This window comes from Elgaria multicarinata, chromosome 10 (genome assembly GCF_023053635.1).
Source record: "Elgaria multicarinata webbii isolate HBS135686 ecotype San Diego chromosome 10, rElgMul1.1.pri, whole genome shotgun sequence".
Classification (NCBI taxonomy): Eukaryota; Metazoa; Chordata; class Lepidosauria; order Squamata; family Anguidae; genus Elgaria; species Elgaria multicarinata.
This window is the reverse complement of record NC_086180.1, coordinates 32,878,165-33,022,343: the sequence shown is the minus strand read 5'-3', so window position 1 is coordinate 33,022,343 and position 144,179 is coordinate 32,878,165. Positions and strand designations below refer to the sequence as shown.

General features: G+C 42.0%; 1 protein-coding gene across 9 annotated transcripts; it reads right to left on the bottom strand.

Moving 5' to 3' along the window:
- Nucleotides 1–36,961: 36,961 nt before the first annotated feature.
- On the bottom strand, nt 36,962–96,474 carry UGT8 (UDP glycosyltransferase 8). 9 transcript variants are annotated; one of them, XM_063135317.1, is made up of 7 exons: nt 95,630–96,474; nt 93,827–93,860; nt 60,798–61,621; nt 44,597–44,739; nt 41,666–41,742; nt 39,371–39,590; nt 36,962–39,181 (listed from the first exon to the last, which is right to left on the bottom strand). In XM_063135317.1, the coding sequence occupies exons 3-7, from the start codon at nt 61,617–61,619 to the stop codon at nt 38,818–38,820; spliced, it is 1,626 nt and encodes a 541-aa protein (XP_062991387.1). In that variant the 5' UTR covers nt 61,620–61,621; nt 93,827–93,860; nt 95,630–96,474; the 3' UTR covers nt 36,962–38,817. The 9 variants fall into 9 exon arrangements, with proteins under 9 accessions (XP_062991387.1, XP_062991386.1, XP_062991383.1 ...); XM_063135316.1 differs by lacking the exon at nt 93,827–93,860 and having other exon boundaries at nt 95,630–95,717; nt 95,887–96,474; XM_063135313.1 differs by lacking the exon at nt 93,827–93,860 and having other exon boundaries at nt 95,630–95,717; nt 96,265–96,474.
- Between the last annotated feature and the right edge of the window lie 47,705 nt (nt 96,475–144,179).

Sequence of the window (144,179 nt, the reverse complement as noted above, 5' to 3'; positions counted from 1 at the left end):
ACAGAATAACGGGCTCAAGTTAAAGGAAGCCAGATTCCAGCTGGACATCAGGAAAAACTTCCTGACTGTTAGAGCAGTACAACAACAGAATCAGTTGCATGGTGAGGTTGTGGCCTCTCCCACACTAGAGGCCTTCAAGAGGCAGCTGGATAAGCATCTGTCAGGGATGCTTTAGGGTGGAATCCTGCATTGAGCAGGGGGTTGGACTTCATGGCCTTGTAGGCCCCTTCCAACTCTGCTATTCTATGATTCTATGATTCTATAAAAGAGGTGGAGTGGCAGATTCAGAAAAGGGCGTGTTGATGTGCCATTGGCCTTGTTTAAATTAAAACCATTTTAGTTCAGTGATGAAAAATACTTTTACTCCCTCATATTCGACTTCCTACTTGCACAGAAAAACCAGTAAGATTTTCAAAAAATAAACAAAAAATCCTGGTCTGTTTCTCTGTGTAAATTGGCTTGATCGTATTTCATTCTCTATGGTGACATCTAGTGGCTAAACTGACTCATTACCTGCACTTTGGGCTTTTCTTGTTTTAAAAGTGGGTGTATTGTCATTTAATGGCAAATCGGGCAGAGCTGGCTGAGGCCAACCTCACACAATACACAGTGCAGAAGCCCTGAGTTTGGCTGCAGGCCTCAAGGATATCATCTTTGTGTGGTCTTTGTTTGAATTCAGGAAGCAGGCATGCTGGCAATCGAGCTCTCACTGTGGTTATTCTCACGATCAGGAAACAGAAAAGAGCACAAAGGGGACTTTCAGAACACCGTATTGTTTTTAACAAGGGCTATATCCATAACATAGCTGACTGGGATGGAAAGCAGAGGAAGGTGGCTCTCAAAATCCCTCTTAAAGGTACAGGCACTCCTTCCAGCATGTACCCAATGCCTGTTTTAAGGTATGTTTTGAAGCAGTCTGCATTAATTAGGGGAAACTCTTCCATCACAGGATTTTCTTCAAGACCAGTACACACAGGGCCAGCATCAAGGCTAGGCATGGTCAGGCACCTACCTACCGAGAGACCACGGACCAGGCTCCCTGGAGTTGCTCCTCCTCTTCACCACTGCAACCTGCACACAGACAGAGAGAGCTTTATGGGAAGAGCCATAGCTCAATGTGATAGAGCACCTGCTTTGCAGGCAGAAGGTCCCAGGTTTGATCCCTAGCTTCTCCATGTAGGGCAGGTTCAGAATCCCACCTGAAACCCTGAAGAGTCACTGCCAGTCAGTGTCGACTCTACTGGGCTAGGTGGACCAATGGTCTGACTCAGTATAAGGCAGCTTCCCATGTTCCTATGTGCATGAATTAAATCACAGTGTGTAGATTGTGAATTCGCCATGAGCAACTATTTCAGCTTCTGTTTATTATAAGCCTGGACTTCAGCTGAAATAAATTAGCTTCGGGTTAAGTTTGACATTTTCCCCAAACCTCCATTAACAGCACAGAAGTGATGAAATCCACAGGGTAAATATTCCACAATGGAAATCACAACTCCATGGCCTCAGGGTTGGCCTCAGGGTTGGGCACCTGCCAAGAGCCTACACGCCAGCAAGGGCCTGCTGACAAGAGCTTCCTGGAGATGCTCCACCTCTTCACCATCACAACCTGTTGCTTCACCTGCCGCTTGCAACGGCACTGCCTACCTGCTTCCTGGATCTCTGCCTGTCAAGCAAGCAAGCAGTAGCGATGATGAGAAAGAAGATGTGGAGAAATAGCAGCCAGTGATGATGGCAGTGAAAAGGGAGACTCACTGAGGGAGTGGGCCCATTGAGAGTGTCTTGCGCAGGGGCCCTCAAAAACCTGGAACTGGAACTGTCTTAACCAAGGGTGGTTATGTGCGCTGTCTTACAGAGAGCAGTCTTCTATTTGAAGATCTACCAGAGGATAGTCCTCTATTTTTAAAACATCCTCTGTTTGATGGCCTGTCCATTCTAAGTCCAGATAAAGAAAGAGTCATCAGAAGGGAGAGCAGAAGGGTCCCATCTTCAGTAAGCACCTGAACAGTAGACGTATAAGTGACCCTGTCACACTTTTTCCACACTATGTACTATATATCTATTTAAATTAGACTAAATTCTGAATTTGCATCTATACATATAAATCAATGTGTGCAAATTTTATGTAAATCGGTGCCTTCTTTTGTCATCTAGATACATTCCCCCTTGTTTGGGGGTGGGTAAGTAGCCACCCTACCTCAACCCATGATGCCTTTCATGTGCATTTACATTGTCGAGGCCTCCTGGGGAAAGGGAGAGGTAAAAGGGAAAGAGATTATAATTTAGTCTCATCCTGGAATTCAAATAACAGCTGGCTGTCAGGAAAAAGCCTGCTGGAAAAGAACTGGAGCTGCAGCTGTCTACCTCGACGGTGACAAAATCCACATCCTGATTCTTTGCTCTTGGACAATGACCAAGCAGAAATTCAAGAGGGATCCTCAGAACAAAGTCTGGCTTTGTGGCACATGTCAAAAGGGCGTTATTAGTGTTTTGATCCTGAGAGCTCACTAGATAAAAGGAAAGGCCTCTGCAAGCCATACAATGGCTGCAACCGGAGATATCATGGCCTGCAATAATACCGTGGCGCTATTATCCACCCCCCTCCGCCCCATTTTCTTGTCTCTTTGAATTAGTACTTTCATGACTTTCTGTACTTATGCTGTCTATGGCAACAGCCCCTACAGAGCTGATAAAAAAGAGGATTGTGCAGGAAATCACATCTCCCTCCTGCCCTACTGGGACCTACAAAAGAAATAATAATAATAATGCTGGCTACATTATTTTCATATTTTTAAACATCTGTACACTTTATAGTAGAACATTAGCATGGCCACATCTTCTTCTCTGATACTATGTTAAAAGAAACTCACATGAAAATGACTCAAGGGGAGGGTGGCCCACGTGGGGTGCCGTTTGAAAAGTTAGGCTGAGGGAGATAATTGGCAATATTGCAAAGAGGGTTTCCCACCCACTCTCTTAGGATACACTACCTGCAGATGTTTTCCTTGTTTTGCTAGAACCAAAAGTGTGAGAATGTCTAGGGATTCTAGGGATAGGAATAATGTGGAACAGGAAAACCACACATGGCCTTACTCTGAAGCAGTTGCTTCATTTGGGCCTTTCCTGCCTTCAACCTTTAGCTCATGTCCTTAAAAAACAGCAGAGAATGGTGTCACACCACCTGTTCACCTTGAGACTCCTTTTTACCTTTCTCTTTAAAGAATCCCAACCGTTCATATAGTCAGAATACAGCTGCCCACTCTGTGGATTATTTTTCCTTTTTGTTTCCACCTCTGAGCACCACCATTTTACTCTCCCACTGGCTCTGTGATTCTCTTTCATTTGTTTCAGTTCTTAGTTGTTACAATAAAGAAGTCCTGTAGTCTTGCCTACTCTACCCTCTAAAGTCAGATCTAACTCCGTCTCTCTCTCTTAGTCCCAAAACAATAAAACACAGACCCTACACTGATCTAACCTCTTCAGCAGACTAACCTTGGCTCTCTCTCACACTCCCGACTGCCAACTACTACCTAACTGATTTCAACTGTCATTCCCCTTCACACACTTGAATTCAACAGCCAATCAGCATTCACTCCAACATTCTGTTCAATCCCTCCCTCTCCCAACAGAGTTAACCACTTACCAACCTTGACATACTAAGTCCAAACAGCATTTACATCACAGATAAATAGCATAAAACAGTGAAACATCACAAATGGGCACAAATGTCTTGAATCAACACCATAGGCACCATCCTTAAGGCTGCAAATCTATATCCACTATCATGGTGTGCTCTACGAGGTATAAATGCACAGGAGGGCTGTAGCATTATGATGGGATCGTAGTGATTTGACACAAGTTGTAAATCTGGTCTGAGAGGTGATCAGTTTTAGGCCAAAGAACAATCTGAAGGGGGGAAAGTCATTATAACATCGAAGAGGATTTACAAGAAAAGAAAGCTGCAACTGAGGGAATCATTGGCAATAATCATGCTTTATTCGGGAATCATCACACTTTCAGTCATTTTGGCATACTGAAAAGAACAACAGTTCTCAAGGCAAAATGGAAGGTGGGCCACTTTAGGAAAGTGTGAATGCTTGATGGAAACTTATCACTGATGCCTCACAGAGTGTACCAGGACTGGACCAGGAAACGCCAGCCCACCTCTACCCAATTCAAATCAATGAGATAGAAGGTATATAGTCCCATGTGTGTTTACTGTTGATCCCTTCCATTATCTATGTTATAGTTTACAAGAACACTTGGCAGGATATTTAGGATTGCCTAGAATATGGCCCTTGTGTTCATAAAAGTTGTGAGCCCCTGCTATATGTGTTTGTTGTTGTTTATTTGTTCAGTCGTTTCCGACTCTTCGTGACTTCATGGACCAGCACACGCCAGAGCATTCTGTCGGCCGTTGCCACCCCTAGCTCCCCCAAGGTCAAGTCTGTCACCTCCAGAATATCATCCATCCATCTTGCCCTTGGTCGGCCCCTCTTCCTTTTGCCTTCCACTTTCCCAAGCATCAGCCTCTTCTCCAGGGTATCCTGTCTTCTCATTATGTGGCCAAAGTACTTCAGTTTTGCCTTTAATACCATTCCCTCAAGTGAGCAGTCTGGCTTTATTTCCTGGAGTATGGACTGGTTTGATCTTCTTGCAGTCCAAGGCACTCTCAGAATTTTCCTCCAACACCACAGTTCAAAAGCATCTATCTTCCTTCGCTCAGCCTTCCTTATGGTCCAGCTCTCGCAGCCATAGGTTACTACGGGGAATACCATTGCTTTAACTATGCGGACCTTTGTTGTCAGTGTGGTGTCTCTGCTCTTAACTATTTTATCAAGATTTGTCATTGCTCTCCTCCCAAGGAGTAAACGTCTTCTGATTTCCTGGCTGCAGTCAGCGTCTGCAGTAATCTTTGCGCCCAGAAATACAAAGTCTGTCACTGATGTAATTCCCACTAGATGTGATGTAATTCTCACTGTGTTAACTGTTGACACCTGTGTAAGTGTGCATAGGATTGCAACCTAAATTATATCAACCCCTATCTCAAGCCTGTTACATGATCCACTGGACTGTGTATTGTCTACCTTTGTAACATTTGGTATGAAGTATGCATTTGCCTTTGGTATGAGGCGTGCATTTGCCTTTAGTCTGACTCTATAAAGGGTGCTGCATTGTCATTGAATAATAGCTAACATTACAGCCTTGGATATCTTGTTTTTCCCAACAAGGCATCTTCTGTGTGAGATGAAATCTATCTGATGACTTTTTGTTTTAGAAGATGCCATTAATCCGAGGTAAATGGGACTTGCTTGGCAGCCTCCTTGGTTTATCTCCAGGATGTGAAAGTACACCTTGTAAATGGTGACATTATTTAAAACATCTGATTGTTTGGAACATTTTTGTATCCCCTTCTTCTGTTTTTCTTTCTTGTGACTGCTGATAGAGCTGCTTCTTAAATGTTATGATACAAAGCCTCTCTCAAAATTCTTATCACTGGTGCTTTTCCTGATGGCTTCTCTAAATGGAATCCTGATGGAAATTATTAATAAGATTTCAATAAAGATTTCAATAAAAAGTAAAAGAGATCCTCACAGGAATATTATTCTAAAACAGAAGCACAACAAGCTTTTGGCTACTGAAAATAAACAGCTAAAGCAACAGATGTTCACTAAACATTATAGTCAAGTGCTAAACTGGGCCATGTTTGAATACCAGAATCCAATAATTTAGCACTCCATAATATAAGTATGGTGGGAATAGTCTTGACAGAAATGCATAAAGAAACCCTTATATCTCACACACCTGCTGTGATGTGTGTGTGTGTGTTATAAGTAGGGATGATGTCAGGATCAGGCCTGTTCTCCCTAGTGGGAGGGAAGGGGTTTCAGGAGGCCAATCAGACTCAAAATCTGAAGGAGGAGGAGGAAGAGGAGGACTACAAATTTACTAGCCAAGACAAGAAGCAGGGGAGGACATCCATCAAGACTCTTCAGGAGTCAAGGAGGATTCTTCCCAGGAGCTTATAGGACAGAATGCCAATGACTCAGATCCCATCCTCCCCCAGTCCCTGGGAACTTAGCCTCTGTCGGAGTGGGAGGAAACTACAGAGTTGACAGATCCAAGAGGCCACTGCAGGGACAAGTGGATGGAGTTGAGAGCAGGTGAGAGGTGGTCTGCCAGGCTAGCCACTCACCAAAGACTAATAAAAATAATAATAACAATAACAATAATAATAATAAAAATAATAATAATTTTATTATCCACGGGGAACAACCCCAAATAAAATATAATACATAAAAAGTCCCTCCTTGAGCTAAAGTGGCTCTTGGACTGCACAGGAAACTCTCTTTTAGTTGAAAGGGCAACTGCCTAGCTTAGTTAGCCTAATTAAGCTTAGAGGAAAGCTCCTAGCATTCTCACTCCCTTCAGGGGTGAAGAGATGTATATTTGCCGAATAAAGCTTTGTGGACTACATGTCAGGCCTCTTCATTGACTTGCATCTCAGGCCTTGGAATCACGACAGATGTACAGATTTTACAAAATCCATTCCTTCTGCATTTTGTGGATCATCCCATGCCTTTCATTCTGTCATCTGCTCATTGACAGAATCAGATTTTTCCCAATTTCCCAAATTTGCCCTTGCACAATTCACATTTGCACAAATTTACACTTCTGAAAATGCACAAATCTTCCCCCCCCCCATGCTTAAATCCCCTCCAAATGTGCAAATCCTGCCTAATGTAGATTTTCTGCTGGTGCTTTTTTATTTTATGTATTTTTTCACAACTTAATTTGCATAAGTTTCTGAAAAGTTTCTTTTAAAACAGTCCACAAGTCTGCAGAATTCGTGCGACTCTGAAAAAGCTGGTCCGCCACAGAATCCATGCACAGGATTTAAAGAAATCCAAACTCATTTGATTCTGCTGCAGATTTCTCCAACATCCCTAATCATGTTAACTGCATTATTGTTCAGTGCAGAGAATCAAAAGTAAACCCAGTATGAAGACTCAATTGATCTATAGGCCAAAACAGGCATTACTTTAAATATGCCTACCAGCTATATCTTCCTCTCCCACTGCCTCCCATCACCATTTTTACTCTAGATGGGTGCAGGGCCCCTAATCCACATCGGGACCTTAGCAGATATAACTGTGCATCACACATTTAAAGCAATGTCTCTTTTGGCCCTTCCTCTTAGCCATTGGCGGATATAAAGCAATTCATCATCACTACATCCTTGTTGCTTTTTCTGATGCTGTAGGAAGCTTTTTTGTTGGAAGCTTTCCCCAACCTGGTACCCTCCAGGTAAGTTGGATTAAAACTCCCACCATTCCCATCCATGGGAATGGTGGCATGATGGGAATTGTAGTCCAATATATCTGAAAAGTGACAGGTTGGAGAATCCTAAGCTAAATCATATGGATAGAGGCTTTCCGATGGTCCAGGAGCACATTACTTTGGACAACCCTATGCAGGACTGGTAAAATAATAATAATAATAATAATAATAATAATAATAATAATAATAATAATAATAATAGAGCACTAAGCAATACTGGAATAGCTACTTCTACTATTTCAAAGTAGTAGAAGCAAAACTTTTCCCTTATGTATTTCATTCATGCGCGTTACTGAAATTCTCATTTATTCTATGTTTCATTTGACAAACTCTTCATTTCACATGATATTCATCAGCAATTATTTTGTTAAGGTATGCATCTTTGGGTGTCTTTTCTTTTTTAAAACTACATTTTGCCACTAGCAACAGCAAGAGGAGTTCTGCAATAATGTTATCCCAGAATGTCCCCAGATGTCCATAGATTCATAGAATAGTAGTGTCGGAAGGGGCCTAAAAGGCCATTGTGTCTAATGTCCTGCTCAATGCAGGAATCCACCTTAAAGCATGACTGACAGATGGCTGTCCAGCTGCAGTACCTCCCCAGGTAATTGGTTCCATTGTCCTACTGCTCTAAAAGTCAGGAAGTTTTTCCTGATGCTACAAACAAAACCCTTCTTAGCAACAGTGGGGGGAAATAGTAAGAAAAGGCTGAAGACAACTCCTGCCAACCCTGGAATCAGTAAGCCTTTGTAGCCCTGAATGGATTTGTTCCCCTTTGCATTTTTCTTCTCAGTTCAGTTTTGCATTCATCCCAAAAGAAATGCACATCCTTATTCCAGAAGACACAGACACTATGGGTCATAAGGCTGTGACCCAACCATATTGTTTCCAGTGCTCCTGGTTTTTGAATAAGCAGGAGCATTCAGGAACCAAAAAATAAAACATAATCCAATAAAATCAGATTTGATTTTTGGGGTGAGGGAGTAACAAGCTCAGCCTCATATAGGTTTCATTTCTTTCAATGATATAAGAGCTGTAAGCTAAAATATGCTAATATTTTTGGTTCTGCCCCAGACTGAAACATGTTCTGCACTCCTGACTTAAGAAAAATAATTACACAATGGCAATGGTATTAACAAGCGGTGTTCATTTAATACCTTAGTAAGGAAATAGTTAAAGCATCATTCACCTTAATATAATCTTGCCCTTGTTCTAAAACCATTAGGGCTGAAATGTAATAGCAATTAATCAATAGCAATTAATTAATAGCATTAATTACGCAACTGCAGGGAATGCAACCAAGTTTTATATGTACCTCCTTCTTTCTTCTCTCTTTGAACAGTAAGAAGCTTGGGATGAGCAGGCGAACCATTCACCAGGTGGTAACCTACTGCGGTAGACATAACAACCACATGGGGAGTCGGGTGTCCGCAGGATTCACCCACATGGCGAGGATTGTATCTCTTCCCAACCAGTACCCTTTGCAGTAAACAGTCCTTTCTAGGTGGCAAATACCAGTGAGGACAGGACAATTTTCAGCAAGAAACAGACGCAGGACTCTAAACTAGATCTGGAGCACATTCCAGATCACGACCTCATGGTTACTCTTTGCACGACGTTAGGCCCGACCCATTGTTTGTACAACCAGGTTAACCACACATTTTAAAAAGTGTAAGTAATGTGTAGTTTGGCCTTGTGTGAATTCATTGTAAGATGCTGCCCTTCACAGTTGGATAGAATCCAAGTCTAATTGTTTTGACCACTAGATGTCACCAAACACTTAGAAATAGTTTAATATATAAACTTAGTATTTATAAGTTTGAGCAAGCACTGTGCAGGAGAAGTGATGACTTCATTGAATTATGGCACTCTTCATTGATTTCATGTGCTTAGTCCACATATTTAAACATTACGAAGGCACAACCCACCCAAAATCCAGCCATTTTAAATCCTATCAGTTTCTTGTGCTGAACCTGGTTGCTGCAAACAATGGGTTAGGTTTAACAACATGCAAAAAGACTTCTGCTGGTGCCAAAGGGCATCCCCATCTTTCCTTTCCTCAAGAGGAGATTTGGGGGGGCAGGTAGAGGGAAAATCAATTTCATTAGTGGTTGCCATTCCAATAGAACAGGGTCCCAAAACCTTTTAAGTTGGTGGACTCATTTAAAATATTGACAAAGCACTATGAGGACTCTCACAAAATGGCTGCTGGGGGGAGGGGTTGCCCATTCATTAAATGGTTGCCATAGTTAGCATGGCTAGTCAAAAATTACTCATTTTCCAGAAGGCAAACTTGGTGAGATTAGAAGAAAAGTCTCACTTTTGACCAAGAAGCTAAGTGTTGGGGTCTGAACTCCAAAACATATTATCATTCTTTTCAGCCCAGTTTCCTGCTTCAACACCAATTTCACAAAAGTGAAATGGATGAGGCTCAGGTGGGTTCTGAGCCCCAAATGCCCAATCACATATATTCCCCCACAAGGGACAACAAAATGCCCATTTCACAGAAAGTAAACAAGATGCACACCACACACCCATATAAAACCCAGGTAACATAGCAACAATACACACACACACACACACACAAGTAATACAGACTACACCACAACAAACAAGCTGACACATATCACACACATCAGGCAAAACACATACACAAAACTGCAGGATGCTCTCTGTCACCTCCATTCCTCCCACCCCCATTTCCTTTTTCCGTTTTTCTGGATAGCTGGGCACCCTAAGTGCTGGGCTGCAGCCACTCACCATTTTTGCTCCTGGGACCCGGATGCATTCTTGGAAACAAAAATAGCGCTGGAAGGCAAAGAGATGTAGAGCTCCATCAGACGAGTGTTTTATTGCATGCTTGTTACTGGGCACTCATGGGTTTTTGTGGGTCCCTCTCACGCCTCCTGCCCCTTCTAGCCTTCTTCGCACAACAAAAAAGCACCCCAGTAAGTCCAACTTATTTTTAAAGATGGAAGTTGCCACTATCTCCTGCTGTGTGCAAGAGAAGCAACAGGATCAAAATGTCTCACTGAATAGGCCACATGCAAGTTGTTTACTTCCTCTTTCAAATGAGGAAGTAATGGGGGACAAATGTGCAGGCAGAGAAGCGACGGTAAGCAAACAGAATTTTCACTTGTGTGATGACGCTCGCAGATTCATGTCTAGCCATCTTTACATTTAAAAAAGGAAAATTGTGCCTGCATTTTATGGCTGCTACACTGAGTAGAGGAACATAAATGGCTGTTCACATGACATGTTAGCCTAGTGCGGATTGTTTAACCCATGATGAGGCAGCAGCACATGGGAGGAGGGTTTGCATATGCCCACCATTTTGAATATGCAACCCCTCCTAAGGGGTTGTTTTGTCATCCAAACCCAGAGTGTATGGCTTATGTGAGGGTTAAACAACCCTCACATAACCCATGGTCTGTTTTAGAGTTTAACTCTTGCATAACCCATGATATCCTCCTGTAAGTGCAGTGGTGCATATGCAAACTGGCACCCATGGGCACCACAGCTCATTGTGGGCAGCTGCGCCATGTCATTTGAAGCAAATCGAACAAAAGCACTGCAATGTTTCTGAAGACCAAGTCCTATGCGGAAAAGTTGAGTGTGTTGGATATGTTTGGCCTAGAGAAGAGGTGATATGCTAGTCTTCTTCAAATAGTTGAATGGCTGTTACATAGATGATATAGCAAATTTGTTGTTGCTGCTGCGCTTAACCTAATTTAAATCAGTATGTTAAAATGACAATAGGATTTCAACTAAACATTAGGAAAAACTCCCTGACAGTACAAGCTATTCAACAATTGCACAGACTTCCACAGAAGGTGGAAGACTCTCCTTGGTTTGAGATTTTAAGCAAAGGTTTGATGGGCACTTTATCAGGGATGCTGTATTAATGGATTTCCTGCATTGGCAGGGGGTTGGTCTAAATTACCTTTGAGATCCCTTCCAACTCTGATTCCTTCATACCTCACATAAAGGATTGCTGACAGGAAACGACTTGGTCAAAACCAATCAGAAAATTCCCACTAACACCCTAACTTATTACAGTCATATACATTGATACACACGAAGCACTGTTATAACACAATTGCCGTGATTCTTCCTTCACCATTGTGAAAATGAGGAGGGGAAGGGGGCAAATATTGTCAATGTGGTGTAGTGATTTGAGCTTTGTAGTTCAAATCCCCACTTAGTCATAAAGTTCACTAGGTGACGTTGGGTCTTGACAACATCTCTCAGCTGAACCTACCTCAAAGAGTTGCTGTAAGGATAAATGGTATGTGGGGCGGTGGGGGGGGGGGAGAGAGAACAATGTGCATCCCCTTGGGCTTCTTAGAGGAAAGGTGGGATATAAAGAAAATAAAGAAAAATATTTTGATACCCACAAGGCTTCATATTGCACACCTCCCAAGCACTAGAATGCAGCTTGTTTTCTTTTTTAATGTTTTGTATCAAAAGCAAACCAGGATCAGTTCATAACCATAAAGAAAAGATACTACCTTAGTAAAGGAAGAAATGTAACGAATTGCTTTTGTGGTAGAGAATTCTCTTTATCTCCATTGTTTTATTGCAATGGTTTGCTAAAGTAAGATTGACTTCATGGGCAGGGCCATTTGGGGAAGGCAATCTGCAAATTTTTGTAATACATAAAGGGCAGTATCCAACTGTGTCGTTCCGTTAGTGCAAATGACATTGCACTAGCGGAAACTGTGTTCTGAATTGTAGCCACAGTTGTCAAAGCAGTTTTGCATAACTCTACACAATGCGTTGTGCAACCAGTTGCACATCTGCTTTGCACTGTTGTCAAACCAGTTGTGCATTCCACTTGTGTAACTGGTTATGCAACTGCTTGCAGCCATTGTGAAACTTGCATGAGTTATACACTGGGCAACTGCTTACGGAAAAGAAAGATTCAGCGACGCTCCACTAGTGCTATTTGGGTTTGCAGAATATCACCATTGGATACTGCCTAAAATTTTCAGGTTAGTTAATATGTTCCATGTTGGCAGCACATGCTACATAGCAAGGAAAAACAAGGAAGCGTATCAGTAACCAAGATTCCAGTTGTACTAGACCTGTACTCCATGAAGGCTCCTCCTCCCTCAACTGTCACCACCCGCAGCCATTCCAGCAGGGTGTATTGAGGGAGATGAGAGTCGAGCACCAGCCCTGATAAAAGAATGTCTTTTTCTCTTCTCTCCTACTTCCTTTTTCCTTGTGTGCCATGTCTTTTTGAAATTATAAGGCTGCAGGTACAAACTGTCTTGTAAGTAGGGATGTGCTCCGCTTCTAATCGGATCGGCGAATTAGAAGCAGAGCGGGGTGCTTCGCCTCCCCTTAAGGCGGAGGCGAAGAGAATTGGGGGGCTGGCGGAGCGTGGCAAAGAGGATCGAAGTGAAGGTGGATCCTTCGCCTCGATCCAGAGCTCCGCCGGAAAGGTAAGTGGGGTTTACTGGGCTCTGCCGCTGTCGCTGTCGCCCATGCGGCGACAGCGGCAGGGCCTGGTAAACCCCCCTCCTCTCCCTTACCTGCCTCCGTCCGCAGTCCCTCGGCTTCTTCAATTGAGCCCGCGGTTCAACCAGGAAGTCTGGGCCGCACTTGCTCAATTGAAGAAGCCGACGGACCGCGGACGGAGGCAGGTAAGGCCCCCCTCCCCCTTGGTCCCTTACCAGGCTCTGCAGCTGTCGCCGCACGGGCGGCGATGGCGGCAGGGCCCGGTAAAAAAAAACCCGCCCTCCTCTCCCAGCCTTACCTGGCACCACTCCCCTCCACTGCGGAGCTCCGATTCGGAGCCGGAGCTCTGCAGCGAAGAGGAGCGGAGTATGGGCGGAGCAGCGCGGGCCGATCTGAAATTTTCGGATCGGCCCGCGGGGCAGAGCGGGGGGTCCGTGCACACCCCTACTTGTAAGCCATTCCAGGAGACTTTTTGACCCTGTTCAGTTGACATGCTAAACCATGGGTTATGCATTTTGAGCTAAACATTATGGCTTAGTGTGTTGTATGAACCATGACATAGCATTCCTAACCATGGTGGCTATATAAGCACAGTTTAAACATGCTCACTAGCCATTTGCTGCAAAAGAGTTAGCGGCCTAACCATGGCTTAATGCATCGTCTGAACAGACCTTTTGGCTGAGAAGCGAGATTTAAAAACAAAAAAACTGCTGTGTCTGTACTGCCTTTGATCACGCATTGCTGACCACATAAGGAAGAATCCTCTATATTAGTCCCCCCCCCCAAACATCATATATCTGATATTCAAGGGACAGAAAACCTATGTCATGTATAGAAAAATAATTCTATACAGTCTTCATTAGGTATTCAAGATTCACTAATTGTCTCCTCTTTTGGTTTAAGGTAGTCTACTTAAAGTGTTTTGGAGTTCCTTGGTAGATTATATATGTTGTATCCTAATTCTGGAAAAGAGGATGCTCTAGAACAGCCTTCACCAGTTTGGTGCTCACCAGATATGTCAGACTGCAATTCCCATCATTCCCAGTTAATGGCTGACTGGCAATGACGGGAGTTGTAGTCAAACACAACTGGAAGACAGCAGATTGAGGAATGCTGTTCTTAAAAAAAAGTGGGGGGAAGTAGCCAACTTGCTGTTGACCAAGATCCCACAAGAAGGACACAGGTGCAACTATATACACCAATTATTCCCCAGTAACTGATGTACATAGGCTTACCTCTGATACTGGAGGTAGCACATGGCCATCAGGACTAGCAGCCAACATATAAATATCTGTGAGGTAATGCAGTGACTGTGAACTAATGGATATAAAGTGGGCCTAGGAACACTCCCAGATGGGGTTCTCAACACATCAGGAAGGCACATATGTGATGAGACCCCATCATCTGCACAACGAAGTCTCACTGAGTGGGGTTTGCTTCCTATTGTAGTGACTGGTATGATTACATAAGGACCAAATTTCATTTATATCTGTTATCTGTGATTTGAAGCTATTGGAGTACTTAATAAAGCAATATAAGTTTAGAAGGGGCTGGAGCATCTCTCCTATGAGGGAAGGTTACATCAACTGGGATTGTTTAGCATGGAAAAAAGGAGGCTAAGGGGACACATGATAGAGGTGTACAAAATTATGCATGGTATGGAGAATGTGGATGGGGAGACGTTTTCTCCCTCTGTCAAAATACTAGAAGCCGATTGGTAGGAGATCCAAGGAGATTCAAAGGAAGTACTTCTTCACACTGCGCATAGTTAAATTATGGAACTCACTACCACAAGATGTAGTGATAGCCACCAATTTGGATGGCTTTAAAAGGGGATTGGATAAATTCCTGGAGGCAAAGGCTATCAATGGCTAATAGTCCTGATGGCTGTGTGCTATTTCCAGTATTCAAGGCAGTGCACCAGTTGCACCAGTGTGTGCACCAGTTGCTGGGGAACATGGGAGGGTGCTGTTGCACCATGTCCTGCTTTGCTGGCCCCTGGTCAACAGCTGGCTGGCCACTGTGTGCACAGAGTGCTGGACTAGATGGACCCTTGGTCTGATCCAGCATCAGGGTAATTCTTATGTTCTTAAGAGCTCTTGTGTGCAGCCTTACTTCTCAAACTCTTTCTAAATCCCAGATCTGATTGGGACTGGTCATCCTATATCAGACAGATTGGTTACAACATTGGGCTGCAGACCAGGTTAAGCTCACTCTTTTTAGCTAACCTAACAAGAAGTGTACACATATCTCTGTTTTGCAGAGTTCTTTTTGGCCCCAGTTTCACCCAACCTTCTGTGTCTTGCCTCATCATTTCTGGGAATCCCGGGGTCACAATCCATCAAAGTTCTAAAATAAAACAGAAATGAATATATACAGGCTGAAACGTCATTTTCAGATTCTGGAATAATCTTTCTGAACCCTGTGGCAATCTCAGTTGAAAAGTTTTTTTAAATGTGCTGAACCGACTCAATGAAGTCTTCATGGAAGAACAATGTTCACGATGAACGGTTGTTTGTTCAAAAACAATATACATTAACACTGAAAATGAGAGAATTTGAGGAGGCAATGGAAAGTTGATACTTCTGCTCCTCTTGAAAGGGGCAGGAGGTTATACCAGTGTAATTGGCTTGCATGCCATTTTGGGGGGAAGAAACATCTTCTAACGGATCTTAAGATTTGGACACTGGAAAAAAATATCCATAAGGATGAGAAGCAGCTACTGAGAAAGGAAGTGGAGTGGATTTAAAAATTGAACACCCTGTCTCCACAGGGCTTAAGTGAGGAGTTAGAATTTCTACCACTCTTGTAACCACCTGTATATGGGAAGACCTTGAGCGAATTGCCCTGCCATGGGAACACCTGTAAGAAACTCAAAAGAAAAAAAAACTTGTACAGAAGTATAATGTATACTAGGCATGTGCTCCGCTCCGATTAGAAGCGCAGAAGCAGGAGCGAATTGGCCTGCTCCGCCTTGCCCAGAGGCGGAGTAGAAGCGGACCGCGGACCCCTAGAAGCAAGGCGAAGAGAATCGCCCATTTTTCGGAACTCCTCTTTCAGGCGGACCGCTCCGATCGCCATCTTGAAACATTTTGCCATAGGATTGCATTGCAGAAAAGAAAGGGGGATAACTGTGTTGTTTTTGAAGCTATCGTTCTGAAAATTCTTGTGCTCAGAGAGTCGTGGATGGGGGTCATTTTGAGACTACTCTCAGCTCTCTGCGTGGTGCGGGTCGCGCGCTAGAATTTTTTTAAAAACCGGCGGGAAATACCTTTTTTGAAGGGCTGAGGGGCAGAGTTAACTCCCGGTCATGATCACATGATCCCAAAGTTGGAGGAGGGGATAGGCAAAACGGGTAACTTGGGATTCTGGGAAACTTCTCTTTCTAAGTCTGAACGGACTTTTCCCAGTGTTTTTTAAAACAGTAGCCCCACCAAATGCACAAACACAACCTAAAATCATATACTAAGCCAATAATAAGAGAGCACTGCTACCCACCCTAACTTTGGGGAACAACTGAAAAGATGTGGTGCAAGGGGATGAGCTCCCCTAGGGCATGCCATGTGGAAGTGCCCCCACTCTCTCCTGTACTTGGGGGGCTATCACAGCCCTCCAAAGAGAGTAACCCGGTGGAGCAATGCCTATCATGAGTTGAAGTGAGCGTTTACTTCTTAGTGGTGGAGCAATGTCTTTCATGAGTTGAACTGACAGCGTTGCTTCTTAAAAGACTGGTCACTAGGACCAGTCAAATTGGCAGCTGCTTCCCCCTCCCCCGGGCACATCCCCCTATTACTGGTAAAAGACAGATATAGCCTTTTTTTTAAAGTTCTTCTTGTTGTTTATTCAGCAACACTGCTGCTTTTAATTTCACCCCTCCTTTGTTTATTTATTTATTTATTCCATTTTATATGCATTACTGGCTTATCCTTGGCTCACTTCCTTATGCCCCCAGAAACGTCTGCTGCCTGCCTGCCTTCCCTCCCTCCTCCCCTGCCCACCTCGCAGGGATGTTGTATGTGTTTGGCCTTGACTCAGGGGAGAAGTCCTTCCTGCGCTCAAGTTAGACTTTTGGAAGTTCCAAATCCATTTTTCAAGTGTGGAAGAAGATTTCATAGGTTTATCTGTACTCCCCAATTCATGGCATGTTGGGATTTCCTTTGAAATGGCCCCATTGAGATGTCTGCAGGTTTAAGCCCCGCCAAAAATCAGGGGATGATGGGACTGCCTTGAGTCTTGGTGTGCGTATGTATCCCTGGACAAGCTATCATGGTGGCGAGTTTGAGATTTTTAATGTGCAAATTGACAGAGCTATGGAAAGGGGTGTGAATGGGGTGCCCGATTTTCATAAATTCCCCAAAAATCAGGGGATGATGGGATTGCCTTGAGTCTTCGCGTGCGTGTGTATACCCCCATGAGGTGTCATGGTGCCAAATTTGAGGTTTCTAACTTTCACAGAAAAAAAGTTGTATACTTTTTTAGCTTAATGCAAGCCTATGGGGGGGGGGAAACGGAGCTCTGATCCGGATCCGGAGCTCCGAGCGGAGCGGAGCGGACATAGGCGGAGCGGGGGCGGGGCGGAGCGGGCCAATCCGTAAATTGCGGATCTGGAAGAGAAGAGGAGCGGGGGGTCCGTGCACACCCCTAATGTATACACATAGCCTTCAGGTCCTCTCTTCCAGTTGCCACTGTACAGACAAGAAAAATTCTGTTATAAATCATTTATGCAGACATTATTACAAGTATTTGATATTTTAACTGTTTTATAGTAAATACATGCACAGGCCGGCCGTACTTGCAATGTGCCCTATAAACTTTTTAAAAGTCTGTTTTATTGTTTATAAATATGCTCAGGGCTTGCTTGCAATGTGCTTTCTTAATTGTAAATTATTTTAGTTCTTTTTTGTCCCATTCATTTGCCCATACATGTATGTCACAGCACCCTAAAGAAGGCCTAACAGAAAGCCAGAGGTCGAAATGGGTTGAGCTTGTTCATAATGAAGTTGTCTATAGCATCCTGAGATGTTTCTCCCTTTTTCTTGTTCATCTTGGATGCTTACCTGCCTTGCAACCTGGATTGCTCATTACACACTGTATATGGAAATGTTCCTTTCCCTTCCAGCCTTTCTCTCCATCAAAAGGTGCCTTCTTTCTCGTATTATGCAACTTAGAAAATGGAGACTCAGCTCAGTTTTCACAGTGCCCTTTATAAACACCTCAGTGAGGTCACTCTGCATCTCTTTTCCAGGCTTAATAATCACAGTCTTTGTAATACCTTGGACATAAGCCACAGTTATGGCTTCTATTGCCCATTGTTTTGGCATCTTAAGGTCCATACAAAAGGCAAAACACAAAGGGAGATAAGTGAATAGCATCCGTGTTCCATTTTGTGTTTCTGTTTGAGAGCTAATATTTTGTCATTTTCATATTTGTTGCTCCATTGGCATAACACTGGTGTTAACTCCACTTGGGAAGCCTTGCTGAATGTCACTTTTAACTGTAAGCAGATTACAATACATACTGGCTGAACTAAAATGCACTTCGGCCATGTTGCAAAAAGTACACCCAAGAGGCTAAGCATGCTGAGGGAAAGTTTATATTATTATTATTATTATTATTATTATTATTATTATTATTATTATTATTATTATTATTATTATTATTAGTCTGGCATCTTATATAACAAGCTACCTTTGAAATTCCCCTTCATTTCAAAAGAGGCAGAGAGAGTCTGAAGTTCAAGTAAGATAGAAGTAACCTTAAGCATACTAAAAATATGCAGATATTTGTCAATAGGCCTACAGTACCGGTGCTCATGTGTCATTCCATAAAAACACACATCACTACCACTATGTATCATATTGCCCCGAGACTGGAGAACAGAAAGAAAGCATGCCCTGTGTTGCACTAGAGAGGTTGCTTGCATTAGCTGTATGTCAATTTCATAAGTGCAGCTGCCCCATTTGTTACTGCTTGTTTATCATTGTTTTATTGTATTTGTTTTTATTAGATATGTCACTCTGAGAACTTCAACTATAGGGTAACTCATAAATTAAACAAAATACATAACTCTACAGTGTTTATATCAATTTATGAACTAATTCCATTCCCATCTACACAAGGAAAGCAGAAGAAGCAACATGCACAGGATTTCTATATAAATGAGAAATCTATTCTGAGATGGAGATAGGGTAGCCCTAGCACAAGTAATTCCCCCAGTAGTTGTCTGGAACTCTAAGGAACATTCTATTCAAAAAGGATTCACAGGTAAAAACTCGCATATTGATGGGACTTTTCAGATATACTTGCTGAGTTTACATATGACATCGGTGAGAACTGCAGATTTTGGAAAATCAGGCTTAATGACATCTTAAGAACGTAAGAAGAGCCATGCTGGATCAAACCAAGGGTCCATCTAATCCAGCACTCTGTTCACACAGTGGTCAACCAGGAACCCGCAAGCATGACACAGGTGCAACAGCACCCACCCACCCATATTCCCCAGCAACTAGTGCATATGGGCTTACTGCCTCTGATGCTGGAGGTAGCAGATATCAGGACTACTCAGCAATCTTTTCTAAATATGAACCAACATGTTGGTCAATTGTGAACTTGTGAAAGTGGGTCACATGTTGCAGATTGGGAGCCTGAGGTGGGTCTCAGGTCTGGACCAGCTGATGACCACTGATACCGACAACCCATTTGGAGTACAGAGTCTTCTTTAATTGTTCCATGATAAATGCAATCTGTTCCACAATGCCATGGGTGTATTTTTTAGTCATCTATAGTTTTCCAGACTTGAAAAAAGTAGTTTCATGTTGTCTCTTAGTTCATACAGGCAATCTCTTAACAAATGCCTTTGTTATTGCTGCTTCTGAATCAGTAATGCATTTGTGCTTATAACGAAAAGGATGAGTAGTAGTTCAGTTTAGTGCAAGGAACCCCTTATGTACAATATCTGAACTGTAATAAGAGGGAAGGTTTTTCAAGAAAAATAAAAGCCACCTCTGGAGCTGCTTGGCAGTATTATCTTTGGTAAGTCACTTCCCCTTTTTGAATTGCTGACAAGGTAATTATTCCTTTTGTCCTAGAGGTCAAAAGCAAGAGTGATAACTCTTCTTGCTGACCAGGATTCTACAGCCTGGCTTCTTTCCAGGCACTCTGTATAAATTAGGTCATTTTAAATGTCTTATGCTTGCAAACTGAAATAAAAAAGTACTTTGGAAGTAACTAAGGTGCTAAAGTGGGCTCATAGACAAAGATGAGAAAGCGAAATAAGTTTTCATTGAGGTAGCAGTGGGCGGGGAGGTATGGAGAGAGAGAGCAAGGGAATCATTGTAGATTCTTCCTCTTTCATTCACTCTGCCCCCAGTGGTGTCTCTCTTGTATCTTTGAGAATGTAGATTGAACCATTCTGTTCCTAGTTTAATGGCCATCATGGAGTGAGCCACGAGCATCCTGTCAATCATGTGACATTAGTGGCCTGCTCATTCACTTAAACGTTCCTGACTTTTCATCGGTATAGACTCTGTTCAGACGACACGCTAAGCCAAAGTGGGTAAGCATTTTTAGCTGAACATTATGGCTCAGTGTGTCGTGTGAATCATTCCTAATCATGGTAGCTACATAACCACGGTTTAAACATGCTCACTAACCATTTACTGCAAAGGAATCAGCAGCCTAACCATGACTTAGTGTGTTGTCTGTACAGGCCCAGTGTGAACCTATTATTTCTCAGTGATGAAGTACAAGTGGCATTTATTTAAAGTATATGGTTACTGCTCACCCCATACAATGAACGTTGGCTGAGTCCTGCTGAGTTTAAGACATTGCACAAGAAGGGTTTGTTTTTCCCTCCCAAGTGTGTTTTTCTGCTCACAGAAGGCTCCTTGATCCACCAGAGGCTTCTGTGAATGGAGAGGGGGGAGTGATTTTCACTTATTCTCCCTTCCCTCAACAGTCCACCTTCACCTCCAGTGACAGGACAGGCTGCACCACTTGGTATTACACTGGCTGAATACAAAAAATAAAAATAAAATTGTGAGACAGAAAAATCAGATGTTCACATAACACCCATTGCCCCTGAAAGAAACAACATTGAAGGGTGGAGAGGGAAATAAACATGTAAACCTAACTCATAAGTAAGCTCGATGCTTTCAGAAAAGGGGTGGGATGGTAGAACTGAAGCTGCTATAACTATATGCCTGTGAAAGTTACTTAGAAGTAAGACCTATGGACAGCATTGGAGAGTCCTCTAGCAATACAATAAGGAAAAGTGTGGGTACATGGAGGGTATAATGTAAGCAAACCCGACCAACGCCCAACGTATATTTGGGCGGGAAGGCCGGCAGTTGTGTTTGGGGAGGAGCGGAAATAAACGCTCCCCCATTGGCTGCCCTGGTCACGTGGGGCTGCTCTATATAAGCAGCCCTCACCTCCAGTCCGGCCTCTTTCGGGTCGCTGACTGCAGCGGAGACAGTCAGCGAACGGGAGAGGTTTCAGCGGCAGCGGCGAGTTTCGGCGGCGGAGTTCTGCGGCACTTTAGTGGCGGTTTTTCGGCTGCAGCCTTTGCCACGTCATCGGGGCCTCATTCGGGGGTGTCCCCTCGGCAGCAGCCGGGACCCCCCACCTTTGTTCCCAGGCCGCGTGGCGTTCGGCCTCGTGGGCGGCGGCGGCCTCGGGCCTTCTCCAGAGTCGGTGGCTGTGGAGGCGGTTGCAGCGTGATTTCGTGGAGGTAGCAGACGGTTTGACCGGCCCTTGGGCCGAGGAGGGAATTTAATTTAGCAGCGGGAGCGGGTTTTAGCAGAAGGCGGCAGCCTTTCTAGCTAGGTTTGGCCTGCTTAATTTTATTGCTGTTTCCCTCTTTCAGCCTGGGCATTTCCCATCTTCAGGCTTGCAAACGGTGTGTATATTAGGGGTGTGCACGGACCCCCCGCTCCGCTTCACTTGCAGATCCGCCATTTTCCGGAGCGGGTCGCTCCGCTCCGCCCCCGCTCCGCCCACTTCCGCTCCGCTCCGCTCGGAGCTCCGGATCCGGATCCGGAGCTCCGTTTTTGCCCGCCCATAGGGTTGCATTGAAAGCTAAAAAAGTAAACAACTTTTTTTCCGTTGAAGTTAGAAACCTCACGTTTGGCACCATGACACCTCATGGGCGTATACACACACACGCCAAGTTTCAAGGCAATCCCATCATCCCCTGATTTTTGGCGAATTTTTGAAAATCGGGCACCCCATTCACACCCCTTGGGATAGCTCCGTCAATTTGCATGTTAGAAACCTCAAACTCGGCACCAGGGCAGCTTATCCATGTGTCCACATGCACGCCAAGTTGCAAGCAAATCCCATCATCCCCTGATTTTTGGCGCGGCTCTACCCTCTAACGCACCACCCATAACCCTAATTCACACCCCTTTAGATAGCTCCGTCAATTTCCATGTTAGAAACCTCAAACTCAGCACCATGATAGCTTATCCACGTGTCCACATGCACGCCAAGTTGCAAGGCAATCCCATCATCCCCTGATTTTTGGGGAATTTATGAAAATCGGGCACCCCATTCACACCCCTTGGGATAGCTCCGTCAATTTGCATGTTAGAAACCTCAAACTCGGCACCATGAGAGCTTATCCATGTGTCCACATGCACGCCAAGTTGCAAGCAAATCCCATCATCCCCTGATTTTTGGCATGGCTTAACTCACCCCAAATTGTCCCATTCTACAACTACGTCAATTTGCATGTTTGAAACCCCAAAGTTGGCACCATGATAGCTTATCCACGTGTCCACATGGACGCCAAGTTTCAAGGCAATCCCATCATCCCCTGATTTTTGGGGAATTTATGAAAATCGGGCACCCCATTCACACCCCTTGGGATAGCTCCGTCAATTTGCATGTTAGAAACCTCAAACTCGGCACCATGAGAGCTTATCCATGTGTCCACATGCACGCCAAGTTGCAAGCAAATCCCATCATCCCCTGATTTTTGGCGCGGCTTAAACTTTTTAACTCACCCCAAATCAAGTCCCATTCTACAACTACGTCAATTTGCACGTCAGAAACCTATCCTTTGGTCCCATGACAGCTTACGCATGTGTCCCCATGGACACCAAGTTTCAAGGCAATCCCATCATCCCCTGATGTTAGGGGAACTTTTGAAATTTGAACACTCCAGTATGTCAGGGATTTAAAGTTGCAATTGCAGACAGCTCAATGGGGCCAGTTCCAAGGCAATCCCAACATGCCACGAGATAACCCTAAATCTTCTTGCACATTTGAAAAAGGGATTATTGAATTTGATAAAGTCTAAGTGAGCGCAGGAAGGACTTCTCCCCTTAGTCAAAGCAAGACACATACACCATCGCTGCAAGGCGGGAAGGGGAGAAGGGAGGGAAAGCAGGCAGGCAGCATGCATTGTAGTGCCGCAAGGATGGCTTGAGCACTAACGCATAGCAAACCAACCCATAAGTGGGCGCAAAGTGAGGCAAAGATGGCTGGTTATTTCTTTCTAAGCCAGCAGTTACGCCTTGAGGGGCACAGAGGAGGACGATTGGGAGCAAACCAGGCACCAGGCGGGCAGAGAGGCAGGCAGAGTAGGCGAGGAGTCAGTCCTGGCAGATGCCCCACCACAGCAGCACCCCGGGGGAGGCGGGCAGGCGGGCAGGCAGGCAGGCAGGCTGCGGGCATTTCTGGGGGCACAAGGAAGTGATGGCTGGTTTCTAAGCCAGCATTGCAGTTAGTCACGCATTGCAAACGCAAACCATCCCAGCGAGTCGGTCACCGAGGAGGACAGGCTAGCAGAGGGGCAGGCAGAGTGACATGTCATAGATCTAGTATTGGGGAGGAGTCAGTCCCGGCAGATGCCCCAACACAGTAGCACCCTGGGTGGGCATTGGAAAACGCCATCTTGTGGGTCAATACTTCCCCCACCCCATGTCCTGCAGGGTTGCCTGCCTAACCCTTGTGGGGATGGGAGATGGAGAGCTTAGAGTGGCAGTGCCAGCAGCAGCCTTCGGCTTTCCCCTGGAACCAGTCGCCTTGCCCGCCTCTTTCCCCAGCAAGATCGCCTGGTGCTGCCTATGAAGATGCATCTTCATGCTGCTGGTTCCATAATGCCCTGTCGATGAACCCCTGCTTAGGCTGAGTTTGCAGTGGCGACAGACAGCAAAGCGGGGATCCGCTCCCAACTCAAAGTGGTCCCACACGATGCTTGTCTTTCGTTTCCGTGGTGACACCACCAATTGCCCGCCTGAGCTCTCTGGTGTTGCCACAGAAACAGGGGTGTGGGATGAGACTGGGGAGAGAGCCTCGGCCTGCTGCTGCTCCTCCTCAGCCCCCACATCCTGGAGGCCCACCGCCTCCTCCTCCTCCCCCCCCTCCACTGTGCTGAGGACCTCGTCTAGGTCCATCATCGGGCTCGTGGGCTGAAAGGAGAATGAAGGAGTTGGGGATACTCCTCCTCCTCTAATGGCACTGCTGCCACGTGCCTCTTGCAAACGGGCACTTTTCCCATTCCCACCCTCAAAAAGAGAACGCCGGGCACAAGTTGCAGAAGAGAGTGGCTCTGCCTGCTGCTTGTCCTGCTTCTGTTTTGGAGCAGTCAGCCAAGGAGTTGCCCGTTTGAGTTTCACAGGAGGAGAGGAAGCCTGCTTACTGCTGGCAGACTGAGCCTTGCTGCTTTCAGCACACCTGCTTCCTCTTTTCATGATGACTAACAAAATATTAATACTACTAATACTATGTATAAGGTACTACTAAGAATATGTATAAGAAGAATATAATATGTTTAAATGTAGGGAAATGGGACAAGAACAATAAAATATACTACTACTAATATGTATGAGAATATACTAATATATATATATATATATATATATATATATACTACTAAGAATATCTACAAGAATATAATAATATGTTTAAGAATATTACTAATAAATGTAGGGAAATGGGACAAGAAATGGGACAACCACTACTATAACAAGAACGAAATATGAATACTATACTAATATGTATGAGAATGTATACTAATAGACTACTAAGACTATGTAAAAGAATATAATATAATATGTTTAAGAATAGGGAAATGGTGTGCGTATGCTTTCCCCAAAATGCTCAATCTGTGGCTGCCTGTTGAACTTGACAAAAGCAGCCCACTCTGTCCAAGTTACACAGAGAAGAAAAAGAGAATCCAATTTTTTTGGTATATTTGGTATATAGAAGATAGAAGGAAACACAATCAGGATTTAAGAGAGGGGAGGGGGGAAAAGAACCAACCACTACTATAAGAAGAACAAAATATGAATACTAATATAATATGTATGAGAATATATACTAATGGACTATGTGAAAGAATATAATAAAATATGTTTAAGAATATAAATGTAGGGAAATGGGACAAAAAGTGTGTGTATGCTTTCAAAAGAAAGCTTTCACAAAAGCAGAACAGTCAGGCTTTAATACAGGGAAGGGGGGGGCAACCAACCCAACCACACACTCCAAAATTCAAAGATAAAGTTTATATTAAATCAAAGTAAGGGGAAAACACAGGGCAAACTAAGCTACAAGTCAGAAAGAAGCAAACAAACACACACACGCGCCAAACTAAACCTATCCTAATCTATCTCCAAAGTCCAAAGCAGGAGCACTAACTAACTAAGTGTTCCCTCCACGAACACCAACCCACAAAGAGACACAAAACAGAAAGTTCTCAGGGTGGGTCTGCCTTAGTCCCCCCTCCAACGCTGGGATTGGAGGAGGATGCTTTCTGAGGAGATCAATTCTCATCAGGATTGGGAGTTGAATGTGCCTGTCATCGCTTCCAAAAAAATAAAAAAATAAATAAAAAAAACCCAAACCCCGATTTTTAAAAAAATATTGCACATGAACCACAGCACGCAGAAAGTTGAGAGTGGTCTCAAAATGACCCCCATCCACGACTCTCTGTGCACAAGAATTTTCAGAACGATAGCTTAAACCCCCCCCCCAGTTATCCCCGATTCTTTCCCTCAATGCAATCCTATGGGCGAAAAGCCGAAACGCAGTTTGAGCCGCGCGGTTGACCCGATTTTTAAAAAAATATTGCACGTGAACCACAGCACGCAGAAAGTTGAGAGTGGTCTCAAAATGACCCCCATCCACGACTCTCTGTGCACAAGAATTTTCAGAACGATAGCTTAAACCCCCCCCCAGTTATCCCCGATTCTTTCCCTCAATGCAATCCTATGGGCGAAAAGCCGAAACGCAGTTTGAGCCGCGCGGTTGACCCAATTTTTAAAAAAATATTGCACGTGAACCACAGCACACAGAAAGTTGAGAGTGGTCTCAAAATGACCCCCATCCACGACTCTCTGTGCACAAGAATTTCCAGAATGATAGCTTCAAAAACAACGTAGTTATGCGCGATTATTTCCCGCAATGCAATCCTATGGCGAAATGTTTTCAAGATGGCGACCGGAGCGCTCCGCCTGAACTCGGAGCTCCGAAAAATGGTTGCTTCTCTTCGCCTTGCTTCTAGGGGGTCCGCGGTCCGCTCCTACTCTGCCTCTGGGTAAGGCGGAGCAGGCCAATCCGCTACTGCTTCTACGCTCCTAATCGGAGCGGAGCACATCCCTAGTGTATATGGGTGTTTAGTTGTTGACCCCCTCGCCTAGTCTACAAGGAATACGTTTTTTATTTGTGTTTTCTTGCGATTAAAAGTTAAAGTTAATAGTAGTCTAGTTAATTAATTCAAATATTATATAAATTTTTTTTATTGTGCTGCTGTTGTTGTTGCGGCTTCTGCTGCTTAGGTCTTCCCTGCCTGGTTTAATTAAGGTCCCAAGGAATTAGTCTGGGTGCATAGGTGCCATCCACTTTGCTGAAGCTAAGCAGGGTTTGGCCTGGTTAGGATTTTATTGCAGCTTGGGTGGATTCAAGTTTGCATATTTAGAGTTGTTTGATACAATGCCACCCAAGAAAGGTTTAGGAGGCAAGAAGGGGAAAGGCCGTGCCACGCCTCAAGCATCTAAACGGCCTCCTCAGCAGCGACTTTCTTCATCAGTGGATGAAGAACCTGATTTAAGTTTAATACTCAAACGCATTGATTTCTGTGAACCGCCCAGAGAGCCCTGGCTATGGGAGCGGTATATAAGTGTAATAAAGAAAGAAAGAAAGAAAGAAAATGCCCTAGAAAAGGATAATGCTAATTTACGTCAACAGTTAAAAGCAGGCAGGAATAAAGGCCTTAGGGCCAAAGCTGCCAGAACAAATGTCTCAGTCCAGTCTTTTCTTCCTAGACGAAGCACAACAATTCAACAGAGGGCATCCGAACATGCTTCATCTTCTGGGCATGGAGACAATTCTGATGCACCACCATCTGCACCAGTCATTGCTGAACCTGTGGCTACCAGCACCCCTCACAGTGAGTGTTGATCACACAACACACCCAGTACACAACATTGGTCGCCATTTGGACCCTGGGGAGTTCCCCCTTGGGCCCTGGGCCAAATGTGGCCATTTTCCAAACCACTGGAGTTAGAAGAAGGAGCAGACACAAGCAGCACACAGAAGTCTGCAGCTGACACTTGCGCCCAGGTTTGGACGGATACTGATAGGTCTAATAACGAGGGGACAACACATGGGAGTCAAGCAATTCAGCAGGGCAATAGCGCTTTAACTAGCGCTTCAGTTAGTGCATCAGTGGCAACACAAACAACACAAATGGAGGCTAGTAATGAGCCAGTAACTTCTGATCCATATCCCTCTGCTAAGGGAACTCTTGTCCCATATGGAGCTATATCTACTCCTGTTGGTTACCATCTTCTGCCGCCAACTAAGGAGAAGATATGGAAGGGAGAATATGTGGATATGGAGGGGGGGTGAATAAATAGGTTAATTTGTTGGCAGGGATGTGCGGGAATTGTATAAGTTTAAATAGGGATGGTAAGCACACTGGCAGCCGTTTGGGTGATTGGCATATCCAGACGGCCTGCTCCGCGGCTCACGTGTCAGGATATGGTGTGCCTTTGGAGACCCTCCTGCTTCACCTACTTGCTGTCGTTATGGCAGCAAATGGGGGTGAAATAGGGTGTTCTCCCCACACTTTAATAAGTGACAGATAAGTAAGGAGCCGCATTTAACGGCTTCTCACTTGGAGTGTGGCTTGCCCTATATAAGACAGGCAATAGCTGCCTGAGTTAGAGTTAATTCCCGCACTGGCACATGAAGATCCTGGGAGGGATGTAGTTATGTTTAAATAAAGAGGCCCAAGTTTAACCCAAGCTCTGTGTCTGTGTATTATTTACTGCGTCCTCCTACAACACACAATTTCCAGTTGTGATATTGCACAACATCATTACTGAACACGTGGTACATCTTTTAAGGCATCCGTCTTAGCTTCTAATTTCATGGCTTTGTGGAGGAAAAGCCAACATGAGATAGCCTTAACTGTAGCAGGGGTGGGTTTTTTGTTTTGTTTTTTGATAATGTTTTAAAATCATATTATAGTTTGGAGAGGTATATTTTAAGCAAACTGAATATAAATGCATAAATTATGCCTTCTTTCTTGGATTTCAGTAAACCTCCAGAACTTTTTCTACGGAACTAGAAAACAAACGAACTAAACTACACTATATACAGAAATAAAACTCGGCTAACGCTATCTCATAGAGACGCAGAGAAGTCCTTATGAGTGTCCTTCAGCAAGTGTGGCCGAAGAGAACTGAGGAGGTAGGTGGGAACCCAGGAGCATGCGCACTGGACAGTGGAGGAAGGGTTCCCACCAAAACGACTTGGCTTTAGCGGTTCTGGAGCGGACTCAGCGCAGGCACAGAGCCCATATGTGTGATGCACAGAGACCACAATGAAGAATCTGTCTCAATATTCAATTGTCAACAAGAAGACTATTGTTTCAAGCAGGCATTTGGACTATGTGCTAGTGGAACTTGCAGTGTTTATTGGCCTGTGGCTGTTTTGGTTGTTTTCTCTGCTGCTTTTTATATCTCATAAAAAATCTTTAAGGGATAAAGTTTTAAAACTTGTTTTTATTTATCACTGCCTCATGCACTTCCTTAAAACTTGAGAGATGGGATAGAAATCCTTCAATATGAAATTAAAAATGTACTTAATGTGTGTACATGGGTTCTCCAGCCCAGAGACCTTGAGGTTAGTTGCTAGAGATAGAGTTAGGAACTGGAAAAACTTTAGACTTCAATGCTGCTGCAGCAGACAGAATGCTAGGCTGCTACGACATTTTATACTAAGCTTGAGCAAATTCAACAAGCTTCAGAATACCTCCAATTGCAGGTTCTGATGTCATACTCACCTTACATTGGTTGAAGAAAGCTCTGATAATTTGAGTTCACATGGTCCCAGATAGCTTCCTATGCCAGGCCCTAATTTTCGGCCATGAGGTTATTAGTTCAACAGCTAGAGTCCCTGTGCTAGGACTAATCCTTCTCAGCAATTGTGGAACTGTTTTTCTTTCCTTCGAATGATGAATTCTTGCATACATCCACATAGCAGCTCTGGGATACAGAACTAAAATGATGACTGTTAGCAGCATCCTAGGCATTGATACTAGTGTGGTATAGTTGTTAGATCATTGGTCTAAAAGTAGAAAGGCCAGGGCTCACATCCCCACTTAGCTTGGAGCAATAACCATTCCTCAGCCTTGCCTATCTCAGAGGGTTATTGTAAGGATAAAATGGGGTGAGGGGGTGAGAGCAAGGCACACCATCCCAAACTCTTTAGAAGATGGGCAGGACAGGAATGTAATCAATAATAATAATAAAGTTCAAACAGTAATTTTCCATTTCACTCTGTCAGAGTTCTACCTATCCCCTGGGCCCCCTGAGTAACTCCTGAAGGACCTTTTGCCTCCTTAAGTGTCCCACCTATTATTATTATTATTATTATTTATTTATATAGCACCATCAGTGTACATGGTGCTGTACAGAGTAAAACAGTAAATAGCAAGACCCTGCCGCATAGGCTTACCTTCCTTCCTTCCTTCCTTCCTTCCTTTACTTCGCCTTCCCAATAATGTGGAGTTTATGCAGTAGACGTGGGGTGAGTGACACTCCAGACACTTGGCTTAATACAACAGTTTACTACTAAATTAAAACAAGCAAATCACATTGAAAGGTATTTTCTCAATAGAGCTGAGTGATACAAAAGGCATTAAAAGAAAATAAAAGTTGCAAATGTGCAAGTTCCTATACCCCAGCTGCATTTAGACTTTTCTAGGATGCTTCTTCCTGGTCTTCCTTCATGCTCTGGTCTTCACTCCCTTCTCTCTGGCTCTCTCACTCTTTTACATCCCTTTTTCCGAAAACAAAAAGTGTGTTTTCAATTGTGTAGAAATGGAACTTAACTCAGAGAAATGAAATTACTCCTCTCAGGGATACCACCTCTCAACAACAACAAAAACAATCCTAGTTCTCTAGGCCTGAATGTATTACCTTGCCTCTGTAAGCCTCAACCTTTCACACACCCAGGTAAGTTATGCCACTACACAGATAATTTAATTCTTGGTTTGAAAACAGGGTTTGGAAATAAACCATTCAGGAAATGAAAAATATCTGCTCACCTCCAGGCTTGACCTTCTTAACTACTTTGGTGTAAATCAGCTATGTGAACTGAATAGCAGCAAATCGTTACAGACACACACACACACACACACCCTGTATTCACATTAATATCTCCATCGTTTTCATTAATATATCTTATATGTGTATTTCAAATAACCTAGACATGCTGAGAGGAAAAAATGTGTCACTATAAAAAGAATGTCTGTTTTCCAACCATTATCTACTGGATGGAAAAACAAACAAACCCAAATATCACTTAATATACGAATTCATTGTGGTTGTGCAGACAGAAAGTAAAGAGGGATATAATTTATGAAATCCTGACTTCTATCGCAAAACTTTAATCATGAATGCGCTGCTAAAAAATCTGAAATGATTCCAATTGACCTAGATTTGTAAAGGGAAGCATACAAATGTCAGCCACAACCATTCCTACCATTCCTTTATTCACATAATCCCACTGAAACTAGTTCAAGGATTCACAAAGATTGCTGAGGTAGTGGATTCAGGACTGATATCCTGAATCAACAACTCTCTCTCCATCGGTATAGAATCTTAGTAGCTGGGTAGGGGTGGGTATTTTATCAGGAAAATAGTTTAAAATGTACACACGCTGCCATCCGAATCCTAATCAGGCCCCTCAGCATGCTAGAATTCTGATGTAACCTCAAATTATGTATTTAGCATCTTATGTTGTTCGGTCCTTTGCTTCATCACTTTACATCAAACATATACTTCTGGATAGTGATAGGTAGATCAGTGTATTTCTGTTTCTGCATCACTTTCACATGTGTCCCTCATAAATCGATTCTGTCCCATTTATACATTAATCTGAGATTTAACACCCCACACACAAGCATTCACATTTAATTACATACATTTGAATGTTATCTTTAAATATGCCTTTTTAATTGCATTTTGATACTTTTTTGAGCCTAAAGTGCATTACAACATTCAGAGAAGTGCAAAATCCAATGGACAGCTACATTCTTATCCACATATTAGTGTGGGATAAAGTCAGTTTGTACTGGAATTTGCAAAGATTGAATTCCTCAACCATCCTCTTTAGAGTGTCCCCCCTTCTCCCCCCCCCCCCCTAAGATTGCATGTTCTTCTAGAGCTAACACTAAAGCAGATCTGGCACTCACATTTATCTGAACTTCTGTTTGCATACAGTAATTTGAGCATCTCCCAGAGTGCCCTGATAACTGGATTTTAATGTACTGAATAACAGAAAGCTAAGATCAATCTTCAGTATTCAAACAGAGGCCTTAGCTAGACCTAAGGTTTAACCCGGGATCATCCCTGCCTGCTCCTGGGATATCCTGTGTGTCATTTACATGAACAGGGATGACCCCAGGATAAACCTTAGGTCTAGCTAAGGCCTAAGTATTACAAGTTTTACACTAGCACTGACAGCACTCAACAGGTGATGCAGTCATGATAAACGTACAATATGAAAGATAATGGTTTGATTGACTAATATGTACCAAACCACATATACAGTCGTGTGAAAAAGAAAGTACACCCTCTTAGAATTGTATGATTTTACATATCAGGACATAATAACAATCATCTGTTCCTTAGCACGTCTAAAAATTAGGTAAATACAACATCAGATGAACAACAACACATGACATATTACACCGTGTCATGATTTATTTAACAGAAATAAAGCCAAAATGGAGAAGCCATGTGTGAAAAAGTAAGTACACCCTTTACTGCTTCCATAGGAATTAAGATGCTAAGTAGCAGACAGGTGCTGCTAATCAAATGCCCGTGATTAATTGATCATCAGCAAGTATGACCACCTCTATAAAAGCCAAATGTTTTTCAGTTTGCTGGTCTGGAGCATCCAGGTGTGTGTTAACACAATGCCAAGGAGGAAAGACATCAGCAATGATCTTAGAGAAGCAATTGCTGCTGCCCATCAATCTGGGAAGGGTTATAAGGCCATTTCCAAACAATTTAAAGTCCATCATTCTACAGTGAGAAAGATTATTCAAAAGTGGAAAACATTCAAGACAGTTGCCAATCTTCCCAGGAGAGGACGTCCCAGCAAAATCACCCCAAGATCAGACCGTGCAACGCTCAGAGAAATTGCAAAAAACCCAAGAGTTACATCTCAGACATTACAGGCCTCAGTGAGCATGTTAAATGTTAAAGTTCATGACAGTACAATTAGAAAAAGACTGAACAGGTATGGTTTGTTTGGAAGGGCTGCCAGGAGAAAGCCTCTTCTCTCTAAAAAGAACGTGGCAGCATGGCTTAGGTTTGCAAAGTTGCATCTGAACAAACCACAAGACTTCTGGAACAATGTCCTTCGGACAGACGAAACCAAAGTGGAGATTGTTGGCCATAATGCACAGTGCCACGTTTGGCGAAAACCAAACACAGCATATCAGCACAAACACCTCATACCAACTATCAAGCATGGTGGTGGAGGGATGATGATTTGGGCTTGTTTTGCAGCCACAGGACCTGGGAACCTTGCAGTCATTGAGTCGACCATGAACTCCTCTGTATACCAAAGTATTCTAGAGTCAAATGTGAGGCCATCTGTCCGACAGCTAAAGTTTGGACGAAATTGGGTCATGCAACAGGACAATGATCCCAAGTACACCAGCAAATCTACAACAGAATGGCTGAAAAAGAAAAGAATCAAGGTGTTGCAATGGCCCAGTCAAAGTCCAGACCTCAACCCGATTGAAATGCTGTGGCGGGACCTTAAGAGAGCTGTGCATAAACAAATGCCCTCAAACCTCAATGAACTGAAGCATCGTTGTAAAGAAGAGTGGGCCAAAATTCCTCCACAATGATGTGAGAGACTGATAAAGTCATACAGAAAACGATTACTTCAAGTAATTGCTGCTAAAGGTGGTTCTACAAGCTATTGAATCATAAGGTGTACTTACTTTTTCACACATGGCTTCTCCATTTTGGCTTCATTTCTGTTAAATAAATCATGACACGGTGTAATATGTCATGTGCTGTTGTTCATCTGAGGTTGTATTTACCTAATTTTTAGACCTGCTAAGGAACAGATGATTGTTATTATGTCCTGATATGTAAAATCATACAATTCCAAGAGGGTGTACTTTCTTTTTCACATGACTGTACTTTACTTATTCAAATGAATGTCTCCAACTTTAAAATTGATTGAATTGTACTACAAGATGTATTTGATTTTTGTGAACTTGCATGAGAGATGTGCTGTAAAATTCATTTTCTATTTCCTCAAGCATTGTATATTAGGTGCAATCTTTAACACATTTGCTATTTCGGTTGAGCCAGTTTAGGAATATGGGGCAGTTTACAATACTGCCCGTGCGCCAGTAGGACCCACTGCTAACACAACGAAAAGCTAGCGCTTACTAAAGCAAGCAGAAAGAAGACAAAATACTCATTTCTGAAACAGGGCAGGTCATCAGAGCTCACAGAAGGGAGTTCCACTGACCACTGAGTGTTTCGACTCATTCCCAGGATTGTTTTAGGAAGCACTGCCTTCCTGTTGCACTAGCGGGTGGTCCCACGGGCACAACAGAATAAATTGAGGTACAGCAATAGTATTGGATACTGCCCATGGTCTCCTACACCCAGTTTATCTATCAAAACGTATTTTGGAATGTAGATGAACAGTGGTATTGTCAAAATATCTTTAGCTTGCAGGCTAAAGAGTGACTGTGCAATGGATAGCCTATTGGGTATTTGGCTGTGGGAGACCAGGATTAATTGCCTTCTCATCTATAAAGCTCTCTAAGCCTAAGCTACCTCACAGGCTGTTGTGAAGTTTAAGGAAATATATTGAAGCCTGACACAAGTCAGTGGGCATTAAAAAAAAGGTACTAAATAACCCTTTCACACAAAATAGTCAGATATTATGAAAATCACCTGGCATGTGAGCTTTCCAAGCTCTGATAAAGAAAAAAAAAATATTGGAAAAAAAGAAGACTCTATGAGTGGAGACATTTTGAGATTTTCTTGTATGTATTTATCATTAAGGAAGAGAGAGGAATGGAAAATTGTTAAAAAATATGGGGATAACGAGATTATTTTAAAAAGTTTCTGTAAAATTAGTTATGACAATTGGTTGCCGAAAGTGCAAGCTGCCACAATGCACATGTCAAGTTGTGAGAATTTTCTCATAGAGATCATGATCCACCTTTACTTTCTGGGAATGTTGATAGTAGCTAATTCATAGTTAGTTTTCCTACAGATTACAGGGAAACACAAGAGTGTTTCCCTGTGTTATAGGCGATCAGTGAAAAGAACATTCCACCATGTTAAGGCCAAAATTGGGGGTGGGCCATTCTGACGTTCATAAAATGGAAAATGTTTCACCAATCTTTCTGAAACGGAGACCTGCCAGAAAGAAATGCTGGTTTTACATACCCTGCACGTTTCAAGATTTGTGGAATATTGAGGGCAGGATGGCAGTTCAAAGTACCAAAATGGGGAAAACCTCTCTGGCTCAAAATGGCTCTTTTCTATTTCCGGGTGGCGACGATTTTGCTCACTAAAAGCTCCGAATTGGGACCCTTACCCTTCAAACCAGTGGTGGGATCTTGTCTCCCTGTCGTTCTAGTTGGTGGAATGACTTTTCTTTCTTCAAAATTCATTTCCATTGTTTTTTAATTAACATTTCTTTGCCCCATTAAAGTGAATATAGACTCATAACTCCTAAATGGAGCATGCTTAGTAGCGTCGCTCTCCCTCCTCCCTCCTGTTTCAAATAGATTGGAATGTTGGAAATAAGATGGCTGCCTGGCTGAAATAAGATGGCCGCCTGGCTCATTTAGGAGCCATTTCCTTCTGCAGATAAGCCAAGGCCCTGTCTGGGCCCTCTCCTTCCACACAGTGCTGTGGAGGCCAGGGAGAGAGAAACTATCTGCCTTGCTTGGAGGGAGGCCCTTCCTTGGCCTCCAAGGAAAAAGAAAACCTGGCTGGCTCAGGTAGGGGTTTGATTGACTTTGTTGTGTGTCTGTGATTGTGAAGAGGGAGGGGTGTGTGTGTGTGTGTGTTTGTTTGTGTGAAGTGCTGGTGCATCCTTCTTAATTCAAAGTAAAGAATATATGGAAAACTTTCCTTTGGGGTGGCAGTTCCTCACCCAAGCCTCTTAAAGTTTAAATTTTATGGAAAGAAATATTTTGAAACTAGGAATGAGAGGAGGTTAACCCTGGCCTATCTGCCAAGTGGTATAGGATTGCAAACTAATCTCATCTGAAAGGAGTTCAAGACACCCAAACTAATCCTTTTCTGTTCCTCTGTCACTCTGATGAGATGATGTATTGGGGAGGGATTGTGGGGAGTGAACAGTAGATTTTGTATGAACACATTTTAAGAAAAAACATTGGTTCTTTGAAGGGCAGGGTATTTACCAAAAGCTGAAAGTGCCAGCCCTTTCTCTGGTTCTACATCTCCAACAAATAGTGCCCCTTCTGTTATCAATCGTGCTGCTCTATGCAAGATGTGTGTGAGAAAAAAAATTGCGCAGCCCCTGTATTTGGTAAGGATATAGAACGTTCCCTATCCTACTGTCCCAGCTTTCCTGACCATGGGACATACTGACTTGCAATTATGGGAGTTGTAGTCCAACACCTTTGGAGGGCACCAGGTTGGGGAAGGACTGCTCTAAACAAAAAAAAAGTAGGTGGCCCTAAGTTGTTCGTCATCAGTTTTCCACAACCCCAATCACCTCTGCATATCCTATTCTCCATCCTTTCCTCATGGTTTATATCTACTTTGGGAGAATGAGAATTTCACTGGCACTTTCTGCCTCCTTAGGGAGGATGTAGCGTTATAGGTCTGTGAGCCTTAACTCCCAATTTCCCTGCTTTTTGGAGTTTGGTTGAAAACTGTAGAGCCTTTAACGTTGTTTTGTAAACCGTAGGTTTTTTGTTTATTGAATATATCTAATCAGCGCAGGAAATATTTTGTTGAATTAACTCTAGTTGCATGAATCAGTCCATGCTTCCAATAATCTCAATAAGATTTGCTCTTAGGACGTGTGTGTCTACCATACCAAGTAGAAAAGGTGCCTGATTTGTGAATCATCATACTAACTAAGAGACAATTATTATTAGAGAAGACCCACTGAAATCAAGTTAGTGACTAACCTAGGCCCTGCTGATTCATTGTCTAACTGTAAGTATAAGTAAATCTGAAGCAACTAAATGTTTGAAGGCTTTGCTGGAAAAAGTTATTCAGAAATCTAAGTACTGTGGTACTGTAAAAGTTGTTGCCATTCTTTCACACAGTAAGCAATAGCCAGGTATTTCTGCTATTCTTGTATTGAAGAATTTAGAATAAATGTTGCAAATTTATACCTTATCACATTTTATTAAACAGACAACAGATGGCAGATTTTTTTCCAGATCTTTTTTTGTTGTTGTTGAGAAAACAGAATAATTGGTTTATCAAGTATAACTGCTGATATATAGCATGTGACTGAGTCTATATATCGGCAGACACACACTTAGAAGAGAGAGAGAGATGAAGAAGCCTAAGAGACAGATAATATTCAGGCATATAGTATATTTGTATGTACGCATAAACAGACAAGTGTGTTTGAATAAAGATGTACTTCCAACGACTTGTTTCTATATTAAATCCATGTTTATTGCTTAAGTTGTATCACAGTGGAGATTAAATTATTCTTAATCATCCGGTCAGTGTTTGTGTACCTTCTTCAATAAGAAAAACATTAAAACCAACACATTCATACACTCTAGGTCCTGTCACTCTCCCACCTCTCATTGCCTCTTTGTGTTCCTTTAGTTGCCACATCTTGATAGGATTGTAAAAAGATAAAGCTAACAGGCTTATTGATAATACCATTTTCTTCAAGTATCTGGAAAGCAGTACAATTGCCTGTACTGTACATTAGAAACATATTTGCAATGCTACTTTATTGCTATAAGACAGAGGCTCCTGATGGGATGATAATGAAGTATCTTGTCACTGTGTACGAAGATGATTTTAGCATTCTGTGGTTTTTTCAGAACTCGTCCCATGTTAGTGAACAACACTCAATATAGACTCTACCCATCTTCCCACCCCCACCACTGTTGGACATGGGATTTCAAACTGCAAATAAATAAAGTATACACTCACAACATGTGCAGTGCAAATTCTAAGTAAACAGAATGACATGGAAATTAATAAACTCATAGTTGCCAACACTGTTGTAACAGGACAGTCCTGAACTTTGTTCAATGCCCTGCCTTCCCATCCTCTGTTTAAAAGCAGAAAGTCCTGCAGTGGTTACAGTGATTGAAGGAGTGTTGTGCAGAAAGGAATGCTATGACTGTGGGTAGAGGCAAATTTTTCTAACTACTTTTCTAGGTTCAATGTCATGCATGATATCAAACCTTTACAAAGATAGTGGTAACTGACCAGAAAGATAACCTCCATTTTATTGAGAGAATTGATGTTGGCAACTATGTAACATGGATTGTGTGGCCCAGACTAGTATAAGGAACACAGATAGAACTAAGTGAACCTCTGAACCATTGTGGTTTTGGGGGGAAACGTAATTGTAATAACATAATAGCAAAGACATTCAACTTTATAGCAAACCCCTAAAGTAGTTTGATTCTGCTAGCTCAATGGACAAGGTAAAACCTTTTCCAAAGAGCCTGGGACAGATTTTTTTCCTCTCTGCTTCATTTATTTTTCTTATCTACTTATTCTATCCACACAGCCCTTTTTATTATGGGAATCAAACACCCCTACACTGGCATTAATTATGGATGGGGAAAGGTAGAGAATTAAACTAAAATATACATAAATATAAAATTACAGCTTACGGTACTCTTGTGCAATTTCCTTTTCTCTAAAGAAATGGAAGAGAAAGGGAGAGTTAAGTAGTATATCAAAAGAAGGGTATTTTGTTATCATATTCTTCAGTACCTTTTAAGAATATGATTTTTATGGCTGCATTATAATTCTGCAGTTTGTTTACTGCTATGTACCCAACACCAGGAAAGATGACTTTCATTTAACATCATTGTCAAATAACATATTGAACTTTATATAAATAAAATATAGATCTCTTTGCTAAAATATGAGTGTATGAAAAAAGGAAGAACCTTTCCAAGTAAAGGAAACATTCCTTATCTGGGACGCACACATTTAGATTCACAAATGGAGAAGATATAAATATGCTTATTGAATTACTTCAGAGAATTAAGGCTTCTAAAAATATTCAGTGCCAGAATAACCTTTCTGCATCAGTATTAAGAATAAAATACATTTTGCATTTTAGGTTGTGCTTCATTTTTCTAAAGATTTTCCTTAGTTCTGCAGAATTTAATTGCATAAGATTACATACTGTAGGGGAGCGTTAGAATTGTTTATTGTTTTACTTTAAGTAGGTATTAGACTAAGTTACAGCTATAAAATTCAATTATAGAATTGATTCGTTGCTAATGTACATTGGGTAGTTGGCTCATTTCACCTTTTTTTCATGTTTAATGTGGCCGTTTCTTCTATACTTGCCATTTGGGATCCCATTTTGGTAATGTCCATTAATAGTAGCATGTTCATCAATGGACCAAAGATGTTTGCTTTGCTTGCAGATGAATTTTGCTATCCTGGCCAAAATGTAGTAGAATAAGGCTGTACCAAGCAGTACAACAACAGCAATATCCAATAAGAAATACTGATATAAAGAGACTGTGTAAACAGCAGCTCGTAGATGCTGTGCTCCATTGTGACGAAGGATATAATTAATCCAGTAGACTGTTCGATCGACAGGGTGATCTGGTTGATCTTTATGAATTTCAGACAGCTTCTGGGCCTGTTGTCGGTAGCTGAAGAATGGAAGAATAACAAGAAAAAAATCAGCATATTAAATTTATTCTATTCCTGCAATTGCTTTATCATCTTCAAACATAATTTTATGCAGGTTAGGTTATAAGACATATGGCTACTAGAGCTACTTTAGAAACTTCTATTTCCATGTCAGTAAAAGTTTAGCAAACAAAAAGAGATTATCTTACCTGGGATCATTAATAACTTTCACAAGTGTATTATATAATTCATCATCGGTAACTGTCTTCCAGTTTAGTAATATCCCCATGCCTTTGGCCTGCACTCGGGTCATAGTGTCATAATGGTCTCCAAAAAGAGGAATTCCTACCACAGGTACCCCATGGTACATGGTTTCAAAAATGCTGTTCAGACCACCATGACTGAGGAATGCCTTAATATTAGAGTGACCTAAAGCAGCAAAGGTGAGGTACAAGAAAGAAAGAAAAATATCATGAAATACCATAGAGATCCATGTATGTGAAACAGGCATGTACACAAAACTTAGCATTAGAATAAGATGGGCTCCCTACATGTCACTTAAGCTTCTTCTGCTTTTTCCTTGCAGATGACAAATACATAAGAAGTTGTCACTGCTTCTGCCATGGCTGAAATGTAAGGAAACAACTGCATGCCAAACATCTTTCAAACTACACAAGATCAAACATCTTTCTCCTTGCTTCCCAGTGTCAACAAGAATGTCAAACATCAACTGTTTCACTTTACTAATGATGGAAGCATAGGGCACATCTAAACACATAAACTGCACACAGAGGCAATCTGCCTAAAATGTCACTGTGATGTTCAGCTGCCTTATATAACATAAATGTAAATATCTGCAAGGTTAATGGTTTATACTATGTATAAAGTTCTAGGTAGTAAGTAGGCCTCAATGTACTTACGATTTGTATCCACAGGTTGGGTTCATGGGGGGGGGGTTGAATGCCTGAGTGCTGATTGGATGGTGGACGGGGAGTGCTTTGATTGGCTGTGAAAGAGTGGGAGGAGCTGGAAAAATGTATCTATATATAGTTAAGGGAAGAAGAGGGAGAGTGTGTGGGTTGGAATTCCGTGAAGTGAAGGTAGAAGTGGGGTAGAGAGAAGTAAATGATTATATGAGAGCTTGAGTGTTAAGAGAGAAGTAGAAGATTTAGGACTATATAGTGGAATCTAGTAATAAAGAAGTGACTGAAAGCAATACACTTTGAACCTTGTAACCATACACATTTGAACTGAGGAAACTATTAAGCTTATACACACATTTACTTGAGTTAATAAACTGCCATTATATTTACAAACAACTGGTGTGGTCTGTGGAAGTGTCTAAGGTGAAAACAACAAATGGCAGCAGCGGAATGGGAAACTGAGGGATAAGTTGCTGGGCTGTGGAGCTGTGGGGCCTGAAGAATTTGTGAGATAGGAGCAGCCACAGCAGACCTAAACCTTTAAACACGTCATTAGCACAGGGGGGATTGAAGTGGTCCTGGGTGCTAGTGGCATGGACAGTCCTGTCAGGTGCCTGTGGGAGTCTCAGGTGAAGTTAAGATGACACAGGTTGTCACAATCACTTTATAAGCTATAATATAGCTAGAGTAACACTAATCACATTCATATTGCTGTGGAAATGCATGGAAAATAGTATTTGAAACCAACTTATCATCAGTGACAAGCATTTACATTTTACATAAAAACTGGAAGATGTCTTTACAACTCACCACTCTTGATGTGTTTAATTTAACCCAATTTTTGAGCTAAAAAAATATGAATGGCAAATAATTCATTCATTAATATTTTCCCAATTCAAGAAGAAATGTTGTGTCAATGGGTGGAAAATGTTTGATTGTTTTAGGTGCCAAAATTGAATGTTTGAATAATTAGTACTTTTGTGCCAGGTTGGTGCAAAATTCCTCCTAAGGTATCAGCATCTTATTTTTATTTATTTATTACATTAAGTTATCAGCCATATACTTTTGTTTATTTATTTATTACATTTCTATACTGGCCAATAACCAAAGCTTTTAGGACTTAGCAATCAAGATAGTGTGTACCTATAACAATTCAACAGGAGTAAACTTTGTGAAATCAGTAGATCTTACACATGCTCAACCAGTGCAGTATTTCAGCTATAACGTATATGAATCTATTCTCTATCAAACTGGATAAAAAGAAATTGTTCATCTCAGTCTGGAGTTATACAGCTGATCAGTCTCAGGTTACACTACAGGCATTCAAGATGCAGCTGGACAGCCTTCTGTCAGGTATGCTTTAAGGTGGATTCCTGCATTGAGCAGGGGGTTGGACTCGATGGCCTTATAGGCTCATTCCAACTCTACTATTCCATGATATAATTCTATGATCTACATTCCTATACACACTTAGCTTAATAATAAAATCCTGATCTAGCAACCAAAAGTACAATTAAATAAGATACAAAGGGAATTGTGTGTTTAAGAACATAAGACTAAAATACTTCTAATTCTACTCACCTAACAGGTCATTTTGTGGTAACCATTCCATGAGTTTTGTATTGTTACCCAAATTCCTAGGTTTATTTCCTGAAAACCTAAAATACACAAGAAAAAGCAGTTTCAAAATGCATTTATATAGGAAGATTTATTTAAACATTAATTCGTTAGTTGCTTTTCTACTGTTCAAAGTGACAAATAAAATAACCAATATCAATAAAATCGGTAAATAAATAAATACATAAATACATGAAGTGTATTATAATAAGGTCTAAAAACCAAGTGCATCAAATGAGCTATATTAGTAATGGATTTAAAAGTAATAAATAAAAATTCATTTTCAAAAATATGCTATTTTACACTAGATTACTTCTTACTTCATGAAAGATAATACATAAGAATGTTGGGATCCAAATGAAACAATTTTTGCATGAAATTTTATTTTGTTTTTTCTCCTAGATACCTTAAGAAAGCCCAACTATTTTCTTGGCTTGACCTTCTTTGTCACCGGTTGCGAATTGCAACTAGAGTTCAGCTGGCTAAAGGAGGTAATAGACAAGGAGTACCTTGTCTATTAATAGACAAGGAATAGTTGGACGCACTGCTTCATATTTTCTTGCTACCTCTGTAACAATCTCCAAGACTTAGGGCACATCTACACCAAGCAGGATATTCCACTATGAAAGCGGTATATAAAAGGCAGGAGCCACACTACTGCTTTATAGCGGTACTGAAGAGCACTGACATCTGTTGGGGCCCATTGACACATACTATATACCACTTTCATACCACTTTAACCGGTTTGGTGTGGCTCCTGCCTTTTATATACTGCTTTCATAGTGCAATATCCTGCTTGGTGTAGATGAGCCCTTAGTTATCAATGTTTTAAACAAGGACTGGACAACTCCTGGCCCACATCCAGCCCATGGCTGAATTTCATCTGGCCTGTGGCATTGGCATGGACTGGCAACACTGCCCATTTTGGCAGCAGCATTCAACAGAAGGTGATCCCTCCCTGCCCAGCACAGCCACAAGATGCCCTTCAGTAAGCTGAGGAAGGGGAAGCGTTGAGCACTATTCACAAGACACTGTTGAAGACACTTGCTTTGCCTATGAACCTGCCAGTTGGTTAGATTTTCAACTGCCTGGCAGGCAGAAAGAAAAGCCTCTTCCATCTTCCTTCAGCTCAAAGCCAGCTGGAAGATCCAGAGGCAGAGAAAGCCAGTACCCTTCTGCTCTCCCTCAACAGCCCTGGCCTGGAGGGAGATAGTGGAGGTGCTTCCTTTTGTCCCTAACTTCATGCTGCATCTCAAAGATGCAGCACAAGGTCGGAGACATGAGAGAAAGAAGGTGGTGGGAGAGAGGAAGAGAAGGGGTGGCTCCACCTACATTTTGCTCTGGTTCTGCCTAGAGATGTAAAATTTCTGGAAAATTTGAAGCCATGGGAGAAAAAACAAGGGGGGGGGGTCCAGGGGGCTGACATCGGGGGGAAACGGAAATTTTGGGGGAAATTGAAATAAAGCAATATTAGCACTTTTTACAGATTGAAAGTCACTTTGTTACTTTAGGAACATAAAATGTAATTACGTCCAACTTGGTTTGGCATAAAATTATTACATTTGGTATATTAAAAGTACAGTGTATTCAAACAATTATTACAAATTGAATTTCCTTTTTTAAAAAAAATTGTAACAAATGGAGCTACAAACTCCTGAACTGTTGTTGTTGTTGTTGTTGTTATATTTATTTATATCCTGCCTTTTTCCCAGTACTGGGACTCAAGGCAGTTTTCAAAACTAAAAGATGTACAATTAAAACATATAAATATAAATTACAAAGGTTAAAATAGAATTAAACCTACAGTAAAACTAAAAACATGTTAAAAAAATAAAAACTGTAACCTTTTGGGGTGGGGTGGGGGAATCCAGTACATTAACACAGGTCCAGTATAGTTCCAAAAGCCTGCTAAAACAAAAAAGTTTTTGCCTGACTCCAAAACTGTAGCACAGAGGGAGCCAACCTGGCCTCCCTGGGAATGGATTTCCAGAGCCGTGAAGCAGCCACCAAGAAGGCCCTCTCCTGCATACCCATCAGGTGTGCAAGGGGTGTTGGTGGGACTGAGAGAAATGCCTCCCCTTTCAGGAACACCTGAACTGCAAGGAACATCTTTGGTTTTTTCTAGTTTACGAGGATCAGGCAAAAAACAATTTAAAAATCAACAGAAGAAACTATCAATATGTAGCAACAACGAAAATTATTTATGTCTCCGCTAGTCCTCCACAGTGTCACGCAGACATAAAGCACCCATTCCCATAAAAAGAAGTGAGAAAAAAAGGGGGGGAACCAAGATTAAATAAATAAAAATAAATAAATAAGATTCAATGAAAATACATGAAATTTAATCACTCATTTTCTGAGCTATAGCTATCACTACCAAGTTTCAGTCTCTGCTTCAGTGGCAGTGCCCCCTAGAAGCAGAAATGCATCTTGCTCTTGAATTTGAGAGTTGTAGTCTCAATTTGCAACCTAGGACTTGCTTGTCCTTGGTGCACTGAAACTGTCATAATCTGATACTGTACATAGTTTTTAGATATTTACTTCTCATTTGGAGAAGTAAATATCTGAACACCTTATCTTAAACATGTTATTTATCATGCTAAAATAAAACATCCCATAACCCATTTTTTCTTCATTTTTTTCAGTTTTTCCAATTTTCCGAAAAACAAAACAAAAAAGGCTTCAGGAGGAAACGGAGAAAAAAGTTTCCCCCCCCAAAAAAAAAATTCTGGGTTTTTTTGTGCCTTCACATTTCTAGTTCTTCCCACTGCCAGTTCTGGCTCCCCCCTCCTCCTGTCATTTCCTTCAGGCCCCAACTTACCCTGTGGATCAACAACCCTCCATAGAAAAAAGGTCCCCAACCCTTGCAAATATCAGTTCCACTGTTATAAGTACCTCCAAATAATTCTTTGAGGAAGTCTTGCCAGAGCATGTGCCAATTTATGTGCTATATCTTCTGCCAAATATTTCACTCCTGCTCCAAACGAAACAAGGACAAAGCCATTTTCATTAGCACCATCCACCCATGTTTGGAGATCCTAAAGAAATAAAGAAGCTTGTTGTCAAGACTTGCAAACGATATCACTATAGAAAATATTCGACTGGCAAATAATGGAACAAAACATATAATAAAGTTTTGTTGAAGTTACATAAACAAACGTTAAATGTCTATAGACACTGTAGAGTTAAGCGAAATCTAGGAGTACAAATATTGGGGTGGGGGAACAGGTAGTACAAAAGTTATCCAGCGTAACAAATAGGCACGTAAAGAGGAAAAGCTTTTCACCACTCTGTACAGGTTCTTTTGTACTTTGGCGCGGGGGGTGTTGTTGAAGATTAGATAAAGGAGTAAAGAACTATGTGGCTTGATGGGGGTTCCTCCCTCCCAGTTCCATGAGTAATGTGGTCTTGCACAATCAGATCATGAACCAAACTCTATTTCTCCAACCTCACTTAGTACACAGTGGTGTACTATGCCTGAGGTGACAGTATCAACACATAGTTTGCTTATGGAGGCTACTATGGCTGGATATACATAGATGCATATACTATACTCATGTAGGCTGGTTATAGGTGCACCTATTGCCCATACCTGGCCCGAAATTCTCCTAGTGCCTGCGTGTGGGCACTGAAAACTCCATAAACCTTTCTGCTCTTGATTCAAAAGTATGGATTCTACCTACAGCATACAATGTAAAAGTCTTTTATTTATTTTTCTAAAATAATATTCTTAAGGTGCAATCCTATGCATGTTGAGACAGTTTAGATGCTGGGTGGAGAATGCTGAGAGTTCTATGACTTTGTCTAAACATGCATAGGGTTGTGCCTTTAGTCTAACATTCAATAATGAAACCATTAGTTTACTATTGAGCAATTGGCCAACTAAGAACTGTGTGATTTTAAAAAAAGTTGGAAGAAAAACAAATAGTACAAGGAACAAATAAGTTGTACTAATAATCTCCCCCACCCCACCCCACCTGCAGAATTGGGAGCTCTCCCCACTTTTGATATTAAGTTTTTATTTACAGCCACAGGAAGTCATAGGTACATCTATTGTACACATCTGAGGTGACTGCATATTAAACATAGTATTTATTTAAAATAGAAATGACACCAATTGCCAATTAACAAAAGGATTTATTTTATACAAATATGAAAACCTAAAATATGTCACATTTTGTGTCAGCTGTGTAGGGGTGGCCAAATGGTGACTCAGAAGACTCAAGCTGTTCTGGATAGATAACCCTTTCCTAGCTGGAAGAGGAAGCAGCTAGCTTGCCAGCGAATAGAGGTGGGACTGGCAAATTGGAAAGAGTGTGTGTGGGAGGGAAATGGTGGGTTGAAGAAACTGCAAGGGAGATGCCATTGTAGTGGGGGATATTCTTCTTGGCTATATGGATAACCAGTTTCACATTGTTTATCATCCTCGTGAGCTGATACAGCACATTAATTAAATTCATGAGCTATGACCTGGAAGGCCCTGGTTTAATCATTGTCAGCTTAGCCATGAATTCACTTAATGGCTAAAGGCAAATCATGGTCTCTCTCAGTGGTCTCTCAACCCTGCAATATGGGGATAATAACAATTTACTTCAGGGGACAGTAAATTTTCTAGTTATTTGAGCAAAGCTAGAAAGTTTTTTTAAGGGATAAATATAGACTAACATACTGCAATTACTAGAGAAATATGAAAACAGGGTATGGGAAAAAATCTCATACACTCCCAACACAAAGCAAGACGAACCACACATGCGAGTTCTGATGCCTCAACACCCACTTCAATCACCATTTGAGAGGTTTCCAGAGCAAGTAATTAATCCCTATAGTTTCATAATGCAAGTTTGATTTACTAGTATTTATAAGCAAAATTATTACATCACAAAAGGAAAGACCTCTTGAAGTAAAATTGAAATCCAGAATAAAAGAGGTAAAATATCTTAAGGTCACGGAACATTCTTCATTTTTCAACCAATTGACTGGCACTTCATCTAAAATGGTTACCTTTTGTACTGCTGGGATTTTCCCAAGTCCTTAGTGAAATAAATATTCCTTCCACCAACCCACTTCATAGGTTTACTATATGAAACCTATCCTCAACAAACCCCTCAATATTCATCCTTGATTCTATTCCCTCCCAACTGATGAGTAGCACTTTCCCCCACCATTATCCTTCCTCTTCACCAGGCTAAGGGATTGGCCCTTTAAGAATTCACACTTTCCAGATCAGGGATGGAAGGATGGACTCATAAGGACTCAGTACACTTCCAGCCTTCACTGGAACAATCTGCATACTTGGAGTTTTAAATAGTGTTGCCTTGCTGGGTTACAATACCTTTCGTAGCAGCACTGTTAAGTCAGGACATGCATACACCAAGCAACTCTACCCCTTAGCCACAGAAATATATACTCTTCACCTCCACAGATGCAATGGAACATAGATGTACCTCATTTTGATTGTTATAAGGATTGTTATTCAGCATTTCATTCACTTACGTATTACATTTCTATACTGCCCAATAACCAAAGCGGTTTAGAAAGATTAAAACCCTAAAAATACAATATGACAGAATAATGTAAAACTATTATATAAAATGTATAATTTATATAACACTGTCAATACTGATGGTGTTTTACAGAGTACAAAAGGACAGGTCTTTGATCCAAGGGGCTTTCAATGTCTAATTCAACACAGAGGGAGACAACAGAGGAGAGAGTAGAAAGAAGAGACAGAGGTAGTCGGGGGAATAAAATAATTCCCCCCAAGTACCAGGAACCTCCAGTATCAGAAGCATTAATCCTATATACATCAGTTGCTGGGGAACATGGGTGAGAGAGTGCTGCTGCACCATGTACTGCTTCTAGGTTCCTTAGTCGACAGCTGGTTGGCCACTGTGTGAACAGAGTGCTGGAGTAGATGGACCCTTGGTCTGATTCAGCATAGCTCTTCTTATGTTTTTAATTTAATTCAATTGCACACACTTAGCATTAATTACTGTAAGGAAAATTTCCCTTGTATGTACATTCCAGCAGCATAGAACTACCCCTGTCCCTACCTATGTGAGACATTTTCTTTCAGCTCCATTTCATTGGCCCAGTGTTGCTAGATTATCAGTTTGGAAACATTGTCTCAAGAGTTTAAAAAATCTCTGATTTTATTCAGAAGTCCAGTATGGTTTTATTCAAAATTTGGTAGAGGGAGTGAAAGTGCTGCCTTAAGAACCTCCTTATGGATATGGAGACAGGGAAACCTAAAAGGTGGGCTGTAACTGGAGAGGACTCAACTTCATACAATGATTGGAATTTCTCAGTCAAACACCAGAGGTCTTCAGCCAAAGATTTGGTTTCCTAGAGGAAACTCACGGCTGTATAAATCGAAGTTTTGCCTTCGCAACAACCCTGAATGGAAGGTAGTCCGAGCAAGAGTGGCTTGCCCAAATCTACCCATAAAATCATTAACCTACTATCATCATCCTGTGAAGGTCATGTAGCTATGGAAATAGGACAAAGAGAAAAGAAGTCTTTCTGATATGTATTATATTTGTATATATAAGTAAGTCCTGCCTGCCTGAACCTATATTTGTTTTTTATTCATCAATGACTGGAAAAATTAAAAGAGATGCAGCCTTAAACACATTCAGTCACCAGGGTAGGTAGGGCAGGGGATGTACAACACCAACCCTGAATGGCTGCATTCCCTCCACCACTTCACACCTCTACACGAGCAGCACAATCATCAAAAACATCTAAAATGAATTGCTGACACCATCTCTTCCCAATCAATTTCTTTGCTCCCTCTCTGATCCTTTCCTCACAGATTAGAGGTAGGCACAAATCAGATAAAAGAAAGATCATATAATGCATAAATATCCTATGAATATTTATGCATTATATAGATTGCTATCAAAAAAGTTTCAACAAATCCTGGAAGTTAAATTGATCAATGGTTAATAGCCATGATAGTTAAACAGAACCTTGATGTACAAAAGTAGCATTCTTCTGAGTATGAGATGCCAGGGATAAACAATAAGGAAGGGCCATCTCCTTTACATTCAGTTTGTGCACTTCTAGAAGCAACCAGCTGCCCACCATTGGAAACAGAATGCTGGACTAGAATGAAATTTGGTTGGGGTCTAGCAAGGCAATTCTTACATCTAAGCTTCTCAGTCTGCTTCTTTACTGTCCCTCTCATTTTTGTGACTTGCTGCTGGTATATCTATTAGAAATGACATTTTTGTTTCTATCGTGTCCATCAGAACTGGGGTCCTAAGCAACCCAAATTGGCTCTTGAAAAGTATTAGGAAAGGTGGAAGGAAAATATAAAAGTTGTTTCAATTAAAGTCTGTAAAGTCATTCTAAAGACTGAATCAATACCAACCTAACTGAGTCATTTTAATAAAAAATGTAACTGGCTTCAGCAGATTACTGGGCATGCCATGTAGCCTTTGCTAAACCTTCTGACATTGATCAGAACAATATTTCACTAATAAAACATAGAAATATAGGCAATAAGGGAAAGGGTACCATTCAGTGTACAAAGGCCAGAGAATGTTCTGTTGATGAAAAGACTCAGAATAACCATATTTTAAATCTAAATATTAACTGCACTTCTTGTAAAAAATCAAATCCTGTTTTTAAAAGACCACTAGAAAAATGAATCAAGAAAGCCATACTTACTGAAAAATGTGAAATGAAACCATATAAATTGAAATTAACCCTATATAAAGTTATACACTAGCAGCAAGAATATTGAGTGTGTGAATGTGTTTTACTGAAGTTCTCCTTTCAGTTATACACTCAGAATTGCTGCTTAGTGCTTTAGCCATTTTAGTATTTATAAAAATACATGATTATCAGACAGATATGGTATTGTACTTACATTACTATGTGATCTTTGTTCTCTTTGCTTTTTCTAATTAGCTATTCTCTGCAGGCTTAAATGCTAAATGCACAGCTGTGGTTATATAGTGCAAGGTCCCAGCTGGCAGTAACCAGTGGTGCCTAATACTGAGCTTTGTTTCAAACAAACAAAGCACACAAATGCAACCATAACTGGGTTTCAATGTCTGAAGCTCTCTCAGGTCAGCTGTTGGAATCAAATATGCAGAAGCATCAGTAACCATTTCCCCAATACTTCTGTGGACAATCATCATTTACAGAAAAAAGATACTGATGAGATTACAGTACAAGCCATGAATATGTAATTTAGAAAATAAACTCAGAGTACTGAGAGCAATGGGTAAAATTCAGATTGTTTATTAATATTTTCTTTAAAGCAAATTTATATTTTTCAATATATGTGGCTTTCTTCATTTATTAAAAATCACATTGAATTAGATCCTAGGAATGTTCATGTCTAGAAGTGATGCATTTTATATGCAGCTATTTCTGGTTAACAAAATAAATAAATGAAGTATCAAAATGAACTGTTAATCAGATTGAGAATGTAGACCAAATCTAATTGCTACTAATATCGATTTGCATGTCTAAATATCTTGAGCAACTGAATATCAAAACCCCTCAAAGCATCCCAACCAGGTGGTCACAGATTGCTGCCATGACCTAACCCTTACAGAGGTGTAGTCTAAAATTCAATCTCATAACTAGTAGTTGATTGGTGCTTCTATAACAAATCTTGGGAGCACATGGTAGTCAGAAAGGGAATTCCAGTTATCCATTTCCAAACAGAAAACTCATAATCAAGAAAGCCTATCAGATAATAGAACGCACTATTACCTAAAGTGATAGGTTTACTGATCCCAATAATGCACCAAGATGGTACACTAGAACACATATATTAGTGATAGGCAAAATTCCCCCAGCCTGGATCGGATTGGCTTGGAAATAAACCAAGCATACTTTCTTTCCCCCCAAAAAAGTTGGTAATAGTGACCCTGTTCAAACGATAGACAAAGCCATGGTGGTTAAGCAATTTGAGCATGTCATGTGAACCATTCCTAATCATGGTGGCTACACAACCAGTTTAAACACAGTCACACACCATTTGCTGCAAAAGGGTTAGCGGCCTAACCATTGGTTTAGTGTGTTGTCTGAACAGGCCCAATGTAAGCTATTTTTCAAGCCAATCTGACTTCAGAAGCTGCTTGCCCCTCACCTCAATCCCTTGAATCTTCACTTACAGGATTCCACAGCAGGAGAACCACCAGTGCTACGATGAAGGTAACGAAAGGAATTGGATCATTCCCTCCCTTCCCTGTGCAACACTGCTAGCAGGCCATGAAGGAAAGCCTCAGCAGCGTTAGGGAAGATGCTAGTAGCACGTCAGAGATAATGGAAGGAGAAGTCTGTTCTCCCTCCTTATTTTCTCAGCATTTGCAGCTGCTCATGCTATGCCACCAGGTAAGAGTAATTTAAAAGGAAAAGGGGAGGGGGTTGTGGAATCAAGGTCACTGGTTTTAATCAAAGTTGGAAAAGAATCTGGGGACTCATAAAGCTGACATCTCCTTTGATAGACTTTTACAAGCTCCTGAAGCTCATATCAGAATCAAAGCTTAGAAAACGTTGCCATCTTATATTAAAAGTTGCCCACATTCTGCTTTAAGCCCAAGAATCTGACCTCTTTCAGTTGTATTCCCAGCATCATTGTGATGTATCACCAACAAAAAAGAGCCTACCTGGACTCCATCTGAGATCGTAAAAAATGCTACCCAGATTTTGTATTTCGTGGTTTTAATTGTGAACTGCCCAGAGAGCCTGGGCTATTGGGCAGAATAAAAATGTAATAAAATAAATTTACTATGTCTGAAACAAGGACATGCTTCTCTTTAAAATGTGCAGTAGGTGGCTTAATATGAAACGGGGGTCTTTCCACATTGCTAGCTGGGAAAGGCAAAAGAGCTCCATGTAGTTGTTTCACTGTGTCTATTATAGTTGACAATTGGAGCAACACATTAGTACCTGACTTTGAGCTGTGGCACAGAATTCATTTGAAACAGCCTTTAATTAATGACATCTCCTAGGTTTATTTATATTTCCGAAAAGGACATAATCTCATCATCTGTATGAGGAGAGCAGGATGAGGAAGTTCCAGGAATGCAGCAATGTTCTAGTCCATGGCAGACCAATGTGAGGCCCCTTAATCAGCATATACTATGCCTGTCAGAAATGGCAGTAGATGCCACACATGGGATGCAGCAAGACACTTTTTACATTCTTAAGGAAGAACACATGTTCAGGGCCATGTTTCAATATAATAATAAATTATGGTATAATGTTCATGCATTTCCCACTCCCCTGTTGTGACTGTAAGGAGGAGATGGGAAAAATTTGCTTCTTTTTCCAATTAACCTCATATTTTCATTATGTCCAAACTGGGACAAAGTGTAATTATTGTTTGTCTAAATAAGCCAACTTTAAACTATAGTTTACAATTCTTACTTGTTTGGCCAAACAGTAGTTAAAACTAAATAAAATTAATCCTAGTTTGGACAAGACGACAAACTGTGCTTAGTTCAAAACCAAAGCAAGTGCTTCCGAACTCCTTGCCACCATAGCTGGAGGAGGAAAGGGGAGGGGAAAGGAGGTGGTCGCTGCTTGTAACCCTAAGCTATGATTTAGTGTTAAGTCCAAACAAATTCACTTTCACTTGACACAAATTAGCTATGCCTAGTATGTACTCTTGCTTTGGAAACTGAACACATCAATAGACTATGAGGAATCTAATAAAAATAATGAAGTAGACAACAGAAGAGTCAAATTATCCTACGTGTGGTTTTGTCAATGTGGTTGACTACCATACTGAAGTACAGTAGCAAATAATGTTTCATATTGTGTACAGCTGGTTAATTTTAATCTAAGCAAACTTTTACCAAAAAAAATGTTATTAAACAATACCCACAAACTGGCAACCCACAGCTTATTCAGATATTAATTTCAATATTTCATTCTATGCAAGAAAGCATATACTAAAATAATACTATGGATAAATGATTAGGTAAGTTTATCCATAGTATTATAATATTATTTTGAAAATCAACAGTTACTCTCCTATAAATGGTAGCTTCAAATAATGCCAAAAAAGGATCAACAGATTTCACTTACAAGGTTTGCTGCAAGTACAAGTAGTAAAATAAATGTCTTGGCCACAATAAACCACACATGGAACAGTGGTGGAGGATCTGGCACAAAGGCAGCATGATTGGGCAGAGAAAGGCCATACTCAACTTTATGAGAAGCATCTAGATAGCCTGCTCACTTCAAACAAAAGGAACAGTATTATAGGTGTTTTCAAACAGGAAAAGCCCAAAGCCTAATCTACGCCATTATTTTAATCTACGCCATTATTACATTATTTTTTAAAGTTTAATGTTTCCCCCTCTTTTGCTATATTAAGCGGTTTTTGAAAGGGATGAAATAAAATAGACCTCTAGACAGACATAGCTGCATGAAACCTATACTTAAATCATTTATATACAAAAATGTCTGGAAAGGCTCTTAGAATCAAACTGAAAATATACTGACCTGGTTCCCACAAAACACTAACCCATGCTTTATTTAACCCATGCTTTAGATTATTTATCCAAAGTATTTCACACCAAAATGTCCAATTAAAAACTGAGTGAATGGAAGTTTAAGGAAGGTGTTAAACAAGTTTATAGTTCTACTATAACAAAGCCACCAGAGGGACAATAAATCCTGCAGGAAATAAGGACAGGGCGCTTACTTTATCACTTGAGAAGATATTATCCTCTTATGTCTGCTCAGTTCTCCCTCAAATTCAATCTGCTGACATGTAGGCACCAGCTTATATGGCAAAGTAGTTGAAGGATGGTGCCAAAGTCACAGGTTGTTTATGACTATTTACTGCGGGTGACGATATCAAACTACACCATTGTTTCTGCACAACTGTTCTCCTTGCTCCCTGTTATTACTGGGAGCCCTTACAGGGTCAACTCTCTGCACTTACAATTACACCCTTCCATCAGATATACCACAATACTTTTTTTTCATCACAACAGGCCATGCAGTCTATCCTATGCATTTTTACCCCAAAACAGGCAGCAGCATTCTCCGTTATTCCCTATGTCTCTTTTTCTCTTTTCCTAATTATAATTGCAATTCCTAAATCTGTAATATTATAACTACAAAATTTCCATCTGTACAATATAATATATTTTTGTATTTTTACTTTGCCATTCTGTTTCTGCTTCTCCTTGCCCATCATATTGTCAGATTGCCAAATGGAGATCCATTTGTGAACTTTTAACCTATGATGCTATTCCATATCCTGAAACTCTGGGATAAAGTGGGCTACAAATGTAAATAAATAAAAAGAAGGCTTACAGCCCACTCCCATGCAGGTTTACTCAGAAGCATGTTGCACTGAGTATTGAAATCCAAAGTCAGGACAGGCTTAGAATAACTATATGAAACTGTTCTTGGGAAAAGTACTAAAACTTTTACAGCTTTAGCAATTATTTGGTTGCTTATGGCAAACAAAACCAAAGCAAGCTAAGTCTCCCCTTCCCCTCATGGCCTCTCTTTTTGCATTCCCCCATTCTCATAGCACAGCACAACATTTTGCTTGCCAGGGAAGTGCACTGATGCATTCTGACTGCTACTGGTGAACCCACACCTTCCAGTAATAAGGCATAAGAAGGGCAACACTGACAAATGCAACAATTATATACCAGCACTGGCAAGCAGAATGGAATAGAGATCTAAGCCTCTTTCCCCACTGCTTCAACCACTTAACACTTGTTTATTATATGTAAAATGAAAAACGCGAATACATTGTTAATAACAACAAAAAAGTCAGATCCTTTAGTTAAAACAGCCCTAAACCCTTACCCATCTAGGAATGTGCAAGTCCTTGCATATAGCCAAAGTCACTCTCTGGATTGTGACCTGTGACATTCAAATCACAACTCAACCATGGACTCACTCTATATCATAGGCGTGCGGAGCACATTTCATTAGGTGGTTCGGCCAGGGATACTTTTTTTAAGGTAAACATTGATTGAACATACAGTAATAAAGGACTTTTTTTCATTCATCAAACAAACGAAAACTGAAGTAAACTGGATTTTTTTAAATTAACAAGTAATCTGTACTTTAAAAATACACATTTTAAAACAGAGACTCTGAATAATATTTTTTTTGCTGTAGTGATAACCAGGCATATATAAAGATAGTCAATTTTCACCATCTTTAAATTTAATCAGATAATGACCTAATCCAAACTTACTAAAACAGATTAAGATTTCTTGATCAGGCTTGTTGTGGTTCAAAGATCAAGTGTATTTTAACTCATTGGGTGCAGATTTCAACACCAAGCAAGTCCACATTTGGCCTATGGAGAGCACCTTGATAGTAGATATATACAGCTTGAATTTTTAAATACTTGAAAAATTCAAAATATAAACAACACATTGAATCCAACACTTGTCTTAGGGCAGGCAAGAATAGTCACAGGGTCTGTGATAGGGCAGGCCAGAAAAGTTGGGGAATCTGCAAGAGTAGTCGAAATAGTTTGAGGAGTCTGCAGTAGTACAGGCTAGAATAGCTGAGGACTCTGTGTCAGGGCACACCAGAACAGCAGAGGAGAGCATGACGTTTGCCAGATACTGCATGTCTAGTTTAATGGAGAGATCACATCCTTTGAAAAAATGATAATTGATTAAAGAAAATTGGCTGGAAAGAATGACAGATGCCCTGCTATTCTGAAATCAAGAGAAAGTATGTGGTTCAAAAAGTACTAAAATTAGAATCATAGAATAGTAAGAGTTGGACGGGACCTCTACGGTCATCCAGTCCAACACCTTGTTCAATGCAGGAATCCATCTTATAGCATACCTGACAGATGGTTGTCCAGCTGCCTCTTGAAGGCCTCGAGTGTGGGAGAGCCCACAACCTCCCTAGGTAACTGATTCCATTGTTGTACTGCTCTAATAGTCAGGAAGTTTTTCCTGATGTCCAGCCGGAATCTGGCTTCCTGTAACTTGAGCCCGTTATTCCGTGTCCTGCACTCTGGGAGGATCGAGAAGAGATCCTGGCCCTCCTCTGTGTGACAACCTTTCAAGTCCTTGAAGAATGTTATCTTATCTCCCTTCAGCCTTCTCTTCTCAAACCTAAACAGTTCTTTCAGTCTCTCCTCATAGGGCTTTGTTTCCAGACCCCTGATCATCCTCATTGCTGTACAGTTAAATCAGCAGGATTCTTGAAGTAAGAAAATGATTTCTCTAACTAAACCATGTTCTAAAATATTTTCATTTTTGAACATCTCTGCCAAACACCCTAGCTACAGGATAACATTACAAGCAAAGAATTGACATCTTCCAAGATCTACCACACTCAAGAAGTTACTAAGAACTCTTGCAGAATAAGTCAACATTTTAGAAATGCAAACTTAGCTTTCAGTCTTTGCACAGTCTGAAGAAGAAAAAAACAAAAACAGAACAACCCCAAAACGTATTTTGAAATTGTTTAAAAGCAACTACAGTGATTTCTTACAAGTTAAGTTCCTACAGAATTATTTATAGTCTATTGGTCTGGTGATTTCATGTTCAATATTTGTCTCTAAACCATGTACAAAAAAGCTGTATTTTGAAAAAGTCACCACATACTGTACAAGTTTTACAAGGAAGAGATCCCATGTTATTCTTTTAACAATTTTGGCCTTGCTGGCTTGTGTCACATTATGCTCTGGGGGTGGGGGTGGGTGGGGGATAAATGAAAAACAAACCACCGTGGCCAAACCCTTAATAAAATTTGATTCCTAAGCAAAGCCAGAAATATTATATAGCCATTTGTTTCCTAATTAGCTTGGTGCTTTTGGAAAATCAGAAGCAGGGTATCACAAGCTTGAATAATGCCCTCTTCCATTTTCTGCATAGCAGTTAAGCGTATTATAACATTGCTTTTGTTTCTTTTTTTAAAAAATGCAATTATATACACTTTTAATAAAAACTTTGGCCCATTGTGCTGTTTGCGCTTCCCTACTCCTTTAAGTGCCTTTCACAGACATTCCCTGGCCTACACAATTAACACAACCACAACAGCTGCTGCAGCAGTTACTCCCATTTTAGTGGTGGTAGTGGTTATTAAAAACAGTATCATGCTGAAAAGTTACCAAAATACTTGTCAAATTAAAAACAAAAATAAAACACAGCTTTTTATCTCTCCCAAATTTGTCAGAATTGGGAACCACATATGAAGACTACCAAAACATATTAAAGAAAGCCACCGGCAACCTTTTGGAAAAAAAATATGACATATTTTTCTACCAAAGCATGATCCTTTAACAGAAGAATAGGCAAAGATTTTATTCTCTGGAAAGTATTTAAGCTGAGCTCACAGAAGACAAGAAATTTTACATTAAAGAAAAAGAGAGAGATACAGATGGTGGGAACCTCCTGACGTGTGCTCATCCCCAGGATAGCAATACGGCACAAGCACAATCCAAAGCCCACGTTTCCTACACAAAGCCTCCCTTGGAGTAGAGCTTCGTTTGTTCCAGGGGGCTTGTGCAGGAGAAGCAATCTGGGTTGGGCATTATTAGAGGTTGCTGAGGGGGAGGCGGGCGAAAACCAAGCAGCTGAGGTGGGGAATGGGCGCGGCAGCCACGTACCTTCCCTGGCAGCGCTGCTGGCCTCCCGCTGCTACTCCCTCCGCCTCGTAAGGTGCTGCTGCTGCTTCTCATCCTCCCTCCTCGCGCTGCCCACAGCTCTGGCCCTCGCGCCGCCGATACTCGTTCTCCCGCCGCCGCGCCTCGTGCTTCCGCCCCGCAGAGCAGCCTTGCTGTGCAGCTCAGCCAGCAGCCAGGGTCTTCGGCGCGCTCTTGAATCGCGCGAGATCTCGGCTGCTGGCTGGGAAGTCTCGCAGGAACTGTTGCAAGACTTCCTACTTCCTGTGAAAGTTGGCTGGGCAGCTGGGAAGCAAGGCTGCAGAGCAGCTGCGGGGGTGGGCCGTGCTTAGAGGAGCTCGGGCCAGAGCAGCGGCGCCTCGCTTGTCCTCTCTCCCTCAAGTGGCTCACTGTGCAGGCGGCAGCGGATTAGGGGGTTCAGTTGAACCCCTTGAACCTGTTGTGCGCACGCCAATGCTCTATATCCTTATGTAAGAGACATCCTATCTTAACCTCATCCACTTCCTCATTTAGAAAACCCTTCAGCTATAAGAGTAATAAACAGATTTATCAATTGTTTAGGATCAAATGACCTTCAAACTAACTAAAAACTGCCATATATAGAATTTTAACAAAACACAAACATAATAAATCATCTGCCCTAGTTTAATAACATGACTTGCAACTTCTGTAATTTCTTAATTTTAAAAAAATCATACAAAATATGTATGCCCATTGTATATAACCTAAAGCATTCAAGCTGCTTGCTTATACTATTTTTCTATTTCACATTTAAATATGGAAGTAATTGAAAATTACATATCAGCATAGAAAATGAGGCGCCATTTCTAGAAGACCTAAAACTTTATATCTCTTTTTATAACTTCTCAAATCTTTTAATTATTAACAGAAATGTCTCTGCATTTAGTCTGCTGAAAAGTGGCTTGACACTGTTCGCACTGTTTTTAAGACTATATCGCCAGTAAATAATTCAGAATGTAAACTGAAACACAACTCAGGCTGCATACGTAATGCAAATTAGTTATCCTTTAATACCCTTTAGCCACATATTCATAAAACCAAATGAAGAGTGGCAAAAGTACATGAGAGTTTTTTCATCTCCTTTCAATGCATAGTTTAAAGTGTAGTGAAGATTCTAACTTACCTTCTGAGTGAAGACTAAGGCTCATCTACACCAAGCAGGATATTCCACTATGAAAGAGGTATGAAAGCGGTATATAAAAGGCAGTTGCCACACTACTGCTTTATAGCGGTATTGAAGGGCACTGCAAGATCTACACTTCTGCTTTATAGTGTACTGAAGTGCATTGACAACTGCTGGGGCCCATGACACATCTTCACCAAGCAGGATATAACACTATGAAAGTGGTATGAAAGCTGTACATGGTATATGTCATGGGCCCCAACAGTTGTCAGAGCACTTCAATACTGCTATAAAGCAGTAGTGTGGCTCGTGCCTTTCATATACCACTTTCATAGTGGAATATTCTGCTTGGTGTAGATGAGCTCACTGTGTATGAAAGGGGTTGCACTTAATTATTAACAAGTAAAGGACTAATTTTGCAGATACCTCTCTAGTGCAGTCACAAAGGCCATAGCTAGATGGGGCGATATCCCGGGGTGATCCCCGAGATAGTCCCTGTGCGTCCACATGACGCACAGGGGATCCCGGGAGCAGGGAGGGATGATCCCTCCTTTGCCCTGGGATATCGCCCTACCCTTTCACCCCACTTTTTCTGTGGTCTCAGGACGATCCTGAGACTGCAGAACGTGTGGGCAGGCATCGCGGTTGTCCCAGCTCTTCACGGTTACTCACGAGGAGCTGGGAACCACGCACTGGGCGCAGAGCTCCTCAGGACCTCTGTGCCCATCAGGGGTGGGGGGAGCGGGGAAATTATTATTATTATTTAAAAAGCCCTACCTTTTAGCGCACAAGTGCTGCTTCCATTTTTAAAAAAAAACAAAAATGGCGGGCATGACGTCCTCTCCCTCCGAGGTCGCCATGCGCCATATGCAAACAGAGGGGGAGATCTCGCAATAACAATATCACAAAATCCTCACCCCTCCGTCATGCTAGACCCGTACATCTAGCTGAGGCCTTAGTGTCATTTAATTAATATACTGTTTAATACAATTTAATCATGCTTTTATACCAACAATCATGGTAAAATTTATGCACTCTACAGACATGCTTATGAAAAATGTAGTGGGACAAGCCATGACCCAATGGAGGTTCCCACTAAAGGAAGGGAATTTTTTACCCAGTATTCCTCCCTGCACCACCTCTTACTCTGTTCCAGAAGTTAGCACAACCCTCCAGAGCAACTTTTCAAGGGCACAGGGGCATGCAAGAGGAATGAGTGAAAACTGCCTTCCCCTTCTCTCAGCAGTGGGATCACCCTGTGAATGGAGATTCACTAACAGGAACTCTATATCCAAGTTTTCGTGTATGCTAGGGTGACCATATGAAAAGGAAGACAGATCTTCTGTATCTTTGACAGTTGCATAGAAAAGGGAATTTCAGCAGGTGTCATGCATGCAGCACCTGGTGAAATTCCCTCTTCATCATAATATTTAAAGCTGCAGAAGTCCTGCCCCCTTTTGTATCTGGTCACTCTAATATAGCTCCTACAGCTTTAAGTGTTGTGATGAAGAGCGAATTCCACCAGGTGCTTCATGCATACAAATGACACCTGCTGAAATTCCCTTTTCTATGCAACTGTCATACAGGAGCCCTGTCCTCCTTTTCATATGGTCACCAAAGTGCATGCTTGTAATAAAAACAGAAGTAGTTATGAATGTCCAATATGGCCCTTTGGACTACACAGTAACATGTCTTCTCCTCACTGTTAGAGATGCTGGCCTTGTCCCATTATATTACTGGATCTAGAACTGGGCCTGTGTTTTCAGTTTTTCAGTTTCTCGTCTTAAATCTGTTACTGTATTTTAAATCTTTGCACTGCTGGTAGGTTGTATTTGGCTCTTTTATTTTATATGGTAGTTTTAAACTTTTATATTGTATTTTATCATATTGTATTTTATGTTTTTAATTGTTGTGAACCCCACGGAGTGCTTCAGCTATTGGACGATTCAGATAAATAGATAAATCAATAAAATATGTTTCCGTCACTCACTGCATTAAAAATTAAATAAATAAAACAAAGCCTTGCTACTCATTCATGAGGAGTTTGGGTTGTTTCTGCTGTTTAACTGTGTTTAGGACTAGGCACTAATCCTTAACGTATCATATTTAATTCACTGAGTTAATAAAGCTATCTAGTTAGAATTTTGTCTCAAGGCTCGTTTTTAACCACTGAAACAATTCTTTAGTTGGATGAACATAAAAACCCATATAATGAATTACACCACCAGCAGCATGAGCTTGGAAATAAAGCTGTAAAAATGTATTGGTACAATCACAGAAGTTTAAAAATTGAATTAAAAACTCTAAATAGTACAAAATTATACATAAAAATAAAATTCAGCAAACCTTACTTCTGGTAGAGGACTGGCTGGTTTGGTAAGGATTCCTCCCACATAAACAACATTTGGTAGCGTGGGTCTTGGAAACTCTAGCGCTACATCAGTACACAGCATCCAGAAGCTGGATTCATGAACCAATTCATACATGGACCTTGCTGGCTCTACATTGTACTTCTGCATTATCCTTTCATATTTTGGCAGAACCAAAAAGCTGACCCCAATTCTTGAAAACAGATAAACGATAGTATTCTTTAGCCTCTCTAGCAAAGTCATATGATCTGTGAGAAGCGAATTAAATTCTGGAACATATGATAAAGGTGCTGGAGCTCCGACTTCTGCTGGATACCAAAGGCCAGTGGAAAAAACAGCATATTTGATCCCTAAAAGATGAGCGATAACAAATCCACACATCTCATTTGGATCCACTAGTAGCAGGTCAAATTTTTCCTGTTTCAGGGTATGCAGGAGCTTCTTGTTGCCCACAATCATGTCACAGTTCTTGGAATAGTGATCCAGAATGTCAAACAGTTCCAGGACTGTAAGCCTCCCAGAAAAGATACTCCTCATTTTGGATTGAAGAAACTCATCTGAGGTGGTGCTATTAAAGATCCCTGGGTAACGTTGCAGTTTATAGTGATTAGATGGAGGGATTTCTCTACCCTCAGACAGGAGAAAAACTGTCTGGTGGCCTTGTTCATGCAAAGCTGAGGCCAGGGTCTTGAAAATATACAGATGGCTTTCAAACATGATTGGCGGCACAATAACAATTTTGGCAGCCCTTGAAATTCCGACAGCATTCCACAGAAGAATGAAAAATGGAATGTAAGACTTCATAGCTGAAATGACAAACAAAAATATTATTTCAACACATCCTAAATACCATTAATCATTAAAAAAAACTACCCAATAACAATGTGACTTGTCTGACATTTAAAATTCTACCATTGTGCTGTCCCAAGTGGTTATAAAAGCAATTCCAGAAATAAGTATCTGCCTAGCTGAATTACACAGGCAACATTGAGCAGTTCTTCCCTTATTCTGGTCCCTTCCTGGCCACAGGACAGCACTCGATTACAATAGTAATGCTTTTTCTGGATCCTAGCACTTCACGCAGACATGGTGTTATATGTTTGAAGAACAACAAAATCGTTGCACAAAAAGAAAATTACAGGAAAAGTCTAATCTAAATCCATATGTCTTCCAGTTTTGTTTTTTTTAAAACATACTGGAAATTTGTTCCCGAATTAGGGAGCATTTATATATAAAATAGGCATGCTTTAGGATCTAGGCGTATCAGTAAATAGCATCTATACTACCTGATTGTGTTTAAAGTATAATTGCAGTTTTGTCTAGACTTGCTGGTTTTTCAGTGGCCACTGTAGCTGTGCCTTTTCCATCTAGACAAACAGACATTAGAAGGTGGTGATGTTCATTGCCTTAGTGTGAGAAGCTTCACCTGTTTGTTTCTCAATATTTAACCATCATTAATGGCAGAGGAACAGTCCAGGGCATTCTTTTCCAGTCACCTGGCAACTTTACTTTATCACATAAACAACGAATCCTAGACAAGAGATGGGAAAGATTCTGGCTTAACAGAATCCAACGAATTGTGGTAGACACATTTCCAGGGAAGACCCAAGACCTGCTGCTTTCCAGCAAGTTTCAGGCCCATTCCAGAATCACATCCATCTCCTATAACTGGAAGCCTCTAGTCCAAGGAAGTGACAGCAATATATCTGCTTACATGGAATGATAAAGACCTCAGAACAGACAAGGTGATTCCAAGCCTCTTACTCTCTGTTCCAAGGCTCTTCTCCCTGCATGCTGAGTGAAGAAAATCGCCATGACACATTGGGTCTCCCTTTTTCTACTCCAAAGATCATACTGAGGAGATAGCTATTATCACTGCCCTCTGAGCACATTAGAGACCTATGAGGTATGCTAATTGGACGATTAGCATACCTCATTTGTGGACGATTAGCATACCACAATTCACATTCTTGCTCAATAAGGTTCATGTCCCAGACAAGACAAAACCATAAAGGACAAGTTGGGAAATTTCTACACAACTGTACAAGTAAAAACAAATCATTAAATATGAATAAATATGAAGAGGTAGAATTAATAGGACATGATCCAATCAGAGTACGGTAAGCAATCATATCATATATCATGTTCAAGAGTAAAACTATAAAAGTAAAGGAAAGATACTGGGTGGGGTTGCTCCTGGCAGGGAGTAATCACTGCTGGCAAAAATCAATATAGGTAATGTATGCATTGTGCATTGTCTTGTTTCTTTTCCTATTGTAACCTTCATCTACAAATACCAGGGAATCAATTTCTTTCTATAGTTGTCTTGCTTATTTATAATAATTGTTTAAAATAGTCTGTGAGCATTTATTTATAAAGTAATTGTGTTAAGTGTTGACGTAGTCCTTGTCAGTATCAGAAAAAACACATTTTTATGGACCCAGATATAGTAAGAAAATAGGAGCCTTTCAAGATAACAAGGACTGCTTAATTAAGTTTATTCTCAAAAATTATTTCTCCTACAAGAGGATGCTCAACTTAGGGCAACCTTGAAAAAGTAACATCTGGAATTGCAGAAATGTGGATAATTCACATAAATCAATAAAAAGTACCTAAGCATTTACAGAACTGTGAGCTTGTATTCATCTCTATGGGAGAAGGAAATTATTCACAGCTGCTGCTGCAGTGTGTGAACACAAAGTTCATAGAAAAACAGAATGCTGACCCTTCCCACTTCCAAGAGTAAACTGGGGTCAGGAATAATTATGTCTGTAGTACAGACATATCTTATTTTCTCCATGCCACTGATGCCTTCCTTCTATCGTGTACTTTGAAATTTATGCCCTGTCAGTATTTTCCAGCTAAGAAAGTTCAAGTTTTACTTTCACAGTTTAAATGTTTCACTGTTTATAAAGTTTGAAAGAGAACTTTCAATGTATTGATAAAATTGTATACATTATAAGTTTGCTTTCCATATTTCTGGTTTGTTTATCCCCCATGAATTTTGGCAGCCTTCAGAGCAGTTTTGTTTTCAGGCTGCTCTTGGTGGGTGCCTCTGTTTCAGGAGGGACAGCAGCACAATGTCCCTCCTCTGTTTCAGGAGGGACATAGCTCCTGCACTTTAACTGTTGTAATGAAGAGGGAATTTCACCAGGTTCTCTATATATACAAATGGCACCTGCTGAAATTCCGTTTTCTATGCAACTGTTAAAGATACAGGAGCCCTGTCCTCCTTTTCATATGGTCACCCTAGTATACATTATTCTGCAATGTACTCTACATTAAAATAAGCACACAGTGTCCCAAAACAATGCACTTTGAACTATTAGAAAGTTCTGAGAAGTGGCAAAAGCCTTTATCATTAGTCAAATAAATCTAAAGCAAAACTTGGGATTATACGTATAAATACACATTTAGAGTAGTACAAACACTGTTAGTTTGCATAATGGAAATTGAGTAGTGTAAGAGTCAAGTAGTTAAACTTTAACCTCATGTTAATCACTCACATAAAAGAAAGAACTAATGCCTCTGCAGGGAAGGGCTGCAAAGTGTAATAGCCTATTAAAACAAAACAAACAAAAGGCACAACAGATGTTTATAGATTAAAAATGATCTTGCTGAGACCTTGCTGAGACCTTGAAGTTACAGAAACTTTCCCTCTTCTTTGAACAATTCTAGAAATCTCTCAAACCATATAGAGAATCACTTAGAACTGGAATATGTATGCATTTTACATGCATTAAATCAAGTAATTGTTATTCTATCACAAGTTTGTTTATTTTTAGTTATTTATAGAGATACAAAACACTGTTTGCCAACACTGTATGATGTTGGCAACTGGATGCCCTCCAGATGTTTCTGACAGTAATTCCCATCAGGCCCAGCCACCATGTCCAATGGCCAGGGATTATGGGAGTTATAGTCCAGAACTTCTGGAGGGCACTAGGTCACCTGCTGCAGTGCTGTTTGCAGGACTTGCATTCTTTTTATTTCTGGGCATCTGCTCTAACAGGAGACAAATTATGAGGAAACAGGCTATTCTAAGTCAAAATGGCTGTTCTCTTGTATTCTCATCCCAACCCTATATGTATTGCTTGTCTGCCATCTCCAAAGACCGTAGGTTTTTCTTTTAAATATTCAAGTCTTAAGAAATTGTGTAATATGCAAAACACTACAACAGCCTTCCCCAACCTGGTGCCCTCCAAATGTTTTGTAGATCAATTCCCATCAGCCCAAGCAAGCATGGCCAATTATCAGGAATGCTAGGAGTTGTAACCCAAAACATCTGGAGGGCATCAGGTTATGAAAGGTTGAGATATATAGAGAAAAATGCAAGTACAAGGAATGTCTCGCTGCTTAGTCCCATATGAAGCTACCTACTCCGAGATCATCTTCAGAAGCCCTCCTTCAGCTCCACTGCTACCTGAGGTAAGGTGGGTGGCCACCCTAATGGGGGCCTGTGAAGAAACTTTTAACTCACAATTCAGTTCGGTCACAAGGCCTTTTCGGCGGGAGTGCCATTAATTAGAATTTACTCCCTAGCAACACCAATCTTGATATATTTTCGTTGCCAGGCAGGGAACTTTTATTGGCCCAGGACTGATAATACTTGGTTTTATCTTACTGGCTTAGGGTTTTAAGTGGTTTTCACATCTGCTGCTATTATATTTTTTTTAATGTGATGGTGATTGTTTAAATTGTTAGCCAGTCTGGAAACTCCTTAGATGAAGAGTGGGGAATAAACATCAGTAAGGCAAATGTGTTAGTCTGATAACTGCCGGTGGGGCGCAGCCTGACGGCCATGTACTGGTAAACTTTCTTGTGAGGTTCCCGGACTGGGAAGCCGAAAATTCAATTATCTCAATTAAATGGGCATGAATCTCTAACGAACATCAATGAAAATGTTTATGACTTTTAACTGATGGTGATGATGGCTTTTTTGAAAGCATAGTCTGTATATGGAGTGGGGAAAACAGCGCGGCCTGTGGGCTCAGCAAATCAGTTTGTCGGAGCGAAAAGCGAAAGTAAAGAATTTGTTATTGTTGGACCTCTTCCAGCGACAGTTGAGTTAAATTGCTGTGATATATCACTCCTTATCTGTGTGGAGCAAGCAATTGGTAATAAATTTAACCATCAGTAAGCAGTGAGAGAGAGAAGTTGTTTACTTGGATGGAATGAGAAATTGTTTTGATTGTTACCCGGAACATTAAGCAACTGATTTATGCCCTATTCTGAACATTAGAAAACCAAAAAAAAAAAAAAGTAGAAAAAGCTACCAATCATAATCTTGGTCGCCTTGAGAAAGTGTCTGTGTCCTCGGAAGAAGACATAGATAGCGAAAGCGGAGACAAGATGGCGACAAAAGCTGGCAAGGAGCCAGCTACTATGGATGAAATTAGGAGCTTCATATTAGCAAACAACGCCACTCTTTAAAAAAATGGATGAACATGCGGAAAAGGCAGAGAAAAGAATGGATGTGTTAGCTGGCAAGATTGCTCAGAATGACAAGAGCATAAAGACACTAGAAGCAGGAGTAAATTTACTGGAGAAACGTCAGGATGTCTTTGAAAAAAGCTTTAACATACAGTTTGAGGATCAAGAGAAAAGGCTGATCCAATTAGAAGACCAGAATCGACGATTTACACTACGAATTAAGAATTTTGCTGAAATATCAGGAGAGGACTTGAGAAAAGTAATTTTGCGGTGGTTTAAAGAAATGATGCCTGATCTGGAAATAAAGGACTGTGATGTGGACAGGATTCATAGGGTGCGAGGATCAAACCACAGAGGAGCAACTAAAGACATCCTGATGAAATTTGGCAACTACTACGAAAAAGAGCAAGTTATGAAGAAATTGAGGTCTTTGGCTCTGATACAATTTCAAGGCACTTCAGTGCAAATTTACAACGATCTTTGTCAGCAAACACTCAAATGGAGACGCAGTGTCAAACGAATAACTGAAACATTAACGAAGAATGTAATAAAGTATGCCTGGGGCTACCCTGTTTTTTTTAAGGTTTACACATGAAGGGAAGCAATACAGAGTAACCTCCTTGGATCAGGGCAAGGAGTTGCTGAAGAGTTTGGGTTTGCATGATGGCGCAAGTTTAAAAAAAGCAGGTGGGAAGGGAAGGGAAGCTGAAGCATCTGGGATGTGATATTCTTGATAAATTGATAATGAGATAATAGTATATTTTTTTAAAAAAAACATAGAGGGCTTACCGGACAGGCTGAGGACTGCCTCTCCCCCCTCCTCTAAGGGTAGACAACAGCCGGAGTGATAGACTTACGGGGATTTGGGGGGGGAGAGAGGTGGGGGTGGGGTGGGGGGGAGGTATGGTTGGGTGGGAGGGAGGGATTTGAAGGGGTTTTCATGTTTTTTGCGTTTTTATGTATGTGAATTTGAGTTGCAGAACACATGGGATCGGAAGGATCATCAAAAGGCTGAATATGGATAAGAAAATAAAAATATCAACGCTTAATGTTAAAGGTCTGGGGGCAGTCGTGAAAAGGAGGAGAATTGAACAAATGTTAAATAGAGAAGGATCTGATATTATCCTTCTGCAAGAAACACACCAGGGAATGGATGGGGTAAATGAAATACGCATAAAATGGTCAGTTTATTATGAAAAGTCACTGGGGACTTAAAAAAAAATGGAGTGGCTATATTGATTTCAAAAAGAAGTGTATTTATATTAGACACTATAAAAAAGGATGATAATGGTAGATATCTTATGATAAAGGGTCAAATTAAAGGCAAAGTGTATACATTAGTTAATGTTTATGCCCCTAATGAGAGACATAGAGAGTTTTATATAGAATTATTTAAAGAAATAGAAGAGTTTAAGGAGGGATATGTTATTTTAGCTGGGGATTTTAATATGGTTATGGATAATAGATTGGACAGGTCAAACCCCACTAGTGCTGAAAAGAGAAATAATATTACTATATTGAATAAATTGGTAAAAGAAAAAGACTTTGTGGATTGTTGGTGTTTACTTAGTGGGGCGAATCCTGGGTTCTCATATTACTCTCCAGTTCATCATACATATTCCAGGATGGATTATATTTTTGTTCCAAAAGAGTTTGCAACTAAGGTCTGTAAAATGGAAACAGGGGTAATTAAGGTAACAGATCACGCATTGCTAAGTTTAGCGTTTACAGTTAGGAAGAACTATAAAGAAGCGTTTAGGTGGAAAATGAATACAAAAATATTGAAATATAACAAAGTGGTAGAAAAAATGCAGAGGGAACTGTCAGAGACTTGGGAAATTAATGAAAAGGGAGGAACGGCAAGGGCAGTTGTTTGGGATACCATGGAGGCGGTAGCAAGAGGGATTTGTATTAGAGAAATGTGTAATTTAAGGAGGCAACAGCTTCCAGCGCAGGAAAAGTTGGAGGAAGAGATTAAGAATTTGGAGAAAGTTTATTGGCAATTTAAAAATAAACATAAATTAATAGAAATACAAGCAAAGAAATTAGAGAACATAAATTTAGAGCAAGTTCAGAAAAATTTGATTTATATGAAAAGGGAGTACTTTGAAAATAGCAATAAAAATTCTAGATTGCTAGCCAGACTCACACAAAAGGAAAAAGCTAGGAATGGGATAGGAATATTGAAAGATAAGCAAGGGAATTATTGCCATATAATGAAGGGTAAAATAAAAAAAATTCAAGAATTTTATCAAGAACTATATAAGGAAAAGGATACTCAAAAAAAGAAGTTGGAAGTTTATATAGAAAAGTATATAAAGAAGGGAATAAAAATAGAACATAAAGAGTTAATGGAGAAGGTAATAACGCAAAGAGAAATTGAAGAGGTAATTGAGAATTTGAAAGTGGGTAAATCACCTGGGATAGACGGTTTAGGACCGGAATATTATAAAGTTTTTAAAACGTTTTTAGTACCGAGATTATTGAAGTTGTATAATGCCATATTGGAAGGAGAGAGGACACCAGAATCATTTATTTATTTATTTATTTATTTATTACATTTCTATACCGCCCAATAGCCGGAGCTCTCTGGGCGGTTCACAAAAAAATCATGGGAACATTAATTGATAATTTTAATTCCAAAACCAGATAAGGATTTGACTGTCCCTGATTCATATAGACCTATTTCACTAATAAATCAAGATGCAAAATTTTTCTCAACTATTTTAGCAAAACAGTTAAATAAATTTATAGCTGAATATATAGGGGAAGACCAATGTGGATTTGTAGCAGGTAGACAAATGCACAATTTAGTGGGAAGAGTTTTAAATGTAATACAGGTGATAAAAAACTAAGATTAAAGCAGGAATTTTGGCACTGGATAGCTTTAAAGCTTTCGATTGTATGAGCTGGCAGGCATTAAAGATGGTTTTAAATAAAATGGGATTTGGAAATAAATTTAAAACTACAGTAGAACAGTTATACTCTCAAAATACAGCCGTAGTGGTAGTGAATGACAGAGTTACAAATAAGATACGACTAGCCAGAGGGACAAGACAAGGATGTCCACTCTCGCCTGTCCTGTTTGTAATAGTTATGGAATTATTGGTGAATGCAATAAGAGATGATGGGGAGATAGAAGGAATAGGTGGTATTAAAAAAATAAAATTGAATATGTTTGCGGATGATACTCTGCTATTAAAAATCCAATAAGATAGATGGAAAGAATTAAACAGCAACTGAGAGAATTTGAGGAAATTACTGGGTTAAGAATAAATTGGTCCAAATCAGAGATGATGTTATTTAATTATACTAAAAAGGAAGAGAAGGAATGGGAAGGAAAGGGAATAGAAATGAGAGTCAAAGAACAGATTAGATATTTGGGAATTAAAATTACAAAAAATTTAGAGAGTTTAGAGAAGGAGAATTTAAATAGCTTAAAAAAAGAGATTTTAGTAAAATTGGAAAAATATAAAAGATTAAATTTATCCTGGTTTGGAAGAATAGCATTAATAAAAAAAAAATGAAGATTTTAGCAAAGATTAACTTTGTGCTCAGGATGTTACCAATAAAATTTTCAGAATTAGAGATAAAAAGTTGGCAAAATATCATAAACAACTATTGTAATGGGGACAAGAAAGTGAGGGTAAATAAGAATAAATGGTATTTAAGTCAAAAAAAGGGAGGATTGTGTCTCCCAAATATTAACCTATATTATGTAGCTAATAGGTTAAGACATATTGTGGAAGCAATTATAGGAGTAGGAGATTTAGATTGGATGGAGGATAAAACCACAAGTAATATTGAGATGAAGTTGGAAAATGTATTCTTTAGGGAAGGAGGGAAAAAATGGGCTGAAAGTATAGGCAATCCGCTCTTGAGGTTTCACTGGGAAATTTGGAGTAAATATAAAGGGGAGTTGCTTTTGTGCAGCTCCCCTTTATCACCAGTAATAATGCTAAAGAATTTCCTGGAGGAATTAAAGAGTAGAGTTTAAAAAGAATAGAAAACTTTTACTTTTAATAGAAAAAAATAAAATGAAATTAAGGGATTGGTTAAGAGAAATGAGTACAAGAGAGGATTTGGAAGAGGTTTTAAAAGATAAAAAATTAACTTGGTTAAATTATTGGCAATTAGAACAGTGGACCAAAAAGTGGGTAAGAGAAAATGGAGATTGTAGAGAGTTGACGAAATTTGAGGAATTAATAGTTAAAAAAGAAAATGATAAAGGAAAAAGAACAGCGTCAAAAGGGTTAATGAGTGAAATATATAGAATATTGTTGGAGAAAGGGTCGATGGATAGTTCAGGAAAAATGGTTCAGGAAAGAGAATTACTTTAAAATTATATGGAGGTGGTACCTAACCCCGGTTAGATTAAATAAGATAAATAATCAGCATTCAGCAAATTGTTGGAGAGGATGTGGGGGAAAAGGAACGTATTTACATATGTGGTGGGAATGCAAATATGTACAAAAATTGTGGAAGATGGTGTTTTGGGAGATTGAAGAAATTGTGGGAATGAAGCTAGAACGAACACCAAAAGTTGCATTACTGTCACTATTTGAAGATTTAAAATGTAAAAAAGAAATTAAGGAATTGATAACGAATTTGCTGACTGCAGCAACATTGATTGTAGCTAGGAACTGGAAGATTCAAGGAGATTATTGTATTGAAGAATGGTACAAAGAAGTATGGGATATAGCTATTAATGATAAATTGACTTGTAATATTAAATTGAGAAGAGGTATAGCTAAAACAAATGATTTTGAAGGAATTTGGAAACAGTTCCTAATATTTGTGTTTTCTAAGAGAAGTGGGAAACCACCAGCAGAAGAAAGTATGAGATTTTGGAATCAGGAATGAGATCCCGAGGTGGGGGGTGCACTTATATGTTAAGTTGATTATGTTATATAGATATGATATTAATGTTAATCAACATTGATGTAGTATGTTGTTTTCTTTAATTGTAATGGTGTATGTTTAAGTATTGTAGAAAATAAAAATTTAATAAAAATAATAATAATAAAAAAAAGTCTGATAACTGCCCAAGCCCCCAAAACAAAACAAAAAGCCAAATTAGCACAGGGAAAAGAATGGAGGGTGAAAGAACAGGCCAGCTCACCAGCTTGTAACCACAATGGCTGGGGTCTGGGCTCATTTGAATGTGCACATCCTTACATGTTTTACTGTAAACTCTGACGGTTCAAACTGATGTAAGAAAATTCACGCAAACACGTCCAAGGACACCTGCATCAATTTACAGGTGTTTTAGTCTAAACACAGCAGATTACCTCGGTTTAACATTCAACTAATGTAAACTCATGATGTGGGCAAGTCCTGAAAGAATGCTTAATTCAAATACAAAGTTCCTTGATTTTTATGGCTACAGAGGAGTGGAAAGTCTAAGAGGCACAAATGCAGTACTCTATAGTGTAGGAGGAAAAATATGCACATTTTTAGGGCACAATTCACAATCCCGTTGCACACACACTTCCAAATCCAGTGCCGCTTGTCCCTGACAAACCATACACATACCTATGACAGCATGGCCCAGCAGCTGTGTAAAAGACAACCATTCTTCTACAACTGTTCAAAACAGGCCAGGCCGACACTGCACTCAGCTATTGGGCAAACGGGGATTAAAAGGGGTCTATTTTGCAACAGAAAAACAAGCGAAAAGCGCAGGTGGTGAGCAGGAGGCGGATGAAGTCATCTAAAGGACACACAAACATCTGTAAGTGGGCAATAGCGAGTGTGTGATAAAATGCTCATCTGATGATGCTCTAACACAAGTTGCAACCCTTTACATACTTCCCTGGATGTAAGCCTCCCTGAATACATGTAAAGAATGCTGATCATTACTTGTATTCTCAATAGAAGTATTGATCAAGTTGTATATATGATGACATTAATCTCTCTTAGTTGTTTAAACCAAATGTGACAATATATAGAAAAAGTATAAACACTGTTAAACGTATTGATATTACCTCATATCTTCTCAGTTCTTGGTTCAGTTCATTTCTCCCTTTCCTGAGCAGTTTAACTCTCTTCAGCATGAAGAAAACCCATGGGTAAAAAGAGGCTCTTCAAACCAATTAGCAGCACTGTAGTGCCGACGGGTCAACAATCTTTACAGCCTCAGGTCTCTCTTGTCATGTTACCAGGAGGTTTTAAGTTACTACGTTGTTACACCATAAGAGATGACAAAGCAGGGCAGGAATCTCAGTGTTTTATCTGCTTAATTAATATGATTTCCACTTCTGGAAAGCTATATTCACATCCTAATTAGCAATTAATTAGTCATCTTAAAGTCTGGCGACTCCACATCACAGTCAAACCATGAAGACTGTGCTATAGAAACATCCCTGAAGCAAACTGACCTGTCAGAGACAATAAGATGTACAGAGTTATAGGTACAATACACAGCAGTAATTGTTTATTTTGTCTTCTACACTTTTTCCTTTCCTTCTGCTTGCCAATTAAAGCACTTTATATTTCTCCAGAAAGACACCTGTTTGACCAGGTAGTTAGCTAAATTATTGAGTTCCTTTAGTCAGCTGAGTAATCCTCTGTGTGTGTGTTGGAATGTCAGTTAGAATGTGGTGGTTTGAATCAAGAAAGCTATTTCTGAAGAGTTCCAACCAATAGGCTTCAGTTATGCTACTACCTCAGTGACAAGGGAAGGTGATTAGCCAAAGGTGTCACATGATGCTTGAGAGCCTTTATGATGTCAGGAAGGAATTTCAAATTGTCCTACGTGAAATGATATTGTTGCTGCCATGTTTGCTGTTAAGAGATATAAAATAGGTAGGGCAATATATTTTAGGACACCAGTTTTACTTATTAAGAGTTTCAAATTACACAGAACTTTTCATAAGTAAGAATTTAAGGGTCACTTATTCCTGGCTACATAGAGAGCAATGTAGGTTTCCAAATACAGTATATATTAGCTAGGATGCCTAATTATATAAGGCATTTTGGGTTAATCACATACTGAACAGTGGGTGTATACCTTCATTCTAACAACCCAGGAACTCCAAGTCTCCATTTAACTATTTTCTTTTCAACCAGAAATGAATGTGTATTCTTGGGCATCTCATGTACAGTCACAGTGCAGGCTTCAGTTTCAGACAAAAAAATAGAAGATGATAGAAGTGGTTAAGTCAGAACATACTACAGTATATTCTTATCCAAATGGCTACAGAACACAAGAAGGGTATGTGTGGAATCTCACCTGCTGTCTCTACTCCATACCGCCACACATTCCTCTGACCTTCTCTATAGAGCCTACACACATACAAGTACACTTTATAGAGAAGGTTCAACACACTGGTTCTGTACAGAAGGAGGAAAGGTGAGAACACAATTCTCCCCTCCCCCCATGCATTCAATGATTGTCTGAAAACTTGAGAAGAAATAGAAGAGGTATTAAAGGAGAAGAATTTAACATGGTTAAATTATTTTCAATTAGAGCAACGGACGAAGAAATGGTTAAAGGATAATGGAGAGTGTAGAGAATTAACGAAATTTGAGGAGATGATTTTAAAAAGAGAAATGGAGAAAGGAGAAAATAAAATGATAAAATGTTTAACGAGTGAAATATACAGAATATTGGTTGGGAAGGGGGAGTCAGAAAACATGGGCAAGATGGTGTGGGAAACGGATTTGAAGATACAAATAGGGCAACAGAGTTGGGAGGGAATATGGAGACAAAGAGTGTTGAGAAGTATGTCAGTGAGGATAAAAGAGAACTATTATAAGATTCTATGGAGGTGGTATCTAACCCCAGTAAGATTAAATAAAATAAACAAGCTGTATTCAGCAAATTGCTGGAGAGGATGTAAAGAAAAAGGAACGTATTTACATATGTGGTGGGAATGTGTATTTGTTCAAAAACTGTGGAAAATGGTGTTTAAAGAGATAAATGATATAGTGGGAATGGAGATTGAAGAGACACCTACAGTGGCATTGCTATCATTATATGGAGATTTAAAATGTAATAAAGAAACAAAAGAACTGATAACGAATTTGCTGACAGCAGCAAGGTTGATCATATCTAGGAACTGGAAGGTGCAAGGAGATGTTGAGGACTGGTATAAAGAGATTTGGGATATTGCTATAAATGATAAATTGACATGTAATATAAAAGTAAGAAAAGGGATAACAAAAATGAATGATTTTGAGGGAATTTGGAATCAGTTCCTAGAATATGTATTATCTAAGGGGAGTGGAAAACCACCTCCAGAAGAATCAATGAGATTTTGGAAACAGGAGTAGATCCTGGGGTGGGGGGGGGTGCACTTTATGTTATGCAATGATGTAAAAATATTAAATTAGAAATGTTATAAGGCTATTCAATTTATGTGTTATGTTTGTTTGTTTTTTCTTGTGTTGTTGTGATTACTGTAGTATTGCATTAGTGTATTGTTAAGCAATAAAAATATTTTTTTTAAAAAAAGAAATTTTGCCTAACAAAGGCCAAATGTTTTTTTTTTGGGGGGGGGGGAATCTGCCATAACAGTCAATTTACCCTCATTCTTTTCATATATATTGAACATCAATACCACAAGGCCTACAAAACTAATCAACAACAGCAAATCTTTATTGCAGTCAATAGACCATTCCATCACACCAAATAAGTTAAATACAAAAGGACTGAGCATACATTTAGCTATTAAAAAGACGATTAGTCATAGAGAGTCAAATAGAAATGGCCAAGTTCAAAAAATGTGGCCACTTGCTCAGTGATTGACTTGTCTGAGCTCTGAAGTAATAGGGTCATTAAGAATTCAGTAGGGTGACCAGGAAAAGATTGTAAAATGGGTTTCAGAAGATCATTCTTAGCCCTTGATAAAATGTATTTATTAATTTATTTATTAAAACATTTGTATCCCGCCCTATCAACTCTGGGATCTCAATGTGGCATACAGATAAAATCAGAATAATATAAACATAAATAATTTTCACAGCTAAAAATGTATTCAATCATTAACAAATTAAAACCAGAAGAATTTTTTTAATAGCAATAGAACAATTATAAAATCAATTAAAACTATGTATAACCATGGGGAGTTTAGCTCTTGAAGGCTTTGTACTTGACATACCTTCTTTTTTAGTTCAGAAATTAGGGTAATATTCTTTGGGATACTCCTCTGTACCTGTTAAATAACTGGTGGGGACAGAGTAATATCAAATAAAACCTCATGGTCATCTAGGTACAACTGATCCATTCATTAAAAAGTGCTTGGATTCACCAAATCTGCTAGGAACTACTCTGCTCAGTAGCTCAATAGAGTCAATAGTAAACCTAGTGGGTGTTTCTTGCACAATTTCAAAACCAGGCAAATGAGAAGCAGAACCATCAATATATAAGCAGTACAAAAACTTTAGATTAATTCACGGAGCTGTAAATTCTGGGCTAGCTTGCCTGTACAAATGAAGTAGATTGTTCTGGTAATAGTTCATATGAGGAAGAACAAATAGATCATTAAAAGAACTTTTAAAAAGAGAAAAAAGGATCATAAAGGGAGCACACTTTAAAAAAACAAAATAATAGTGAGACCAAGTCCCATAGGGGAGTCTTCAAATGCCTTAAGAAGAGTCTTTGTGCCACAATTAATTTTGAAATGATGTGAGGATCACCTTCTTGAGAGAGTCGTGAAGATTATACCACCTCCTGTGCGACTCCAAGTACACACTTAGTGTCACACTTGGCGCAACGCCAAGGCACTACCTCTTGTAGCCTCACTTTTAGTACCTGAGGGAAGAGCACAAGTTGCTTGCAGTTGCTTGGGAATGGACAGTGACAGCAAACACACACAGCTCTCCTCCAGTTCAAACCCAACCCTCTCTCAGCCAAGGTGCCTCTGGTAGCTTCGCTTTAAGTACCTGAAGGAAGAGCACAAGTTGCTTGCAGCTGCTTGGAAAGGGAGAGCGACAGCAAACACACACAGATCTCCTCCAGTTCAAACTCAACCCTTTCTCAGCCATTGAAGGCTCTGATAAAAAGACATGTTTTAACTTGGTGCCGAAATGAAGCCACTCTCAGCATCAGTCGGGCCTCCAAGGGGACGGTATTCCACAAGCGGTGTGCCATAACAGAGAAAGCTCTCTCCCACCATAACGTATGTCTTGTGTTGGTGGGATGAAGAGGACGGCTCTTCCAACAGATCTCAAACTTCAGGCAGGCATATATAGAGAGAGGAGCTCCCTCAAGTACCAAGGTCCCAAGCCATTTAGGGCTTTGAATATCATTGCTAACACCCTGAATTCCGACTGGAAGCATATAGGCAGCCAACGTAATTCTTTAAAGACAGGTGTTATATGGTCTTTATAAGATGTTCCGGTGAGCAGTCTAGCTGCTGCATTTTGCACCACCTGCAACTTCTGAGTCATCTTCAAGGGCAGCCCCACATAGAGTGCATTGCAGTAATCTAGTTGGGAAGTTACCAGAGCATGGACAACTGTGGCTAGGTTGTCCCTGTCCAGGAAAGGCCGTAGCTAGCGGATCAGCTGAAGTACTCTGGGCCATGGAGTCCACCTGGGCCTCCCAGTGACAAGGATGGAACTAGGAGTACTCCTAAGCTACACACCTGCTCCTTCATAGGGAGTGCAACCCCCATAAGAACAGGTAATTCCCGGACTTGGGAACCACCAATCCACAGAGCTGCCATCTTATCAGGATTCAGCTTCAGTTTATTAGCTCTCATCCAGCCCATTACAGCGTCCAGGCACTGGTCCAGCCCCTTCACCACCCCAGCTGACACCAACAAGGAGAAACAGAGCTGAGTATCATTAGCATACCGATGGCACCCAACCCCAAACCCCCAATGATCTCTCCCAGTGGCTTCATATCCATGTTGAACAGCACGTTGCTAACAAGAATGCTCTCCCTATATGAAACTAATCAAGAAATACAATGGCAAAACGTCACATTAAAAAGTTCAATACTATTCAATTCAATTTTGATACAACAGTGGCTTTAAGAGAACTGTCCCTGATCTTACTTGACTTGATCTCAGTACAAAGAACTATCTTGGAGAATAGTGACAGGGACTAGATTGTGATATACCTTGTCTTCTCTACTTTGTGTCTGATAGGTTTTATTGTGGTACTAAGGAATAAATCAACTAGGCAATATTGCAAGCTTGCTTGTGGTGTAGAATTAAATTTCCAAATGGTAGGTAAAGCTCCTTTAGTCAGTGGTTTGTGGGAATCTTGTAGGTAAGTTACAAGCCTAGCAGTATTGAAGAGTGCAAGGTATAAATATTTCCACTCCTAAATGAGAAGCCAAGTGGGCCAGGAGTAAAGAAATCATAAATGAGTTACAAAATCAGTTCATGGAACTGCATTTAGAGATATAAAAACTGTTAGGTTTTATGGAAGTTCCCTGAGCCCCCCTTGGAAACATCCTAAATGCTATCCAGAACAATGACAAATACCTTGACACATTAAATAGTTAACAGCAAAGGAAAGTAACCCATAACTCAACAAGATTATATATTCCTATCTACCACTTTCATACATCTGATCTGATGAAGTTAGCTGATTACTAAAGTTAATACAATAAATCAGTTAATCCTTAAATTTCCATAGCACTGACTTTTTAATGTCCTTATAATAGCTGCTCTCCATATATGGAAGATTTTTCTAAAGAAACCAGAGAGCTTCAAATTAAATATGGCTTAAAAATTGGCCACAATCAATATTTTCATAAAACCAGTTATATGACTATGCATTTATTTTATACTGTCATCAATTTTCCCAATATATTTATAATTATAAATTTAACTTTCATTACTAACTTTAAAGTATTTCCATCATCTCTCCCAAATAAACCGACTACAGACATCAATTCACTACCAGTGACTATTTTTAAGTGAACAAGCATTATCTGAAGGAGGAATCGCAAACACATATGAACGTAATTTTACCTGCTGAGGCCTGCAGTGTGCTACAAGGCAGCATTGCCAGAAGAAGAGATTTCTAACAGAAAATCCCTCCGAAATAATATGATTGGGGGGACAGGGAGACAAAAGAACCACCTAACATATAGAGTGTCAGTAACTATACAACCAGAAATATTGAAGGAACTGAAAACAGTCAGCTTGTGCTGAGGATTCCAGAGGAACAAAGACATACATAGGTGGACAGGAAGCTCCAGGCCTTCAAAAATAGATCAAGGCCTATCTAAGGCCTTGTACATTACACATCTCCAACTAGGGGAGACTGACAAGATGTCATATCAAAAGGATAAAAGATGCAGATAAAAGCATACTTGTTTTGTCTCCCTCTAGAGGTTTGGAGGACATACATCCGAGATTATTAGAGAAGTTTGTCTTTCAATAACTACTTATCACTAATTTAAACCATTTGTTATAATATGCCTTTCTGCTGCAATATTTTTTATGAAACACAAGCAAATGAAGGCATTACATTTGCGGTATATAAATGTAATTAAATAAATAAATAAATAAATAAATAATTACAAGCTTCTATCAGGTTTGTAATTAAAGCCTGTTCCAATATTGAGAAACACAAGAAAACAAAATGATAATTTTGTAATTTTTAAACTATAGTATTTTTGTGAAAACATAATGCCTTTTGGAGAGTAACTACAAATAGCTCTACACAAAAAGAAATAATATTAAGATTTCTGCCTTAAAAGCTTGGTACTGGATATACTGAAGTCATATCAGACTGAAAGGCAAGTATCTAGAAGCAGAAATAAAGAATTGGTTCTGTTCTGACCATATCCTACAACTAAGTTGCAGTTCCTTTACAATCTAATGCATGCTTAGTTCCAATATGTTCAATAGTCTTATTCCTAATTAAATGTGCTTAAAACTGCAGTCTGTCACATAAATATTCAAAGTAAAATATATCAATGCCAGTTCACCCTTTAAGAGTACATTGCAAATCAATAGTCAGTAAAAGGGCATTTTATAGCATAGTTTTCCCTGTGTTTAGATAGGGAAACAACATGTAAAGACAAACTGGACATCTTTTTCTTTATCATGAAGAGGGAATTTCAACAGGTGCACTGAAAAAAGCTACATAACTCAGAGGAGCCCTGTCCTCCCTTGCACTTAAAACATGTTGCAAATATTCAACATATAACTATGCAGCGTACAGGAAGAATTGTGCAGTGATAACATTCACTAACATGATGTGGTGTTAGCAATTAGTTTAAATTCCATTTCCTTATTTAAAGACAAATTCACAGAAAACAGACCAGTCAATGGTTATTCACTGAAGTGACTAAATGGAGGATATTCAGAAGCAGTGTATTCCTGAATACCAAATGCAGAGACCATGCAACTAAAGATAGCCATCACTGCCATGTCCTACTTCTGACTTTCCAGAGGCACCTCACTTTCTATTATTTGAGACAGAATGCTGGACTAATTAGACCTTGGTGTGATGCATCATGACACTTCTTATGATCTTTACTCACTGGATATTGTAAGGGGGGAAAACACTCCCTCCCAACTTCAGGAGCCCTTGAAGTTGGGAGGGAGTGTTTTCCCCCCTTACAATATCCAGGGCTCCATCTGACGAGCGTTTTATTGCACACTCGTTACTGGGCACTCATGGATTTCTCACATAACGTTGTCCGCCTTCCGCCCCTTCTGGCCTTCCTTGCGCCACAAGAAAAACATCAGAAAGTCCAAAATATTTTTAAAACCGGAAGTTGCTGCTCAATCCTGCTGTGTGCAGAAGCATGATTAGAACATCTGACTGAATGGGCCTCTTGCTCGTTGTTTACTTCCTGTTTTGAAACAGGAAGTAACTGAGAAATGAAACCAGGAGCGGAGAAGCAACGGTAGGAAGCGTATTTTCCCATGTGTGATGGAGCTTCAAGAAAGCCTGGAATCGAGACGTGCACTCAGGATGGACAACCCAGAACATTAAACTGAAATTGTCTTAATAACCTATAATTGGACATACAAGGACAGACTTCCAAAACACCTCAGCATGCAAGGAATTTGACCACCTAGATCAATCCTCTGAGCCATAAAACATCCTCCTTATTCAATTTATAAGCTGATTCAATTTTAAGCTGACCAGATACAAGAGGACAGGTTTCCTGCAGCTTTAACTGTTATGATGAAGAGGGAATTTCACCAGGTGCTGTATGCAAACAAATGATACCTGATGAAATTCCCTTTTCTATACAACTGTTAAAGGTACAGGAGCACTGTCCTCCTTTCCATATGGTCACCCCAGCTTTTTTTTTTTTTTTAGCTGTGGGACCTTGTTGGGTCTGAGCAGAAATCACCCAATGCCCTAGAAAATCCAGAGCCCTAACTCTGAAAGCAGTGAAAATCCGAGGTGCACCAAAAAGCAGGAGATGCCTGTAACACCTTGGGGTTTTGCAGGATTGGGACCAAACCTCATACCTTGCCTCCTCTACACTGCTGGCTTGGTTGCTATAACGTGTTCCTAAACGATAAGTTTGTAAAGAGCAGAGCAGTTTTGACCACTCTTGCCACAGCTCTGTAGCCATCCAAAATAACCCATGGTGACCACAACATGATAACCCACAATGGGTTAAATAATCCATTCAGCAGTCCAGTTGTTAGTGGGTTATTTTGGCCAAGTAAGCCATCATGGGTTAAAAAAAAAACTCCCACCGGATAACACAATTACCCATGAAGGGTTAATTAAGCCATCATGGCTCAATTAACCCATCATGAGTTATCATGCTGTCCAAACCCATTCATTGTATAACCTCACTGTTGCAAAAAGAAAAGAAAAAAGATAATGTATTTCAGTTTTTAATTTTCTCAGTCCTATGAGTTCCTTTTTTAAATGTGAACAACTTTAGACAAATAAGGAAAAACTTGCCATCCTTCTGACAATTCTGTAGGGGTTATTGTTGTCCCTCTCTGGCACACATTCAGTATTGGCATACCATGCTGAGATGTGCTGGATCACAAGGACAACCATTATCAAGATAGGCCTTGCTGAGGAACATCTTGGCACTGGCTCACCATGCCAGGAATGTGCTGACGCAAGAGCCACAGAATACAATCTTGAAGGCACCATGATCACGCGTTTCCTTAACCCTTATATGGTATATTCATGCTGAACACACACTAACAGCACCTTCTGTGCAAGAGGTAATCATGCATTAACATGCTGTACGCAACAACCAATCATAACTTGTAAACAAGAAATGTAACCACTTAGTTCTTAATAAAAACCAGGACGGGGCCGCCTGTTTGGGATGCCTCATCTTCATGCAGTTGGACTCCTTGCCAGTTATTTACCACAAATTCAAATGTATGTGAACATTATGGTGATTTGTAATTGTTTCTATTGTATTTTTTTAATACTGTTTTATTTTTGCTGTTTGCTATCTTGTACTTTTTCATTTGTTATATTGTGAGCTTTGGGCACAATTCTGTGGAAAAGCAGCATATAAATAAAAGATAAAGTTGATGGGTAGGTGCCATGTCTTTTGCATATAGTAGAGCACTTCTTCCTTCAGTATCTTTTCCCAAAAGCTGGCTTTCAATTAATAATTATTTTCATAATCATTTCCTTCTTCAGCTCCAAGCCACAGGATTGCTTTGTGTTTTCTGTAATTACCCCTAATTACTATTCCGATTTAGAAAAACCAGTTTGGTGGGTGCGCAAGAGAGAAAGTAGTGCTGAAACGATGTACTGATAAACTGATGTGCAACAGCCAATGCACTATTTAAACTACATATTTTATCTTTGTATTAATGTTGTATATGCAAAGTCAATGGCTGAGACTGATCTAGTCCCCTAGTTCAATGAAATATGTCTTTGAGTAAGGCAGACAATCAGTTCACTAGAATGGACAGTTCATAATCAAGTTATCAAATAGATTTAAGTTTACAATATGCCACACATAACATAATAGGTTCACTGATGTTCTTCCATAGTTCCATAAACACAGATGTGAAAAAGATAAAACCTGTAAAGTTTTTTTAAAGCCAAAAAATCCTTTTCAAACCCCAAAACTGGGGTGGGGAACTGGGCCTTATTATTAATGATGTCATATACAATTGGTGCCTGCAATAGATTTAGCAGTTTCATTTCCAATCTCATGTGAATGTCTGGCAAACTGCAACAGAGGTCTGACTGAACTACAGTTCACCGTGCAACTAATGGGTTATAAGACTATTTTCATTTGACTAACTGGATAATCTGTATGCAGCAAATGAACATCGTGTGCTCGTTTAAGTCACCTGCATTTTATCTTTTAAAAGATTTGAACCAAGTTAAGATCATTTTGATAATGGGGCTACTATACGTTGTCTTTGCCCCAGGGTGGCTCTGAATCTGCACTGTATCGGTTATATGACACACACAGCCACGATTTGGAGCCATCCCAGGACAAAGAGCTGAAGATGCGTAGCAGAAAAGTCAGGGATTTCCTGCCCAAGAGAGGTCAACCTTCCCCATATGTCCTCACTCGGGCACTTCTCTGGGGGTGTTCCCAGCCAGAAGGTGAACTGTAATTGGTCGCCAGAAGCCATGGGAGGGAAACAGGCTCAGCAAGCCTAACATCACCAGAAAACCCACTGCCTCCTTTCATCTGTATAACTTGACACCAGTCCACACCAGCAATACCACAGGATTTGGAGGTGGAGCAGAGCCATCTTGCGTCACAAAGACAGCCCCAATGTCAAAAGCATGTTAAGTGAAATTCACCAAAGGTGCCCAAATTTTCAGGGTGTTGAAAAATGAAACTGATAACTAGGAAATGGGATCTCCTACCTAGTAAAATTGTTCAGAGAGGGATCTGCAATCTCTAGAAAGATTTCCCCCCCAAAAAATACATTCAAGATGAATTTGGAAGGCAAAGTATCTGGAGGGATTTCAAGTAAACCAAGACAGCCAATGTAGTATAGTGTTTAGACAGCTGGACTGGGACTTGGAAGATCCAGGTTCTAGTCTCCACTCGGCCATGCGGTTCACTGGATGATTTTGGGTCAGTCATTGAGTCTCAGCCTAACCTACCTCACAGAGTCGTTGTAAAGATAAAAATGGAGAAGAGGAGGATCATGTAAGCTGCCTTGCATTCCTTGCAAGAGGTTGGGAAAGGTGGGATATAAATGGAAGAAAGAGAGAATATTGAAATACTACTGCATACTTCTAAGTTATCACTGGATTTTGCCGAAAGTAACAATACAGGCAAATATGTGGGCTGCATAGCTGAATTAAAACATTGAGCCTCACCAAGTTTTGGAAGACTGAGGTATATCAGTCCACGTAGCTTCTACCCAAACAAGGGTCACTGTGTGCCTGCTGACAAATCTCCTATCACACTGATGTGGTTAGCATGGTCACTGCTGCTCAAACAAGCCCACACATATTTGCCTGCTCAGAGATAAGACAAAGGACAGAATAAACCAGGCCGGACAGGAGGATATTTACTTTTCTTTGCAACAAGCCAAGCTACATCTCAAAGGGGTCTGGGTTTGACAAAACTGACTGTTCGTCCAACATTTTCAGCATTCAAAACAATTTAAATTCAAATATAACTTTTAAGCATAAAAGAATCTATGGGGTACATTCAATGCAGCAGGAAGCCCAGGCCAAGCAAGTGATTTAAAGTTAATCCTGTTGTATATATTGCAGCAGTACTAAGTGAGTTTGTGTGGACACATAATACATAAATATAGTGAAAGAGAAAATTAGGATGTCAATTCTTTAATTCTGCATTTTCTCTTTTTAACATGTTAAGTACATTACCTGATCTTTGTAGCCCACTTAAAAATTCCTAATGAAATCAATGAGCATGAATAACTGGAACCCAATTATTACCTTACCACAGATGTGCCTTTCTGCCAACACCAAATTATTTTTAATAACTTTCTGTAAGTCCTAAATATCATCCAGCTCCCATTATGGTCTTTTATTACCAATACACTATAAGAATGAGTGATCCAAAATCTCAAATTAAAAATGAACTGCAGAAATAACATTTTAGGCAAAACACATATTATTATGAAAGCACTACAATTTATGAGGGCTAAACTATTACCTTAGGTCAGAGATGAATACCCATATGATTTTACTAATGGGGCAAACAGCAGCTTGTAATGGAACTTACTTGAGGAGAATGGCACAAGGGCAACTAGTTAACACCCTCCCCAGTCCTGGTCCAGACTTCTACCATCAGCCCAATGTCAGGTTTTTAGCCTGTGTAAGTTTTTACTGGAACTAGGGACTTAAGAAGTGTTAATTGGGATACTCATCTCAAGGCTTTGGAAAGAGGCCAGGATACACAGGTGGAGGGTATCTGGGCAGAACAGCAAACTAGCTGATGCAATCCAGTGTTCACATTGCATGAGAACACTGTGATTGGTTCTCATCTGTATAAATATGTTATTGGTAATGAATCAGTGTGGAGAGATTTTGCTGGAGAGTTATTGTGTATTGTTCTCTGTATATATTTGTACAGTAAACTTAGATAAGTAGTTCAATGCTACTGTGTCTGAGTCTTCCTTCTTCATTGAACTATGGACAGAAGTTCGCAACATTGTCCAAGAGGTGGCAACAAAAACCGTCCCAAAAAAAAGAAAACCAAGAAGGCAAGATGGATGTCTGCTGAGACACTGGAAGTAGCCCAAGAAAGAAGGAAAGCAAAAGGCAACAGTGATAGGGGGAGATATGCCCAATTAAATGCAAAATTCCAGAGGTTAGCCAGAAGAGATAAGGAATTATTTTTAAACAAGCAATGTGCGGAAGTGGAAGAAGACAATAGAATAGGAAGGACAAGAGACCTCTTCCAGAAAATTAGAAACATCGGAGGTAAATTCCAGGCAAAAATGGGTATGATCAAAAACAAAGATGGCAAGGGCCTAACAGAAACAGAAGAGATCAAGAAAAGGTGGCAAGAATATACGGAAGATCTGTATAGGAAGGATAATAATATCGGGGATAGCTCAGACGGTGTGGTCAGTGAGTTAGAGCCAGACATCCTGAAGAGTGAGGTTGAATGGGCCTTAAGAAGCATTGCTAATAACAAGGCAGCAGGAGACGACGGTATCCCAGCTGAACTGTTTAAAATATTGCAAGATGATGCTGTCAAGGTGATGCATGCCATATGCCAGCAACTTTGGAAAACACAAGAATGGCCATCAGACTGGAAAAAAATCAACTTATATCCCCATAACAAAAAAGGGAAACACTAAAGAATGTTCAAACTATCGGACAGTAGCACTTATTTCACATGCCAGCAAGGTAATGCTCAAAATCCGGCAAGGTAGACTCCAGCAATTAATGGAGCGAGAATTGCCAGATGTACAAGCTGGGTTTAGAAAAGGCAGAGGAACTAGAGACCAAATTGCCAATATCTGCTGGATAACGGAGAAAGCCAGGGAGTTCCAGAAAAACATCTATTTTTGTTTTATTGACTATTCTAAAGTCTTTGACTGTGTGGATCATAACAAAATGTAGCAAGTTCTTGGTGGTATGGGGACACCAAGTCATCTTGTCTGCCTCCTGAGGAATCTGTATAACGAACAAGTAGCAACGGTAAGAACAGACCACGGAACAACGGACTGATTTAAGACTGGGAAAGGAGTACGGCAGGGCTGTATACTCTCACCTTACCTATTCAACTTGTATGCAGAACACATCATGCGACGTGCTGGGCTTGACGAATCCAAGGCTGGAGTTAAAATCGCAGGAAGAAACATTAACAATCTCAGATATGCAGATAACACCACTTTGATGGCTGAAAGTGAGGAGGAGCTGAGGAGCCTTATGACAAAGGTGAAAGAAGAAAGTGCAAAAGCTGGGTTGCAGTTAAACCTCAAAAAACCCAAGATTATGGCAACCAGCTTGATTGATAACTGGCAAATAGAGGGAGAAAACGTGGAGGCAGTGACAGACTTTGTATTTCTGGGCGCAAAGATTACTGCAGACGCTGACTGCAGCCAGGAAATCAGAAGACGTTTCCTTCTTGGGAGGAGAGCAATGACAAATCTTGATAAAATAGTTAAGAGCAGAGACACCACACTGACAACAAAGGTCCGCATAGTTAAAGCAATGGTATTCCCCGTAGTAACCTATGGCTGCGAGAGCTGGACCATAAGGAAAGCTGAGCTAAGGAAGATAGATGCTTTTGAACTGTGGTGTTGGAGGAAAATTCTGAGAGTGCCTTGGACTGCAAGAAGATCAAACCAGTCCATATTCCAGGAAATAAAGCCAGACTGCTCACCTGAGGGAATGGTATTAAAGGCAAAACTGAAGTACTTTGGTCACATAATGAGAAGACAGGATACCCTAGAGAAGAGGCTGATGCTAGGGAAAGTGGAAGGCAAAAGGAAGAGGGGCCGACCAAGGGCAAGATGGATGGATGATATTCTGGAGGTGACAGACTTGACCTTGGGGGAGCTAGGGGTGGTGACAGCTGACAGAAAGCTCTGGTGTGGACTGGTCCATGAAGTCACGAAGAGTCAGAAACGACTGAACAAATAAACAACAACTGGCCTTGAGCGATTAGGCACCCCAGCCGAAAGATGTGAGAACGGTTTGAAGAACAAAGGAGGGAGTGGGGAAGGAGGGAGGAAAATAAAGTATAAAATAGTTTCTGCCTGGGGCAAAAGGGCGGTTGTTGGCTGGTGAGGAGAGCGTGTGATAGAAACAAGGTGCTCTATGTTGGCAGAAGGTATATTAGAGTTAAGTTTTATTGTTAGCTGTTACTGGGTTCTTATGTTATGCATGTTTTTAAGATATTTTACTAAATTTGTCCCATGTATCCCTACCCTTTGTCTGAATAAAAGGTCTTAAACCTCACGTTGTGAGCTTGTGAGTGTCTGTGCCAGGGATCCGTGCTAAATCCAGTAAAAAACAGCTGGGGCACTGGGGCTCTCTCTTTTACATGGTGGGCAGCGCTGGGATTCGACACGGATTGGAAGGGCAAGACGCTGGTAAGGGAGAAGGGGCCTCACCACAGTGTAAACCTTCCAAGGGAACACTACACTCCTATGGAATTTCCTGGGAGTGAAGAGGGTAGTCTGTCTACAAGCAAGCACAGCAGTTAAGGGAAGCTACTTAGTTTGTTTGCAAGAGAGAAGCTTCTCTCAGGACCAATGACATGAGAATGGCTTTTGAGTCACTTCCTGAGCAGACAGGAAGAGGGAGACTTGATAGGTATAACTGAAACTTGATGGGATGACTCCCATGACTGGAATATAGCAACTGAAGGATATAACTTGTTCAAAAAGAACAGAAGAAATAGAAAGGGAGGTGGAGTTGCACTATATGTTAAAAATACCTATCCCTGCACAAAAATACAGGCGGATCAGACTGGGAGCCCCATCTGGATTAAAATAAATGGGGCAAGGAATAAAAAGAACATGATAATCGGAGTCTACTACCGACCACCCAATCAAGGAGAAGACGAGGACGAAACTTTTGAGAAACAAATTGCCAGTGTTTCAAGGAAGTGTTATGTAGTAGTGATGGGGGACTTCAATTACCCTGATATCTGTTGGGAGACCAATACTGCCAAAAGCGGCCCTTCCAAGAAATTCCTGACATGTGTGGGTGATAACTTTCTCCTACAGAAAGTGGAGGAAGGAACTAGAGGATCTGCAATCCTTGACTTGATATTGACCAATAGGGATGACTTAGTGGATAAAGTGGCAGTTACAGGAACTCTGGGGGAAAGTGACCACATCATACTTAAATTCTTGATTATGAAGGAGACAAAAGTTGAGTGTAGCCATACACGTACTCTGGATTTTAGGAAAGCTGATTTTAATAAACTCAGAACTATGATAAGTAAGGTCCCATGGCAAATGAGCCTAATGAGAAAAGGAGTGCAGGATAGGTGGGAGTATTTTAAAAAGGAAATTTTAAAGGCACAGTTACAAACAATTCCAACAAGGAGAAAAGATAGAAGACAACAGAGGAAACTAATGTGGCTCCACAAAAAGCTTAGAGATGACCTGAAAACAAAAAGGGATACATATAGGAAGTGGAAGGAAGGCCAGGCTACAAAAGAAGAGTACAGACAAGTGGCGCAGAAGTGCCGAAATGGCGTCAGGAAGGCTAAAGCTAAGAATGAGCTGAGATTAGTGAGGGATGCTAAAAGCAATAAAAAGGCTTTCTTCAGATATGTGAGTAGTAAAAGACACAGGAAAGAAATGGTGGTTCAACTGCTTAATGAGGATGGCAAATTGATAACAGATGACAAAGAAAAGGCTGAAGTGCTCAATTCCTACTTTGCCTCAATCTTCTCCCAAAAGCGGGTCTATGACCCCCCTGAAAAAAGTGAAGCAGAAGTTGAGGGGGCAGGATTACAGTTTGAGATTGATAAACAAATGGTCAAAGAACACCTAATTTCCTTGAATGAGTTCAAATCTCCAGGGCCCGATGAACTGCATCCTAGAGTAATGAAGGAGCTAGCGGAAGAACTCGCAGAACCTTTTCTATTATCTTTGGAAAATCATGGAAGACGAGTGAGGTGCCGGACGACTGGAGAGGGCCGACGTTGTCCCTATCTTCAAAAAGGGCAAAAAGGAGGAACCTGGGAACTACAGACCAGTCAGTCTGACATCCATCCCTGGGAAAATTCTGGAGCAGATTATAAAGAAGTCAATCTGTAAACACCTTGAAATCAATGCGGTGATCACTAGAAGCCAACATGGAGTTGTCAAGAACAAGTCCTGTCAGACAAATTTGATCTCATTTTTTGATAAGGTAACCTCCCTTGTGGACCGTGGGAATGCTGTGGACGTCATATATCTTTACTTCAGCAAAGCTTTTGACAAAGTACCACATGACATTCTGATTAACAAACTAGCTAAAAGTGGGCTAGATGGAACAACTATTAGGTGGATTCACAGTTGGCTACAGAATCGGACTCAAAGAGTATTTATCAACGGAACCTTCTCAAACTGGGGAGAGGCAACGAGTGGGGTACCACAGGGCTCAGTCCTGGGCCCAGTGCTCTTCAACATTTTTATTAATGATTTGGACGAGGAGGTGCAGGGAACGCTGATCAAATTTGCAGATGACACAAAATTGGGTGGGATAGCTAATAGGGGTGTGATCCGCTCCGATTAGGAGCATAGAAGCAGTAGCGGATTGGCCTGCTCCGCCTTACCCAGAGGCGGAGTAGGAGCGGACCGCGGACCCCTAGAAGCAAGGCGAAGAGAAGCGACCATTTTTTGGAGCTCCTAGTTCAGGCGGAGCGCTCCGGTCGCCATCTTGAAAACATTTTGCCATAGGATTGCATTGCGGCAAATAATCGCGGATAACTACGTTGTTTTTGAAGCTATCGTTCTGGAAATTCTTGTGCTCAGAGAGTCGTGGATGGGGGTCATTTTGAGACCACTCTCACCTCTCTGCGTCGTGCGGGTCGCGTGCTATATTTTTTTGAAAATCGGGTCAACCGCGCGGCTCAAACGGCGTTTTCGGCTTTTCGCCCATAGGATTGCATTGCGGAAAAGAATCGGGGATAACTGGGGGGGTTTAAGCTATCGTTCTGAAAATTCTTGTGCACAGAGAGTCGTGGATGGGGGTCATTTTGAGACTACTCTCAACTTTCTGCGTCCTGTGGTTCACGTGCAATATTTTTTTAAAAATCGGGGTTTGGGGTTTTTTTTATTTTTTTGGAAGCGATGACAGGCACATTCAACTCCCAATCCTGATGAGAATTGATCTCCTCAGAAAGCATCATCCTCCAATCCCAGCGTTGGAGGGGGGACTAAGGCAGACCCACCCTGAGAACTTTCTGTTTTGTGTCTCTTTGTGGGTTGGCGTTCGTGGAGGGAACACTTAGTTAGTTAGTGCTCCTGCTTTGGACTTTGGAGATAAATTAGGATAGATTTAGTTTGGCGCGTGTGTGTGTGTTTGTTTGCTTCTTTCTGACTTATAGCTTAGTTTGCCCTGTGTTTTTCCCTTACTTTGATTTAATATAAACTTTATTTTTAAATTTTGGAGTGTGTGTTTGGTTGGTTGGGTTGGTTGCCCCCCCCCCTTCCCTCTATTAAAGCCTGACTGTTCTGCTTTTGTGAAAGCTTTCTTTTGAAAGCATACACACACTTCTTGTCCCATTTCCCTACATTTATTAGTAATATTCTTAAACATATTTTATTATATTCTTTTACATATTCTTAGTAGTATATTAGTATATTCTCATACATATTATTAGTAGTATTCATATTTTATTCTTCTTATACATATTAGTAGTAGTGTTTGGTTGGTTCTTTTCCCCCCTCCCCTCTCTTAAATCCTGATTGTGTTTCCTTCTATCTTCTATATACCAAAAAATACCAAAAAATACCCAAAAAAAATTATTCTCTTTTTCTTCTCTGTGTAACTTGGACTGAGTGTGCTGCTTTTGTGAATTGCAACAGGCAGCCACAGATTGAGCATTTTGGGGAAAGCATACACACACTTCTTGTCCCATTTCCCTACATTTATTAGTAATATTCTTAAACATATTATTATATTCTTTTAGATATTCTTAGTAGTATATATATTAGTATATTCTCATACATATTATATTAGTAGTATAATATTTTATTCTTTTTATACAGCATACACACTTCTTGCCCCATTTCCCTACACTTAAACATATTATATTCTTCTTATACATATTCTTAGTAGTACCTTATACATATTATTAGTAGTATTAATATTTTATTAGTCATCATGAAAAGAGGAAGCAGGCGTGCTGAAAGCAGCAAGGCTCAGGCTGGCACCAGTAAGCAGGCTGCCTCTCCTCCTGTGAAAATCAAACGGGCAACTCCTTGGCTGACTGCTCCAAAACAGAAGCAGGACAAGCAGCAGGCAGAGCCACTCTCTTCTGCAACTTGTGCCCGGCGTTCTCTTTTTGAGGGTGGGAATGGGAAAAGTGCCCCTTTACAAGAGGCAGGTGGCATTAGAGGAGGAGGAGGAGTATCCCCAAGTCCTTCATTATCCTTTCAGCCCACGAGCCTGCTGCTGGACCTGTCCTCCTCCTCAGTGACCGACTCGCTGGGATGGTTTGCGTTTGCAATGCGTGACTAACTGCAGTGCTGGCTTAGAAACCAGCCATCCTGGCCTCACTTCCTTGTGCCCCCAGAAATGCCTGCTGCCTGCCTGTCTGTCTGCCCGCCTCCCCTGGGGTGCTGCTGTGGTGGGGCATCTGCCAGGACTGACTCCTCGCCTGCTCTGCCTGCCTCTCTGCCCGCCTGGTGCCTGGGAGATGGGCTTTGCGGTTCGTGCCCAGCACCCTCTGGCACGCTTGCTCCCAGTCGTCCTCCTCTGTGCCCCTCAATGCGTAACTGCTGGCTTAGAAAGAAACAACCAGCCATCTTTGCCTCACTTGCTCCTTGCGCCCGCTTACGGGTTGGTTTGCTATGCGTTAGTGCTCAAGTCATCCTTGCGGCACTACAATGCATGCTGCCTGCCTGCCTGCCTGCCTGCCTGCCTGCATTCCCTCCCTTCTCCCCTTCCCGCCTTGCAGGGATGGTGGATGTGTCTTGCTTTGACTCAGGGGAGAAGTCCTTCCTGCGCTCACTTAGACTTTATCAAGTTCAATAATCCCTTTTTCAAATGTGCAAGAAGATTTAGGGTTATCTCGTGGCATGTTGGGATTTCCTTGGAACTGGCCCCATTGAGCTGTCTGCAATTGCAACTTTAAATCCCTGACATACTGGAGTGCCCGATTTTCAAAACTTCCCCTAACATCAGGGGATGATGGGATTGCCTTGAAACTTGGTGTCCATGGGGACACATGGGTAAGCTGTCATGGGACCAAAGGATAGGTTTCTAACGTGCAAATTGACGTAGTTGTAGAATGGGACTTGATTTGGGGTGAGTTAAAAAGTTTAAGCCGCGCCAAAAATCAGGGGATGATGGGATTGCCTTGAGTGTGGGCATCCATGTGGACACATGGATAAGCTGTCCTGGTGCCGAGTTTGAGGTTTCTAACATGCAAATTGACGGAGCTATCCCAAGGGTCTGAATGGGGTGCCCGATTTTCAAAAATTCCCCAAAAATCCGGGGATGATGGGATTGGCTTGAAACTTGGCGTCCATGTGGACACGTGGATAAGCTATCATGGTGCCGAGTTTGAGGTTTCTAACATGCAAATTGACGTAGTTGTAGAATGGGACAATTTGGGGTGAGTTAAGCCGCACCAAAAATCAGGAGATGATGGGATTGCCTTGAGTGTGGGCGTCCCTGTGGACACATGGATAAGCTGTCCTGGTGCCAAGTTTGAGGTTTCTAACATGCAAATTGACGGAGCTATCCCAAGGGGTGTGAATGGGGTGCCCGATTTTCAAAAATTCCCCAAAAATCAGGGGATGATGGGATTGCCTTGAAACTTGGCGTGTGTGTGTACGCCCATGAGGTGTCATGGTGCCAAACGTGAGGTTTCTAACTTGAACCGAAAAAAAGTTGTTTACTTTTTTAGCTTTCAATGCAACCCTATGGGGGGGGAAAAACGGAGCTCCGATGCGGATCCGGAGCTCCGAGCGGAGCGGAAGTGGGCGGAGCGGGGGCGGAGCGGCCCGCTCCGAAAAATGGCGGATCTGCAAGTGAAGCGGAGCGGGGGGTCCGTGCACACCCCTAATAGCTAATACCCTGGAAGACAGAAACAAACTTCAAAGTGATCTTGATAGGCTGGAGTGCTGGGCTGAAAACAACAGGATGAAATTTAATAGGGATAAATGCCAAGTTCTACATTTAGGAAATAGAAACCACAGGCACAGTTACAAGATGGGGGATACTTGGCTCTGCAATACTACTAACGAGAAGGATCTTGGAACTGTTGTAGATCGCAAGCTGAATATGAGCCAACAGTGCGATATGGCTGCAAGAAAGGCAAATGCTATTTTGGGCTGCATTAATAGAAGTAAAGCTTCCAAATCACATGAGGTACTGCTTCCTCTCTATTCGGCCCTGGTTAGGCCTCATCTAGAGTATTGCGTCCAGTTCTGGGCTCCACAATTCAAGAAGGACGCAGACAAGCTGGAGCGTGTTCAGAGGAGGGCAACCGGGATGATCAGGCGTCTGGAAACAAAGCCCTATGAAGAGAGACTGAAAGAACTGTGCATGTTTAGCCTGGAGAAGAGAAGATTGAGGGGAGACATGATAGCACTCTTCAAATACTTAAAAGGTTGTCACACAGAGGAGGGCCAGGATCTCTTCTCGATCCTCCCAGAGTGCAGGACACGGAATAATAGACTCAAGTTAAAGGAAACAAGATTCCAGCTGGACATCAGGAAAAAATTCCTGACTGTTAGAGCAGTATGACAATGGAATCAGTTACCTAGGGAGGTTGTGGGCTCTCCCACACTAGAGGCATTCAAGAGGCAGCTGGACAAGCATCTGTCAGGGATGCTTTAGGGTGGATTCCTGCATTGAGCAGGGGGTTGGAGTTGATGGCCTTGTAGGCCCCTTCCAACTCTGCTATTCTATGATTCTATGATATTCAATAAAACATGTCACCATTGGCCGACTGGGACTCTAGACAAGCTGTTTTGCATTGGCTGCAGAAGAAAGAACATAGGGTATGAGACAGGCCAAAAGCACAAGAACAAGAGTACTTTAAGGGTATTTACAAGGGTGTGACAAAGCATTACCTGCCTAAAGATGAAAGGTGAAGAAGAGGAGTTTCTGTCCAAAAAGAAAAACAGTTGTTTTTTAGAATGGTTTGGGCATTTGCTTTATGAGAACTGAGCACATTCTACCCTTATACAATTTGAGTTACTTGCCACTCCTGACTTTGTCTATTGTTAAGTTCTTAATAAACACATACATATAACACATAGCTTCTCTCTTATTCTTTTCACCACTTTTTCCAACTGCACATTATCAGATTTCCAACTGCACATATTTTTTCCAACAGCACATTTTGTGTCCAACTGCACACTAAAAAAATCCTTGGACTTTTCACTCCTTTCTTCCTCTATTGGCACTATCTATTGTAAGACAGAGAGGCTTATTTATTTATATTTATTTATTAAATTCAGAGGTCCCAGAAAGATGCTCTCCTTTCAGCTTGGGCCTAGGGAGGGCTATCCTATCACTTCTTAACAGTAGTCTTTCACTCTGATACGACCCCCATTCCTTCCAGGGAGAACAACCATCCGCGCACGAAGTCTCTCTTCTGCCCCAATGAAGTTACCCTCTTCCTGAAGTTCCTCTTTTTTATTTTCCACAGACACTGTTCTACACGCTGGTTGCCTCTACTTCCCTTAGTAACTTTTGTTTATTTATTTATTTTATTTATAATATTCATATACCACTACCCATTGAAAATTTCAGAACCATGTACAAGATTAAATAAAATAAAAACAGAATGAAACACGTTAAAAAAGATTTTAAAAGAACCCACCAGCATCCTCACCGACTCTTTCTCTTCCCTAGAGAAGCTACCGCCACCTCAGCACACGATACAACACAACATTCATACGTTTTCTTCCTTCCTCAATCCCCTTCTTCACCCTGGAGGCCTCAATTTCCCTCATGGGGAAAACTCTCACTACTCAAGGGCCCGAGCCCTTCCTTGAGCCCTTTCTATGAAGCCCTGCCTCGCCCCGCAGGCTCTCCCGCGCTTGGCTACTTCTTCCTACCCCTCCAGAGAACTTCGCCTGACCCCTACAGGGCGCCAGGCACGGACTTGCCCGCCCACTACGGTGGGCGGGTTGGGATGTTGAGGATCGAGCCCGGGGAAAGGAAGAACCAGGAACCAGCTAACGGCTCCCCTGGGCCACACTCCTCCGAATTTCCTCGCCCGTGGCTTGGGAACAAGGCGCCCTTGCCAAAGCTCCTCTCTGAGCCAAGTTAGGTGGTCAATATGATTTAGAAGGTGACGAGGGTACGCGCGCGCGCGCGCGCACATACACACACACACACACACACGTAATCACACTCCTGGCCAGGACAGTGAGGTGTCTGTTCCTCTCCCCTTCCCCCCCCCCCGAACCACAAGACCACCGTGCCCAAACCGAAAAGGCTCCTCTCTCTCCTCGCCCCGTCGGCGTCCTCACACACCCCTCCCGTCCCCTCCGCAACTAACTCCTCATCCATCCCTCAACGCGCCAATTCTGAAACTACCCACACCGCTCATAGGAGGGATTCCACCCCTACCTCCCAGCCCCGCTCTCTCGACTTCACGCACCCGTCAAATCAAGCTTCGAGCGCACCGGGCGCCTCCAAGCTTTCTTCGACCCTTCTCGCTCCAGCACGCTTGACCGGGCGCGCGTGCGCGTACCCACACATACACGCACAGCACGCACGCCCCCATTTCACGCACACCGCGCGCGCGCGTAGCTCCTTCGCCAACTTTCCCACCTGCCCGCCCGCATCTCTTTAGCACCCATGTCACCTTCAACATTCCGCCGTCACCTCTTTGCCCTGGTGGCGCGCTCGCGCTCTCTTACCTCGCTTCAGGAACGGCTCCCCTGAATGGCTTTCTGACGTTAGAATTATTCTTTTGGTTCCTCGCGGCGATATTTTCCACCCGTTCTCCTAAATGGACAGGAGGAAAAGGCTCTCTCTCTCTCTGCCTCCAACCCGCGGAGGCGGCGGCGGCCGTCCCAAGAGAAACCGCAGCTTGCCCTCCCTCCTCCGCTCGCTCTCGCTCTCGATCTCGCTGCCTGCTTCTCCCCACTCCACCCCACCCCTTCAGCGTCTGCACCTGCTGCGGGACTCTGCTGCCGCCTCGGCGCTTGGGGAGGATGGCTGGAAGAGGGCTGCAACTCCAGGCGCCCTCAGCTTCTCATCACTTTCTGCTGCCTCAATTTCTTCCTCTTCCTCCTCCTCGTCCTTCTCCTCCTCGTCGTCCCTTGACTTCAGAACTTAGCCCTCAACATCAGCTGTGCGCATGGACCGTTATTGACATTGAGATCCTGAAGCACACTTGCCACCACTACGCGCTCCGCCAGCAAAAGCTCCCAGTAGAGAGACGGGAAGGTCAGGCGGCGGCGGCGGCGCTGCTGCTGCGTCTCCTCGCAGGTCTCTCCAAGAGGAGATCCTTTCCCCTTCCCCCCGCGCTCAGTGGCCAACGGGCACCTACCGCTGGCGTGCACTGACCAGGCTCCCAGCGCAGCAGGGATCTCTCCATGGGGCAGCCCTTGTCCCCACCTCCCAGCAGGCGGGTCCCAGCCTCCTTCCCTCCAAGCAGTCCTGGCCACCTACAGAGAGGCGCCCTCCGGCAGGAGGAACCCAGCAAGTGGCGCCTGTGAATGAGGCTCGGGAGAAAGGGCCACACAAGAAAGGACCAGCCGCGGCTGGTTCGGAAAGGTGTGCCACAGACTGGGTTGGGCGCCCTGGGCTCCAATCGCTGTGGCGACAGGGCGGGCATTTATCCTCTGGGCTTGCAAAAGCAGGGAAAGGGGCGGATGGGTCTGCTGGTTTCAAGATGCAAAGTGTAGATTTGCATCTTAGTACACTCACCGAAAACTGGATATCCGGAGCATCTTGGTGCAGCAGGCGCACAGGGCAAAAAGAGGCAGCTGCTCTCTTTAATCCTAGATCCAATGAGATTTCACCTCTACAGTGCCAAAGTGCACTGCAATGGAGCTGTGCCTGGCTCCCAGTGTGTATTCCCCATTCAACATCCCAAGTAGTACTGATTTCACAGATCTACCTTGTGAAATCTAAACTGACACATTAATAATATTTTTTTTCATGTGTGTGATGAATGTGCAAGATGTTCATCCAAGGCATTCTCAGTGAGTGACAATGCCCTCGGGCTGCCTTAGATCATGTCTGACAGAGTACGCGCTTCCCTTCTTCCAGTACAAAGAAAGACACAGAGTCTGCTGGTCCAATTAATCATAAATATATTTTCTAACAACCATCCACCACTGACTGCATCAACTACCTAACCACAACATGAACATTACCTACAGAATATATACACAGGGTTTTCAACCTGACCAGCAACATCCCAGGTGCTGCTAATCACCACACTCTGGCTGATGCAATTAGCTCCCTTCATTTCAGGAGCTTGGTTAACCCTTACCATTCAGGTCTGTAAAATCCTTTTTACTTAGAATGAATACACTGACACCCCTCCATTTTACTGACCGGAATGAACATTCACAAGACAGTTTACATATTGTGATTTACCATATTTAGTTTCTCAATTAACTCTTGATGCCTTTTTGCACATAATGGTTTAGTCATCAGATCTGCTACATTATTTTCTGATTCACAGTATTCCAGATCTACCAATATCCACATGTTTACTCCTGGCATGCATTCTTTCAGTTTTTGCCATCTGGATACACGTTTGGCTGTCTTTGTTTACTTTTATTGGTTTATCAATTGGCACATTTACATCTATCAACAGTTGTTTGAACCACACTATTTCGTTACACAGTTCAGATAGTGCTGCAAATTCTGCCTCAGCAGTAGAAACAGAAATTGCATTTTGTTTCCTTGCTTTCCAGCCAATTATGAAATCAGCAAATGTTACCACAATGCCAGTGGTAGATTTTCTATCACTTCTGTCTCCAGCATAATCACTATCCACGTAACATTCCAGTTTTGGTGTTCCTGATGAACTTAATTTTAAGCATTTGTCCTGAGTGCTTTTTAAATACCTCATTATTCTTTTTACAGCTTGCCATGCATTTGTTGTGGGTTTTGCCACCAATCTACTCAGAATGCTTACTGCATTGGATATGTCTGGTCTTGACCATTGTGCCAGGTACAACAGACTTCCAATGATAGATTGATAAAGGTCTGGGTCTTGAAAATACGTATCACCTATATTCTTTTGAAAATCTACTACCATTGGAGTTTGGACACTTTTGCAATTGTCCATGTTATATTCTTTTAATAATTGCTCAATTTTCTGTTTTTGGTTTAGCAGAAAACTGCCATCTTGTGCCCTTTCAATTTCAACTCCAAGATAGTTTTTAATATTTCCCAAATCTTTCAATTGAAATTCTTTACCAATTTCCTTTTCAAAGTCTTGAATTTGTTCCTTTTTACTCAACATCAAACAAAGATCATCCACAAAAGCTAACAAAATCATTTGTTTTTCTCCTGTTCCCTTGGTATACACACATGGATCTGCCAAGCTTCTTTTAAAACCTTGGGATTGTAAAACTTCATCTAAACATTGATTCCGGTTTCTGGCTGACTGTTTTAGACCCTGTGCTACTAAACGTGCCTTGTATTTTACTTTACCAGACACTAGAACTTTCTTTTTGTATACCCATCTGCAGCCAACTGCTTTCTGATCTTTAGGCAACTGTGTTGGTGTAAAGACCTTGTATTTTGCCATTGATTGCATTTCCTCATCCATTGCCTCAAACCATTTTTTAGATTCAGCTTTTGGCAGTTCCAACACATCCTCTAAACATTGAGGTTCATAACTTACATGACACACTCTCACTTCCCCCACAGTGAATCGCTCTGGAGGTATGCCTTTTGTTGCCCTTTCAGAACGTCTGGGTACAAAGATTTCAGTTTCCCCCTCCTCTCTCTCTACTTTAGGACTTAGAATGTCTGCTTTCTTTTCTGGACTCTTTGCTGATTCTTGTGACGGCTGCAAACTGTGCTCTGTCTCCTCACTATCACTTAGTGGCATGATTATCTCTGTGTTTGCATGTAATCTCTCCCAACCATCCTGTTCTGCAAACTCTGCTGACCTGGAAATTACAACTTTCCCATTGTTAAGTGCAAATCTATATGCCTTAGAACCAGGTTGGTATCCAACGAATCTCAATTTCCTTGCCTTAGGCTGACCCTTTCTTCTTTGTCCCTTTGGTATATGCACCCATGCGTAACAACCAAATACTCTTAAATGAGACAAGACTGGTTTCTTTCCAAACAGCAGATAATATGGAGTGTTGTTCATGACAGAACTCCATAATCTATTAAGTATATAATTTGCTATTAAGATAGCCTCCCCCCAGAAATGCTTTGACAATCCTGAATCCTGTAACAGTGAGTCCTTCATGGTTTGTAACACACCATTCCTCCGTTCTGCCACACCATTCTCACTGGGGGAGTATGGGTTTGTTTTGCGATGCCAAATGCCTTGCCGCTTCAGCCAACCTTGAAAAACACCTGCAAGAAACTCTCCCCCTCTATCTGTTTGTAACTGAGCCACTTTGTAGGAAAACCTCCTCTCCACCCAAGCAACCCAGCTTTTAAATGTCTCAAACGTTTCATTTTTGGATTTGAGCAAATAGCAGAACCCATACCTTGTAAAATCATCTACTATTACCAGTACATATTTTGCCCCTCCTAGGCTTTGTGGCAGTGGACCAATTAAATCTGCATGCACCAATTCAAATGGTTTTTTCGTTGACCTATTACTCTGTTTACTAACAGGGTAAGCCTTTGTTTTTGATACTTTGCACGCAGCACAATCCAAATACTTGCCACACTGTTTTATGTTTAACCCTTCACACATTTCAGGCATTTTGGCCAAAGCTCTGAAATTTGCATGACCTAACCTTCTATGAAGTAAATGTATACAATTATCATGCACTGGTTTGTTATACATTGCAGTATTTACATTATTAGAGATATTTTCTTTAGGTAACATGACATACAGCCTGTCCTTTAACACACCTTTCGCACAGAGAATTCCATTTTTTTCTACTTTGCAATACTTTCCTTTAAATAACACAGAATATCCATCCTGTGTAAGAGAGGAAACGCTTAAAAGATTGTACTCTAAGCCTGGCACCAGTAATACCCCATCAAATGTTTTGTTCATGCTTGGCACAAATACTTGCCCTTCAGATTTCTTTCCATCTGCCAAACGAACATGGTCTTTAGAAGTTGGATTCAAAGTCACAAAATCTTCTTTTCTGTTGGAGATATGCTGGCTGGATCCAGAGTCTAGGAGCCAGGTTTCCTTTTGCAGCTCATCAACTGCTCTCACCACTGAAACAAACTGCTGACTGCTCTCACCACTGAAACAAATTGCTGACGTTTGCCTCTTGTTAATTGCTGATTCCTGGGTTTCTCAGCCCCTTCTTGCAGCTGAGCTATACAATTTCTTTTCAGATGCTGTGTTAATCCACATCTGTAGCAACGCTTTACAGCCAGAGCTCTCTACTCCTCCGCTGGTCGCTGCCTCCTCCATGTCTTTTTTTCCTCGCAAGTTTATTTTTGCACGGGCACATTCCTGTGCTTTATCAGTCCGTTTCTGCTCCTCTTCGAGAAGCCTCCCAGTAAGATAATGCAAAGTAAGCTCTTTCTGGCATTGATTCTAAGCTGGCAACAATCATATTCCAGGAATCATCTAGGGAGCTTAGAATAATATATACTTTGTTTGCTTCTGAAAAAGTCATTCCTCTTACCTCCAGTTCTGCAAACAAAGTTCTCATGTTTTGCAAGTGCTGAGATAAACTTTCCCCCAGCTTCAAGCTAGCTTTGTATAGCCTTCTGGTTAAAGCAATCTTGCTGCCTGGAGTGTCACGGACATAAATCTGTTGCAAAACATTCCAGCATTCACTGGATGTTGTTAACCCACGAATGTGGACAAGTTGGCTGTCTTCCAGACCCAAAATTATACATGCTTTAGCTTTTTCATCAGCTCTCAGCTCTCTTGCAGTAGGGTTTACTGGAGGATTGCTGACTGCATCCCAGAGACCTTCCCTCCGGAGGTACATTTCCATTTTAATGCACCACGTTAGGTAATTATGTTCATTTAGTCGGTTCAAAGGAATTCCTCCACTCAGCGCAACTGCTGCCTCGGCTTCCATATCTTCTGGTGTTTTCAGGCCTCGTTAAAAAACCTTCAACAGCTCAAGAAGATGCCTTAAGCACTGCTCACCAGTGGATCCACTCAAACAGAATCAGGGCTTTCAAGTCAGCTCTGGGCCCATAACCTGACAGAGTACGCGCTTCCCTTCTTCCAGTCCAAAGGAAGACACAGAGTCTGCTGGTCCAATTAATCATAAATATATTTTCTAACAACCATCCACCACTGACTGCATCAACTACCCAACCACAACATGAACATTACCTACAGAATATATACACAGGGTTTTCAACCTGACCAGCAACATCCCAGGTGCTGCTAATCACCACACTCTGGCTGATGCAATTAGCTCCCTTCATTTCAGGAGCTTGGTTAACCCTTACCATTCAGGTCTGTAAAATCCTTTTTACTTAGAATGAATACACTGACACCCCTCCATTTTACTGACCGGAATGAACATTCACAAGACAGTTTACATATTGTGATTTACCATATTTAGTTTCTCAATTAACTCTTGATGCCTTTTTGCACATAATGGTTTAGTCATCAGATCTGCTACATTATTTTCTGATTCACAGTATTCCAGATCTACCAATATCCACATGTTTACTCCTGGCATGCATTCTTTCAGTTTTTGCCATCTGGATACACGTTTGGCTGTCTTTGTTTACTTTTATTGGTTTATCAATTGGCACATTTACATCTATCAACAGTTGTTTGAACCACACTATTTCGTTACACAGTTCAGATAGTGCTGCAAATTCTGCCTCAGCAGTAGAAACAGAAATTGCATTTTGTTTCCTTGCTTTCCAGCCAATTATGGAATCAGCAAATGTTACTACAATGCCAGTGGTAGATTTTCTATCACTTCTGTCTCCAGCATAATCACTATCCACGTAACATTCCAGTTTTGTTGTTCCTGATGAACTTAATTTTAAGCATTTGTCCTGAGTGCTTTTTAAATACCTCATTATTCTTTTTACAGCTTGCCATGCATTTGTTGTGGGTTTTGCCACCAATCTACTCAGAATGCTTACTGCATTGGATATGTCTGGTCTTGACCATTGTGCCAGGTACAACAGACTTCCAATGATAGATTGATAAAGGTCTGGGTCTTGAAAATACGTATCACCTATATTCTTTTGAAAATCTACTACCATTGGAGTTTGGACACTTTTGCAATTGTCCATGTTATATTCTTTTAATAATTGCTCAATTTTCTGTTTTTGGTTTAGCAGAAAACTGCCATCTTGTGCCCTTTCAATTTCAACTCCAAGATAGTTTTTAATATTTCCCAAATCTTTCAATTGAAATTCTTTACCAATTTCCTTTTCAAAGTCTTGAATTTGTTCCTTTTTACTCACCATCAAACAAAGATCATCCACAAAAGCTAACAAAATCATTTGTTTTTCTCCTGTTCCCTTGGTATACACACATGGATCTGCCAAGCTTCTTTTAAAACCTTGGGATTGTAAAACTTCATCTAAACATTGATTCCGGTTTCTGGCTGACTGTTTTAGACCCTGTGCTACTAAACGTGCCTTGTATTTTACTTTACCAGACACTAGAACTTTCTTTTTGTATACCCATCTGCAGCCAACTGCTTTCTGATCTTTAGGCAACTGTGTTGGTGTAAAGACCTTGTATTTTGCCATTGATTGCATTTCCTCATCCATTGCCTCAAACCATTTTTTAGATTCAGCTTTTGGCAGTTCCAACACATCCTCTAAACATTGAGGTTCATAACTTACATGACACACTCTCACTTCCCCCACAGTGAATCGCTCTGGAGGTATGCCTTTTGTTGCCCTTTCAGAACGTCTGGGTACAAAGATTTCAGTTTCCCCCTCCTCTCTCTCTACTTTAGGACTTAGAATGTCTGCTTTCTTTTCTGGACTCTTTGCTGATTCTTGTGACGGCTGCAAACTGTGCTCTGTCTCCTCACTATCACTTAGTGGCATGATTATCTCTGTGTTTGCATGTAATCTCTCCCAACCATCCTGTTCTGCAAACTCTGCTGACCTGGAAATTACAACTTTCCCATTGTTAAGTGCAAATCTATATGCCTTAGAACCAGGTTGGTATCCAACGAATCTCAATTTCCTTGCCTTAGGCTGACCCTTTCTTCTTTGTCCCTTTGGTATATGCACCCATGCGTAACAACCAAATACTCTTAAATGAGACAAGACTGGTTTCTTTCCAAACAGCAGATAATATGGAGTGTTGTTCATGACAGAACTCCATAATCTATTAAGTATATAATTTGCTATTAAGATAGCCTCCCCCCAGAAATGCTTTGACAATCCTGAATCCTGTAACAGTGAGTCCTTCATGGTTTGTAACACACCATTTCTCCGTTCTGCCACACCATTCTCACTGGGGGAGTATGGGTTTGTTTTGTGATGCCAAATGCCTTGCCGCTTCAGCCAACCTTGAAAAACACCTGCAAGAAACTCTCCCCCTCTATCTGTTTGTAACTGAGCCACTTTGTAGGAAAACCTCCTCTCCACCCAAGCAACCCAGCTTTTAAATGTCTCAAACGTTTCATTTTTGGATTTGAGCAAATAGCAGAACCCATACCTTGTAAAACCATCTACTATTACCAATACATATTTTGCCCCTCCTAGGCTTTGTGGCAGTGGACCAATTAAATCTGCATGCACCAATTCAAATGGTTTTTTCGTTGACCTATTTTTCGTTTACTAACAGGGTAAGCCTTTGTTTTTGATACTTTGCACGCAGCACAATCCAAATACTTGCCACACTGTTTTATGTTTAACCCTTCACACATTTCAGGCATTTTGGCCAAAGCTCTGAAATTTGCATGACCTAACCTTCTATGAAGTAAATGTATACAATTATCATGCACTGGTTTGTTATACATTGCAGTATTTACATTATTAGAGATATTTTCTTTAGGTAACATGACGTACAGCCTGTCCTTTAACACACCTTTCGCACAGAGAATTCCATTTTTTCTACTTTGCAATACTTTCCTTTAAATAACACAGAATATCCATCCTGTGTAAGAGAGGAAACACTTAAAAGATTGTACTCTAAGCCTGGCACCAGTAATACCCCATCAAATGTTTTGTTCATGCTTGGCACAAATACTTGCCCTTCAGATTTCTTTCCATCTGCCAAACGAACATGGTGTTTAGAAGTTGGATTCAAAGTCACAAAATCTTCTTTTCTGTTGGAGATATGCTGGCTGGATCCAGAGTCTAGGAGCCAGGTTTCCTTTTGCAGCTCATCAACTGCTCTCATCACTGAAACAAACTGCTGACTGCTCTCACCACTGAAACAAACTGCTGACGTTTGCCTCTTGTTAATTGCTGATTCCTGGGTTTCTCAGCCCCTTCTTGCAGCTGAGCTATACAATTTCTTTTCAGATGCTGTGTTGATCCACATCTGTAGCAACGCTTTACAGCCAGAGCTCTCTCTACTCCTCCGCTGGTCGCTGCCTCCTCCATGTCTTTTTTTCCTCGCAAGTTTATTTTTGCACGGGCACATTCCTGTGCTTTATCAGTCCGTTTCTGCTCCTCTTCGAGAAGCCTCCCAGTAAGATAATGCAAAGTAAGCTCTTTCTGGCATTGATTCTAAGCAGGCAACAATCATATTCCAGGAATCATCTAGGGAGCTTAGAATAATATATACTTTGTTTGCTTCTGAAAAAGTCATTCCTCTTACCTCCAGTTCTGCAAACAAAGTTCTCATGTTTTGCAAGTGCTGAGATAAACTTTCCCCCAGCTTCAAGCTAGCTTTGTATAGCCTTCTGGTTAAAGCAATCTTGCTGCCTGGAGTGTCACGGACATAAATCTGTTGCAAAACATTCCAGCATTCACTGGATGTTGTTAACCCACGAATGTGGACAAGTTGGCTGTCTTCCAGACCCAAAATTATACATGCTTTAGCTTTTTCATCAGCTCTCAGCTCTCTTGCAGTAGGGTTTACTGGAGGATTGCTGACTGCATCCCAGAGACCTTCCCTCCGGAGGTACATTTCCATTTTAATGCACCACGTTAGGTAATTATGTTCATTTAGTCGGTTCAAAGGAATTCCTCCACTCAGCGCAACTGCTGCCTCGGCTTCCATATCTTCTGGTGTTTTCAGGCCTCGTTAAAAAACCTTCAACAGCTCAAGAAGATGCCTTAAGCACTGCTCACCAGTGGATCCACTCAAACAGAATCAGGGCTTTCAAGTCAGCTCTGGGCCCATAACCTGACAGAGTACGCACTTCCCTTCTTCCAGTCCAAAGGAAGACACAGAGTCTGCTGGTCCAATTAATCATAAATATATTTTCTAACAACCATCCACCACCGACTGCATCAACTACCCAACCACAACATGAACATTACCTACAGAATAGGTCTGCTGGTGTTCAAGATGCAAAGTGTAGATTTGCATCTTAGTACACTCACCGAAAACTGGATATCCGGAGCATCTTGGTGCAGCAGGCGCACAGGGCAAAAAGAGGCAGCTGCTCTCTTTAATCCTAGATCCAATGAGATTTCACCTCTACAGTGCCAAAGTGCACTGGAATGGAGCTGTGCCCGGCTCCCAGTGTGTATTCCCCATTCAACATCCCAAGTAGTACTGATTTCACAGATCTACCTTGTGAAATCTAAACTGACACATTAATAATATTTTTTCATGTGTGTGATGAATGTGCAAGATGTTCATCCAAGGCATTCTCAGTGAGTGACAATGCCCTCGGGCTGCCTTAGATCATGTCTGACAGAGTACGCGCTTCCCTTCTTCCAGTACAAAGAAAGACACAGAGTCTGCTGGTCCAATTAATCATAAATATATTTTCTAACAACCATCCACCACAATCCAAATACTTGCCACACTGTTTTATGTTTAACCCTTCACACATTTCAGGCATTTTGGCCAAAGCTCTGAAATTTGCATGACCTAACCTTCTATGAAGTAAATGTATACAATTATCATGCACTGGTTTGTTATACATTGCAGTATTTACATTATTAGAGATATTTTCTTTAGGTAACATGACATACAGCCTGTCCTTTAACACACCTTTCGCACAGAGAATTCCATTTTTTTCTACTTTGCAATACTTTCCTTTAAATAACACAGAATATCCATCCTGTGTAAGAGAGGAAACGCTTAAAAGATTGTACTCTAAGCCTGGCACCAGTAATACCCCATCAAATGTTTTGTTCATGCTTGGCACAAATACTTGCCCTTCAGATTTCTTTCCATCTGCCAAACGAACATGGTCTTTAGAAGTTGGATTCAAAGTCACAAAATCTTCTTTTCTGTTGGAGATATGCTGGCTGGATCCAGAGTCTAGGAGCCAGGTTTCCTTTTGCAGCTCATCAACTGCTCTCACCACTGAAACAAACTGCTGACTGCTCAGCATACAATAAATGAGCAGAATGCTCATTTATACAGGGGTGTATAAAACATGTTTTGTTTTGCCTTTTCCAGTTACTTTTGTGCAACTAAGGCCAGATCTAAACCAAGCAGGATATAGCAGTATGGAAGCGGTATGAAAGCTGTATATGGAATATGTCAATGGGCCCCAACAGTTGTCAGTGCACTTCAATACTGCTATGGAGCAGCAGTGTGGCTCCTGCCTTTCATGTACCGCTTTCATAGTGCAGTATCTTGCTTGGCATAGATCTAGCCCAAGTTTGCATACACATCAGAAAGTTAAAGAAGAAGAAAAAGGTCCTCAAGTCCATGAAAGTTATGCAACTTGGAAGATGTCAGTATTTTCAAATAGTCTCTCTGTTCAAAAGAACATTATCTCCATACTTTCCTGGAAACAAATGGCTCTAAAGCCTTAAGGCATTAATAACACAAAGGGATGTCATTGAATATGAACAGGCCATACTGCTTGCCATGCCCCCAATGTCCACACACATATGCTTCCTGTTTGCAGATGTTTACACTCAACACATGGATAGTGAGGGACATTGGGCATGGGACCAACCCTGCAATCCCTAGTACTCATGAAGACCCCTTCACATGATTAATTCATGGAGGGAACTTAATATGTCATCAAATGGTACATTCCTTGTCACATTGTTTCCCCTCTAGGATTCCACATTTTAATCTCTAGGGTACTGTACACAAAGCTGGGACATTCCATTTTAATACATACCAGGAAGAAGCTCAAAAAATTTTGTAAACTCAGAAGACAAAGGTTTTATTTAGAAGAAATTGTTTATTTAAAATTGTCTGGAATGCCACCCACACCCACCCCAGCTCTTCACAGTAGGCTCTGAATGGAGTGCGGACCTTCTCCCTCCCTCCATGTTTTTTGTGCATGAATGGAAGGGTGGCCACTTATGAATAGCCAAAGAAGATGACATGCATCACTAAAAAGACAACAATTTACATCAAATTCACATATGCTGATTTGTATGTACTCAAACTCCAAATAGAACAGCTTCTACATGTAATAGACTGGCACGTTCTCACAAAAAGCAATTAGTATTCTCCCCTTAAGTTAGTAATAAATATAATTGCAGCTTCTTTTGAACTGGTAATGAAAGAAGTACATATGGCTTTATTTAGGAATTTCATAATGTTACATAGCTACATATTCACTGGTTTGCTTGTTGAGTAGTGTTGTGTAGTTCTCATGGGTTATTACATTTGAGATAAGAATGTTAACAGTGTATTAACATTTACCTATGAATAATAGCAATATTGTGGTAATTTGAAAAATGAACTTCCTTAACAATACTGTGAAAGAACAGTACAGTAAGTGATGTGATTATTTCATTGTATGGTATGTATTATGTTGTATAAACCAAAAAAAAAGTATAATATTTAAATTACAAGCATTAGTCATATTTCAGAAATAAAGTACTGTCTTTATTATATTTTAGTTCTTCCTTTCATTTAATTTAATGAAAATCTCTATAATAATAAAGTAAAGGATGATACTTCCTAGTTTTAATGTAATAGTCCAGGAGATGGGTGGCTGGGAGCACAGACTGAGTGCCAGGACCCAGGAGAGTGAAGGTGTACAAAGACTAACCTGCACACAAGCTGTTTAGGATAGAGCAATTTACTTGTAGAACCACAAAGTGGCATAGTCCAAAGAACAGTCCAAGGTCAGGAACAGACAAGACATGGCAGAGACAACAGCAAGAGCATAGTCCAAAGAGCAGTCCCAAGTCAGGAACAGACAAGACATGGCAGAGACAACAGCAAGAGCATAATCCAAAGAGCAGTCCCAGGTCAGGAACAGACAAGACATGGCAGAGACAACAGCAAGAGCATAGTCCAAAGAGCAGTCCCAGGTCAGGAACAGACAAGACATGGCAGAGACAACAGCAAGAACATAGTCCAAGGTCAGGAACAGACAAGACATGGCAGAGACAACAGCAAGAGCGTAGTCCAAGGTCAGGAACAGACAAGACATGGCAGAGACAACAGCAAGAGCGTAGTCCAAGGTCAGGAACAGACAAGGCATGGCAGAGGCAAGAGCATAGTCCAAAGAGCAGTCCAAGGTCAGGAACAAACACAACAACAGAAGCCAAACACCACAAGAACAATGTTGCTGAGGCAAATGCTGGAGTCACGGGTCTTAAATAGCCCTGACTCTAGCTGCTCCCAGCTGCACCAAATTACACTGTCATGAACTGCTGCTGGCCAGGGCCTCAGTTCTGCAAGCACTCTGCAGCAGAGCAGCCCTTTGAACTTGGGCCTGGATCCTGAAAGTACTCACCCCTAGTACCTGATCCTGACAGTTAATAATCTATAGAAATGGATATGTAAACATTTTTAAGAAAAGGACTCACATGCAGATCACTTATGTTCCCAGCTTGGACTTCCTCCTAATCTCCATAGTTGCTTCATTTCTAAAAAAACAAACAAAAAAAAGCTGGTTGAGCAGATGGAGGTGGGTGACCCCCATGCTCCTCCATGCTTTCATAAAAGAAAGATTTGACACACTTAAACTTTGTGTGTGCTTGAAGAGCTGTGCGATCATAACCACCTTGACGCAACCGCAATATGGCTTTTTAAAAAATATTAATAGTTCTTAACGAGGAGCTATGCATTAATCTCTCTTCCTCTCCACTCTCTTTGAGGTATTTCAAAAGTAAATGAACCTCGACGTCTTGCCAGTAGCGAATGCGTCTGGTTGACATTTTGCAGTTTTTCTACTAAATGTAAAGAACGTGTACATATGCAATTTAATTTGTCGTGAATTATTTCTTTTCGACGATTATGTTTTTAATGTAGTTAATTGTAAACCTATTTCTTAAAATTTGGTTTAAATTTTAAAATATTACAGGGAAACATGGGAGTTTTTCCCTGTGTTATAGGTGATCAGTGAATAGAGCATTCCACAATGTTAAGGCCGTAATTGGTGGGGGAGTCATTCTAGCGTTCATAAAATGGAAAACGTTTCACCAAACTTTCTGAAAATGAGACCTGCCAGAAAGAAATGCTGGTTTTACAGCTTCTGGGATTTTCAAGAAGTTTGGTGAAATATTAAGGGAAGGATGCCAGTTTAAAGAACAAAAGGGGGGGGAAACCTCTCTGAATGAAAATGACACTCAAAACAGCTGTTGGTGATCGTTTTTTGCGCACGAAAAGCTGCAAATTGGGACCCTTACCCTTCAATCCAGTGGTGGAATCTTGTCCCTCTGTCCTTCTAGTTGGTGGAATGGCTTTTCTTTTTTCAAAATTCGTTTCTGTTGATTTTTAATGAATATTTCTTTGCCCCATTTTGCCCCATTAAAGTCAATGGAGGCCTCATAGAGCAGAGCATGCTCAGTAGCGTCGCTCTCCCCCTCCCTCCTGTCTCAGATAGATTGGAATGTTGGAAATAAGATGGCCGCCTGGCTCATCTAGCAGTCATTTGCTTATGCAGTTGAGCCAAGGCCCTGTCTGGGCCCTCTCTTTCCCCACAATGCTATGGAGGCCAGGGAGGGAGAGAGAAATGATCTGCCTTGCTTGGAGGGAGGCCCTTCCCTGGCCTCCAAGGGAAAAGAAAACCTGGCTGGCTCAAGTAGGGGTTTGATAGAGGGATTGACTTTGTTGTGTGTCTGTGAGTGTGAAGAGGGAGAGATGTGTGGGTGGGTGGGTGTTAGAAGTGCTGGTGCATCCTTCTTAATTCAAAGTAAAGAATACATGGCAAACTTTCCTTTGGGGTGGCAGCTCCTTACCCAAGCCTCTTAAAGTTTAAACTTTATGGAACGAAATATTGACAGAATAGGAATGATTTTCATCACCACATGGAGGAGGAGGAGGAGGTTAACCTTGGCCTATCAGCGATGCATGGTCCTGATTAAAATAATTTCTAGTCTCTCTCAATATTTCTTTCCATAAAGTTTAAACTTCTTCAGGTAGTGTGTGTTTCTTTAAAAGGTGCTGAACTACATTTTAAGCTTTCTTTTATAGATTTTAGGGGTGTGCACGGACCCCCCGCTCCTCTTCTAGATCCACGATTTGTGGATCGGGCCGCTTCACTCCGCCCCCGCTCCGCCTATGTCCACTCCGCTCCACTGCGGAGCTCCAGATCCGGATCGGAGCTCCGTTTCCCCCCCCCCCATAGGCTTGCATTAAGCTAAAAAAGTATACAACTTTTTTTCTGTTAAAGTTAGAAACCTCAAGTTTGGCACCATGACACCTCATGGATGTATACACACGCACGCCAAGACTCAAGGCAATCCTATCATCCCCTGATTTTTGGGGAATTTATGAAAATTGGACACCTCATTCACACCCCTTTCGATAGCTCCGTCAATTTGCACGTTAGAAACCTCAAACTCACCACCATGACAGCTTATCCAGGGATACACATGCACACCAAGACTCAAGGCAGTCCCATCATCTCCTGATTTTTGGGGAATTTATGAAAACAAACAAACACTCCAAAATTTAAAAATAAAGTTTATATTAAATCAAAGTAAGGGGAAAACACAGAGCAAACTAAGCAAAAAGTCAGAAAGAAGCAAACAAACACACACACACGCCAAGCTAAATCTAATCTATCTCCAAACACAGCAGCAGCACCTAACTAACTCCTCTCCCCACGAACGCAAAACCCACAAGACGCTGAGAGCTCAAAGCTTTGAGGGTGCCTCTGCCTTAATCCCCCCCTCCAACGCTGGGATTGGAGGATGCTTGATGAGATGATCAATTCTCATCAGGATTGGGAGTTGAATGTGCCTGTCATCGCTTCAAAAAAAAAAAAAAAACAACGCCGGTTTACCCGCTGTCCCTGTTTGTTTACCCAACTTTTCCAAAAATTCAAGCAAGCGAACCACAGCATGCAGAGAGCTGAGAGTAGGCTCAAAATGACCCCCATCCATGACTCTCTAAGCACAATAAGTTTCAGAAAGATAGCTTAAAAAACAACACAGTTATCCCCGATTCTTTTCCGCAATGCAATCCTATGGGCGAAATTTTTCAAAATGGCGATCGGATCGCTCCGCGTAAAGAGAAGCGCTCCGCCAATGGCCGCTTCTCTTCGCCTTGCTTCGATGGGTCCCCGGTCCGCTTCTACTCCGCCTCTGGGCAAGGCGGAGCAGGCCAATTCGCTTCTGATTCGCCACTTCTAATCAGAGCGGAGCACATCCCTAATAGATTTGTGTGTGCGTGTGTGTGTGTGTGTGTGTGTGTGTGTGTGTGTATTTTTAATTTGAACACAGATATAGGTCTCTGAAAGTCTCTGGTGTGAAGGAAGGTGAATGGTTTTGGTGTGAAGGAAGGTGAATGGTTTTGGTGTTATAAGATACATAGCTGTACACTTTAGGAAATATTTTCCTTTCTCTGTGTACCTGCTTCTTATAAGCTAAATCTGCTGCTTTATGTTTGTATGAAAGGAAAATGTTTTCTAAAATGTACATCCATGAATCTTATACCCAAAGCATTACTTCACACCAGAGAAATGGTTAAGGGACCTAGTTTTTGCTACAACCTGGCACCCTCCAGTTGCTGTAGACTTAGATTCACAGAATCATAGAATTCAATGCCCCTCAGTAGTTGCAGTAGTGCAGGGTATGTAGTCCTCTTCATCCTCATCTTCATTTTATCCTCACAACAATGTACATTTTGAACAATGTACAAAACAAATTACAAAAGCACTGCAGCTTCTAATCATGCCCAAGTAACTCATGCAACCAAATAAAATGCTGTAAAGGAGAATCTATTATTTCCCTAGTTCACCAGTGTTGCACCATTTCCCCAGAAAATGAAACCCCTGATCATGTGCATCTTTGAATTCCTCTTGCTTTAAAGCATCGTTTCAGATATAAAGCACCTACCTTTTAGTTGTCAAGCCTTTTCAGAAGTTCATCAAGAACAAAATCGCTGCTCCATGTCCCTCCTCAACACAGGCTCTAGGTCTTTCTTCAGATGAGCAGTGGGAGGGGTGGGGAGGCAGAAGCAGGGCACCCCAGCCTCTCCTGAACAGAGATCTGGGAGGAAATGCAACCTCCCATCACCTCCCGCATGCTGCTCTGGGCAATTTCTTGCCCTGAGCAGTCGCAACGGCTAAAAAACGGGCAAGATAAGACACTGGGCGGAGATGGAGGATGCGTTTCTGGATGCACCAGAAATGCATCTTTCAAGCCCTCCCCTGTAACGCAGCCATTTCCTTGCCCTGCGCAATCACGCCAACTAAGGAAAGGGCAAGATAGATGCTGGGAGGGGGTGGAGATCGCCCTGTGCGATCACGTCGGCCAAGGCAAAAGGCCTGGATCAGTGCAGGGGCAATCACAACTTCCCCAGACATTTTAATAAAATATTAAATTTCCCGCCGGACGCTGGATTTCTCCTCCATTTCTGGACTTGTGCGGCAGAAACCGGATTAAATTGAGAGACTGCACACCCTGCCTCCAAGAAAGCACATCATAGTATCACAGGCCCTTTCTATACCTAAGGATTATCCCAGGAAAATGGAGGGATCATCTCTGTCTTCTCCCAGGATCCCGTGTGTCATTTGGATGCACAGGGATGATCCCGGGATGATCCCGGGGGGTGGGGGGGGGGGAAAGGCAGGTATAGAAACAGCCTCAGTGTCATAGACTTGGAAGAGGTGATTCAGGCCATCATGTCCAAGACCAGTTTAACAATCCAGTTTAAAGCATCCTTAACAGACGGCTGTCTGCTCTCTGCTTGAATACCTCCAGTGACCAAGAGCCCGTCCACCTCCTCAAGCAGTTGTTTCAATTATCTGACTTATCTAACTATTAAGAGGTTTTTCCTGATGTTCATCAAAAATCTGCCTTCCTATAATTTAAGCTCGTTTTTCCCCCTAAAATCATGGCTGAAAGAGAACAGGTTGTGGCCCTCTTCTGCATGACAATCGTTAAGATACTTAAAAGTATTACTTTGCCTCTGTAGGCCTCGAACCTTCAGAAAGAATAGAAATAAAAGTTAGACAATCTCTTTCTTCTCAGTTTGTTGATATGGGTAAGCACACATGCAGTAACAATGTCACCAAAAAGAATGAATTCTGAGCAGGTATCTCTGCTTCCTTCCTCAAGAGTTCATTGCCCTGGTTAACAGGCTTTGGCTTGGTTTCACATTTCCTGCAGGAGGTCATGTTAGCAAAAGGAGAGATGTTCTCTAGACAAGCTTGCATTGATCACACGGAAGTCTTTGAATGTCGCAAAGAGACCTTACACAGGACTCTCTGTTAAATGGAGATGCAGTGCAAATAGCAGAGTACAAGGGTAGGGTCACAGCAACCTGCATTGGCCTGGTTCAGACAACATGCTAAACCATGCTGCAGCCTTGCTTCCGGTTTGACCAGGGGGCTCGATTTAAGCCCGCGCCCGGCCGCCATGGAGCAGGTAAGAGGGGGATTGCCTGGATCCGACATCGCCGCAGTCTGTCCGGCGGCAGAGCCAAGTAAGGGGACAGGCCGGGGTGAGGATCTTACCTGTTCTGTGGCAGCTGGGTGCGGGCTTAAATCAAGCCCCCAGGTCAAACTAGAAGCAAGGCCGCACCTGCGGCCGTGCTTTCTGGTTGACCAGGGGGCTCACTTCAATCCCGGGCCCGGCCACGACTGAGCAGGTAAGTGGAGTGGGGAGGGGCTTGCCTGAATCTGCCGCCACTGCAGTCTGTGCAGCAGCGGCGGAGCCAGGTAAGGAGACAGGCCGGGGGGAGGGTCTTACCTGTCCCGTGGAGGCCGGGTGCGGGCTTAAATCAAGACCCCTGGTCAAACCGGAAGCAAGGCCACAGGTGCGGCCTTGCTTCCCGGTTGACCAGGGGGCTCAGTTCAAGCCCGGGCCTGGCAGCGACCGAGCAGATAAGTTGGGTGGGGTGGGGGATTGCCTGGATCCGCTGTCACCGCAGTCTGTGCGGCGGCGGCAGAGCCAGGTAAGGGGACAAGCCGGGGGGAAGGTCTTACCTGCTCCGTGGCAGCCAGGCGTGGGCTTAAATCGAGTCTTCTGGTTGACCAGGGGGCTCAGTTTAAATCTGGGCCCGTCCACGATGGAGCAGGTAAGTGGGGTGGGGGTGGGGGCTTGCCTGGATTCACCGCCACCACAGTCTGTGCAGCGGCAGCGGAGCCAGGTAAGGGGACATTACAGGGGGAGGGCCTTACCTGTCCTGTGGAGGCAGGGTGCAGGCTTAAATCAAGCCTCCTGGTTGACCAGGGGGCAGAGTTCAAGGCTGGGTCTGGCCGCCACAGAGCAGGTAAGTGGGGGGAGAGCTTGCCTGAATCTGCCGCCGCCTCACTCTGTGGTAAGGGGACAGGCCGGGGGAGTGGGGAGGTCTTACCTGCTCCATGTCGGCTGGGTGCGGGCTTGAATCGAGCCCCCTGGTCAACCTGGAAGCAAGGCCACAGGTGATTGCTTCTGCACCTGCAGCCCTGCTTCCGGGTTGAGCCACAGGCTCTAGTGAAGCCACTGCCCAGCTGCGACAGACAAGGTAAGTGGTGTGGGAGGGGGCATTAAGTGCTGGAGGGGCTTTTAAATCTCAGACATGCCTATTACATATGGAAGTCACATGTAATAGCCACATCAGAGATTTAAATGAATTTTAAAATACTGCTTCCAAAAACTGCATTTGCCTTTTATGCTGCAACCTTACACTGTTAGCTCACATTAAGAAATCGATTCAAAAGGTTAGCTTCTTTCCACCTAACTTTTCCAAAGTACATCCAAGTCATATGGGATATGTGTTTTTGGGATAGCCAAGTGGAAAGAAAGTAACCTTTTGGATGGATTTCTCAATGTGAGCTAACAGTGTACGGTTGCAGCATAAAAGGCAAATGCAGTTTTTGGAAGCACTATTTTAAAATTCATTTAAATCTCTGATGTGGCTATTACATGTGACTTCTAAGTCATATGTAATAAGCACATCTAAGATTTAAAAGATATCTGGTCATCCGTTACACAAAGCCATGAAATTCAATAAACAAAAAACCTATGGTTTACAAAACAAAGTTAAAGATGTACAGTTTTCAACCAAGCACCAAAAAGCAGGGAAATTGGGAGAAGGCTCACAAGCCTTAATGCCACATCCTCCCTAAGGAGGCAGAAAGTACCAGTGAAATTCTCATTCTCCCAAAGCAGATAAACCATGAGGACAGGATGGAGAATAGGATATGCAGAGGTGACTGTGGGGTTGTGGAAAACTGATGACGAACAACTTAGGGCCACCTACTTCTCTTTTTTTGTTTAGAGCAGCCCTTCCCCAACCTGCTGCCCTCCAAAGGTGTTGGACTACAACTCCCATAATTGCAAGTCAGTATGTCTCATGGTCAGGGATGCTGCAACTTGTACTTTCAAACATCTGGAGGGCAACAGGCTATTATATGCAGAGGTGACTGAGGTTCTGGAAAACTGATCAGGGAATGCAGAGCTATCACCTAATAGATTCATGTTTAAGGATTATTTTAAAACTATTGATGAAAATGATTTTTGTCCTCACCGTAACATGGGAGTTGCAGCGCAGCACATCTGGAGAACTGGCTGGAGAAGGGTGGTTTATACTTGGCTCCTATACATCTCTTCTCAGAACTCAGTGCCGCTGAGTTTACTAGAGTTTCCTCCCAAGTGGTATAGGATTGCAAACTAATTTCATCTGAAAGGAGTTCAAGATAACCAAACTAATCCTTTTCTGTTCCTCTGTCACTCTGATGAGATGATGTATTGGGGAGGGATTGTGGGGAGTGAACAGTATATTTTTTATGAACACATTTTAAGGAGGGGGGGGGACATTGGTTCTTTGAAGGGCAGAGTATTGACCAAAAGTTGAAAATGCCAGCCCTTGCTCTGGTTCTACATCTCCAACAAATACTACCCCTTCTGTTATCAATCGTGCTGCTCTATGCAAGATGTGTGTGAGAAAAAAAATATTGTGCAGCACCTGTATTTGGTAAGGATATAGAACAGCGTTCCCCATCCTGCTGTCCCAGCATTCCTGACCATGGGACATGCTGACTTGCAATGATGGGAGTTGTAGTCCAACACCTTTGGAGGGCAGCAGATTGGGGAAGGGCTGCTCTAAACAAAAAAAGAGAAGTAGGTTGCTCTAAGTTGTTCGTCATCAGTTTTCCACAACCCCACAGTCACCTCTTCATATCCTATTCTCCATTCTGTCCTCATGGTTTATCTGCTTTGGGAGAATGAGAATTTCACTGGTACTTTCTGCCTTCTTAGGGAGGATGTGGCATTAAGGCTTGTGAGCCTTAACTCCCAATTTCCCTGCTTTTTGGTGCTTGGTGGAAAAGTGTACGTCCTTAACGTTGTTTTATAAACCGTAGGTTTTTTGTTTATTGAATAATGTTTTCCTTCACCAAGAGATTTAAGTTTGAACTGCTCCTGTAATTGTCCTGAGAATTGCTGAATGTGGTCTTTGGTACTCACTGCAGCTAGCAAGTCAGGGAGAGGCAGAGAGCTAAGTTTTGGGATCTGTAAGCATTTTAGAGTATTGGCGTTCTCCAAGAGTCAGTGGACTTCTTGCTGCCTGTTAGAATAGATAACTAAGTAAAGGGAGGCGGTGGTTGGAAATACTGCAACAAAAACTGGGGAGAGCTGGGGTAAACACCCTCCAACTACAAACAGGAAAAAACCAAATAATCACAAAAACTGTTAATTAAATGTGTATGTATATATATATATATATATATATATATATATATATATATGTGTGTGTGTGTGTGTGTGTGTGTGTGTGTGTGTGTGTGTGTGTGTATATATATATATATATGTGTGTGTGTGTGTGTGTGTGTGTGTGTGTATATATATATCTTGTTCTCATTGGCAAGTTATGTTACACTGCCTAGACCAGCAATTCTTCGCGCTGCCTTTGAAAACGGTCCAGAAACTTCAGCTGGTACAAAACAGGGCAGCCCATTTACTAACAGTGACTGGCCAGAGAGACCACATCACGCCAGTCCTTTTACAACTTCATTGGCTGCCAGTCCAGGTCCGGGCCCAATTCAAAGTGCTGATATTGACATTCAAAGCCTTAAACGGTTTGGGGCCAGGTTATTTGAAGGAACGCCTCCTCCCATATGTACACGCCCGGACCTTAAGATCATCCACAGGGGCCCTTCTCCATGAGCCCCTGCCAAAGGAAGTGAGGCAGGTGGCTACTAGGAGGAGGGCTTTCTCCGCTGTGGCACCCTGGCTGTGGAATGAGCTCCCCAGAAAGGTCAGCCTGGCACCTACACTGTACTCCTTTCATCGCCATCTGAAGACCTTTTTATTCTCTCAGTATTTTAACACTTAATTTTAATTTTAATTTTAATTTTACTGTTCTAACTCTGTATTTTAATCTTATATCAATTTTTGCTGGTTTTATCCTGGTTATGCTTTTTATACTGTATTTTGTATTTGTGTTTTTAGACTGTTGGTTGTTTTATTATGATTTTAATTTTTGTGAACTGCCCAGAGAGCTTCGGCTATTGGGCGGTATAAAAATGTAATAAATAAATAAATAAATATTCTTATTGAAAACAAGTGCACTAACAGAAGTATCTGGAGTTGTTTCCTACCTTATTTGGGACAATTCGCCAAGGCCTTTCACACAGTCTCCCACTATATACAGTCTCTGAAAAATATGTTATACAATTGATATTATTGTCAAGTAACAACATCCCATTATCTCTAGTATATAATCCTAGCTCCATTCTGAGCATAACCGATATATTTCTGGTTATGATATAAAAATAATATGTTTACATAGTTTGAGGCAGTGTAACATAACTTGCCAATGAGAACAAGATATATATACATCTAATAAACAGTTTTTGTGATTATTTGTTTTTTTCTGTTTGTAGTTGGAGGGTGTTTACCCCAGCTTTTGTCACATGTTAGAATAGATAAGCCAACCTTCCCCAACCTGGTGCCCTCCTGATGTGCTGGACTGCAACTCCCATAATTCCCAGTCAGTATGGCCATTGGCTGGTTTAAGCTGTGCCTCACCTATGCTCAATCTATATATATGTAAATAAAAGTAGGTATTAAAGAATGTCATTAAGTGTCCAGTGGGCTCCTTCCGAAGAAAGCCATACCCCAGCAAGCTCTGAATGCCTGGAAACTCTCCCTATTCATAGAAATTGGGTGTTCGTAACAATATAGGGAAAGAAAGGAAGAAAAGCAGAAAGTTTTCAGCCATATTTCCACAGTGCAGACATTTTATAGCCCAGAAATGAGGAGGAGCTACTTTCCAAGAGCTACAATGATGACTTACCCTTTTTAAAATTCCCTGGAACATGAAACACTTAAACAAAAGGCCATGTTGTAACAAAACGGTCATTTGACCAAACTCTGCTTTGTGGTCTATCAATACTTCTTTGTGAGGTGTACATCCTTAAAATGTGCCTTTGTCCTTAGTGGAATGTTTCCAGAGGCGTTCAACACAAGTGTCTCGTCAGGCAGGCTGAAATACACAATGGGACAATGCAAAGATTAAGATTAAAATGTGTGTATGTTTCTGTACCCTGGGCGGTTCTTTACCTGGCTGAAGTTCAAGTCAGAATTATGCAGCTTAAACACTAACCTAAGCTTCCAAAATATTCGATATGCACACTCTTTTGCCTTGAAAAAACTGGGCGGGGAGGAGCCCATTTCCCTTGTATGTATAGCAAGGCTAGATATAAGCCAGGTCTACACCTGGGCAGGATCTACACTACTGCTTTAAAATGGTTTATAATGGTACTGACAATGGTTGGGGCCCATGACACACTCCATATACAGTTTTTAAAAAGTTTTCAAGATATTTTATCCTGCTTGGTGTAGATCTGGTCCTTGTGTAAAATCATTAGGAATGTGGAATAAAAAGCAGCATATAACACTATGAAAGTGGTATATGGAATGTGGATTGTGCCTCAACAGCTACCAGTGCATTTCAACACCACTTTAAAGCAGTAGTGTAAATCTAGCCTATATGTGTCAATGGGCCCCAACAGTTGTCAGTGCACTTCAATACCACTATAAACCAGTAGTGTGGCTCCTGCCTTTTGTATAACACTTTCATTGTGCAAAATCCTGCTTTGTGTAGATTAGGACTGGATGCTGTGTTGCCCTGTTTCTCCATATAAGGAAACTCTGCTGAAAGTCAATGTTGTTTGTACTTCTCTAGAATAGCTGTCCAAAAAATGGTGGTATTTTGTTTTTGTTGAATAGACCTGACCTAAATGTTTAACTAAAAGGCAGCCTTATTTCTACTTCTCTAGTGCAGATTAAGACTTATTTATACTTGTAAAAGCCTTTTCTCTACCCCCTCCCCCCCCGCCATAGGTTAATGATTCAAGAATTATAACATGCAGCAACCAATTAGCTATGCTTTGATGCCTTCCGAGGGTGGCTTTATGCAATTCCAGACTCTCCCACAGTTCTATATTCTGAGTTTAGTTAGTCATTTTTCATACAAGCCTCCACCCATAGCCAGTGGGGGAAATTGACCTGGACAGTTGAAACCATTTTGCCAGATCTTGGACAACAGAGAAGCAGCATATTAAAAGTCAGTTACCTGACTTGGTTCATAGAATTATAGAATAGCAGAGTTGGAAGGGGCCTACAAGGCCATTGAGTACAACCCCCTGCTCAAAGCAGGAATCCACCCTAAAGCATCCCCGACAGATGCTTGTCCAGCTGCCTCTTGAAGGCCTCTAGTGTGGGAGAGCCCACAACCTCCCTAGGTAACTGATTCCATTGTCGCACTGCTCTAACAGTCAGGAAGTTTTTCCTGATGTCCAGCTGGAATCTGGCTTCCTTTAACTTGAGCCCGTTATTCCGTGTCCTGCACTCTGGGAGGATCGAGAAGAGATCCTGGCCCTCCTCTGTGTGACAACCTTTTAAGTATTTGAAGAGTGCTATCATGTCTCCCCTCAATCTTATCTTCTCCAGGCTAAACTTGCCCAGTTCTTTCAGTCTCTCTTCATAGGGCTTTGTTTCCAGACCCCTGATCATCCTGGTTGCCCTCCTCTGAACACGCTAAAGCTTGTCTGCGTCCTTCTTGAATTGTGGAGCCCAGAAGTGGACGCAATACTCTAGATGAGGCCTAACCAGGGCCGAATAGAGAGGAACCAGTACCTCAAGTGATGTGGAAGCTATACTTCTATTAATGCAGCCCAAAATAGCATTTGCCTTTCTTGAAGCCATATCGCACTGTTGGCTCATATTCAGCTTGCAATCTACAACAATTCCAAGATCTTTCTCCTTTGTAGTATTGCTGAGCCAAGTATCCCCCATCTTGTAACTGTGCCTTTGGTTTCTATTTCCTAAATGTAGAACTTGGCATTTATCCCTATTAAATTTCATCCTGTTGTTTTCAGCCCAGCACTCCAGCCTATCAAGATCACTTTGAAGTTTGTTTCTGTCTTCTAGGGTATTAGCTATCCCACCCAATTTGGTGTCATCTGCAAATTTGATCAGCGTTCCCTGCACCTCTTCATCCAAATCATTAATAAAAATGTTGAAGAGCACTGGGCCCAGGACTGAGCCCTGCGGCACCCCACTCGTTGCCTCCCCCAGTTTGAGAAGGTTCCATTGATAAGTACTCTTTGAGTCCGATTCTGTAGCCAACTGTGAATCCACCTAATAGTTGTTCCATCTAGCCCACTTTTAGCTAGTTTGTTAATCAGAATGTCATGTGGTACTTTGTCAAAAGCTTTGCTGAAGTCAAAATATATGACGTCCACAGCGTTCCCACGGTCCACAAGGGAGGTTTCCTTATCAAAAAATGAGATCAAATTTGTCTGACAGGACTTGTTCTTGACAAATCCATGTTGGCTTCTAGTGATCACCGCATTGATTTCAAGGTGTTTACAGATTGACTTCTTTATAATCTGCTCGAGAATTTTCCCAGGGATGGATGTCAGACTGACTGGTCTGTAGTTCCCAGGTTCCGTTTCAGCACTTCTGCGCCACTTGTCTGTACTCTTCCTGTGTAGTCTGGCCTTCCTTCCACTTCCTATATGTATCCCTTTTTGTTTTCAGGTCATTTCTAAGCTTTTTGTGGAGCCACATTGGTTTCCTCTGTTGTCTTCTATCTTTTCTCCTTGTTGGAATTGTTTGTAACTGTGCCTTTAAAATTTCCTTTTTAAAATACTCCCACCCATCCTGCACTCCTTTTCTCATTAGGCTCATTTGCCATGGGACCTTACTTATCATAGTTCTGAGTTTATTAAAATCAGCTTTTCTAAAATCCAGAGTACGTGTATGGCTATGCTCGACTTTTGTCTCCTTCATAATCAAGAATTCAAGTATGACGTGGTCACTTTCCCCCAGAGTTCCCATAACTGCCACTTTATCCACTAAGTCATCCCTATTGGTCAATATCAAGTTAAGGATTGCCGATCCTCAAGTTCCTTCCTCCACTTTCTGTAGGAGAAAGTTATCACCCACACATGTCAGGAATTTCTTGGAAGGGCCACTTTTGGCAGTATTGGTCTCCCAACAGATATCAGGGTAATTGAAGTCCCCCATCACTACTACATCACACTTCCTTGAAACACTGGCAATTTGTTTCTCAAAAGTTTCATCCTCATCTTCTCCTTGATTGGGTGGTCGGTAGTAGACTCCGATTATCATGTTCTTTTTATTCCTTGCCCCATTTATTTTAATCCAGATGCTCTCGATGGGGCTCCCAGTCTGATCCGCCTGTATTTCTGTGCAGGGATAGGTATTTTAACATATAGTGCAACTCCACCTCCCTTTCTATTTCTTCTGTTCTTTTTGAACAAGTTATATCCTTCAGTTGCTATATTCCAGTCATGGGAGTCATCCCACCAAGTTTCAGTTATACCTATCAAGTCATATTTGCCTTCATGTAATAAGAGTTCAAATTCATTCTGTTTGTTTCCCATGCTCTGGGCATTAGTATATAGACATCGAAGACCATGTGTTTTATAGTCTGGCTTTGTTCCTACATTGTTGTGGACACTATTTTGGGGCACTGTTGGAACTGTTCTCTGTACTGTGGTGCCTTGGCCTTCATCCATTGTTGCCTCGAGGTTTACATCTCCCGCCCCCGTAAGATTCAGTTTAAAGCCCTCCTGATCAAGTTCTACATGCTGTGGCCGAACACATTCTTTCTAGCCCTTGTGAGGTGCAACCCATCCCTTGCTAGCAGTCCATGTTCCAAGTAGCGTAGCCCGTGGTCCCAGAATCCAAAATTCTCACGTTGGCACCACCTTTGTAGCCAGTCGTTCATCCGGAGTATTTTTCTTTCCCTTTCTAATCCTCTTCCAAGAACTGGGAGGATGGATGAGAAAACTACCTGGGCCCCAAAGTTCTTCAGTTTCCTTCCCAGAGCTTCAAAGTCTGAAATGATTTCTTCGTAGCTCTGCTTGGCGACATCATTTGTTCCCACATGGATGAGAAGAAAGGAGTATGTGTCCGTGGACTTTATGAGTTTCAGTAATCCTTCAGTCACATCTCTAATCTGTGCTCCAGGGAGACAGCACACCTGGCGAGTCCATGGGTCTTCACGACATACTTGGGTTTCAATCCCACGCAGCAGGGAGTCTCCCACAACGACTACTCTTCTCTTCTTCTTGGTTGACCTACCTTCTGCCTCTCTTTCATTGTTGCACAGTGTCTCCTGTACTTCTTCCTCTGCAAACTGTCCTTCAGACTCATCCTCCAGAAGCTGAAAGCGGTTGCTTAACTCTAATGGTTTCACCAGTGCAGAATGCCTTCTAGTTCTTCTGCTCCTAACTGTCACTCTTTTCCAGAGAGTTTCCTCTTCATTGGCTTTCCTCCCCTCAGCATACTCCACTTCTGCTTCAGCTGGCTGTTGCTATTCAATCTCGTGTGCTTCTTGATGCTGTTGCAGTTCCACCATTTGGTCTAAGAACTCCTCGACTTCTCTTATTCCTTGGAGGGTGGACACTCGCCGCTCAAGTCCTCTCACTTTTTCTTCCAAAAGTGCCACCAGCTTGCACTTGTTGCAGGTGTACGCCATGTTGAGCTCAGGCAGAAACACAAACTTTGCACACCCTTTGCAGGTCACCACCTCTAGGGGCTCCTTTCCCTCCATATTGTCTATTTCTGCTTTGTTTTTCCCTTTCTGATTATAGTGGAATTGCCTTTACTTTGTCCTCTCCTCTCTGAAGGTACACAACTATATGAGTATGTCTTAAGGGAAAATAAGATTTTTTGGTTGTTTGTTTGTTTGTTGGGTTTGTGGGTGGGTTTCTCTTTATGTTTTTCTTTGTTCCCCCCCCATCTTTTTTTTTCTTAGAGGCCTCCCCTTGGCCTCCCCTGCCGAACTCCCCCTGTCAAACTCCTGTTTGCTCTTCCTGTTCGCTCTCTCTCTGTTCGCTCTCTCTCTGGGAACTGGCTTACTTTTGTAGCTTCTACTTGAGCTGGGCCAGCTGCTCTTCCCTGCTTCTGCTCAGCTCCAGGTTAGAGCAGCCTTCCCTAAATTGGTGCCCTCTAGATGTCTGAGAATGATGGGAGTTATAATCCCACACTGAGAGCTTCTCCATAACAGAATTTGGCCCATGGGTGGTAAGATCAACAACTTCTAGCTATATTACAGCCATTTCAGGGATGTTCAGTAGGCATGTGCTCCGCTCCGATTAGAAGCGGAGAATCAGAAGCGAATTGGCCTGCTCCGCCTTGCCCAGAGGCGGAGTAGAAGCGAACGGTGGACCCCTAGAAGCAAGGCGAAGAGAAGCGCCCATTGGCAGAGCGATTCTCTTTCCGCGGAGCGATCCGATCGCCATTTTGAAAAATTTCGCCCATAGGATTGCATTGCGGAAAGGAATAGGGGATAACTGTGTTTTTTTTAAGCTATCTTATGGAAACTTCTTGTGCTTAGAGAGTCGTGGCTGGGGGTCATTTTGAGCCTACTCTCAGCTCTCTGCGTGCTGCGGTTCACTTGCAATAATTTTTGGAAAAATCGGGTAAAACAGCGGCAAAATGTACCTTTTTTCGAAGTGCTGAGGGGCAGAGTCAACTCCCGGTCATGATCACATGATCCCAAAGTTAGAGGAGGGGATAGGCAAAACGGGTAACTTGGGATCCTGGGAAACTTCTGTTTCTACTCTGAACGGACTATTCACAGTGTTTTTTAAAACAGTAGCCCCACCAAATGCACAAACACAACCTGAAATCATATACTAACAAATAGGAAACACAGCACTGCTAACCCACCATAACCTTGGGGAACAACTGAATAGATGTGGTGCAAGGGGATGAGCTCCCCTAGGGCATGTGGACGTGCCCAGTGCACTCTCCTGTCCTTGGAGGGGCATCAGAGCCCTCCAAAGGTTAACCTGTGGAGAGAATGCCTGTCATGAGTTGAAGTGAAAGTTTGCTTCTTAAAGAGTGATCCCTAGACAGGGACAGTCAAAATTGGCACATGTTTCCCCCTCCCCCTGGGCACGTCCACTCCCCTCTTACTGGTAAAAGACAGATATAGCCTTTTTTTAAAAAAAATCTTCTTGTTGTATATTCTGCAACACTACTGCTTTTAATTCCACTCCTCCTTTGTTTATTTATTTATTCCATTACACCCCATAGCCCAAGCTCTCCTGGCTTTTTCTCTTCAGTGAAGTAAGGCAGGCTGGTTCAACTCCTTATTGTTGTTGTTGTTGTTATTGTTGTTGCTATTAATATTAATTAGTAGTACTGCTATTAACATTATTATTTTGTTGTTTAGTAATGGCTGTGATCACAGTGCAGTCAATCAACTCTGAAGCAAGGATCACAAAGCTTTACTCTTATCCTCCTAGCCTCCTAGTAGTTATGGGATGCAAAAGAAAAGGCATCTCTCTGTGCTGCTCCCACCTCACAGGGATGGTTTGCATTACTGGCTTTGAAACTATCCTTGGCTCACTTCCTTATGCCCCCAGAAATGTCTGCTGCCTGCCTGCCTTCCCTCCCTCCTCCCCTGCCCACCTCGCAGTGATGGTTTTTGTGTGTCTTGCTTTGACTCAGGGGATAAGTCCTTCCTGTGCTCAAGTTCCAAATCAATTTTTCAAGTGTGGAAGAAGATTCATATTTAGGTTTATCTCTACTCCCCAATTCAAGGCATGTTGGGATTTCTTTTGAAATGGCCCCATTGAGCTGTCTGCAGCTCTAAATCCCTGAGACACTGGGGTGTCCGGTTTTCATAAATTCCCCAAAAATCAGGGGATGATGGGATTGCCTTGAAACTTGGTGTCCATGTGGACACATGGATAAGCTGTCATGGGACCGAACATGAGGTTTCTGACATGCAAATTGACATAGTTGTAGAATGGGACTTGATTTGGGGTGAGTTAAAAGGTTTAAGCCCCGCAAAAAATCAGGGGACAGTGGGATTTGCTTGAAACTTGGCATGATTGTGGCTCTAGATGGCATCTGTGAGGGTGCCCACTTCCCTTTTTTTATCTGTCAAAACATCGGAGAACAGTCCATGTCTGCAAATGGGGTGTCCGATTTTCATAAATTCCCCAAAAATCAGGGGATGATGGGATTGGCTTGAATCTTGGCATGCATGTGTATCCCTGGATAAGCTATTATGGTGGTGAGTTTGAGGTTTCTAACATGCAAATTGATGGAGCTATCGAAATGGGTGTGAATTGGGGTTATGGGTGGTGCGTTAGAGGTTAGAGCCCCGCCAAAAATCAGGGGATGATGGGATTTGCTTGAAACTTGGCATGATTGTGGCTCTAGATGGCATCTGTGAGGGTGCCCACTTCCCTTTTTTATCTGTCAAAACATCAGAGAACAGTCCATGTCTGCAAATGGGGTGTCCGATTTTCATAAATTCCCAAAAAATCAGGGGATGATGGGATTGGCTTGAGTCTTGGCATGCATGTGTATACGTCCATGAGGTTTCATGGTGCCAAACTTGAGGTTTCTAACTTTAACAAAAAAAAAGTTGTATACTTTTTTAGCTTTCAATGCAAGCCTATGGGGGGGAAAGCGGAGCTCCAATCCGAATCCGGAGCTCCGCGGCGGAGCGTAGCGGACTATAGGCAGAGCAGGGTCGGAGCGAAGTGGCCCAATCTGCAAATTGCGGATCTGGAAGGGAAGCAGATCTGGGGATCCGTGCACACCCCTAATGTTCAGGTCAATGGGCTATTCCTTAGAAGCCTTCCAAGTCCAGTTTTTGAACTGTGAGTGGACATTTCCACCCCAGCATTTCCATGCTTGAACTGAATAACATTACAAGGTCATTCATGAATGTTCTTGTTTTCTTTACCCTCCTCATTCCTTTTCTCTTTGACAGAACAATGTGGAATGATGTGAGAGAGGTAAAGGATGGATAACGGCAATACAAAAATATGGTGCAGTGCAAAAATATCCAGGGACGATCCCCGGGAAAAAAGACAGGTGTAGAAAGGGCCCATGTAACATACGTCTGCTATTGTAATGTATATGCTTATATTATTAAAATTAATCCAGATAGGATAAGGAGAGTGAGTGGAAATGGGAGGGCTTGTGTGTTAGAGGATTATTTGGATGAGGAAGAAAGTAGAGTTTTTAAGCATGAAAAAGGAAGGCCTCTTACAGAGATATAAGAGTCCGAAGGCCTTGCTAAACCTACCTGTTAATCCAGTGAGGAGAAGGAACGAGGCCGCACTGCGCGGGCCGTCGCCCCTTTCTACATGTGAGACGCGATGGGGTAAGGGAAAGCCCTGTCGCGTCGGCCATTTTAAAAAAATATTAAAGGGGCCATGTGCGCAGGAGCGCACCAACAATAAGGTAAGTCTTTTTTTAAAAAAAAAGGGTTCCCGCTCCCCCTGCCCCTAATTCCCCCCCACAATTTCTGATAACCCCCCACTTGCCCGTCCACTCGCTGCCCTCCGCTCGCCCCCCCCGTCTGCTTGCTCGCCCCCTGCTCGCTCACCCACCCATCCACTCGCTCGCCCCTGCTTGCTCGCCCATCCACCCCCCGCTCGCCATGTCCACCCCCGCTTGCCATGTCCACCCCTCCGCTCGCCATGTCCACCCCCGCTCGCTATGTCCACCCCCTGCTCGCCTGCCCTCCACCCCCCTGCTTGCCTGTCCTCCACCCACCCCCGCTCACCATGTCCACCCCCACTCACCTGTCCAGCCCCCCGCTCACCTGTCTACCCCCTTGCTTGTTAGCCCACTCACCATGTCCGATTCCCCCGATGCCCCCCCGTCCGTGATCTTCTCTCCCAGCCCGATGAGCACAGCGTTCCTATGGAGCACTGTGCCCAGTGCGCGGCTTCTCCTGGCTACTCGTGAGTAAGCGAGCAGCCGGGAAAAGCCACAGAATTAGCCCGGGGCTGCGGAAAAACCGGACCACAAGTGGATCTGGTTATCCCGGGTCAAGGGAGGATTTAGCCCGGCCTGACCCTGGGATCCCCTGTGCGTTGTCTGCACACACAGCAGGGAGCCCAGGACTCGCACCAGGCTAAACCCTTGTCTAGGAAGGCCCCGAATCTCCCTTATGAGGGAAAGTCTGCAGATGAATTTAAAATGATCCGAATTAAAAATGGTCCAGAAACTTCAACTGGCCCAAAAACAGGCGGCAAGATTATTAATGGGGACTGGCCAACAAGTCCACATTACACCAGTACTTTTCCAGCTACACTGGCTGCTAGTCCATGTCCAGACCCGATTCAAAGTGCTGATATTAACATTCAAAGCCCTAAATGGCTTGGAGCCAAGTTAACTGAAGAATTGCCTCCTCCCAATGTACCTGCCCAGACTGTAAGATAATTCAATAAACAAAAAACCTACGGTTTATAAAACAACGTTAAGGACGTACACTTTTCCACCAAGCACCAAAAAGCAGGGAAATTGGGAGTTAAGGCTCACCAGCCTTAATGCCACATCCTCCCTAAGGAGGCAGAAAGTACCAGTGAAATTCTCATTCTGCCAAAGCAGATAAACCATGAGGACAGGATGGAGAATAGGATATGCAGAGGTGACTGTGGGGTTGTGGAAAACTGATGACGAACAACTTAGAGCCACCTACTTCTTTTTTTGTTTAGAGCAGCCCTTCCCCAACCTGGTGCCCTCCAAAGGTGTTGGACTACAACGATCCATCATTGCAAGTCAGTATGTCCCATGGTCAGGAATGCTGGGACAACAGGATGGGGAACGTAGGGCAGCAGCTCCAGGCAAGCCCCCCCCTACCCCACCCCACTTACCTGCTCTGTCATCGCTGGGCCCGGGTTTAAACTGAGCGCCCTGGTGCACCCGGAAGCAAGGCCACACCTGCAGCCTTGCTTCTGGGTGGACCCAGGGGCTCTATTCAAGCCCGGGCCAGGCGATGACGGAGCAGGTAAGAACACCCCTCCTCCGCCTGGCCCCTTACCTGGACCTGCCGCCACCACTGCACAAAGAGCGGCAGCTCCAGGCAACCCCCCCTCCTGCCTGGCCCCTTACCTGGAGCCGCCACTGCACAAACTGTTGTGGTGGCAGCTCCAGGCAAGCCCCCCCACACCCCACCACTTACCTTCTCCGTCATGGCCTGGACCGTGCTTGAATCGAGCCCCCGAGTCCACCCAGAAGCAAGGCTGCAGGTGCGGACTTGCTTCCGGGTGGACCAGGACACTCGATTCAAGCCCGGGCCCAGTGATGATGGAGCAGGTAAGTAGGGTGGGCTGGGGTGGGGGCTTGCCTGGAGCCGGCGCCGCAGTTCGCACAGCAGCAGCAGATCCAGGTAAGGGCCCAGGCGGGAGGGGGGTTCTTACATGCTCCGTCATCACCGGGCCCAGGCTTGAATTGAGCTTCCGGGTGGACCAGGGTGCTCAGTTCAAGCCCGGGCCCAGTGACGATGGAGCACGTAAGTGGGTTGGGGCTTACCTGGCAGCAGGGCCAGGCAGGAGGGGGGGTTTCTTACCTGCTTCGTCGTCGCAGTCCAACACCTTTGGAGGGCTCCGGGTTGGGGAAGGGCTGCTCTAAACAAAAAAAAAGAAGTAGGTGGCTCTAGGTTGTTCGTCATCAGTTTTCCACAACCCCACAGTCACCTCTGCATATCCTATTCTCCATCCTGTCCTCATGGTTTATCTGCTTTGGCAGAATGAGAATTTCACTGGTACTTTCTGCCTCCTTAGGGAGGATGTGGCGTTAAGGCTGGTGAGCCTTAACTCCCAATTTCCCCGCTTTTTGGTGCTTGGTGGAAAAGTGTACGTCCTTAACGTTGTTTTATAAACCATAGGTTTTTTGTTTATTGAATTTCATGGCTTTTTGTAAATGATGACCAGAGCCCTGCCCTCTTTTAAATGTGGTCACTGTAGTATAGCTCCTGCAGCTTTAACTGTTGTGATGAAGAGGGAATTTCACCAGGTTCTCCATATATACAAATGACACTTGCTGAAATTCCCTTTTCTATGCAACTGTTAAAGATACAGGAGCGCTGTCCCCCTTTCCATATGGCTAGGGTGACCATATAAAAGGACAGGGCTCCTGTATCTTTAACAGTTGTATAGAAAAAGGAATTTCAGCAAGTGTCATCTGTATGCATGCAGAACCTGGTAAAATTCCATCTTCATCCCAACAGTGAAAGGTGCAGAAGCTATACTAGAGTGACCACATTTAAAAGAGGGCAGGGCTCTTGCAGCTTTCACTGTTGTGATGAAGTGGAAATTTCACCAGGTGCTGCATGCATACAAATGACACCTGCTGAAATTCCCTTTTCTATGCAACTGTTAAAGATACAGGAGCCCTGTGCTCCTTTGCATATGGTCACTCTACAGGAGCGAGACATGCTAAATCCAGCAGCGGCTTGTGACTCCGATGTCAGTGGGGTGGTGAATCCACTCTGGGTTTCAGCCAGAACTCTAAAGGAGCTTTTCAAAGTGCTGCACCTATTTTGGGGATAGGGTTCCACACCTTGGAGAGCTCCTTTGGACTTCTGGCTGGCTATAACTGAAACTTGGCAGATTCATAGCACAACTGACATCGGAGTCACCAGCCCCCCCTGACCATATGAAAAGGAGGACACCGCTCCTGCATCTTTAACAGTTGTATAGAAAAAGGAATTTCAGCAGGTGTCATTTGTATGCATGCAGCACCTGGTGAAATTCCCTCTTCATCCCAACAGTGAAAGCTGCAGGAGCTATACTAGAGTGACCACATTTAAAAGAGGGCAGGGCTCCTGCAGCTTTCACTGTTGGGATGAAGAGGGAATTTCACCAGGTGCTGCATGCATATAAATGACACCTGCTGAAATTCCCTTTTCTATGCAACTGTTAAAGATGCAGGAGCCTTGTCCTCCTTTCCATATGGTCACCCTACATGCCTGCTCCTGTGCCCCCACCACACAGAGCAAGGCCTCAGATGTTGAATGCACAAGTAGATTCATGTGAGAGAAAGCGATCCTTTAAGTATCCTGGTCCCAAACCATTTAGATAGAGTCAATGCCTCCATTCTCTCTCACCTTTAGAAAGCACACTGCCCATGGGGACAACATTGCAATAAGAATGAACGAAACCTGTCCTATATACCTCTAGCGCCAGACTGGATCAGATCAAGGGTCCATCTAGTCCAGCATTTTGTTCATACAGTAGCCAACCAATATGAGGAGGAAGTACACTGTAGCCATACAGGGATTTATGCAATACAAAAGCCCTCTCTCTGACCATTTTGGGAGTATGTAACAATAGAAATTACCATGCACTCTAAGCATACATCCTTTACCAAACCACACAGGGCAAACTGAGAAACCACACAGAGACCAAAAGTGAGTTAACTTGAAACTGTCGTTGACATCTCTTAAATACTATTGGCAATCCACAAAAGAGGCCAGCAAATTTCCTAGACACAGGTTCTATACTTCACTGTATGCAAGTGAACAAATTCCCGTTTTGACCAAAACTGTTAATGAAGCGTGTAACCCCCATGGGTGTGCATCCACCAGCATTGATGTTCAAATTATGTAGGATTATAAAAACTAAGGCCGATTAATGGCTGCTTTTCTTAACGAAGAACAGACCACTTTGTTATAAACCTATCCAAAATACCACGGGCATCTCCCCTACAACACTAATTAAATAGTTGCACACTCCCTTTGCATAATAATGCACACTTTTTTATTAGTGCATTGTCTACCTTTGCAATTGCAAACTTAACCTCCTCAAAGAAACTCAAGAACAAGAATGATCTTTAGTGATCTTTTTCAAGTGAAGAATACCAAGGATGGAAATTTCATGTTGCCACAGGATTTGAACAGGACCTTTGCAAACAGCCTGGAGAAATAAATAAATTAACAATGCCCAAAGAGGAGAGACTGAAAGAACTGGACATGTTATCCTTGAGAAGAGAAGATTGAGAGGAGACATGATAGCACTCTTTAAGTACTTGAAAGGTTGTCACACAGAGGAGGGCCAGGATCACTTCTTGATCATCCCAGAGTACAGGACACAGAATAATGGGCTCAAGTTACAGCTGGAGATCAGGGAAAACTTCCTGACTGTTGGAGCAGTACGACAATTGAACCAATGACCTAGGGAGGTGGTGAGCTCTCCCACACCGGAGGCCTTCAAGAGGCAGCCGGACAGCCATCTGTCAGGGATGCCCTTAAGGTAGATTCCTGCAATGAGCAGGGGGGTGGACTTGATGGCCTTATAGGCCCCTTCCAACTCTACTATTCTATGATTCTAAGATGCTTCTCAATTACTTTCTTGAGGGAGGCTTCAGGTAGAAGCTATATTTACATCAGTTAGTGGGGGGACTGTGAGAGTTTTGTTCTGCAGGTATAAACGTGGTAGGAAGATACTTCTAGAGAGCTTCGGCTATTGGGCGGTATAAAAATGTAATAAATAAATAAATAAAGCACTTACTGTAAGAAAAGCCCAGCCCAGACCCATTTGTAGGTCCCTGCATTCCAGCATTCTGTTTCCAAATTTGGAAAGATGCCTTTGGGATGCCCACAAAGGCAGCATAAATGTGGGGGGGAGCCCTCTTGGATCTTGTGGCCCCACTGTCCAACAATGAAAGGTACTCTGCCTTTGAATATGGGGGTTCCATTAAGGTGTCATTGCTGCTGGTGACCCAAGCCTCCCTGAAGCTTAAATTTTTCGGAAAGGCTACTTAATGCAGACCTTTTTATTAGTGCATTGTCTACCTGTGTAATCTCAAATTTAAGGCTGAATTAACAGTGGTGTACTTTTATGAGGACCAATTTAAAAAGTCACCCAATAGTACTAAGAAAACTTCCAAGTTCAGAAAGCTTGCAAAAGTTTACGGGCTGCTTTGACTTTAATAACAGTACTCTGTAGTACTACTGTTACTGTTTGGATAGTCATTAGAGACTGTGATAGTCTCTAATGACTATCACAGCTGTCTATGTAAAACTCTTCCTGATTTGGAGAGGGTGGAGGAGATTCTAATTTATTTTTAACATGTTCAAAAAATTAAAAGAAAAGAAAGGTTCTACTCTTAAAGGCAGCCTAAATAACCTTTTTAATTAATTAATTAAATAAATAAATAAATAAATAAATAAAGGTGCAAAACCTACTAGACTATGGCTCATCTACACCAAGCAGGATATTCCACTATGAAAGTGGAATATAAAAGGCAGGAGCCGCACAACTGCTTTATAGTGGTAGTGAAGTGCACTGACAACTCTTGGGGCCCATGATGCCTCGACACCAAACAGGATAAAACACTATGAAAGTGGTCTTGAGGGTTATATTATTTATAAACCCTTTATTCACTATACCAGTGAATTAGCAGAATAGCAGCGGTTCTTAACTATGAAAGTCAGCAAAGACCAAATTAACTTCAAGACAGAGTCTATTTTGTTTGGTACAAAAATAAAGTATTTTACTGATAGAAAATAACACAGTTTATGGCAATACAAATTTACACCAACATACTCACACACTTGGTCATACACATTACAGCAGGGCTCACAGCAGTAGAGAGGGAATATTTTAATCTGGTTACAAAGCTCCAAAACTCTCTTTATATACACTTCCCTGAACAAATGATGAAACCACTAATTGGCAATGGCAAGACAATTAGACTTTTGCATCATCCCAATAATTCAATAAAGTCCACCTGCAAACTTGACCTTTAAGCTGATTGACTGATGCTGAGTCTTCAGTTTCTTCCAGGTTTTGCAGGCTTGTACAAAAATATGGAAATCACAAAAAACCAGTCCTAATTCAGGACTCCAACACCCCTTCTTTTTTGGGTTTTCCACTATTTCACCACGTTACAACATTTGTACAGTTAATCACATTTTTAGCCCTGCCTGAAACCTAACGTTTCACAAATCTCCCAATGTTTGATGGCTCCTAACGGTTTTGTAAAGACGTCTGCCAAATTATTCTGGGACTCACAGTAGACTAACTTCAATGTTCCACTAGCTATGTGTTCTTTGACATTATGAAACTTGATAGCTATGTGTTTAGACTTTATCTTTAGGATTTCTGAATTCGCCAATGCAATTGCTGCTTGGGAATCACAGAACACAGTTACAGGCTTTGCAACATGGATTTTGAGGTCCTTTAATAATTGCAATAGCCATGTAATCTCACCACAAACATCAGACAGTGCCCCATACTCAGCCTCACATGAAGATATGGCCACTGAAGCTTGCTTCCTTGACTTCCAGGATATTGGGGCTTTTCCAAATAATAGAATATATCCAGACGTGGATTTTCTATCTTCCGTACAGCCTGCCCAATTTGAATCCACATAGCACAATAAATCTTCATCTGGCTCTGCAGATAAATTTAATCCGTGCTCCAAGGTGCCTTTTAGGTACCTTAAAACTCTTTTCAGGGCATTCCAGGCTGGTATTGTGGGCTTTGCAACAAACCTGCTTAAAATGGCGACAGAAGCTGACAAATCTGGCCTAGACCAGTTAACTAAGTACAACAACATTCCAACCACAGACCGATACAAATCTGGGTTGCTAAAACATTCACCTTGTAAAGTACTTTGTATGTTCAGTTCCATGGGGCTTTTCACCGGTTTGCAGTCTTGCATCCCACACTGTTCAAGTAACACCTCAATTTTCTGCTTTTGACTTAGCAGAAAGCTTCCATCCTCCGTTTGTTTAACTTCTACCCCCAGGTAATTTTTCACTGGCCCTAGGGATTTCAAGTTATACTTACTAGCCAACTGCTGTGCTACTTTTTGGACCTCTGCGTCACTATAACAAGATATCAAAATGTCATCAACAAACAAAATTAAGGCTTTATAATCCTTACCACTCCCCTTCGTGTAAAGACAAGGGTCTGCAATGCTCCTAGAAAAACCCATGTCGTTTACCAGAGTGTTGTTTAAAGTTGAATTCCAGCACCTTGCACTCTGTTTCAACCCATAAATCGCCTTCTTTAACAACCAAACTTTGTTGTTGTTATCAAACCCTTCTGGTTTCCTCAAGTACAATTTTTCCTGGATTGGTGCGTTTAGATATGCTGTGGTAAAGTCGTACTGACTTATTTTCAACTTTTCTTTGGCTGCAAGGGTTAAAAACAAGCGTAAAGTCTCTGATTTTACAGTGGGTGAGAAAGTGACGTCATAATCGACGTCCCTAACCTGATTATATCCCCTAGCAACCAGCCGAGCCTTGAATTTAGTGTCCCCGTTTTCAAGCGGCTTGCGTTTGAAAACCCAGCGGCAAGTTAAAGATTTCTGTCCCGGAGGCAAAACAACTTCTTCAAAAACCTTGTTCTCTTGAAGACTCTGTAATTCGCTTTCCATGGCACACTCCCATTGTTTTCGTTCAAAAGAACTTAATTGCTTTACTTCCGCATAAGAATTAGGTTCACAGCTCACGTTACAAGCGTGTATTCCAAGCCTATGGGGAGGCACGCCTTTGTTTTGTCTTTGAGACCTGCAGGGGATTTGCACCTCCTCCTCCTGCTCCTGTTGCTCTCTGTCTTCTGGCTCGGTCTGAGTTGCTACAGGCGTTTGCCTGCTAGAAGAATCTAAATCTAGTAAAACTGACGGATTATCATGTACCGATTCCCAATTCTGCTCAGCAAAGGAAGCAGATTTTGAGACAACAATTCTTCCTCCTTTGTGCAAAAACCTCCAACTACCATTTTCATAACCAACAAACATCATTTTGACTCCCCTGGGTCCTAGCTGTCTCCTTTGAGCTAAAGGAATATTCACAATTGCATAGGATCCCCAGATTCTGATGTGTTTTAAACTAGGATTTTTGCCAAAAATTAAGAAAAAAGGAATATTGTTAATGGCTGAAGACCACGTTCTGTTGCACAGATAGTTTGCAGCCATAAAAGCTTCACCCCAAAGCTTGGGATCTGCTTTGGCATCCTTCATTAAGCATTCCATTTTCGTTTTCAGCACGCCAATCCGCCGCTCCACATTCCCAGCTTGCCAAGACGCCATGGGATCTGTAAACTTATGAGAAATCCCATGCTTTCTGCAAAAATCAGCAAACTCTAGACTTCTAAACTCGCCCCCCCGATCCGAACAGAAGTTCTGTATTTGCCTTTGCAAAGATCTCTCCACCTTTTTAACCCATTCCTTTACTTTGGCTAGACACTGAGACTTTTGCTTTAACAAATATACCCATGAATAACGTGTTTTGTCATCTAAAATGACCAGGGCATATTTAGCTTTCCCATAACTCTCTGGGAAAGGACCAGTCAGATCTAAATGTATTAGACCAAGAATGTCCTTATGTCTCCAGTCTCTTACACGTGGAATATTGGCTACACGTGATTTTGCCAACTTACAAACGGAACAGTCAAGGTAATTCTGGCAATTTTTTACTCTCACATCTTCAGCAATCTTGAGAGTTTTGCCCAGAGATCTAAAACAAGGATGTCCAAATCTCCTATGGAATAAATGTAGGCAATTGTCATGGGGAGAAATGTTTTTGTAAGTCATAGAACTTGAAGAAATATCTTCCTCTCCACCTTGGCTCCTGTCCAGGAAAAACAAACCGTTTTTTAAACTGGCAGTCCCCTTCAGTTCTCCATGCCTGGAAATAAAACATTTCCCCTCCTCAAAGGAGACAGAGAACTTTTTCTCCATTAGATTTGACACACCTAAAAGAGAATGACTTAAGTTGGGAACAAAAATAGCATTAGCAAAGCTTTCGTTAAGGACAGGAATATGGCAAATTCCTTCTCCCTTCACTTCCTGCTTTGAGCCGTCAGCAAGGAAAATAAATCTGTTAGACGTGACTCTGAAGTCCAGGAAGCTTTCCTTTCTAGTAGAAATAACGGAATTACAAGCTGAGTCTATCAGCCAGATAGCTGAGCTTCCGTTTCCTTCCTCCTTCGACATCTTGCTCACTCCGGCTGTAACGAGCTGTGCTGACTTCTTTGAACAAGAAGCATTTTTCCAGCGATGCTCAGAAACTTTCTCAGGTTGTAATCTCACTCTACAGTCAATTTTCTTATGTCCAATTTTGCCACATTTCCAGCAAACAATTGTTTTTTGTGGCTTGTGCTTTTTAGAAACTGAATAAGCAGATTCAGTCTCCTCCTTTTTCACAGTCCCGGTCTTAACCCCTTCAGAACCAGACCATTGTTGAAATGAGTCTGCCTTGCCGTTTGAGCTCACGGCTTCTCTCTTGGAATGTCTTTTCTGTTGTTCTTCTAATAATTTTCCGCACACATAATTCAGGGTTAAATCACGGACGGTCACTCCCTCTAGGGTAGTCACCAACACGTCCCAAGACGTTGGTAAGCTAGACAAAATAATATAAGACTTCATTTCCTCTGAAAGAGTCAAGCCAGCCGATGCTAAACTTTGGAATATTTCTCTCAGCTCCTGCAAATGTTTGCCAATATCTCCAGATTCTTTTAGCATCGTCCTATACATTCTGCGTGTTAAATTTATTCGAGAACCTGCTGTATCTCTTACATATACTTCACGCAATTTTGTCCAGATCACATGAACAGCATCCTCTCTATTAACATAGAATAGCTGATCATTCCTCATACAGAGGATTATGTGGGTTTTAGCTTTCTCTGCATTTCGATTCCACTCTCTCAAATCAGCTGCACTTAAATCTTCATCGGGTGGGTCTGTAACCACTTCCCACAGCCCTTGGTTCCTTAAACTCATTTCAATCTTAAATGACCAAGTAATATAATTTGTGTCTGTGAGTTGTTCCATTTGTGTATTCATTCCTATTTGAAGTGCCATAACTGCTAATTGGTTGTTTTTTCAACCCTTTTGTTATTTGAATTTCCTTTTTGGGAACTGACCGGCTTAACAACCTCAGAATCCCTTTTCAAATTCAAAAATAGCCTTCTATCAGACACCGTGTGACTTTGCAAGACAAAAAACTTTACAAAAAAGCCTCTTCCTTTGTCTAAATCCCAACGTTCTTTAGAAAAAGCAACGCTCCAGGGCAATTAGTCAACGCACGGCTCTCTGTCTTATCAGGTCCTACTGTTTCTCTGTTAAGAACTAGAATTATGTCCAGACTGTTACTGGGCCATAACCTCTTGAGGGTTATATTATTTATAAACCCTTTATTCATTATACCAGTGAATTAGCAGAATAGCAGCGGTTCTTAACTATGAAAGTCAGCAAAGACCAAATTAACTTCAAGACAGAGTCTATTTTGTTTGGTACAAAAATAAAGTATTTTACTGATAGAAAATAACACAGTTTATGGCAATACAAATTTACACCAACATACTCACACACTTGGTCATACACATTACAGCAGGGCTCACAGCAGTAGAGAGGGAATATTTTAATCTGGTTACAAAGCTCCAAAACTCTCTTTATATACACTTCCCTGAACAAATGATGAAACCACTAATTGGCAATGGCAAGACAATTAGACTTTTGCATCATCCCAATAATTCAATAAAGTCCACCTGCAAACTTGACCTTTAAGCTGATTGACTGATGCTGAGTCTTCAGTTTCTTCCAGGTTTTGCAGGCTTGTACAATAATATGGAAATCACAAAAAACCAGTCCTAATTCAGGACTCCAACAAGTGGTATGACAGTGGTATATGGCATGTGTCAATGGGCCCCAACAGTTGTCAGTGCACCCCAATACCATTATAAAGCAGTAGTGTGGCTCCTGCCTTTTATATACCACTTTCATAGTGGAATATCCTGTTTGGCCCTTAAGCTCACATCAGACATTTTGCCAATAAATTGGCTAAAATTCTCCCATTCCCTTAAAAGACAAAGATCTTCAACATTAGGTGCCTACAAATCTTTCCTGTGACTGATAGAATCTTGTTATAAGAAAGCAGGTAAGGGGAAGGGGGGGGAATCTTGTGAGATTATAGGGATGGGGCTCGTTTATGAGCTACAAGGAAACACATCACGCTTGTCTTCTGCAGATTCCAACACTCATCTTATCCAAAACTCCCACAGCCTGCTATTGGTCCTGCCCTTGGCGGGCACACGGAGTTGAGCACAAGTCTCAGACGGGGAATCTGTCCATGTTCTTCTTGACAAACAAGCCTGGTTATTCTGGGATCCCAGTTGTGTGCTAGAATAAAGTCCCTTAAGTTTGTGTGTGTGTTTGTTTTGTTTTTCTTAAAAGGCAAAGTTCACTCTGGTCAGCCTAATTCGAGGTTTACCTTGCAGAATTTAAATATTTTAAAATAATACTATTAATATTGATGAGGATGATAGATTTGGGATAGCTTTTCTTTTTCCTGACATTTCCCCCCCCCCCGCTACCTTTTATTGGGGGGGGGAGGAGGAAAGGGGAATAACAGCTGCAAACAGACTGTCTCCTTTCTCAGCGAGCCAAAGCGAGGAGGAATGAGTTTTTTGCAAACTTGGAACGCAGACCATGCCTAGCAGAAAGTATGTAAACACAATGGCTTTTTCGATGTAAAGAGATGCTTTTCCCCTCCCTCCCCTCACAGGCATACACAAACAAAGCTGAGGCAATTAAAATAATTTAATGGTTCCTGTCTGAGGGATCCCAGGAGACGGGAGCCCAGTCCAAGATGCAAGGCAGAGGGAGGGAGGGAGGGAGGGATTGCCACCACCACTACAGTCGCCCACCTGTTTAGCATCCACCCCCTCCCCAAACTCTGCACAGTTGTAATGAGATCAACCAAGATAACAAGCACAGGAGAAGTCGCCTTTCCGAATTAGATCAAAGAGCCACCTTGAACCCAGTGCCCCGTTTCCAGCGGAGGACGGCCAAATGCTGTCCGGGAAGCAGGCAGGCAATCGAATTCTCTCCCCCTTTGCTCATTTGCCCCCCTCCTCCTCCCAGGGTTTGGGAAAAGGTCGGGGAAGCGGGGCAAACGGAACTCCAAAGTTTTTTGGGCTTTCCACCTCTAAAAGGGGAAGGGGGGGAGAGAGAGAGAAGCGCCTTGCCAAACATCTCATTGGATTGCACGCTGTGTGTTTGCGTACGCACGCGCCTCCCCAGCAGCATGACTTAGGGAAGGATACCGGGTGCGCATTTTGGGGAGGGGAGGGTGGAGAGCTCACCGTTTGGTTGCAGCATGGACCCACTGCTCTTCCTCCCCCCACAAATAAAAATTTAAAAATAGAATTCATGGGAAAGCCCATAACAAGGGTGGACCCCGCTTTGGGGCATTTCAGATGTGGAAGATGTTCGGCATGTGCATTGACTCTGGAAACAAAAACTTTTATACACCCTTCAGATCATCGTCATTTTGATTTGGGCCATTTTTCAAACTGTGCGACTAAAAGGATCATTTATTTGATCATTTGTCCATGAGGTCTTATTTACACTGGAAAGACAGCACGGTCGGTCCGGACGAGGATCTTGGAACATAGGTCGAAGATAAAACATCATATCATGGAGGCACCCCTTGTACAACTTTTCATGGAGACGGGACATGGATGTAATGATTTTAAGTTTTTGATAATTGAACGAATTTATGCACACAAATATGATTGGCAGTGTTATGATAATATCTTGCTTAGAAAGGAGGCTCAGTGGACATTTAGGTTAAACACTGTGGACCCTCAGGGTCTAAATTCTAGTTTGGAATTGTCTTCTTTTTGGGGAACATGAGCAGGGCTGGCGCTACCATAGAGGCCACTCAGGCAGCCGCCTAGAGCGCCAAGATAAGAAGGGCGCCAGGTGCCATGCAGCACTCATGCGCATTGTTGGCTGTGAGACGGGCCGGCCGAGCCCGAGGATTCAGCTGGGCCTGGGCGGGCGAGGTGGCACCCTGTACCCGCCCAGCTGAAGAGAAGCCAGGGACACTGGGGTGGGGTGGGGCTCCACGTTCGGACTTCTGCCTGGAAGCCGCCCTCCCAGAGCCACTCTAGACACCCAGAAGCCGCCCTCCTAGAGCCGGGAGGCTGCCACCAGAAGAAGAAGCAAAAGCATGTGGCAAGCTCGACCCTGGCCCAAACCAGCCTCTGCCTTGCTCCCGAGGAAAGGGCACCAGGTCACCTCACCTCTCTCCCCAAACAGGCCACAATGTCCAGGCAGGCGGGCAAGTGGGACTCCCTCTCCCTTCCCCCAGGAAAGCTAGGGACTTGTGGACTCCTTGCAAGGCAAACTCTCCTTGCAGGAGGGCTTTAAACTGAATCTTATGGGGGCGGGAGACGTAAACCTCGAGGCAACAATGGATGAAGGCCAAGGCACCACAGTACAGAGAACAGCTCCAACAGTGCCCCAAAATAGTGTCTGCAACAATGTAGGAACAAAGCCAGACTGTAAAACACACGGTCTTCGATGTCTATATACTAATGCCCAGAGCATGGGAAACAAACAGAACGAACTTGAACTCTTATTACATGAAGGCAAATACGACTTGATAGGTATAACTGAAACTTGGTAGGATGACTCCCATGACTGGAATATTGCAATTGAAGGATATAACTTGTTCAAAAAGAACAGAAGAAATAGAAAGGGAAGTGGAGTAGCACTATATGTTAAAAATACCTATTCCTGCACAGAAATACAGGCGGATCAGACTGGGAGCCCCATCGAGAGCATCTGGATTAAAATAAATGGGGCAAGAAATAAAAAGAACATGATAATCGGAGTCTACTACCGACCACCCAATCAAGGAGAAGACGAGGACGAAACTTTTGAGAAACAAATTGCCAGTGTTTCAAGGAAGTGTGATGTAGTAGTGATGGGGGACTTCAATTACCCTGATATCTGTTGGGAGACCAATACTGCCAAAAGTGGCCCTTCCAAGAAATTCCTGACATGTGTGGGTGATAACTTTCTCCTACAGAAAGTGGTGGAAGGAACTTGAGGATCGGCAATCCTTAACTTGATATTGACCAATAGGGATGACCTAGTGGATAAAGTGGCAGTTACGGGAACGCTGGGGGAAAGTGACCACGTCATACTTGAATTCTTGATTATGAAGGAGACAAAAGTCGAGCATAGCCATACACGTACTCTGGATTTTAGGAAAGCTGATTTTAATAAACTCAGAACTATGATAAGTAAGGTCCCATGGCAAATGAGCCTAATGAGAAAAGGAGTGCAGGATGGGTGGGAGTGTTTTAAAAAGGAAATTTTAAAGGCACAGTTACAAACAATTCCAACAAGGAGAAAAGATAGAAGACAACAGAGGAAACCAATGTGGCTCCACAAAAAGCTTAGAGATGACCTGAAAACAAAAAGGGATACATATAGGAAGTGGAAGGAAGGCCAGGCTACAAAAGAAGAGTACAGACAAGTGGCACAGAAGTGCTGAAATGGCGTCAGGAAGGCTAAAGCTCAAAATGAGCTGAGATTAGCGAGGGATGCTAAAAACAATAAAATGGCTTTCTTCAGATATGTGAGTAGTGAAAGACAAAGGAAAGAAATGGTGGTTCAACTGCTTAATGAGGATGGCAAATTGATAACAGATAACAAAGAAAAGGCTGAAGTGCTCAATTCCTACTTTGCCTCAGTCTTCTCCCAAAAGCGGGTCTATGACCCCCCTGGAAAAAGTGAAGCAGAAGTTGAGGGTTATTTTGTTGCAGGCATCATTTGTTGAAAGACAACAACGAGCTAGTATTCACTAGGGCTTGATGAATTACAATGCATCTGTGTGTACTCTTGCATTGAATTAAGAACTGGCAGTTTAAATTCTGTTTTCCCCACTACCACATTCATGCAATGTCTTCTTACTCTATTGTGAAACCGTTTTTCCCCTCTTAAACTTGAACCTGTTTGGATTTGGTGCCAGGAAGCACCACTTTTTGAAAGTTTCCCAACAGCAGTCTTGTTTGGATGTCACTCATTAACTAGGCATGTGGCCTTTGAGTCAGATGTGTAGGCACATGCTAATTGCTCTTTCCACTCACTACCCACCCTAGACTGGCTTTTGAGAATTCCTACACCTGCCCTAGTTCAGCCTAAAGATTTATGCATTGACTTGTCAAACAGCCATTATTTTTATACAGACAAAAGGGGCAACAACATAACGAGTGGTTTTAACAAAATGCAGGCATCACTCTGAACAAGTAAACAGATCTCAGGAGCCTGCTGTCTAGTACTCCAAATTTTGGCAGGATTAAGAACAGGAAAATGTAAGAGCCATCCCAGATCAGACCAAATAGTCCATCAAGAACAGTATCTTGCCTCCTACAGTGGCCAATCAGATGCCTTCAGGAAGTCCACAGACAAGTCTTGAAGGCAATAGTCCTCTCTTGTTCTTGTCCATCCTCCTATAACTGGTGCTGTTCAGTGGCATACTGCCTCTGAAACTAGAGGGCTCAGTTCTGCCAACCCTGAGCAGAGTAGAGGTCAAGAAGCAGTTGGAGTAGAATCTGACCTGGACCAGCAGAATCCAAAGCTGGATCAGCAAGGTGTTAAGGTTAAATTACCTTCTAAGTTTCTAGTTAGGTCATCAGGCTGACTGAGATCTGCAGGACCTTATAAGAAAAGGAATGAAGGAGGCTCCACAAAGGCCTTGTTGTTTATTCATTCAGTCATTTCTGACTCTTCGTGACTTCATGGACCAGCCCACGCCAGAGCCCCCTGTCAGCTGTCGCCACCCCTAGCTCCCCCAAGGTCAAGTCTGTCACCTCCAGAATATCATCCATCCATCTTGCCCTTGGTCGGCCCCTCTTCCTTTTGCCTTCCACTTTCCCTAGCATCAGCCTCTTCTCCAGGGTATCCTGTCTTCTCATTATGTGGCCAAAGTACTTCAGTTTTGCCTTTAATACCATTCCCTCAAGTGAACAGTCTGGCTTTATTTCCTGGAGTATGGACTGGTTTGATCTTCTTGCAGTCCAAGGCACTCTCAGAATTTTCCTCCAACACCACAGTTCAAAAGCATCTATCTTCCTTAGCTCAGCTTTCCTTATGGTCCAGCTCTCGCAGCCATAGGTTACTATGGGGAATACCATTGCTTTAACTATCCCCATACCACCAAGAACTTGCCACAGTTTGTTATGATCCACACAGTCAAAGGCTTTAGAATAGTCAATAAAACAGAAATAGATGTTTTTCTGGAACTCCCTGGCTTTCTCCATTATCCAGCGGATATTGGCAATTTGGTCTCTAGTTCCTCTGCCTTTTCTAAACCCAGCTTGTACATCTGGCAATTCTCGCTCCATGAATTGCTGGAGTTTACCTTCCAGGATCTTGAGCATTACCTTGCTGGCATGTGAAATAAGTGCCACTGTCCGATAGTTTGAACATTCTTTAGTGTTTCCCTTTTTTGGTATGGGGATATAAGTTGATTTTTTCCAGTCTGATGGCCATTCTTGTGTTTTCCAAATTTGCTGGCATATGGCATGCATCACCTTGACAGCATCATCTTACAATATTTTAAACAGTTCAGCTGGGATACCATCGTCTCCTGCTGCCTTGTTATTAGCAATTCTTCTTAAGGCCTATTCGACCTCACTCTTCAGGATGTCTGGCTCTAACTCACTGACCACACCGTCTGAGCTATCCCCGATATTATTATCCTTCCTATACAGATCTTCCGTATATTCTTGCCACCTTTTCTTGATCTCTTCTGTTTCTGTTAGGTCCTTGCCATCTTTGTTTTTGATC

Coding starts and splice junctions, on each gene's coding strand:
- UGT8 (XM_063135313.1), bottom strand. CDS start 96,312: ATGGAGAGATCCCTGCTGCGCTGGGAGCCTGGTCAGTGCACGCCAGCG. Junction 95,718..96,264: donor CTGGTCAGTGCACGCCAGCG/GTAGGTGCCCGT, acceptor CTGTCCATTTAG/GAGAACGGGTGGAAAATATC. Junction 39,182..39,370: donor AAAGTTATTAATGATCCCAG/GTAAGATAATCT, acceptor TCCATTCTTCAG/CTACCGACAACAGGCCCAGA.